The 121896-nt window shown below is 42.7% G+C and overlaps 1 protein-coding gene across 2 annotated transcripts; it reads left to right on the top strand.

The window, feature by feature from the left end:
• The first annotated feature begins 14493 nt into the window (after positions 1-14493).
• LOC138797019 (endomucin-like) lies at positions 14494-83046 on the top strand. 2 transcript variants are annotated; one of them, XM_069976797.1, is made up of 13 exons: positions 14494-14611; positions 22599-22664; positions 30620-30679; positions 40423-40473; positions 41286-41336; positions 41480-41575; positions 44503-44604; positions 70008-70100; positions 73236-73295; positions 74880-74969; positions 77675-77699; positions 80119-80186; positions 81825-83046. In XM_069976797.1, exons 1-13 carry the CDS (start codon positions 14563-14565, stop codon positions 81866-81868), a joined length of 855 nt encoding a protein of 284 aa, XP_069832898.1. In that variant the 5' UTR covers positions 14494-14562; the 3' UTR covers positions 81869-83046. The 2 variants fall into 2 exon arrangements, with proteins under 2 accessions (XP_069832898.1, XP_069832899.1); XM_069976798.1 differs by lacking the exon at positions 40423-40473.
• The last annotated feature ends 38850 nt before the right edge of the window (positions 83047-121896 follow it).

Here is a 121896-nt window from a genome sequence, read left to right as displayed (position 1 = left end):
TAAAAACTCCTATGCAAGATAAGGCCATGTTCACACAACGTAAGTTGTGCAACAGCCGTGATTGGTAGGGAACTTATGTTGTGCTGCAGGCCGAGGGAATCCCGGGTGGAGTGTATACACATGGTATACACTCTGGCCGGGATCCCTAGCGGCGCCAAAGAAAACTTCATTGAATAGCGGCTGCAGTCAGTGGCTGTCAGTGCACACTATGGAGTGTGCGGCCCCGGCCTGAGGCTGCATAGTGTGCAGTGGGGAGTTCTGATGCGGGCGTGCACGGATGCTCCCACATCAGAACTCTGCGGCGCTAAAGATCATCCGGCCGGTACTGCAGTACCATCCGGGATGATCTTTTCTGAGACCAGCCGCTCCGTGACCCAGCCGGGTCACGGAACGGCCTGTCTCATACTAAGTGTGAACATAGCCTAACTTTGCATCAATTGGTTGAATTCCCCAGCAATGCGACCACAGCCGAACTAAGAGGCACCACACGATGATTTCTTAAATCACTGGGATGACCATGAATACAAGCTGGAGCTTCCAGTAAAGCCCCCATTACACGGTGCGATGTGGAGAGCAAGTGAGCGCCAACCTGTCAGCTAAGCGCTCCATTGCTTCTCATTCCCCCCCATCCCCCCTCACTGCCGGTCCTATTACACACGCCCACAGCAAGCGAGGAGCAGTGGGTAAGAGCCGGGGGAAGGGGGGGTTTGCCATGGGGAGCTGCGGGAGGGGGGCTGCCCGGGTGATTGCCAGATCGTCTGGGCAGCCTCTAGGAGACAGTGGCGGTGCGAGGGCAACAGATCGTTGCCAAGCTGATCGTTAGCGTTTCAGCCTGTTGAAAGACAATGATCAGCCAACACCGTGCATGACGGCTGATCGTTGTCTTCGTTTACAGGAAACGATTATTGGCCGTGACGGAGAGGAGAAATCTCAGTCATTTCTTTATGACCTGTTCTCTGTTTATAGTCCATTCCTAGGTTTGGCTCAAAAAAATCTTTTAGATAATCTGTTGGTGTAATAGGGCCCTTAGTCTTATGGTAATGTCTATAGAAAAAAATCATGCTTTCTTATTACAACTTAAGACAAGTCTGTACCCACTGACCCCCCCCCCCCCCCCAATCCAAACTACAGGTACCGTTCCTTAGATGAGGTGAAGTCCTTCCAGAATGTCCTTTCCAAAATGCTGCATGTGCCGCCTCTTGATGGAAAAAGAATCTTTTATTCCTCAGTAGCGGTGTCAATGAGGTGGGGCTTAGAGCGCTCATGTCCTAGGCCTGTGCCGCCTCTGTGATGGTATTCTCATCCCCTCGATTCTCCGGCTGCCCCAGGCCAGATCTCTGGTCTCCAATGCTCGTTTCTTCAAATGCGCAAACTCCGTAGTCATTCTGGATGGGGCAAGCGCAGTGACGTGGCCTGGCTTTCTGTTCCTTGCTAGCGTGTCATGCCACCTAGGATCGCTATGCCTCAGGCACAATTGAAGAAATGAGCGTTGGAGACCAGTTATACAGCCCAGGGGCTGTAAGAGAATCTGAGGTGTGTGGAGGGGGTACGGACAATACCACAAATGCTATAGGCCTCTGCCTCATTGATGATTTTTTACCCAAAAGACGGCACCAACAGCATTTTGGAAGAGACACCAGCAAAGGATTTTGCCTCATCTAGGGAATGGTACCAGTAGTTGGGGGGGGGGGGGGGCAGTGGGTACAGGTTCTCTTTAAAGAGGTTATCCGGCGTTAGAAAAACATGGCCACTTTCTCCCAGAGACAGCACTACTCTTGTCTCCAGGTCAGGTGTGGTTTGTAATTAAGCTCCATTCACTTCAATGGAACCGAGTTACAAAACCTGCACCCAAACTGGAGACAAGAGTCATTATATCTCTGGAAGTGGCCGTGTTTTTCTAATGCTGAATAACCCTTTTAAGTTCCACTTTGTACTGTGTTGCAGATTTGTAAGCGCCCTATGTGCCATAGTACAGTGCGTCAATTCAGCACTGTATTCTAAAGACTACTTTTGAGGGAAAATACTTTGGTGTACAGCATTGTGTTGCAGTATACTAGTTTTCCCTCATAGACCCACACAAAATCACACATGAAAAAAGACCTTTGTGTGTTTCTATGTAAAGGCCCGTTCACACTACAGAATCAGCGCCAAGATTCTGCTCGGAACCCCCACCCGCAGTGAATCCCGTTCTCCTATCTCTTTCAATGGGAGGTTTCATGTGCCTCCGCTCTCTGCTCAAGGAATTGACATGTCAATTCTTTGAGCGGAGGCGTGCAAAACATTCCATTGAAAGAGATAGCAGGCGCGATTCGGCACCATTTTCGTAGTGTGAAAGGGCTCTAAAATCAGAGATTAATAGAATTAGCATGTTGGCATTGCATGTCCTCACCTTAGAAGAAGGCTTGTTATACCGCTTTTATTATCAAAGGCATGACTTATTCAGTACAAAATGTTACTGTTACTAAGAAATACAACTATATAAAGATATAGGCTTAACGTTTGGAATTCTTTTATAAGTACCGGGGTTATGTTCTCTTTTCATCCTTCCTGGATGTAGGTGGATTTCACAAACAGGCTTCACATTTGGCCCCAAAGAAAACATTGCAAATTACAGTGCTTGTCAGGGTGCGGCGCACATTGTACCTCTGATTGCCTATTCGCCAGTTCAGCAGGATATTTGCTCACCGTACTGTGCGAGACAATGAGGCAGGTATCTTTAAGGAGAAAAATCACTGTTCATGTGCTCGAACAGACTCCAGTCTGCAAGAGCAACTCTACTTATACGTCATAGTAACATTATTAATAATAATAATAATAATAATAATAATAATACGTATTCCACAGTATGTTGGTGGATAGATTTTTTTAATTGATTTCCAATGCTGTAAAATATACTAGAAGTTTACAGAAGTGCACAGGTAGGTACTTTTAGAGTTTTTTATATCCACCTATTCTATATCCATCTCAACCTTCTTAACCCCTTCAGGATCGGGCAAATTTTTATTTTTGCGCTTTCATTTTTTTCCTCCTCGCGTTTAAAAGGCTGTAGCACTTTCTTTTTTTTTTTAACCTACAGACCCACACAAACCCTTATTTTTTGCGCCACTAATTGTAATTGTACTTTGCAGTGACAGACTTAATTTTTCCATAAAATATGCATTAAAACCTTTTTAAAGATCTTGATGGTCCTTAAAATTGCTCTTTGACCAGGTTTATAACATTTTTATCCTTTGGTCTATGGGGCTGTGTGAGGTGTCATTTTTTTGCGCAATGATCTGTACTTTCTATCGGTATCTTGATTGCGTACATGTGACTTTTTAAATGCTTTTTATTACAATTTTTCTGGATTTGATGCGACCAAAAATGCGCAATTTTGCACTTCACCAGATTTTTGCGCTTACGCCGTTTATCTTGCGAGATCAAGAATGTGATAATTTTATATTTCGGGCGATTACGCACATGGCAATACCAAATATGTTTGTTTATTTAATTATTTTTATTTATAAAATTGGAAAAAGGGGGTGACTTTACACTTTTATTAGGGGATGTTTTTTTTTTAATTAATGAAAAAACGTTTTTTTTTTTGCACAGTAATTAGAAGTCCTGTATACACAGCATTGATCTCCCATTGAGATCAATGCTGCGTATATAATAGAGCACCGATCCATTAGATTGGTGCCCTTTTGGTCTGGTCTGCTGCAGACCAGATAAACAGAATACCGAGCCAGAATCAGCATCATTCCGATCTGCCCACTAGACACCAGGGATGGGGGAGAAATAGCAATTTAGCTGCAGCTGTCAGCCATGACAGCTGCATCTAAATGGCTCAATAGCAGGCACGGAGATCAAACCTCGCTCACTAATAGCTGCGGTCCCGGGCTATTAATAGCACCCGGGATTGTGGCGGTTCAGAGCGGGGTCGCCGAGTAGTCCCACTCTGAACTCTCCTGCATGACCGAGGACAAACAGTTACGTCCTTGGTCATATAGGGGTTAAAGGGGTTATCCAGCGCTTCAAAAACATGCCTACTTTCTACCAGAGACAGCACCACTCTTGTCTCCAGTTTGAGTGCAGGTTATGTAACTCATTTCCATTGAAGTGAATGGAGCTTAATTGAAAACTACACCTGACCTGGAGACCAGAATGAATGTTCATTTGCAGGGGCAGGGAAGATTTTGTAAAAACGATGCTGAGGATGAGGGTAAGAAAATTACCTCCATACTTAGGGCCCTTTTACATAGAGTGATAATCGGCCAAATCATACTATTCGGACAATTATCGCTCTGTGTAATAGAGACACATTGGAACCCTGATAGGCCCCATAATAAATTATTACTGTCTGTTGAGTGACAGATCTGACTCTGTGTCATGTCTTCTACTCAGAGGAGAGGAATTAAAAGAGGCATATGTAACTTGCCGCACAAAACATTCTCCATATGTCTTGGCCATTTATACAGGGCATACCCCCAAATGGCAATATTTAAATCACAAATAGTGTACATGGCCTCCTTCAGCTGACTCCAAAATTAATACAGAACACAAACCAGACCTTCAACATAATGATATACACCTCTCTCTGTGCAGGTAGGCCCACCCCAGTAGGTAGTTACCCACCCCAAGTAGCTACTTCCCCCCCCCCAGTAGGTAGCCTCCTTAGTAGGTAGGCATCCCCTTGTAGGTAATTCCAGCCCAGTACGTAGTTTCGCCCCATATAGGCATCCCCCTGTAAATAATCCCCTAGTATGTAGTATTTCCCATGTAGGCATCCCCCTGTAGGTTAACCCCCCTGGTAATTAGTCCTCCCCCAGTAAACATTCCCTCGCAAGTAAACCCCCAGTGGTGTTTTTAACACCCCCCACCACACACACACACACACACGCACACACATACACAGTAGGTTGTATCCCCCAAATTAGGCAACCCCCTGTAGGAATTCCTCCTTGGTATCCCCCCCCCCAATATGTACTATGTAGTAGGAATCCCCCTAAAAGGCTTAGAGGGAACATTTCCAGGGAACAGGGTGCCCAAGCAGAAGCTTTCATTAGGGGCCAGGAGTTTTTTTTATTTCATCTCAGTTTCCAGAAACATGAGGGTTTAGTGGGTCAAGTGCAGAGCTTTGGACACTGATGTACCTTCTATACTGCAATGTAAGGATATAATAAAATGCAATTGCATCGAGTAACCCTGACATAATGATGTAATTGAATGTTTGCATATTTCTCCAATATACTGGAAATTGTTAACTGTAGCTTTTGATTATGATTCTCAAAGTATTTTTGTTAATTCCTTAACTAAAGGAGAATACAATATTAGGTGACTATCAACATAACCCTACTCTTTGATAAGACGTCTTCTCTTTGGTCAATTATTAAAAGGGAAAACACATTTGTTTTAAAAGAAAAATTATGCTAAATAATTATCAGCCGCATCAACCACGTTCAAAGCAAAAGGTCACATAAAAATGTTCATAGTCTCTAAAATGTTAAAAGTAGGGATAAGCAAAGCTGGATTCGCAAAAAAAAGATTTGCTCACCTGTCCGGGCTCCCCCAGTGTCCTCTTCCATGCCTCCTTGCCTCTAGCCCGCTCAGCTAATTGTTCACTGAGACGGGACAGCACTGAAGCCAGTGACTGGCTGAGCGGGCTGTCAGTCTCCAGACAAGAGTTACAGCCTGCTCAGCCAATCACTGGTTGTGGTGCTGTCCAGTCTCAGCCAGTCACTGATTGGCTGAGCAGGCTGTCACTCTGAACTCTGGAGTAAGAGCCCACTCAGCCAATCAGTTCAGTTTGCAAATTTGCAAATTTTTACTCCACAAATTCACGAACCTGGTGAACTGAATTTTTTTTTTAATTTAGCAAATCCCTAGTTAAAAGGAAATGAATAGAACAATTGTCATTCAAGAAAATAGAAAAATTAGATTAACCATGACTGATTTTCTTCAAGAATAAATTAAGCATATACCACAGATACCCAAGCGTATACCACAGGGAACCTGTCACATTGAACATGCAGTCTGATCTAGAGACAGTATGGTGTAAAGTAAGAAGTGTTGGGCTTATTTATTTATAGTTTTGTGGACACTCATACCGGGAAATCCCGTAAGCAAAAGCAATCGAGGAGAGCCATTGCTTTATGATGGCATCTAGGGATCTAATTAACATCTACCTGTAGTATGTTGGGCAGTAACATACCACCTATAAGACCATGAAGTAGCACCTAAAAGTTTGCCAGCCACTGTATGGCAATGTTCACATCTTTTTTTTAGACGGCTGTCATTTTGGCGCCAAAACCCAGCCGTTTTATGCAAATGACTTATGTATTTCTAGAATTACAGACATAATCAAACCATTTAAATTATTTTTAAACCCTCAAGGACAAAGCCAATTTTAAATGTTTGCACTTTTTTCCTCTTTGTGTTTAAAAGGCCAAAGAGCTTTAAATTTTTTCACTTACAGGCCCATAAGAGATGTTTGTTGGTTTTTTGCAACATCAATTGTACTTTGTAATGATACACTTAATTTTTCCATAAAATATTCAGCAAATAATTATTTTGATGGTCTAATGGAAAAATAATTTTTTTTCAAATTCGAAATATTTTATCACTTTTCATGCATTTTTTTTTTTCTGGGATGCTAAGTGACCAAAAATCAGCAATTTTTTATGGTTAGGTTTTTATGCTTACGCTGTTTTTTTTGTGAACAGGAATGTAATATTTTAATAGTTTTATACCTAACATGCTTATTATTTTTTTGTTTATATTTTTTTATTTGAATAAACAAAATAGGAAAAGGGGGTAGGGATTTAAAGCGAATGTACCACAAAAAATAATAAAAAAAAATATTTGCATACCATCTAATCTGCGCTGCTGTGCACATTGTAATGGTGCCATCCATTAATTTCATCACTGCCCGGTTCCCAAGTTCTCCTCTGGTTTGTTCTAGATTCAAATGTCTAGTTTGGTGCACTGGAGGCAGGCCCAGCTCCCCCAGTGCACCGATATCTCCTCCACGCAGTAACGCGCCAGGAACAGACTCCCCAGGGACATAGGGGAGAAGATATCAGTGCAATGTGGGCACTGAGCCTGCCTCCAGTACACCAAACCAGACATTTTTTATATTTACACACCGGACGTATGTGGTATATTTGCTTTAAACTTTTATTATGGAATGATTTTTCTTTAGCACACTTTACACATATTTTTATAGTCCCCCTAGGGTACCACTACGAGCAATACATGGATTGCTCATAGGGATCAATGCAGTACATTTGTCACTCGATGGATACAGGCAGCTGAAGGCTGCCCTAAACTCCACAGAAAAATAATGTTGGTAGAGATAGTGAGACCTGATGGAAGATCACTGACTCCTTTGTTCTTGGAGAGATTATTCCCCCCCGCAGGGTGTATCATACCCCTCCTCTCACTATGAAGGACACAGGAACGTTTTAAGTTGCCAAATTTTTATGTGTTTGGGAAGGACGGGGGAGATAAGGCTGGTTTTTGCAATCTGTTTTTTTCATCCATTTTTTGCAAAAAAACATGCATTTGTGTGCATCCATTTTGATCTGTTATTCTATTCTATTCCATTGTAAAAAAGCCGGATCAAAACGGATCAGTTTTTTTAACGGACACAAAAGTAGAGTCAGCTACGTTTTTGTGTACGTTAAAAAAAAAAGGATCCGTTTTGATCCGTTTTTTTTTAAATGGATGTCAATAGAAAAACGGATCAAAATGGATGCACACAAATGCATCCAAAAACAGATGGAAAAAAACTGAGGGCAAAAACGTAGTGTGAACCCAGCCTAACTGTAATGCTTATAGTTTCAACCCTATCTGCATTCCTATTGTAACACTTTGGAGTGATGGTCTGATGTGTATTCGTATTTGTATTGTTCGTTCTTTGGAAAACAAGAATACAAAGGAAAAGCATGCTTTTTATCTAACCAATGTAAAATCACAACATGAGTCTGTTGCACAAACCCAACAACTTGAATGGGAAGACATCTTAGCTTCCTATTTGCACAACTGATATCAAATGAGCAGTAATAGCATCACTAGATGTAATATCCATACGCGTCAATACATAATAATGAAGCCCAGCTGTTCACCAGTGTTAGTTATCATCAAAGTTTGTTTATGAATACTATAGTCATCTGGAGAATGTGTTGTCATGGTAACAAGGCTACACGGCACACAATGGATTACGGCATTGTTTTATGCCCAGCTATTTACACGGCTCGTCTCCTTCTGCTTCCTGGCTTAGGCAATCCTAATTTTTATTCAAACTTTTTCGGAAATAATTACAGGTATTCGTATTAGAAGCACATTTTTTGAAAATATAAAATACTATGTAATGATGGACACTGCTATACAGTGGTCCCACAACATTTGGTATTAACCCCCTGCACGTGTACAATACATACGTAGGAACGTGTATATACATTCCTGATTGCAAAAGGGTTTTATTGTGTGCTGGGCTGCTTCAATGTAATCAGCCCCACACACATTAGTGTCCCAGGGGTGATAGGCAGCCGCTATCATGCAGGTGTCTGCCATTAATCCCTTAAATATCATAATCTATAGCGATCGCTGCATTTAAGGGGTCAGTAACAGGAAAACTACATGTCACTGACTGATCGGGACCCCCACAGCGATACTGTGGGGGTCCCAATCACTTTCCCTTACAGGTGGGGGTATAATACTTACCCCTGTCCTGACAAATCGGTGATCTTCTTATAGAGTCTGGCCTCAGGCCCGGACTGATCAAAACTTTTGACATGTCAAAAGTTTTTTGAATTAAGTAGAATCATTCATTTTAAATTTCCCATCCCTCCATAATCCACTTTTAAAAACGACTTCAAAGCTGCTTTAACCTCTAGACATCCCTGACGACCCTGGGTGTACCGGTACGTCCTTTGTAATGAAGCTTCATATGAGGTGGGGGCCATCTGCAGTGAGCAGCCCAGCCCTCACCGTTAATGAAAGGCTGCAGCGATCACGCTGCAGCGTGTCATTAACCCCTTAAACGGCATGACCGCATTGTTTAAGTGTAAGTGACAGGGGCAGTTCCCTGTCACTTACCGATCGGGACATCCGCAGTGTGACTGCGGGGGTCCCTATCACTGTATCGGACCGCCAGAGGTCTCTTACCTTCCTCCGTGTGGTCCAATTGGATTTCTGCTTATTGAGTCAGGAAGGCTCAATGAGCAGAACGCCTACAACACTGATCAATGTTATGCTTTTGGCGTAGCAATGATCAGTGTATGTAATGTAATAATTGTATGTAAAAAAAATGTTTTTATAAGTACCCCAAGGCCCCTCCCCCAATAAAAGTTAAAATCACCCCCCCCCTTTCCCATGATATCAATAAAACACATTAAAATAAATAAATAAACATATAATATGCCGTAACGTGCGTAATTGTCCGATCTATTAAAATATAACATTCGTCATTGTGAATGGCGAATGGCGTAAACAAAAAGAGGGAAGAAAGCAACAGGATTACCGTTTCTTTTTTTGTTAAATTTTATATAAAAAAAAGTATTAAAAAGTGATCAAAACGTCTGAGCTACACAAATATAGTATTAATAAAAACAAGAGGTCATGGTGTACATACAGCCCCGTAGGTGAAAAAATAAAACCGTTATAAGCCTCACAATAGGCCCATTTTATTAATAATTAATTAAAAAAAAAATGGATTTAATAAAAAATATATATAACATTAGAGAATCTGTGTAAACCTGGATATGGTTATGTTCGAACTGACCTATAGAGTAATAGTATCATGTCGCTTTTACCATATAGTGCATTACGTAGACACAGGAACCCCCCAAACGTTACCATATTGCATTCTTTTTTACGATTTCACCAATTTATATCTTCATAAATAATATTTTTGGGATTCCGTCATACATGTTATGGTAAAATGAAAGACGCCATTACAAAGTACAACTATTCCTGTAACAAATAAGCCATTACATGGCCTGTAGATAGAAAACTGAAAGTGCTGGAGCTCTTAGAAGGGGAGGAGGGAAAAACGGAAACACTAAAATGAAAAATTGCGCGGTCCACTGGGTCATTTTGGGCTTTGTCCTTAAAGGGTTAAAGGTTAGCCTTCATATATTCCAAGAGACACAGTGAGACCATCAGAGAGACAATGACAGAAATGGTTCTGTTCCTTTCTCTATGTATTAGGCTAGGTTCACACTGCGTTTTCAGCATCCGTTTAACGGATCCGTTTTTTTTAACGTCCAGAAAAATAGGGTCAGCAACGTTTTTTGGTCCGTTTTGGTCCGCCAAAAAAAACGGATCCGTTTTTTTTTTATAATGGAACTCAATGGAAAAACGGATGCACACAAATGAATCCGTTTTTTGCAATCCGTTTTTCATGCGTTTTTTGCAAAAAACTGATGCGTTAAACGGATGCTGAAAACGCAGTGTGAACCGAGCCTAAGTATAATATCTGCTCCCTTCACACCTGACATTTATTTCCATCGCATACACAAAACAGGGAATTCCTCTGCACGTTCACCACTTGGATTGTAGTCAGAAAGGAATTCCTTTAGTTGATTTATATGTCACTTGTCCCACAGTAAATATAGTTTTGAAGGAAGTTTTATAGGAAGACCGTCCTCTACCTAGAAATCGCTGTAATAAATAAATGGAGGAAAAAGGGTTTATAAGGAAATGTTTTTTGTTTTTTTTTCATTTTACTCGTGCACATCATGAATAAATCAGCTAAAAAGACAATGGGATGTAAATTGCGGACTTTGCGCACGGCTAATAAATCAGTCAGGTCTAAAAATCCAGCCAAGTTATTACTAGGAAGATTCCCAAGGTGAATTTTTTTTTTTTATTATATTTTTTATATTAGTAAATCAGTTCTAGATGTAAGATATTAAAATGTCTAATGATAATTGATACCAGTGAAGAAGCAAAATCATAGCTGTAAAGCAGGTGAACACAAGAAACGTTGATTTATTGCTATTACCAGACCTTTAAAGGGGTTGTCCAGCGAAAATCTTTTTCTTTCAAATCAACTGGTATCAGAAAGTTATATAGATTTGTAATTTTACTTCTATTTCTCCAGAGTAGGAGAGGCTTTCTATAAAATTCCCCATAGAAAACCTCTCCTGCTCTGGACAGTTCCTGTCTCGGCCAGAGATGTCATAGCAGAGAGCACTGTGTCAGACTGAAAATAAAACATTTCCTGCATGACATACAGCAGCTGATAAGTATGGGAAGACTTGAAATTTTTAAATAGAAGTAAATTACAAATCTATATAACTTTCTGACACCAGTTGATTTGAAAGAAAAAGATTTTTGCTATTGGAATGGTGGAATCATGTTCTTTTACTTTGAAGGTGTGTAATGTATTCATTGGAGCCCCACTGGCATTGTCAATTTCCTTAAATCACCATGATATATACTGTTTAGGGATGGTCCGAACCTGGTTCGGGTCGGGTTCGTATGAACCCTAACCCTTGGAAATGATTGCTGTCTGCCCGCTCCGTGGAGAGGGTGGATACAGCCGGAGGACAGCCTGGAAAACTGGGATACAACCATAGCCATAGGCTGTATCCCAGTTTTCCAGGCGGTCCTCCCGCTGTATCCACCCGCTGCACGGAGAGGGCAGACAGCGGGAATCTGACGCTGAGCGTTCGGGTTCATACTAACCTGAACCGAAGCAGGTTCGGACCATCCCTAAAGCTGTTGACAGTGTTATTTCAAGACCTGGAGAGCTGCGATTCACCATACAGATATAGTAATGCTTATTATGTGCTCTAGGATTGAAGATCTACAGGACCTAGCATACATGATGCAAATTTATCATGTTTTTGTAGAATTGGATATTGTTACTGATCTAAAGAGGTGATCCTGTTTTGGCTGAAGCTAGAACAGCACAGAAGAAGAAACTGCAGCGCCAGAGGAGCAGGGAAGGTAAGTATGCATTGCAGTTGAGGTTAATTGATGTAGTGTTGAGGTGCACAATCCAGCTGATAGACTATAGACCTCTGTCCATTATAGGAACTGTCCAAAAAAAAACTCCATAGAAAAGCTCTACTGCTCTGGACAGTTCCTGTCACGGACAGAGGTGGCAGCAGAGAGCACTGTGTTAGACTGGAAAGAATACGACAGATGAAAAGTACTGGAAAGCTTGAGATTTTTAAATAGAAGTAAATTACAAATCTATATAAAACTCTTGCACCAGTTAATTTGAAAGAAAAAAAATATTTTGCCAGAGTTCCCCTTTAACTGTTAGTAAATTCTGCTTTAGTAAACTACACTGCAGATTGCCAAATGTTTGGGGGTCCTCTACAGAAGATTCTAATTTAAATGGATTATATAGAAACATCTTTACTAGCATCGGCAAGCCGCATACGCTACTTATACTGTAGAAACACTAAAGATCTCAAAAGCATTGTATTTAGTAGCAGCCACTAAAGTGAGCTGTGACCAAATCCTTCCTATCCTCTTCAAGTACTGTAACTCTGCATCCTGTGCTGCAGAAGAAGTGATCACCTGCATTGTTACACAGAGATTACCAGTAAACAATTTCAGGGTTATTCCTATTTCAGCTAGTTATTTCCTATCTATAGGATTGCATATAACAAGCTTATCGCTGGGGTCCGACTGCCGGGACCACCACCAATACGAGCACAAGGATACATCCAGGGCTGTTTCTTGGGGCGCCGACAGTTAGGGGGCGCTGGTGGCACCTCCAGGACCTCACACAGCGGGGTTGGCTAGCATGCCCTGTGCCGCCCACCCCCAAACTGCCACCTGGCCAAGCCACGGCCCGCCCCCCTAGTCTGCGCTCATCTGAGCACCAATGCCACCCGCGATGCCCCCCCTTGCCACTGCACTCTCTTGCGACTGCAAGCATTGTTTTGCTTGCGGTCACAAGAGGCCGGCTCTTACTGCCCCTCGGCTGATGTGCGGCTGCTGGGCGTGTCCTGTCCTATCCTCGGCAGCGCACGCTTCAGAGAGCTCCCCATGCGCCTGCGGCTGTGACACTCCTTGTGCTGGAGGTCCCACCCCCGGCGCACAGGGAGTTCTCTGATGCGTGCGCTTCCGGGGATAGGACGGGACACCCCCTGCAGCTGCACATCAGCCGGGGCCAGACCAGGAGGAGAGAGGCTCGACGGGGGAGCGGGTTGTCAGGTGAGTTTTTTTTTTAATCTGCTCTGCACAGAGGGGAGAGGGGGCCATCTATAAGGAGGTATAAGTAAGGGGGGAGGGGCCATATATAAGGGGGTATAAGTAAGGGGGGAGAGGGGGCCATCTATAAGGGGGTATAAGTAAGGGGGGGAGAGGGGGCCATCTATAAGGGGGACAACATAGGGGGGCCATCTATACGGGGGGCGTATATAATAGGGTATGCAAAGAGGGAGGCATCTACTATAGTGGACTACACAGAGGGGCCATCTATAAGGAGGGGCTACAGAGAGGAGGGCCATATACTATAGGGGATGCACAGAGGGTGTCATCTTCTATAGGGGGACTACACAGAGGGGGGCTCTCAAGTAGATGCACATCGGACCATCTACATGGAAGAGTGATGGTACCATGGTTGATAAATCTCCCCCAGTATGTATACACTCCGTCCAGGACAACTACAGCCGTTGTTAACCAGGGACCACCAGGTTACTTGCACCATTCTGCCACGTGAAACAACACTACTACTCCCAGCTAGCCTGCAGCTCATCCCAGCAAGCCTGGTGCTCATCCTCTCCATGAATACCAGTCCAGTCATTTGTATCGGTTACATCTCAAACATACAGTCATAGAATGGCCAACTAGGCTAATATTAATTTTTGAATAAAGTACAAGTAAGTATCAGAAAGAGATTAAAGGGGTACTCCAGTGATTTTTTTTCTTTCAAATCAAGTTAAATAGATTTAGTAAATTACGTCTATATAAAAATATTGTCTTCCAGTACGTATCAGCTGCTGTATGTCCTGCAGGAAGTGGTGTATCCTTTCCAGCCTGACACTGCTCTCTGCTGCCACCTATGTCCATGTCAGGCACTGTCCAGAGCAGGAGAGGTTTGCTATAGGGATTTGCTACTGATCCAGACATGGACAGAGGTGGCAGGAGGCATCATACTAATGTATTCTTGTTTCATTTAGCTTATTTTTTTTATCTGAATATTATTAAGGGAACAATTTATTATTATTATTATTATTACTATTACTATTATCATCATCATTACCTATGTTTCTATGTATAAATATTTACAGCATTATACATTTACAGTTTTCAGATTTCCTGGGATACTTACATTGTTTGCGCTCACACAGTTAAAAATCATATTTAAGAACAACACATTTAAACGCCAGATGAAAAGAACTTCCTGTGAAGAATTTAGACAATACATCCCCCCATGTCCTGAACTCCCAGTGGGAGCCTGGTGCATTTCCTCCTGTTCTTTATCAGCCTTAAAATAAGCAGAAAGAGGCTGAGCCGGCGGCACACACCTTTTCCACCAGATAATTAAACCCTGCCTTGTTAGTAAAAAAGCAAAGTCTATGGGACAATGTGAGGGGGATGTCATAGAGAACCATGAAGTCCATCGGAGCTGATATGCTCTCTGTCCTAATCCTGCTCACAGGTAAATAGTCATCATATAGATATATACATATGTATACCAAAGCTGGCTGCTGTGATACTTCTGCTTTGTATGGATAGCATTATAGTGTAATATATGTAACCTTGCTGAGTATGCATGAACATTACTTGACATATAGTCCAATATAAAACAATCACCTCCCATTCTGTCGTGTTTCTATATACACTGCATCATATACTTAGAGGATAACTAAGATATTAGGCACTTTGCCTAATGGTGTTCTGACATATATTGTAAAATATACTTGTTTTTATGTTATTTGCACTTAAAGCATTACTGTTATTTGTAGTTACTGATTGCACCAGGTTTCACTACTGAGACCCACAGTGATCCCAATATTCAGCTGGGGGGAGTGTGCAGCAGTGTGCCCCACTCCCTGGCCAGCAGGAATATCTGACTTGTTCGATCCATAAACTCTAATGATTTGAACAAATTGGGTTTGATTGACAGCCATACTGCAACTCTGTATATCGAGATCTCAGCTGGCCTCAGGAGAGAGATCTGGTGCAATCAGCTATTGCACATAACTGTAACGCTTTAAATGTGACTACGATGTCTGCCATTCATTCCCACCATAGAGTACTTCCGGTGTTAATGCTTTTAAAGAAGTCCGACAAAACTTTTTATTAAAATATTGTATCGCCCCCCAACAGTTATACAAATCACCGATATACACTTATTATGGGAAATGCACATAAAGTACTTTTTTCCCTGCACTTACTACTGCATCAAAGCTTCACTTCCTAGATACAATACTTTAATAACAAATTTTCGCCGGACTTCTCCTTTAAGGATGCTACATACTCTATACTATACAGTACAGATATTTGATGTGTATTTCCTAACTTGAATAGCATACTGTACAAATTCTCACTTAATTGTAGATAAAATGAATGATACATCATTAAGCTATGTTTATCTAATTTTTTATAATAGGTCCCAGAATCCCAACTAAAAATTCTAATTAGTTTTATATAACTTTTTTCGGCTAACCATTTTTAAAAGAATAAAAAAAAACAAAATACCAAAATAATATTTAGTATACGATTGCAGTTAAAACATCCAGAAACATAAAAGAACAAGTAATATAAAATTATATTAATATAAATTATAGAGTCAAGGAATCACAACTAGCTACCGTGTTTCCCTTAAAATCAGACAATACCTCGTATAAAATTTTTACTCCCAAAGAGGCCCTATGGGAGAGATTTATCAAACATGGTGTAAAGTGAGACTGGCTCAGTTGCCCCTAGCAACCAATCAGATTCCACCTTTCATTTTTCAAAGAGTCTGTAAGGAATGAAAGGTGGAATCTGATTGGTTGCTAGGGACAACTGAGCCAGTTTCACTTTACACCATGTTTGATAAATCTCCCCCTATGTCTTATTTACAGGGGAAGTCTTATTTCTGTCCCCCTTGCCTCCCCTTTGGCTCTGCCCCCTTGGCTCTCTCCCCCAGGCTAGTTGGTAGGCTAGTTGGGGTGTCTTATTATAGGAGGATGTCTTATTTTCGGGGAAACATGGTAGCTATGAAAGCTACAGAAAGGCTTCCTTCATACATACTTTTTGCCATTTTTTTCAGTTGCATTCTTCTTATGTGATTTTGTTTTTCTATTGAATAAAAAAAACAAACAGGAAAATACCTACAGAGGTCTATGGGAGAATAAAGGCCACAAACTGTATGATAAAAATGCCACAGCATGCTAAATTTTAGAAAAACTAACCCCCAAAATGCATTGTAGGTATATCATCCTATATATTCCCTACTGACTACAAGCTAACATTGCGGGCCAACCTTGATAATTATTGAAGCGCAAATGCGGCACTGTCAGTGGTGTGTGTCACCCAGCCCTGTGCACTATGATAAGTGACATGATAAATTGCTATGATATGATTAAACCCCAACCCATGTTATAGCCAACCCCCCCCCCCCCCAATATTGCCCCATATAGTAGCCAACCCAACCAAAATTGCCCAACATATTAGCCAGCCCTCCCAATAGTGCCCAAATAGTAGCCAGTTCCTCAAGTCTCCCATATAGTAGCTAGCCCTCCCCAATAGTCTCATGTAGTAACCAGCTCTCCCCCATAGTCTCTTATATAGTAGCCAGCCCTCCCCATAGTCTCTTATATAGTAGCCAGCCATCCCCAGTAGTCTTATATAGTAGCCAGCCCTCCCCATAGTCTAATTTTGTAGCCAGCCCTCCCCCATAGTCTCTTATATATTAACCAGCCCTCCTCCTTAGTCTCATATAGTAGCCAACCCTCCCCCATTGTTTCTTATATAATAGCCAGCCCTTCCCCATAGTCTCTTATATAGTAGCCAGTCCTCCCTTGTAGTCTCATATAGCAGCAAGCCCTCCCCGAAAATCTCATATAGTAACCAGCCCTCCTCATAGTCTCATTTAGTAGCCAGGCCTCCCCTAATAGTCTTTTATATAGTAGCCAGCCCTCCCCATAGTCTCTTATATAGAAGCCAGCCCTCCCCATAGTCTCCTATATAGTAGACAGCCCTCCCCATAGTCTCCTATATAGTAGACAGCCCTCCCCATAGTCTCCTATATAGTAGACAGCCCTTGGAACAGTTGTTAAAGGGAACCTGTCACCTGTTGATGCTCCCCCAAACCCACCCTTCTCCTGGATACAGCTCCCTATACTTACCCAATCCTGTTGGTCCTGCCGCGGAGATACAGCGGCCCACTTATCTTTTCATGAACGTATGGGGGCCGTATCCAGGGGTAGGGTGCATTTAGGGGGTCTTCCAGGGGTTATAGGTTGTCCCATTAGCTTGGACTCACCCTTTTCTGTGGCCCCAGACGCCGCAGGAGGTGCCCAGCGAAGGACGTGTGTGAAGATGTCACTGTGATGCCAGCCTCCAGACACCGCTCACATACTCCTAGGCCACAGGCTAAAAACTACCTATGGCCTGCAAGATGATAATATGGGTGGTCTGATCGGCTTTCCAGACCAACCATATTATAATCTAATCTGATTGTAGGCCAGGTGTAATTCAAACTCTGAATTCCTTGGCGGGCCAAAAATAATGGCACTGCGGCCAGAGTTCTAACTGTTCTAGTACATAACAATTGTAATGTTGCGTCAGAACGGCAGATATAGCAGATATATGGACTATGATCCTGCCAAAAATGTGAGAAAACTTGTCATTTTGCTTTTTCTACATATGCATATATATGAATCAGGACCCCCACTAGCAAACAGACTTCAAAGGAAGACATAGAATACGATTTCTGTGCTTACTGTGAGAAAGATGTACGTAGACGTTGGAGCCCCATCTCCTTCCTCATTGTAAGGCAAACAATAAAGGGAAGCAGGTGTGAAGCACCATCTGATCAAATTAAGCTAGTTAATAAAGTAGCATAAAATAGGCCTCCCATTTAATATATTGGTAATTTCCTTAAAGCCAATGTACCAGCAGGTACATTGCTTTAAGATCTTTCCATCAATAGACTGGCGTTGTTGTGGGGATGCTGGTGCCGCGGTCTTTTTTGTGAACCGTGTCCCGGTTCCCAGCATAGCACCGGTCTATTCCCGGTCACCAGCCTGGCCTGAAGCACTGGAGGTGGGCCTGTCTGCCCCCAGTGTGATGTTCTGCCCTTCCCTCTGTGACACAGCTCCATTAGAATCAATGGAGATGCATCACTTAGGGGAAGGGTTCTATCACACTGGGGGTGGCCGGCCCGCCTCCATTGCTTCAGGCTGGGCTGGTGACTGGGGATAGACCGGAGCCGTGAGCGGGAACCGGGACGGGGTTCAAAAAAAGGACAGCGGCACCTGCATCCCTGTGCCAGCGTCAGTCTATTGATGTAAAGATCTTAAAGCAATGTACCTCCTTTACTTACTCTTAAGCATAAAAACAGGAATGTAAATAAGCCATTGGATACATAGGGCTGGTCATCATCAATCTTCACATACCTTCTGGGCTAACCTGGGCTTTTGCCATGCTGGGGAACGCCGCCTGGGCTTTGGAACCTTGTTTACATAATAACAAACAGCAAAGGACTATAAAGATACAAAAGGTATGTCAAGAATTCCAGATGCCCTATCTAGTCATGGGCTTATTTAGACCCCTGTTGTCCTGCTGTCAGGTCCGCCTTAATAGTCCTCAAACTCTTATGCATACATATCTACCTCGTGGACTGGGAAAATAACCTTAGTAAAGAAAGTGATTATTCTAATAATGTCACATGTGTGTGCAGTGTGGAGATTCTCCTATTCACTTCTATGGGGCTCTCTCCCCCATCCCTCTCCCCTCCTGTACATCGGGCAGGTATGGGACCTTCGCTTTAACCTTCCCAGGCATCCAATGGATCTGCATGCCAAATGTGGGGTCAAATAGTTCAGGTGTTTGATAGTCTACAGAGAACAGACAGACAGATGGACAGACATTCATTTTTATTATAAAGATGTATTTATGTGCAAAATCTGGGGCCAAATGATTTAGGTGTTTTAATGCCTATAGAAGATAGGCTGTGATAATGTCCAATGTCAGAGAAGTAAGAATGTCTAATGTTCTTTACGAAAACACTTCCCAGACACCCAAAGTACCTTTAATATGTGTCAAATTTGGGGTCACATGGTTCAGGCTTATGTAAGACAGACAGACAGACAGACAGACACTCTTTTAAAGGGTTTATCCAGGGTCTCGGCCAGAGATGGCAGCAGAGAGCACTGTGTCAGACTGAAAAGAAAACAACATTTCCTGCAGGACATACAGCAGCTGATAAGTAAGGGAAGATTGAGATTTTTAAAAAGAAGTAAATTATAGATCTATATAGTAAATTATAGATCTATAGAACTTTCTGACACCAGTTGATTTGAAAGAAAAAGATTTTTGCTGGACAACCCCTTTAAAAGTGTGTCTGTCTGTCTTGTATAAGCCTGAACCATGTGACCCTAAATTTGACACATAGGTACTGTGAGTGTCTAAGAAATTTTTTGTAAATTTTTCGTAGATTTTTGCTGGAGTACCCCTTTAATATAAATACATATACACAACCCCCTGCAAGATGGCTTGTCAACCCTACTCAAAGTTGTGTATGTAGATGGCTACATTGCCTGTAAATGAAGTTATACTTTTCTTGTAAAACATTCATAAAAATATATGAAATTAAGCTATCCATCTGCGTAAATAACATTGTAAGAAAGCATTGGGTAAGTGATTGATGGTAGTCAGCATGGTAATGGGTTCCTGTAAGATGCCTTGTTTTGTGCTAAGTGAATTGTTCGGCTTCTCTTTAATCTGACTATACTACATTTGTGGCCATAGAATCCAAAGAGATAATTAAAACACAAATATAAACCGGAAAATAAAGCCTGCCTTTATGTCACGTCGTTGCTAACACTCACTGCAGATTACCTTCCCTTCCATTGTTATTACATAGAATTTCTCTTCAAAGAAAATCTCTTAAGTACTGCCAGTTCTCTAAGCTGGCATGTTTCCCTATTTCTTCTATTTGTGTGTTAAAAAAATAAAAAATTATATATGGAAAAATCCTTTACCAAGTTTTTGGGTAAACAGGAAGGGTTATAGTGCAGGTGGTCTGGAATAATGGTTGCCATACTATATTTGCACCCAATAAGACACATTACTGTATGGAACTTGACTTTCGCCTTAATAGAGCGCAACACTGATATTTTCAAGCATTATAATATTATAGTATTCAATAAAGTCGCCAGGACCCTTTCAAAAAACTTTTTCAACGTGTTAACCATGACAGCTTCCTTTGGAAGATGGTTCCATAGTCTCAATGCCCTTAGAGTAAAGAATCCCCTTCTATGGTTGTATAGAAACCTTCTATACATTCTAAGTAGGGATGGTCCGAACCGAGTTCAGTTCGGGTTCGTAATGATTCCCGCTGTCTGCCCGCTCTGTGCAGCGGGCGGATACAGCGGGAGGACCGCCTGGAAAACTGGGCTACAGCCATAGCCATAGGCTGTTTTCCAGTTTTCCAGGCGTTCCTCCCGCTGTATCCGCCACGGAGCGGGCAGACAGCGGGAATCTGCTGCCGAGCGTTCGGGTTCATACGAACCCGAACCTCGTCAGGTTCGGACCATCCCTAATTCTAAGCATAGTGGGATACCGCCTGTTAAAGTTACAGTTTAAGGTATAAATAGATCACTGTAATATCCTTATTTAAAGGGGTATTCATGGAAAAATCTACTTTTCCCCTATCCACAAGAATGGGTTAATGATGCACTACATTTCCAAGGTGCTATGAGCAGAAATGAGACAGCATTACAGCAAGGAAGAGGTTACATACAGTACTGAGCTGCTGCTGAGAAGCTGAAGGAGGAAGATCACACTCAAGTACTGTTTTCATACAGAAGTAGGTACTGATATTTACACAAGAGACAGCTGCCTTGAGCTTTATGGGTGTTGAATGATAAGTAGGAAGCCTTGATTTACCTTTAGTAACATTGCATCTTCAGTCGGATATTCCATAACAGGCAGTGGACAGCAGATCGCAGAGAAGGGAGACACTTAGTGACCAAAACGTTAGAGCGGGGTCCCCAAATTACGGCCCGTGGGCTGCATGCGCCCCCCCGACGCCATTTCTCCGGCTCCCACCGCACTTCTGGAAGAAACAACTCTTTCCCTGGTTGTCAATAAGAGGACTGCTCTCAATGACCACCAATAAAAAAGCTCCCCCTTCCGGATCCCGCCAGCTGCAGCCAAACTCCACCGCCACCTATCCCTGACTCTGCCCTGCATCCACGCCGCTGTCACCATCCCCGGGCCCCTGTTCAGTGAAGCGCTGACATGAGGTCCTACGATCCACCTGAGTCCAAGTGACAGTTACGTTGCACATGCACGTCCTGCTGCGTGACGTCACTTGTCTCGGCCTGCCGCAGCGGGATGCACATGAGTTCAGCTTGCCTCACTGTCATCCTGACAGCGCTGCCTCCTCCAAGCAGAACAGATAGCACCTGGTGTGGGGAATATTCCTGCAGGGGGGGCTCGGAGTGCTGGTTGAGGGGGTGAAGGTGAAGTGAGGGGGGGCTGGTTGAGGGGGGAGTGAGGGGTTGAGTGGGGGCAGGAGCATTTCTTCTTGGTGTATTGACACTCTATGGTAGCTGGGAGTTGGCAGGGTTAACTGTTGTTGTGTTGGAATATTGGATATAATTTATATCTGTGGATAACAGACAGATGGTTCCTAGACATGACAAGACGGACTGACCAGTAGCCCTCTCCTATGGCTTGATACTTTTTTGGAGATTGTTGTAAATTATTGTAAATATTTGTTTGATCATGTACTTTTTAATGCATACCTAATAAAAAAAATAGTTTTTAAGCTTATCCTTCATATTTCATTAATTTATTATTTATTCATAATACAGAAGCTAGGGGGAGATCCTCGGGGGGTACAGGGGTCAGACCCCCCTTGATCTCCTACTTTTCCCTATCCTGTAGATTTTTCAGGAATATCCCTTTAACTCAAAATTTTTAGGACCCCTGGTGCACCTAGTACATATCTTGTGCTATTCTTACACACACACACACACACTGAAATCCTTATAATATTGTTCCTGATCTGTACTCTTTTCAGAATGCCGCAATACTTGTAGCTTCACTGGTCACAAGTCACTAGGGTTAAAACAGAGGAAACCATTCCCTACCCAGCAAAGCTCTCGCACTCAGTGGGTTGCTTCCCAAACTCAGCCGCCTGAATGTAAATAGAACATTTCCTGTCCCAGGATGATGCTATGTAAACTGAAATAGGGAGCTGCAGGCTTTGTTTTTAGGCAGTAATGGGCGAAGGTATAAGGTTTATGTTGCTTCTTTACATTACTATAAATACAATGTATACACAATAAGTTAATTAAATTGTTGTTATTGTGTTAATAAAACTGCAAATATATATAGATGACACTTCACCAGTTTGTGATGATATAGTGAAGTTCTGGTTATTCATACCTTATGCACTAACCTTCTTTTTCACTACTATATAGCATTACCAAATAATGTCATTGGGGAAGGGGAAAGCCAAGCGACAACTGCACAGTCACTACCTACAGGTATTTACTTATATGTACAATGTTTTCTTTCCATTGCTATATGGTATCATGTCATGAAACTGTAGCTAAATTGTTGATAATGGAACTGTGATTCAACATCTTTCAATACTTAAAGGGGTTGGCCACTTTATAGTAAAATTGTTCAGTGTACAGTATTAGTAAGTGTACTCACTGTATATACGCACAGCAGCTCCCTGTGTACCCCATAGAGCTGAAATCAGACTCCCCTCCTCCAGGCTGTGCTGCCCTGCTCTGTGGTGATTCTGTCCATAAGATGGCCAACATGGAGGAGCATGTGACCAGGCCCCACCCCCCAGTGTCCACCACTGAGCCTGTATATGGTTATGGAGGACACTGGGGGCGGGGCATGGTCACTCCAACCTGGAGGAGGGGAGTCTGATATTAGCTCTATGGGGTACACAGGGAGCTGCTGTCAGTATATACAGTGAGTACACCTACTAATACTGTACACTGAACAATTTTACTATAAAGTGGCCAACCCCTTTAATATACAAAACTATAATTAATAGAATTAAATAGAATACTATTATTCTATCAGTTATAGCTGTACATAAGTTCTCAGAATATATTATATATACAGTGGTGGACAAAATATTTAGGACTGATTCACATTATGGTTTGTACAAAGTCTGCTGCTTCAGAGGTAATCCAAATAAAAAATTTTTTTTTAAAAGGCTCTAAACAATTAAATATAACAAACTATCAGTAACTCACCTCTCCCATCCAGCGGGAATTCTTTTCAGATTTCCATGTTTGCCACCCAAGTGGTGTAATTTTTTTTACCATTAATATAGATGTATCAGGACTTATTTTTGGCGGGGCAAGTTGTACTTTTTCTTAGTACCGTTTTGGAATTCTTTTTTTTACAGCTTTTTAGGAGACAGATTAAAGATGACATCTTTTTCTTTCAAATCAACTGGTTTCAGAAAGTTATATAGATTTGTAATTTACTCCTATTGAAAAATGTCCAGTCTTCCAGTTCTTATCCGCCGCTGTATCCCCATGCAGGAAGTGGTGTATTCTTTCCAGTCTGACACAGTGCTCTCTGCTGCCATTTCTGTCCATGTCGGGAACTGTCCAGAGCAGCAGCAAATCCCCACAGAATACCTTTCCTGCTCTGGACAGTTCCTGACATGGACAGAGGTGGCAGCAGAGAGCACTGTGTCCGACTGGAAAGAATACACCACTTCCTGCAGGACATACAGCAGCTGATAAGTAATGGAAGACTAGAGATTTTTAAATAGAAGTAAATTACAAATCTATGTAACCTATTGACACCAGTTGATTTGAAAGAAAAACATTTTAGCCGCACTACCGTTTTAATTAAATACAACAATCCTACTGTTTTTATTTAGAGCGTTACCAATTTCTCCATTCCTGGTGGATACAACAGAGATCCACCTTATTCTAGGCCCACCATAAAAAGTTGGTGGGCTAGATCAAGTACTCATAATGACCACCATATCGGCAGTCATTAAGGGGTCAAACTCAAAAGGACAAAAATGTGGCGCATTTACAATTCCGCCAGAATGTTTGTTACAATTGGAGTGTCCCTTTAAGTGTTTTATCCAATATATTTTATATATATCTCTGTCTCATTTTCCCCTCTAAGTATCCATGAATATGAAGTCTGAACTGCTGATATAGGCATCTCCATGAATGCACTTATTTTATTAAATGACTTAATTTATACATTTTATACAGCAAGGAGCAACGCATTACATGATATTACACATCCTAATCCTATATTTTATACGCTGTACTCTAATTTCAATTTGTCAGCTCTCTAAATGCCATAATCAATAAATCCACTTCATCATTACACAGTTCCAAATCTCATTCTAGTAGAATTTAGTTAGGAAACTATATTCATTTAAACCATGAATTATAAATGAGAATCGTGAGCGGCTCTTGGTGTTTGTTAGGGATAGGCAATAATACATTCAATCTGTCATTCCGTCATGATATACAGTTAAAAAAAACAAAAAAAACACGATGCATGCAGATAATGGTGACAGATCTAGATTTTTAGGCATTGTATTATTTTATTACACTGTTAAAATATTTAACTTCTATTATTAGTGATAAAAAGTTATTTGTACTTTTATCATTTTTCACAGTAAAACTGGGTAAGTTATTTGCTTATTCCGGAACAATGAAAATTACGGCACTCGTGTGTCCTTTAATAATTTATATTAAAAGTAGGATTTGTTTGATAAAAGGTTTTAATATGATACAATGGCAAACTTTGGAAAAAGATATAGAAGTTAACAGACTAGTACGAATCACACACTGAGTACACTATAATAAGAGGTATACCTTATTTATTCCCGTCTTTTGAGACTCGTAACTGAGGCTTCACAGACCTTTTTTGCATATTTAAATTTATAGGGGACAATGTATCAGTGGAGACTCTTTAGTGAGTACTCCATTGTTTTTTTTTGTCCCTGATCTTAGTAATTGCTGTGTTTTATTGGTCTATTTTTCATTGCCCCATTAGTCAGAATCCTACTCCACGCTGATGAGGGGCAAATACCCCAAAACAGCTGTCTGTGGATGGATGCCTAGCCTTGGTACCCTTGTCATGCCGCAATATTCACCACAGAGTTAGACTTTGGCGCAAAAGGAGCCACCCTGGTATTTCCCTATTTATGTTCCAATACTCGCAACCGAGTGGGACTTAAGAGGCTATCTATCAGGGTGGTTTGATGATCTCCCCATTGGGAGGCACCCCCTTGGCAACATGCTTTTCTTCCCTGGAGGGATATCTGGCTATTCCCGTCTTTTGAGACACGGAACTGAGGCTCCATGGACCGGTTTTTTTGTATACCTTATTTATATAAAGTTTTTTAAAAATTTGAATAAGGGAATGAAGGATTACTGTCGTATAGGTGTTACCATTTTAACCTCGACTTAGGGTCCTATTAGAGGAAGCGATTTTTAACGATTAAAGATAAACAATCGCAAACAAGAATATTTATCGTTAGCCTGAAATCCTTCACCATATTACACAGAACGATAGTCGTTAGGTAAGGTCATTACTATGATCGATTATTCCGTCTGATCCCAGCAAAAGAAGGAACGATTTGGAATTACACTGAATGATTAGTGAATGAATGAATGTGGAATCACAGCGAACGATTAGCAATGATTGTAGGGTCAGATCTAAATGAACGATCAACGACACATGAACAATTATTCGATTGTTGCCTGCAATTACACGGACGATTATCGTTTAATTTTGAACGATATAACATAATCGTTGCATGCAATAGGGCCCTTAGACTCTTATGGCAAACCCCGGAGCCCTTGAAGTATGTTCAGGACATTGGAGCCAGGAACACTTTTCTGCCATTTATTCCCTTTAAGTATATGAAAGTAACATACACATGAGAGAAAACAGTACGTAGCGACAGAGAGGAGGAGGACTAAAGAGTAGGGACATATATTTTAAAGCCTGCAGTCTAAGCACGATGGTTACCAATTCTCTGTAACTTCCTGGTGTCAGGAGCCGGCCATCAAGGCCAGCACTACAGGAGCGTGTTGCCGGCTTCCTGCTTCCTACGGCGTCCCCGGTAACTAGCCCGAACGGTTGCTAGGGATGTGGCACACCAACGGCGTCACTGACAACTGGCCCAGTGAGTTGCTAGGGACACGGCAGCATCATCTTTTTTGTTGCTGCGGCCGGGACTTCACGGCTCCTGGCCGATCGGCACAGCTATGCATTATGTATATTTGCTGACTGACAGCCAGCACTGCTAGTCAGCTGTCTGTATTTGCCCTGGGGCTGGGGTCTCAGTCCCAATCATGCTCTGGGGCTGGGACTCCAGGCTCCATAAGTATGCTCCCCATGTGTATTTCTTGCCTGCGATCGAGCCTACTTGTGAGTTTAACTAAGCTAGTGTTTATCCTGATTGTCTTCCCTGGTTTCCTAGTTTTTGGCTTCCTGACGTTTCCTCTGATTATCGATTCTGTACCACGACAACCCTGCTTGTTGACTCTGATTCATTGTGTTTTGTTTGTCCTGTCTGCGTTTTTGTGTTTCCACTTGTTCAGGTCAGGGACTGTCGCCCAGTTATCTGCTGCTGCCTAGGGCAGTTGTGGTAAGTAGGCAGAGACAGCGGGGCAGGCGACAGTACAGGGCCTCACCTGTCCGTTGTCTCTTAGTCCTGTCATGACACCAGGACAGCCAATAAAAATAGGGTTATTGTCTACTTTTTTTTTTTTTTTTTTTTTTTTTTAAACCTGATGTCTGTGGAGGAGTTTGTACACATTTAGTTGTAAAAATTGAAATATAATTTTACAATTCACAGCTTCTAATGTCTTCCTATCTGTATTCTAAACTGTAGACAGACAGTATATCACAATGCTCTTTATGATCCATTAAAGTTTTGCAATGTGTAAGTAAAAAATGTTGGCTGGCTGCTATTATCGGATAAGTTGTCCAGAAAAAAAAAATATATATATATGAGGTCGGCGACCCGGCTGAGCACATTTTTATTTACCAAGGCAGCTGATAATGTAGAAAGCAGTGGTAAACAATGGCAGCAAAGACCGCAGATACTATCTCATAGCATAATAGCTAATTGCAATGGATATGTGAAATCCAATGATGTAGCCCTGGGGAGGTCTACAGACCATCTTTTCTATCAACAGCCTCATATCTTCCTAAAACAGGTGTAAAGAGGACAAAGACAGGCAGCTGTTAATCCCCCAGGGGTAGTTAAAAAGAAAACATAACTATTGCTATATATGATGACTCTGGTGCTATATGCCATGTTTTCTTAATTTTCTTATGCTAATTTAAAGGTTAAAAATACATTTAAGAGCCAAATATCTGACTGTGCTTCGAATGGCTTCATATTGTTTCATTCTCGCAGCTTCCTGAACTTCAAGTAATATACTTGGCACACGAAATTCTTTGGAAAGGAAAAGTGCCACATTAGTTCAAAACAACAAACCTAATGACTTCAGTGGTGTAAGACATAAGAATAAACAGAACTTACAGCCCTGGCCAAATATGATCAGTTATGTATTCAGTTATACCAACAATGAAACTTGTTTTATTTAGAAAGAATCAGAAACATAGTAAAGGGGTACTCTGATGAAAATATTTTTTATTTCAAATCAACCGGTTTCAGAAAGTTATATAAATTTGTAACTTACTTCTATTTAAAAATCTCAAGTTTCCCCCTACTTATCAGCTGCTGTATGCCCTGCAGGAATTGGTGTATTATTTACAGTCTGACACAGTGCTCTCTGCTGACATCTCTGTCCAAGACAGGAACTGTCCACAGCAGAAAAGGTTTTCTATGGGGATTTGCTGCTGCTCTGGACAGTTCCTGACATGGACAGAGGTGGCAGCAGAGAGCACTGTGTCACACTGGAAAGAAAACTACAATTCCTGTAGGATTCACAGCAGCTGATAAGTATGGGAAGACTTGAGATTTCTAAGTAGAAGTGAATTACAAATCTGTATAACTTTCTGACTCCGGTGATTTAAAAGAAAAAACATTTCACTGGAGTACCCATTTAAAAGACCTTAACCATGGAAATGGTAACTGCACTAGATACTGCTGCATTCATGGATTCTGAATATGAGATGGATGCTCACTCACTAGCAAAATGACCCATACCAAAGTAAGCATACAATCCAAATAAATTCACAAAACATCATAGTTGTTAAAGAGTGCCTGTTACGAAATGTAACGCTAGACATGTGATTTAATATGTCAAAACTTATTGATCACAGAGGGCCTCACTTCTGACTCCAACTATGATCAGGATACACAGCCAGGGAGAGGACTTGGCAGCCGTGCCATTATCTCCCTGGCCATATCTCACTGAGACTACCTAGATGAATAGAGCAGACGGCTGTTGAGTGGATTGCACTCGTCATATCCTCAGCAGAGACCCGCTGTGATCAATAACGTTTGATATGTCTGATGATATTTTTTGTGTAACCATTGGGAATTTTTCTAAAAGTGTAGCAATAATTATAGGAGACTTTACAATATGCACTGTCCTGTGTATGTACATGAGGAGCCCCCGGTTACTACCCTCCAATCATATGCTGCCTTCTATACACTATATAAACACTAAAAACAAGATCCTACCTCACTGTAGCAAAACTTTGAAAAGTTCCCAGCACTGAGCATGTAAATCAAGGGTTTTCTCTGGCCAGGAAGTCTGTATATTGCATCGGCTGTTGTCTCCTCTTCCTGCTGACTCAACCCCCTCAGCCCCCCACTATATGCTATAATGGGCAGTGCAAACATGTCATCACTCTGCTTCTCTGTGATGTAGACAACTTTGCCTTGATAATGAACAGATAAGGTGTGTGTGTGTGTGTAGGGGTCAGTCTTGTGCAGAAAGTAACTCCTTTGTGAAATATAACCTATTACATAGTTTCTTATACTCACTTGTACCATTTATTTCTGCAAAGTTTTTTAAAATGAAAATTACACTTAAAGGCCTAAAATATAACATTTCAAAATAAAATTGGTCAATATCCATAAAAAGCCATTAAATTCCCAACTTTTGAAGAGTAATTTTTCAGCATTCATTAGAGGAAAGACCCCTTGTGGGAGGAACCTCCAGGGAACCATGGTTGAGGGATTGTCCTTGCCTTGGGCTTAAAAGGTAATACCAAAATGTAACTTAACATGTCCTCATAACTACTACAGTAGTCCCAACTCCCTCCCCAAGTCATATCCCCCTTCACTTAGTACTTAGGGGTTTCATTACTTAATTGGACACTGTTATTTAGTCAACTGTCTGGTGGTGTTATTTGAACACTGCATGCTATGGTTGTATGACTGTATCAATTAAACATAAAAAAGCCTGAACATAACATACCTCACAGGACACTGTTCAATCTAAAATTATCCCTGGACTTTTTAATATGGCTCTCAAGTGAAGTCAATAGAAAGATGAGGGAGTTCCTTATAGTAGTTAAACATGGCAAATAATAGGGACAACAGTTGTCTTCCTGTGAGTTTTATCCATGTATGGTGATAAGTAAAGATGAGCGAACGGGGTTCGAGTTCGAGTCCATCTGAACCCGATTGTTCGGCATTTGATTAGCAGTGACTGCTGAACTTGGATAAAGCTCTAAGGTTGTCTGGAAAACACGGATGCAGCCAATGACTATATCCATGTTTTCCACGTAGCCTTAGGGCTTTATCCAACTTCAGCAGCCACCGCTAATCAAATGCCGAAAGTCTGGGTTTGGATCGACTCGAGCATGCTCCAGGTTCGCTCATCTCTAGTGATAAGATCTAAACTCTGCTTTATAGATAAATAGGCATAAAAGACAGGTGCACAATCAGGGAACGGCAAGCATTTTCCTGTAGTGGTTACATAGTTCATTGGCATAATTTTCATTATTGTTTTCATTGTAACAACTGAACTTAGTTAAAAGGGTTGGCCACTTTATAGTAAAATAATTCAGTATAGAGTATTAGTAAGTGTACTTATTGTATATACTAACAGCAGCTCCCTATGTGTCCCATGAGACTGAAAATGAGACTCCCCTCCTCCAGGCTGTGCTGTCCTGCTCTCTGGTGAGTCTGTCCGTAAGATGGCTGACATGGAGGAGCATGTGACCATGCCCCGCCCCCAATGTTAACCACTGAGCCTGTATATGCCTATGGATGACACTGGGCAGCGGGGCATGGTCACATGCTCCTCCATGTCGGCCATCTTATGGACACAGCAGGACAGCACAGTCTGGAGGAGGAAAGCCGGATTTTTGCTCTATGAGGTACACAGGGAGCTGCTGTCAGTAAGCAATGTCCTTCCCCTGGAAGGACTGCTTGTCAGGTCTAGAATGAGAGTGAGCAGACTAGTGAGGGAATGCAAATGAATTGTTATTTATTGAGCTGAATTGGTGAACAAAATGTTTATTTAACGTATTCTTATCTATGTTAAAGGTCCCTTAAAAACATCTACAGATTCTCCTGGTACTACACTAGCTCATACTACAAAGACAGGTAAGCAAACTGAGGTATTAAATGTTGTAACTCTAATGCAACTTAAAGGGGTTATCCAGCTCTACAAAAACATTGCCACTTTCTTCCAGAGACAGCATGACTCATCTCCAGTTCAGGTGCGGTTTGCAATTAAGCTTCATTCACTTCAATGGGACTGAGTTACCAAACCTGCACCCAAACTGGAGACAAGAGCGGTGCTGTCTCTGGAAGAAAGTGGCCTTGTATTTAAAGCACTGGATAACCCTTTTAAAAGAAGAAGAAATAAAACATGTAGGCAAAAGATGCCTTAATAGGGTATTCCAATCTCAGCCTGTTATTCCCTATCTTTATCTGTACTTTGAGACCTGCACCATTAATTTTTATGTGGTGGGGACGTACAAGGGGTGTTCTGGGAAGCAGGGGAAAAGTACCTACTTATAACTACTGGGGGCATCTACTTAGTGGGGGGTTAACTACCCCTTAACCACATTACATGGGCAACAGTAGGCTTACAAAAAGAGATCTATTATGGAATGGTGCCAGAAGCAGTTAAAGGACAACTCCGGCGGGACCCCCCCCCAAAAAAAAAAACACAGACACACACAGACACCATACTCACCATCCCTCCGGTGACGATCGCCACTCCATTCGCCGGCCGGCCGCCGTCCAGCGATGTCTCTGACTTCCGGGTCCTGGGGATGGAAAAGGCTGCCAGTGCGCTTGCGCACCGGCAGCCTTTTCATTGGCTGGAGTGCATCACATGGCTTCCAGCAACCTCAGCCAATCAGGGCTGAGCAAGCTGGAAGCCATGTGATGTGCTCCAGCCAATAAAAAGGCTGCTGGTGCGCATGTGCACCAGCAGCCTTTTCCGTCCCATTCACTCTCTATGAAGACGCCGAGGAGGAAGAAGACCCGGACCGCCCCCCGGCTCTGACGTCGTCGTCACCAGATGCCGCCCCGGGAGAAGAGGACCGTGACGATCGTAATAGGTAATGTATACATTCTTTAACTTTCAGGCGGGGGGGTCGGGGGTCCGAAAGTGGGGAAAGGGGGCCAGACCGGGTATTTAACCACATTACAAAGTTATATAACTTTGTAATGAGTGTTAAATAAGCTAAAAAAAAATTTCGTCGGAGTTGTCCTTTAAATATAATGTCTATGCAAGTCCCATAGACTTGCATTGCAATACCATGGGGAAGATTTATCAAACATGGTGTAAAGTGAAACTGGCTCAGTTGCCCCTAGCAACCAATTAGATTCCACCTTTCATCTTCCAGAGTCTGAGAGGAATGAAAGGTGGAATCTGATTGGTTGCTAGGGGCAACTGAGCCAGTTTCACTTTACACCATGTTTGATAAATCTCCGCCCATGTGCTTTAGCAGTAAGCTACAGAACTGATATCACTTTAGGCTATGTTCACACTGCGTATGAGTCCGGCCGTAGTGCGAACCGCGAATATACGCACGTAGTTTTGAGGTTGATGAGTTCGCTTGAAAGATACGATATACGGCCACACAGTGCACACTACGTATGAACTTACGGCCGGATCGTATACGGCGCCGTGAAAAATGAACAAGACCATTGTTTGAGGACGGAAATGTTCCAACTCACGTTCGTGGATTTCCATGCGCTCCCGTACGAAGTACTTATTTCAGCCAAATTGAACTTGATTTTTAGATCCAAAAGGTTCTGTGTGTTTTATTGGGCTGGGCGAAATTTTCCAAGTAAATGACCGGTTCCAGATCGCTTCGAAACAAGCTAGGGAAGCATAACTGTACTACGGGCGTGTGTTCGCGGTTCATACGCATCCGGCCGCATGTTGATTTTTCCCACGCCCGTAGTTTCAGCCGCACATGTACAGCGGCGTAGGAAATGCGGCCGGACCTATACGCAGTGTGAACATAGCCTTAATGTGTTTTCTGCCACCAAGTGATAGTCACCCTCCTAAGCTCAAATCTGTATAGAAATGTAAAAGAATAATAAACTACACACGCCTGCCTTTCTCAATTAAAAAAAGTAGCATTACTAAAAGTATTATATCAAATTGTTAGATTAAAGTAATTTCCTCTCTGCTAGTATTTTCCAGTTATACAAATTAGAAATATAAGTGCTAAACCAAGTGCATTCAGTGCCAACAATGGGACACGTAGCTGTTTAGACATAAATGTTTCTATCTGAGCAGCAACACAACCACATTGCTTACAGATTCCCATAGTAACCAGAGACTCAGGTGAAATCATGTATACGGAATGTGGCGTCATTAAAAGAAGACAATGGCAGATGAGTGAATGGAATGTTAACATGGGCGCACGACACAAAGACTCTTTCCCTAATATAAACTCTCCTTGTCTTTGAGCAGAGCTGTACGTATAGATCCATTCATGTAAACAGGGCACAACCAAAGCACCATAAGTCTTCTTATCAATAGCCATTACACACTAGAAAAAAGAGCCGCCCTGTACTATGGTGTATACTGGTGACTAGAGATGAGCGAGTAGTGAAATATTCGACTTTCGAAAAATTCGAAACGAGTATTCAATCCCATTATAGTTTATGGTAAAAAAAAATTTGTGGCTCTTGGAAATGAAAATTTGACCACTTTGAGGTCACCAAGTCCCTCATAAAACCTCCCTAAACGATGCCAACACCTCCGGAATGACACTGGGACATTAGGGGGGAGCATGCCTGGGTGCACTCAACACCCCAAAATCGCAGTATAATGCCACTCTCTGCAGTTGCGAAGGAAAAATATTTGCGAACGATTTACGAACATTTATGGCAATGTTCACACATTTCGTTCGTATTTCTTGTGCAGTGTAACATACATGATTGCAATGTGCGTCCGGTCATGTGGTTCAGCCATCCAATGAGAGTAGACGCCGTTTTAGCGCTGTGTGCTAACTCCCAGGGTCCCTCACGGCCTCCCTGCATGGTCATTGGATTAAAAAAAGCGCCAACTGCAATGGGAGGGCTTTCGAATGTTTCCCGTGTATTCGCCTCACTACTCGATTGAATTCGAATCTTTCGAATACCGCAATATTTGATCGAATACCTACTCGATCGAATCGTATTCGCTCATCTCTACTGGTGACATATATGGTACAGACAGGCTATGTTCACACAACGTCCAAAAAAGAGAAAAGGCTTCCGCTTTTTCTATTTTAAAAGAAGTCCGTTATTGGCGCGATTTAAACAACTGCAATGCAATGCATTGAAGTCAATGGAACGACGAACGTCCAATGCACAAAGTGTATAAAATGATGGACGTTAACTACATGAACTACATAAATTGGGTTTTGCTGTAATCATACCCATAGAAAAAAAGAAAACATATCAGGCTGGGTTCACACTGCGTTTTTGCAATCCTTTTTTTTTTTTTAAAGAGATGTATTTGTGTGTATCCGTTTTTTCCATTGACTTCCATTATAAAAAGGACAGATCAAAACAGATCTGTTTTTTTAACATACACAAAAACGGAGTCAACCTCATTTTTGTCTTTGTTAAAAAAAAAAAAAAAAAAAAAAAGTTTTATTCCTCCTTTACTTTTTTATAATGATAGTCAATGGAAAAACAGATCAAAACTAGTGATGAGCGAGAATGCTTGTCCGAGCTTGGTACTCGATCGAGTATTAGGGTACTCGATGGTACTCGTTAATCGGACGAGCATCTAGCAATACTCGAGAAAATCTCATCATCCGTTTCCTGTAAGTTTGGGCGCTATTTCTCAGCCAATAAACATGCAGGAGACTCTTTGGTACATCCTGCGATCACGTGGGACCCATACATGTCGATAGCAGCGATTGGTTGGCCAGATCAGATGACCCTGCCATATAAAAAGCGCGGCCGGCAAAGCTTGGTTCACATGCATGCTGGAAGAGATCAGGGACAGAGCTGCTGCTGGTCAGGGAGAGTGTTAGGGAGGGAGTGTTCCAGTAGGCAGGGAATACTAGCTAAACAACCAAACAGCCCTTGTAAGGGCTTCAAATCATTTTTTAATTGTATTACTACAGACTGCTGGCTGGGACTTGCAGCTACTGCGATTTCAGCAGCAGACTGTGGTGATCGGCTGCTGGCAGAAAGGGGGCATTAGGTGCTGCATACAGACCCCTAAGAAGTGCTCAGTGCACTATTTTATTGGGACCACTAGTATATTTTCTGATTTCTGTATTTCTTGCTCAAGCCATATCTAAGTTCACTACTGCTTCCACAGTGTAAAGGGGGTGTCACAGAGTGTATATAGGTGCAGCCACCAACAGATTGTATCCCACAGCCCCCCAAAAACTAGTGGGACCACTAGTATATTTTCTGATTTCTGTATTTCATACGCAAGGCATACCTAAGCTCCATACTGTGCAGTGTCCATAAAATGGTGAACCCCAGGGGTAAGAGTCGAGGACGAGGATGAGGACGTGGGCTTGGAGTTCCAAGCGATGCAGTTGGCAGAGGCTGTGGTTCAGGGCAGGGTGACACAGCAGCACCCGTTGAGGAGGGAGCAGTGGCACACCGCAGACGTCCACTCCCTAGCTTCTTTGCCCAGCTCTCATGGTAGACCTATATTGAAACCGCAGCAGTGTGAACAGGTGATCACGTGGATAGCGGATAATGTGTCCAGTAACTTATCCACCACCGAGTCTTCCATGCAGTCCACCCACACTACCCAAGGGAGTGGAACCCTTGCTCCATTAGATCAGCCTCCTTCCCCACAGCCTGGCCCCCCCAGGGAAAGAAGGCATTCAGATCCACCACCATGCTCCCAGGAACTCTTTTCTGGACCTTTCCCTGAATCTGAGCACATTTATTACAAATTTATTACAAAATTGTAACAAAGACTGCACAGTGTTTTGCTCATTCTGGAAAGATAAGGCTCAGTGATACACAACTCTGGAAATTGTCCAAAGGTTGCGGCAATATCTTTCTTCTTAACCCTTTCCCGCACGAGGACGTAACTGTACGTCCTCGCGCGGGTGCGGGCGTTCAGAGCGGGGCCGCGCGGCGACCCCGCTCTGAACCGCGGCGGTCCCAGGTGCCGCTTGTAGCCCGGGACCGCCGGTATTAGCGGGCGCGGTCCGATCGCCGTGCCCTCTAATACAGTAATCAGATGTAGCGGTCAAACATGACAGCTGCATCCGATTACCGGATACAGCCGTTCCCTGGGGTCTAGTGGCGGAGATCGCTCCTCCGGGGCGTTGTCCTGGAGGAGTGATCTCCCTGTCTGATGCCGGCCGGGGACTCGTCCAAGATGGCGCCGTCCCCGGCTCGGCACTCGTTTGTATTCGGCTGCAGCAGCCGAAAGCAAACGAGTGCCTATCTCATTGATCTCTGCAGCATATCTATACAGCAAAGATCTCAATGAGAGATCAAAGTATATATACTAGAAGTCCCCTAGGGGGGCTTCTAGTATATGTGTAAAAAAAAAAAAAAAAAAAAAAGTGTTGTTATAAGTAAAAATCCCCCTCCCCTAATAAAAGTCTGAATCACCCCCCTTTTCCCAGGTTATAAATAAAAGTAAACAAATAAATAAACATGTTTGGTATCGCCGCGTGCGTAATCGCCCGAACTATTAATTAATCCCATTACTGATCTCGTATGGTAAACGTCGTCAGCGCAAAAAAAATCCCAAAGTGCAAAATTGCGCATTTTTGGTCGCAACAAATCCAGAAAAAATGTAATAAAAAGCGATCAAAAAGTCGTATATGCGCAATCAAGGTACCGATAGAAAGAAGACATCACGGCGCAAAAAATGACACCTCACACAGCCCCATAGACCAAAGGATAAAAGCGTTATAAGCCTGGGAATGGAGCGATTTTAAGGAACGTATATTTGTTAACAATGGTTTGAATTTTTTACAGGCCATCAGATACAATATAAGTTATACATGTTACATATCGTTTTAATCGAAACAACTTGAGGAACATGCGTAACAAGTCAGTTTTACCCCAGGGTGAATGGCGTAAAAACACATTCCCCCCAAATAAAAGAAATGCGTTTTTTTTTTTTCAATTTCACCACACTTTGAATTTTTTTCTGGTTTCGTAGTATACTTTATGCAAAAATTCATTCTGTCATTACAAAGTACAATTAGTGACGCAAAAATTAAGGGCTCATGTGGGTCTGTAGGTGTAAAAATGCAAGTGCTATGGCCTTTTAAGCACAAGGAGGAAAAAACGAAACCGCAAAAACAAAAATTAGCCTGTCTTGAAGGGGTTAAGGGTTGTTTTCTGGGTTTTGTCTGCCCATTCCCTGCCACAGGGGCCTGCAGATCCTTGCACTGTAAGGAGATACATACTCCTTAGGCTGTGAAGGGGCAGAACATGGCAGAAAATTGCCTTTCAAAAACAGGGGAAATAAAATGAAGGAAGCTGACCTTGCCCATCTTTCCAAATAAAATACGAGAAGAATCTTCACATAAAAATGCACTAACGTGTTTGTTTTATTACCAAATAGTGCTACAATGAACAATGCAAACTTTGCTGTCTAATTCTGTGTTTATCTCTCTCTCACTATTTTTTTTTTGTACAATTTGAAAACCGAGTGGTATACTTTGTCAGTATTCTGTTCTAAAGTGTGTGTCTGCATACAGACCTGTGTGTGTCTGTATACAGACCTGTGTCTGTCTGCTGGCATAAAATGATAACAAAACTAAAGAGGAAAAAGGAAAAAAAAATCAGTTCCTTTTCAAACTAAAGACTAAAGAAACAAATAACAATTCTAGTTGTTGGGCAGCACATCATTAGTAAGGCAGGACCTCAAGTGATGATCCCTTTGCATGAGACAATTGCCAGATCCTCAAGGAATTAAAACCAGGATGCCTGAGCCACACCAGTTCTGCAGTTATGTTGAATATAGTGCTGAGACAGTCATACCCCATGAACATCACATGATGCAGGGAATGGTACTCCAAATTAAAAGTCAAATTTAAACTCAAAACAGTGGTGGGGGGCGAGGTGGGGAATGTTTTCCCAACTGCTACAGTCAAATTCTATGTTGTGTCAGGCAAAGTTTTTGGGTGGTTCAACATATGCTACCTCTGTTTTAATGGTTCCCTGTGTTCTCACTGCCATGCTGTGTCAGGCTAAATTTTGGGGAGGTTTATATGCTACCTCTGTTTTAATCCTTCACTGTGTGATCACTGCCATACTGTTGCCCATAATTTGGCATAATAGTGCGATTAGTCAGCCTCAGAGGCATCCATGCATGCTGCCCCTGCTGTTTCCTGTCCATTTCCGTGGTGTTTCCATCATTTTCTGAGGTTGACAGGTTTTGACACGACCTTCATTCTACCGAACTTGGGTCCCCTGAAAAAATGCTCGAGTTTCCCATTGACTTCAATGGGTTTCGTTACTCAAAACAAGCATCCGAGTGTCGGGGATTATTCGTCACGAGTAACGAGCACCCGAGCATTTTAGTACTCGCTCATCACTAATCAAAACGGATGCACTTGTGTTGTGTTTTTTACAAAAAAACAGATGAAAAAAACAGATTGCAAAAACGCAGTGTAAACCCAGCCTTAGGCTATGTTCACATGTAGTATGAGACCGGCTGTTCCGTGCAGTACCGTCCGGATTATCTTTAGCGCAGCAGAGTTCTGATGCAGGCGCAAAGCACACAACAGGGTAAACTGACAGGGTTTTCTGCGGCCGTTATTCACTGAATAGCGGCTGCAGAAAAATTACATGTCAGTTTTCTACGGCACTGTGTTTTAATGTAGTGCATCTATTAAAGCTAAAAAATTTTGTTAAAACTATTTTTTTATGATACTTTTTTCTTTATCCGGGGAGTTGAATGTTAACTACTTCCCTCCAACACATAAGTCTACAACTTGTAAATATGTAATATTACACAAACAGAAGAGAGTGAATAACATAACCTAAGCTCTAGAGAACAATACCCTCTCGCTTAGTAGATGGCTTTATTTGCATGTGTTGATAAAATGTAAAGAATAAAGCATACGGCTTCTGGAAGCTATACCAATAAATTATGTATATCATACAGCGCCTGCTTGTGTTATCATTGTCCTCGAATAACCTTAAATTTATTATATTCAATAATGACACTGAATTATTCATTAGCGAATTGTACTGGTTATTACACTCGCTGACTTTGCTGAGTTTTATAAACTTGTTTGTTATAATGTTGAAACTATTGCATCTTCTTGTTTTCTTATTTTTAACTGCTGTAATTTACTGATCATTTATTTCCATAAATTGCAGATGACCAGGCGGAGGACTATTGTCCTACATAATGACCCATTAGGAATTACTTTGGCTGCATTTTATTTGGGCTATTATGATTATTTATATTACAATAGAATGCATTTATGTGGTTCAGCAATGAATTCCTGTACATTATCTGTAAAGGGATAATATTAAGAAAAAATTAAGTTATAACAGGTTATCATGATCAATACCAAAGTGTTTTTTACAGTATTTAAAGCAAATGTACTACTGGTACATAGTTTTTTTCATATTTACATAGATAGAGTGGGGGATGCCGGTGCCGCGGTCCTTTTTTTTTGAACCGCAGCCTAGTTCCCGTATATGATGTGGTCCATTCCCGGGCACTGGCTGCGAGTGAAGCACTGGAGGCGGGCCCAGGGACGGATTAACTTTACCATAGGCCCCGGGCTGTTGACCAAGCCTGGGCCCCCCACCACACTGTAAACTTTGACAGCACCAGCGTAGTGTCCATAGTACAGGATAATGTCATGATGCCCGTTTTCGTGCAAAATGGCGGTAAAAAAGCAGCGATTTTTTTGTAAATCATGGCAGAACTGTAGCCACGTCTTTTTGGTTGGCCATGGGCCCCCCAGGAGCTCAGGGCCCCGGGCTACCGCCCGAAAAGGACCTATTATAATCTGCTACTGGGCGGGCCAGTCTGTCCCCAATGGGAGGAAACCCTGCCCCTCTATGTGGCGTCTCCATTAGAATCAATAGAGCCACGTCATAGAGGTGGTACATTCGCTTTAATTATGCCAGTCCCCAGTGCCAGTGAAATTCATTTTGCCATTGTAATAGACCTATCACCTAAAACATGAAAGCCACTTGCAAGTGAAATAAATAACCTTGATTATCTTTCTACAATGCCACCCATTGATGGGAACGTTATTAGAAATAAGCAGCCTATATGTTTTGGCTGGTTCACTGAACTTCAGCAAAGAAGAGAATAACTCATGGCTCTAAAACTTGCGAATAACATTCTGTAAGGGTCCTATTAGACGGCCAATGATGGTCCAATCATAATGCAAACAAGCGTCGATCTGCTACATTGGTGCTTGTTTACTGAGCCTATTGCACGTCTCAGTTATCGTTTAGCAATGGCTGCATGGACATCTTTAGTGATATCCTTTAGTAATATAACTGTTATACATCACCTCTCCATGCTCCCGGTCTTCTCCTGTTCTCTGCTTCTTCCCCGGTGCTGCGTCTGTAGCTTCAGAGCGGCCGCTCAGCCAATCACTGTCCAAGACCACCGCTGCCAGTGGTTTCAACGTCAATTCTTTGAGCGAAGACCGGAGGTGCACGAGCCCTCCCATTCAAACAGATAGCAGACAGGATCCGTAGTGTAATGTATGAAAATCTGCTCCGATCTGCTGTATTTTTTGGATCAAGATTTATACATATTTATAACTGTCCATCCAATAGTTATCTGAATACATTAGAAATCCCCCAGACAGTGACAGTAGTACCTTAAGAGGTCTTCTGTAATAGTCATATAAACTATTGTGACAATCATAAAGCAAATGATAAAATGTGTTTATTTGCAGCAAACAGGCCAACTCCAACCATACCGAATCAGCACACAACCAGACCTTCTGGTAAGGTGTTTTATGGGATTATTCTTGATTGAAGTCTTTATGATGTTCATATATCTTGTGCACATAAACACTCTGAATCTTCTAAGGGTCCGTTCACACTATGGAATAGGCACCAAAATTCTGTGAGGAACCCCCGCCCACGGAATCGGCGCCGAATCCTGCTTGCTATGTGTTTCAATGGGAGGCCTCGCGCACCTCCGCTTTAAACGCCTTACCACACAAAGAATTGACATGATTCCATAGTGTCAACAGACACTATTTGTAGAAACATCACTTAGTTACATATGACGTCATTTAAAAAAAAAAATGTTTTAACATTTTTAATGGCAGATGCCAGTCAGTGTTTATACACACAGACATGTATGGGAAGAAGCAGCGGCTTTGTCTAAGCAGCCCAAAAATTATTCATTTTGGGGAGTAGAAACAAGATTGGCATCCTTAAGGGTACAAACCCACACACCGTATACGCAGCAGATACGCAGCAGATTTGATGGTGCAGATTTGATGCTGTGTTCAGTTATTTAGATCTAATCTGCTGCGTATTTGTTGCGTATCGCAACAGTAAATACGCTGCGTATACGGTGTGTGGGTTTATACCCTAAAAGTGCACAAAAACTCTATAAATTTCCCATACACTTTTTTAATGGCTAAATGGCATCACTAACTAACCACCCAAGGTTCAAGTTCACGCCAAAGCAAATGTTTACCAAAGTTTGTACCAAACCAGGTTCTATGGGTTCAGGTCTTGTATAATATTTATGTAAACTATTGTGATTTTCAAAAAGCAAATGATGAAATGTGTTTATTTGCAGCAAACAGGCCAACTCCAACAATACCGAATCAGCACACAACCAGAGCTTCTGGTAAGGTGTTTTATGGGATCATTCTTGATTGAAGTCTTTATGATGTTTGTATATCTTGTGCACATAAACACTCGGAATCTCCTAATTTTGGAAACATCACTTAGTTACATATTACTTAATTCGTTTTCTGATTCATTGTCCAGATGTTACAGAAACAAAACTTACCACGACTCCAAATCCAGCAGATAACCAAACAAAGAATGAAAGTGAAGCTATAACAAAAGTGGTCACCACCACTGGTAAGATAACTTCAATGTGTTATACAGTCGTAAGAAAAAAAGTGCACCCTCTTTAAATTCTATGGTTTTGTTTCAGGACATAATATAATACTCCTATACAAGGTTTAATAGGATTAGTCCATATGCACAACTATTTGTAAACCAAAACCAAATGTAAGGGGAAGAAAAAGAAAAAACAAATGCAGGACCAGATATAAACAATTATTATGCTTTATTGAACATATATCACGTATATAAAATCATTACACATGATAGTAAAATTTACATAATAGGAGCTGAAACATATACAGATCTCCTACTAAAAATGGGTGGAAGCCAATTACGTTACATAGTAAAACCATATAGGTTGAACAGGCACAATATATCCTAATTACCAAAGGTAATTCACATACACAAGTACTGGGCACTGGGTATGTAGGAAATATCAAGTAACTCATAGTGGATAAAAGTCACATGGATTACATAAATAACCAATACATATTACCCATATATCGTGTCCTTAGTACAATAGCCACTGCACCACTTACCTGACGCGTTTCGCTTGTTGCTTTATCGAGGGTGATGTCACAAGCACTGAGCTCATTTTCTTTACGATATATCGTACCGTCTAAACCAGGGGCCTCAAACTTGCGGGCCAACTGCGGCCCTCAGGACACTAGTTTGCGGCCCCCACCTCAATGGTAGCTTTCCTGTAAGTGCGGCCCTGACACTCGTCTTCGGGAGGTCGGTCGAACTGCTGTAGCCGTCCCTGATGCCGGCCCCCCTCTGCCGCGTCATCAGCTGCTCAGCCACGATTGGCTGAGCTTAACTTTATGCTCAGCCAATCACGGCTGAGCAGCTGATAACACGGCAGAGGGGGACCGGCATCAGGGACTGCTGCAGCTGTTCGGCCGGCCTCCCGAAGACGACGGAGAGGTGGGCGGCGACGGTGGTGGGAGGGGAGGTGTGCAGCGGCGGTGCGCGGCAGGTGAGCGGTGCAGGGGCCTACAGCCGCCTAGCAGAGCCGCCGCCCCCTAGCGTCCCTGCCACACATGCAGCTCCCTGGTCTCTGGAGGAGGAGGCCGCGGGGACTGCAAGGTGATTGCATTGCTGCAAGTCCTGGGACTGTTCAGCAGGATCGGGGGATGCAGTGCAGACCCCCGATCCTGCTTTACAGCCCCAGGACTTGCAGCAATACGATCACCTCACCCTGCAGTCCCCGCGGCCTCCTCCTCCAGAGATCGAGGAGCTGCATGTGCGGCTGAGAGGAGAGCACCGGTGTCGGGGGTGAGAGGAGGAGGAGGAGGGGTGTGTGCCCAGCTCCCCCCAGTCCCCTCAGTGACCCCCAGCTCCCCCCAGTCCCCTGTGTCACCCCCCAGTCCCCTCTCAGAGACTCCCAGTCCCCTGTGTCACCCCCTGCTCCCCCCAGTCCCCTGTGTCACCCCCTGCTCCCCCCAGTCCCCTCTCAGAGACCCCCAGTCCCCTTTGTCACCCCCAGTCCCCTGTGTCACCCCCTGCTCCCCCCAGTCCCCTGTGTCACCCCCCAGCTCCCCTCTGTCACCCCTGCTCCCCCCAGTCCCCTATGTCACCCCCCAGCTCCCCTCTGTCACCCCCATGCTTCCCCCAGTCCCCTGTGTCACCCCCCAGCTCCCCTCTGTCACCCCCTGCTCCCCCCAGTCCCCTGTGTCACCCCCCTGCTCCCCCCAGTCCCCTGTGTCACCCCCCAGCTCCCCTCTGTCACCCCCTGCTCCCCCAGTCCCCTGTGTCACCCCAGCCCCCTCTCAGAGACCCCCAGTCCCCTCTGTCACCCCCAGTCCCCTCTGTCACCCCCTGCTCCCCCCAGTCCCCTGTGTCACCCCCAGTCCCCTCTCAGAGACCCCCAGTCCCCTCTGTCACCCCCAGTCCCCTCTGTCACCCCCTGCTCCCCCCAGTCCCCTCTGTCACCCCCTGCTCCCCCCAGTCCCCTCTGTCACCCCCTTGCTCCCCCCAGTCCCCTCTGTCACTGTCTCCTCCCCCCAGTCCCCTGTGTCACCCCCCAGCTCCCCCCAGTCCCATGTGTCACCCCCCCAGTCCCCTTCTTGTGGAAAACCTGATGCGGCCCAGCCTCACCCAGACTCTACCTCCAGCGCCCCCCGGGTAAATTGAGTTTGAGACCCATGGTCTAAACGCTGATCGTTATGGAAAAAAAAAACGTTACTCCGACATCGTAAATCGTGCGATCGGGCGAATTATCGTTCCGTGTAAACGTAGCATAAGTACACCCCATGAGTCAACAGCCATTAGAACCACCTCTAGCAGCAACGACTTGAAGTTTTTTGCTCAGTATTTTGGTCAGTATTTTGCAACCAAAACAAGGAGTGGATTGAAAACACAGAAAGGTTATGTTCACACACTGTTAAAATTTAGTGGCTGACTGTCATTTTATGTCAAATAACAGCCGCTATTTCAAGACTACAGTCGTTATTTTAAAATAGCAGCAATTATTTGCCATTAAATGACAGACAGCCAGTATAGAGCAGCTGAGTAGACTGGTCAAATCACACCCTGGACTGGGACTTTGGCATCTCATAAAAAGTCCACTTGTGCTCTGGAATACTGCTTGCGATAAACTCTTGTAGCTTGAGCTGGCATTTTGGATTAGATTGGATTGCTTGGTATTCTGACCTCTTTACCTGTCCTTCTTACCTCTGTTTTTTCCCGCTGTTTTCATACTGTTCTACAATCTCTGGTTTGACCTGTATCTGCCTGACTATTCTCTCTTGTGTTTATCCGTCTTTGTCTCATTTTGTGTTTCACTTACCCAGCGTAGGGACTGTCGCCCAATTGTTGCCCGCCGCCTTGGGGAACAGCCTTGGAGAAAATAGTGCTAGGGCTTTTCTTTTTTTCTTTTTTTTTTTACAAACCATGAAAATAATAAAAAGAAATATTCACATGATTTTTTTTTTCAGATCAGGGCCATCATGAAAATGTATCTACGCCAGCAATGATTAATGTTACTGCAATAACCCTAACCCATTCTGCACCAAACAACACTGAAATCATTCCAACAGGTATTACAATGTTCGTATTTTATAGTGTATTCATCATTTATGGTAAACAGATAAACCTTTTTATTGCCCCAACTAACAATCACACCAAATATTATTATTATCCTTTTCTAAAACAAAATTAACATATTAATGGATTAACCATTTGTTGTGGCTGTAAAAATAATTTCTGAAGAGAAACCATATGGGAAATTATTTTGGCTCCTATATGGCTGGTTGACCTGGAACTACAATTTTATACATGATACCACTCGGTTTGACTGAAGAAAGTTCATGTGTAAGTAGAGAACCTCAGAAGTGGCAAGCAGTCACATGTGGGGGCACGGGAATTAAGGGTGTTACTGTGGTATTGTAGTAACACATACAAGTCCAACAGCCAGAGAGGGAGTATTTCTGTGACTCTATCAGATGATCTAATGACCAACTGAGGTTAAAGGGGTTATCTGGGTAGCAAAAACAATGCCCCTTCCCAATACCACCATATGTCTAATATACATGTATAACCTTTCTGGCACCCTCTCCCTGTTTTTTTTCTAATATTTACCCCTCTGGATGTCTAAATTCATCTTCTCTGTGTCCACTCTGACAACATGCTGCTCCCTCTTCCCCTTTCCGTTTGTAGCCACAGGACATGTGATCTCCTCTCTAGGGGCCAGGTTAGCTGTCTATTGCCTTGGTAACCCGACACCCAGGAGACATCATCTGTATCATCACCTAAACTAGGGGTATTATGCACAAGCAAATAACAGGTGCTCATAGTATAACATAACAAAAGGACAACAGCTTAAAGAAAAGGAGAACAATGTATGTCATATATTACTAGGCCTAGGCACACTACCAGAAGTTGAAAAAATATATACAAATACTTAATTAAGTAATAAGCACAAAGAAACACAAGCCCTGAAACAATTAAAAATATATGACTCACAACAGGGATCAATACAATACACATGATCCCTATAGTCAACACTAAGCACAAATGTATATGACTCCACAACCCACAAGTAAAGTCAACATGTAAAGACACTTAACCTTACTTATTGGTAAACATACCAAAGTAATATCAAGTGCAATTATATACACAAGTCAAAGCAAAAAGACATATCCCTAAACTACAGATGCATGTAAATAATAAAAAAAATCAATAGTTCAAATATTGTTACCAGTGCTGAGGAAGGGCAATAGTAGGATACCACCATGTGGAGTGAGGCCGGCCAAGTGTGGCATGAAGCACCCTATGTGTTATGTCCCGATTCCGGGACTTCATCAGGGATCATCTGCATCATCTCCATGCACCTGTGCTGTTTCCATAGACTTACATGTGTCCCTGAGCCTAGGTTTCTGTAATATGAAAAGTTATAGTTCTATATCTGCTTGCTGTCAGTGAATGCAGACATACACTCACCGGCCACTTTATTAGGTACACCATGCTAGTAACGGGTGGTGTTCTGCTGCTGTAGCCCATCTGCCTCAAAGTTCGACGTACTGTGCGTTCAGAGATGCTCTTCTGCCTACCTTGGTTGTAACGGTTGGCTATTTGAGTCACTGTTGCCTTTCTATCAGCTCGAACCAGTCTGCCCATTCTCCTCTGACCTCTGGCATCAACAAGGCATTTCCGCCCACAGAACTGCCGCTCACTGGATGTTTTTTCTTTTTCAGACCATTCTCTGTAAACCCTAGATATGGTTGTGCGTGAAAATCCCAGTAGATCAGCAGTTTCTGAAATACTCAGACCAGCCCTTTCTTCCCCATACTGATGCTCGGTTTGAACTGCAGGAGATTGTCTTGACCATGTCTACATGCCTAAATGCACTGAGTTGCCGCCATGTGATTGGCTGATTAGAAATTAAGTGGTAACGTGCAGTTGGACAGGTTTACCTAATAAAGTGGCCGGTGAGTGTATGTACCTGTCTTCGCGTCACAGCTCTGTATATTGTAAGTGTTATGGATGTTCTTAGAGTCTGGATGGAACTAGAATGTTTTTAGTCAGCAAGCAGAGATCTAAACCTACACCCTCCACCCTGGTAAACAGATTCCCGTTACGCAGCACATAGCTACACCGTGCGCACGTCAGCTCTGCTACATCATCAGCTAGTATGGAATACATACTGAGGGGATGTGATGCAAAATCAGCGAAAAAAACAGTCCTGTGTTTACTGTGTAATAGTAATGACAGCAGTGGGCAGGGAAGAAAGCTAAGGGGGCGAGTACGCAAACAGACCAATCAGGGAAATGCATGATGGGATGTTTCCTATGTTTGTTATAGATCGGCTTTTAGAAAAATTTGTAACTCAGGAATGGCAGCAGCTAGAAAGACAGGAGACGGCTCAAATACTCTGGGGGACTTGGAGAGTAAGACCAGCTAGCATTTCATTTTTTAGCTCTTAAATGGATAATCCCTTTACGTCTTAAGTAAGCACATGTAAGTTTTATGTAGGGTTTTCCTGTTTCTTCTGGAAAAATGCTGTATTCAGTTAGCACACCCTTACATTTTCAATGTTACACATTATTTTGTATACTATTTATTAACCATGTTATTGGGGTATTTCTTTTTCCATATTTCATAAATGGTTGGTGAATGCTTTTGAAGCAGCTCTTTCCATAATTTCCATATACTTCAATGAAGGGCACTGAACAAGCCTGGTCAGCTATCCAAAAATTGTATGAAGGATAAGTCAGCTGAGTATTTCAAGGTTCCAAGGGAGGGATGCAAATAATGCCTAAGATATAACCCTTAGGGTACAAACACACACACACCATATACACAGCAGATACGCAGCAGATCTGCAGCAGATTTGATGGTGCAGATTTGATGCTGTGTTCAGTTATTTAGATCTAATCTGCTGCGTATCTGCTGCGTATCGCAGCAGTAAATACGCTACATATACGGTGTGTGTGTTTGTACCCTTTGGCTATGTTCACACTACGTAAAAGTGCGGCCGTTGTTGCCATCAGTAACAACGGCCGTACTTTGTGCGGTGTGGACATAGCCTTATCTTCTGTGGGATCATCGTATACGCTTTGGTCGGGATCCCATACTGACCCGCAAATAACTGGCATGTCAGTTCACACAAGTAAGCGTGCAGCTCCGGCTGCTTGCTTCATTGTGTGCTGTGGGAGGTTCTGATGTGGGCGCGCGCTGATGCGCCCGCATCAGAACCCTGCGGCCAAAAGATCATCCGGCCCGTACTACAGTACCGGCCGGGATGATCCGTGCAGAGACCGGCCGTTCCGTGACCCGGACGGGGTCACGGAACAGCCGGTTTCTCACGTTGTGTGAACATAGCCTTAAGGCGAATGTATCATGAGGTACATTGTTGTTTTTTTTTTGTTTTTTTTACATTACCCCAACAGGGCCGGTGCTGGGATCCCGGTGGTGTGGTCATTTTTTTAAGGCGCCGTTCTTTTCCCAAGCACCAGCCCGACTCTATGCACTCTAGAGCATAGAACCAGGCTGGCAGAAGAATGGTGCGCAGGAAGTGGGTGGCATTTAAAAAAAAAAAAAGGACTGCGCCACCGGTATCCCCCAGTATCTGATGGTACATTCACTTTAAAAGTGGTTTGTTAAGGTTGTAAAAATCACTGCTAATTTCTTGCAAAGAAACCGCACCACACCTTTCCTCAGGTTGTGTGTGGTATTATAGTTCACCTCCATTTACTTCAGTAGAACTGAGCTGCAAAACCCACACCCGAACTGAGGATAGTTTAATAAATCTAATATATCAAATGGAAAGCTTCATTTACTCACATCAAGCTAAAAGCATCAAGCTAGTTTGATCTGTGTAAAGTAAACAGCTGTTTGTTAAAAGAAACCTGTCACCCCCTGTGCCGGGGTGAAGGCCACCCGACCCCCCGCTAGAACAATGGATACTTACCCCATCTCGCCAAGTCCCGCTCCTGGAGTCAGTCCTGGGACAAAGATATCCTTGTCGGAAGGCCGGCGCACGCACTGCATAGATGAGTCTGATGCCCAAAGAGAATGAAATGACTTGAAATGATACGTGCTTAATTAGGATATTTTTTAAATCGCAAATTCGATTAAAAAAAAAAAAAGTGCGCTGTGACTTGTAGGGGGAGCAGTGGAGCTCGGTTACAGATGGCCTCCACCTCAAACACAGACCCGGAGCTGCAGCTGCTCCTCCTGCAGGTCAGAGCACAGCATTTGCACACAAGAAATCCTCCAGGAGCAGCAGCTGGGCCCTGAGTAAGATTGGCAGAAGAGACCCAGAGCACCATCACCAGAGAGCAAGCAAGGACTCTGACCCTCCCCCACCACACCTGCCAGGTAACTACAACTCCCACAAAAACTATTTCCCACTATTGCTACTACTACTCCCATTCCTACTCCCTCTACAACTATTAGTACTCCCACTACAGCTATTAGTACTCCCACTACAGCTATTAGTACTCCCACTACAGCTATTAGTACTCCCACTACAGCTACTACTAGTCCCACTACAACTACTACTACTTCCACTACTCCCACTACTGCTACTAGGAGTACCACTAGAACTACTACTACTACTCCCACTACTACTACAACAACTACTTCCACTACAACTTCTCCTCCTTTTGACTACTGCTACCCCCAAAACTATTTCCACTGCTGCTACTACTATTCCCACTACAACTCCTCCTCCCACTACTACTACTACTCCCACTACTGCTACTACTACTCCCACTATTGCTACTGCTCCTCTCACTACTACCACCCCCACAACTACTCTCACTACTGATATTACTCCATCCACTACAACTTTTCCTCCTCCCATTACAACTACTCCCACTACTACTGCTACTACTGCTCCCACTACTACTACTACCCCACTACTACTGCTACTACTAATTTCACTAAAACTACTACTACCCCACTACTGCTACTACTAATTTCACTAAAACTACTACTACCCCACTACTGCTACTACTGCTCCCACTACTACTACCCCACTACTGCTACTACTCCAACTGCTGCTCCCACAACTACCACTATACCTGTACTACACCCCTCCTCCACTATACCTGTAATACTACACCCCTTATCCATGATACCTTTACTACTATCCCCCTCATCCACTATACTTCTACTACTAAACCCCTCATCAGTAGAAAAAAACAATCAAGATTTAAATAGAGAATCGAAAATAAAGATACAGTGGTACCTGTATCTTAATCCATTCCGGGACTGTGCTTGTAATCCAAATCCACACTTAAGCCAAAGTGAATTTTCCCATAAGAAATCATAGAAATGCAGACAATTGGTTCCACACCCCAAAAATAATGATTTTTTTTAAAATTCTGAATAACATGTAAAACAAATGAAACAAACATTCAGAAACAGCAGAATATGTGATATTATAAGTTACTGTACAGTAATGGAGAGGATGGGAAACACAAGGGCTGAGAGAGACTGCTGGGAGCATGAAGGAGTGAGCAGGACAGATGTGGGCACATACATGCAGCACTCTCTGTCCAGGGAGAGAAGGGTTACAGCTATGGAGAGATTACCTCCTCAGTCCTGTCCCCTGATGTAAGCCCCAGCCAGAAGTAAATCTGCTATAATTTGGAAGGTAAGGGAGACTTCCTGGGTCAGAGTACAGGGCTGTAGACCCCGCTTATTTATTTATTTTAATTAAGATTTTATTTTTTGACCATGTTGCCCAGCCCTAGTTACCACTCTGCAAACTTCATCTCTGTATCTGCTTTTCCTAAGCTCAATTACATTGTGGATGCAAACTCGCCTTTGTCCTGGCCCCTATACACTGTATACAAACACTAAAAAGGTATCCTGAAATCCTACCTGAGTGTAGCAAACCTGCCTTGTCAGTACAGAAGGGTTTGTTATATTGGCTTGTACTGTTGACTTCTGCAAGGTTGTTTGAATTGACAGTTACACTTTAACCCTAAAATTAAATTTGGTACAGCTGATCACAAACATATTATCACAGTTTACACATGAGCAAACAAGGGCGGGCGGAGAAGAATATTTGCTTTGAAATACGTTATCCTGTAAAGCCCCAGGTGTAGGGATGAACTGGTTTTATGAAAGGCCCCGCTGTTAAAATACTGTCTTCACATCCCAAATAAATCCTGTTAGCGCGTCTATCCAGACAAGCCATGCACTTAGCGGTGTGACAGGCTGGAGTAGCCAGCTGCATGGTTTGTCTCCATTATGGATAGGGTTTAATTAAATGTAATTAATGAATCAGCAATGTAGGGCTCTTTATGAACGGTCAGTCATCGCGGCCTTTGTCTGAGCTGATATTGTTAGCGCGGAGTATGGCAGCCTTCACTTCTACATTAACCAGAACAATAGGCAGAGAGAATTGGGTATGATAAGCTTCTGTCTACAGACTTTGCAATTGCTTAATTAGGGAAAATGAAAAAATAGTATTCCAAGGCTATTATTCTGTACCATCGTAGTCAGGGTTCTAGTACGGCAATTTATGTAACCTCATGAGACACCTGTTTTGAATACTGTATGCTGCAAAGGGAATGAATTGCAAATTTCATATAGCAAATGTCTAAATGAGGGATTTGTCGGCTGAAAAAGACCACTTGGTCCATCTAGTCCATCTTACTACTTCATTAGAGATATATGTTTATCCAGACATTTTCCTATAGATTTACCAACCACATCTGCTGGAAGTTTGTTCCAAGCGTGTACTTTTCTCATGTTATTTCTGATCTTTCCCCCAATTAATCTAAGATTGTGTCCCCTTGTTCTTGTGCTATATATTTCTTTTTTAAAAAAAAAACATTTCCCCCTTTATTTAGTCTTCTAACTTACTTTAAAGATTTGATCATCATGTCCCTCCTTTCCCTTCTTACCTCCAGACTATAAAAATTGAAAAGTAGATTGCGGGCGTCCGACCCCTAAACACCCTGGCGATCTCCTTATTGGACCCGGGCCGGCCCTGTTTTGATTAGAGCTCTGGATCGGCACATGACCCGTGGCTCTATTAATTTCTATGGAGTGTTGGAAAGAGCTGAGTACATTGTTCTTTTGTTGTACTCGCCTCTTTTCATAGGAATGAATAGAGCCGCGGGTCACATGCTGAAATGGGGCTCTATTCATAACAGAGCCGGCCAGGGTCCGATACGGAGATCACTGGGGGGGTTTAGGGGTCGGACCCCGGCGATTTCCTACTTTTCCCCTATCCTGTGGATAGGAAAAAGTTCATTTTTCCTGGAATAACCCTTTAAGTCTTTTTCAGATTTTATGGTTTTATGCCTCACACCCTCCACCATTTGTGTAGCCTGTCTTTGAACTTGTTCTATTTTATCAATATATTTTTTAGGTGAGGTTTCCAGAACTGGACACAGTAATCCAGGTGTGGTCTCAATAGTGTTCTATACAAAATATTCCTCTTCCTGCTGGTTATACCTCTAGCTATACAGCCCAGCATACAATTTTTAGAAATCACTACCCCTAAATGCTTCTCTTTTAAAGCGACTCTGTACCCACAATCTGTCCCCCCCAAACTGCTTTTACCTTTGGATAGCTGCTTTTAATCCAAGATCTGTCCTGGGGTCCGTTCGGCAGGGGATGCAGTTATTGTCATAAAATAACTTTTAATCCAGCAGCGCTGTGTCTAACGGCCGGGGCTTACATTTGTATATGCATTAGGCTGGCACCACCTCTCTGTCCTTTCTCCCCACCCTCCTCAACATTTACTGCTGTTTGAGCTTTGCACAGGTGTATTATTGATCCAGCCCATGTTCATTATACACATAGGTGGGGAATAGGGAGCAATCTGCCTGGAGCATTCCTAATGCTGAGGAGTTGCTTTAAAGTCTTTTCTAGTAATATATCTGAAGAAGGTTTTTTCCCTCTCCTTTACAGATTTTGCCACTTCGCTCTTTTTGTTCCAAATCTTTTTTAGTACTTCTATAAATTTCTTCCCACAACAAACAAGGGGCAAAGATGTACAGCATGTCCAAATAGTTTAAGTAGAACAAAAGTCAAGTAAAAGTAATCTAATACACAGACAGGCCCCCTAACTATTCCAAACAGCCCCCCCCCTTCCTGGATGCAAAGAACATGTATAAATAAAACTCACTGTCTAGGTCCCATGACCAGGGATTTTTAGGCCTTCTAGTGAGCCTGCAAGGTCTGCCTAAAGATACCAAGTGGTTCCATGAATGGAATTATAAGGGCTGCAATTTCCTAATCCAATAAAGCACCTCCATTTCTTAAAAAAATTTAGGGCACTGATCTGGTTTGTCCGTTCACATCTACCTTGCCTCCTTCTGTCTAATTTTATACACCTCTCTGTTAGCTACACTTTCAGTCTTTTTACACCTCCTATAGACTAGGGTCACACATCATCTTTTTTGGCCATTCAACAGTTTTTGAGGTCAAATAACATCCGTTATTTTGAAATGTAGCCCATGATTTTAAAATAACTGACGTTATTTGACCCAGATTGATGGACGTCCAAAAAGACAGATGTTGAACGACCAAAAAAAAGATGGTGTGTGAACCTAGCCTAAGCTGCCTTTTTCCCTTCACTATAGCCTACCATCTCTTGTACACCATAACGATTTCTTCTTTGTCTTACTGTTGTTTATTTTAAGTACTTCCTACTATATGCTTGCTCCCCATGTTTTATCCCTCCCTTTTAACTCGTCATTTAAATACTTCCCTATTTTTGTAAAATTTGTAAAATTCTACAGATGATCTGCATTAGACCTCATGCACTTGGACATATTACAGACTTTGTACAGAGGTGTATTAGCACCCCCAATTTAGGCCTCTATTGTAATTTAAACATCCTTGAGATGCACATATCTATCAAGATAATAATGAAGCAAATAATATTAGGGCGGACTAAATGGACCACATGATCCTTTAGTGCTGACAATGTTTCTATTCCTCCTGGAATTGTATAAATAAATTCAACTGGATGTTCCCAATGACCCTGTCAGAGGGAGTGTATCCTTAGGGCCTTATTACTAGAGTTGATCGAACACCAGAAAACGTTAAGTTCTATCAAACGCAAACCTTTTTGAACCTTCCGCATTTGATTCCCGATGCCTTCCCGTTGTGTGGGGAAGGAGAAGACAGCCCAAGTACGCCTGGAATTCCGGGATACTGCTCGCAGGCGTAAATCATGATCCAAATCTACACCTGCTGGAAGCCGGGCGTGCTGATGAATGAACATGTTCACTTTTGCTCTGTGTGCACGTAGCCTAAGTGTAGCTGACACATTTACTTATGAGATGCAAGTTTATTGTGAACCCTCAACTAACACACACACTGTAAGTAGCTTTTCTCAGTCTGTCCTACTAATTTAGTCCTCAAGGCAATCCTTAAATTGAACAGAAAAAGCACAATAAGGCCAAGACGCAGGCTCCATGAGTTGGGCAGTTCCAATGAGCGAACATCATTGAATGCGCACAAGTCATTTGTTTCATTGTATAAACAGCTGCAGAATATTTCAGTCCCATAAGACAATGCTACAATATGTTCCAAAAAATGGGGTGTATAATAACATGGCAATGACGCGCAGTCATCGATAGAATTGGCCATATTAAGAACAATGGACTGTGTGCACAGCTTAGCTTATTAACCCTGACACATTGTAGGAGCAGCTGCTCTCATAATAAAGGTTATGAAGAGATCTCATACTGGCTATATTGAAGAAATATATATATATATATATATATATATATATATATATATATATATATACATTGGGACCCTCCGGTGGGCCCCCAGCTTTAGAACCTGCTCTAACACTGACTGACATGTCTTTTCTCACTGGTTCTTCATTGGTAGGCGCCCAGGATCATTTCCTCTAGTGGGCCCCAGATACCCCAATCCGACACTGACCATCCAAGATGGTTGGCACACCAAAAATTGCAGCCCATTCTGTGCTGTATGTTTTAAACTGGCCACAGTAGGCTTAATTTTTTTATCCAAGGCAAAAACACATATAGGAAACACCATGCACAAATCCTGGGCCATCTAGCCACTGACGACACATTATGGCTCCCGTAGCTGTCGCTACAACATCACCAGTTCCACATTGGTCTCACCAAGACTTCTTGGCTGCAGCTCCCCGAGGCCTGGCGCTGCCTATGTTCTCCCACAATGGGAGTCTTAATCTGGGAGCCATTACCTGAGAGCATATGGACATAATATTTATATCTGATGGAGAATAGTAGATACGTTTGGCAAAGTCATTGAACTTTTTAGCTGAAAGGTAGAATTTTATATACCTGCTTCACCTTGATCTAAGACTATTTAGTCACTTATAGGCTAGGCTCACACTATGTAAAAATGACGGCCGTCTTTCATAATAATGACTGTCATTTCTTAGGGCAGATGGCAGAGTGAGACATCCTATTGAATCAATGGGACCGGTGAAACATCAAGCGGAGTCTGCGACATGAACTCCGCTTGAAATTCCTTGCTGATTCCGTAGTGTGAACAGACCCTAACAAGTACAGACACAGATTTGCTTAGTTTGTTTATGCTACATAATTATCTTAAGATTTTCTTGTGCTTCAACTTTTTTATCATTTTATATGTCAGTCCCTAGGAACAGACCTTGGGGATAGCAGCAGCAGCCATGGGGTTGTGTTTGTATACTTGCAGATGTACAGGAAGTGTGCATGCAGCCATGTTGCTCATATATTTAGTTTGCAGTCACATAATGAAGCTTACTGTAACCACATTGACCTCTTACTGACCACTGTGAATGTATTAACATTAAGGGTAAATTCACACGGGCGTCTCGCATAAAAAAAACAGCAGCTAATCCGCAGCTAATCCGCAATACATTTATTATTCTTATTATTATTAATACGTGTATTGCGGATTAGCTGCGGATTAGCTGCGTTTTTTTTATGCGAGACGCCCGTGTGAATTTACCCTAATAAGGCTTTTCTAACTATTGCTGCGTTTACACAGAACGATTATCGTTCGAATTTTCGCAATAACGATCGCATTTGAGTGATAATTGTTCCATGTAAACACAGCAAACAATCAAGCGATGAGCGAAAAATCGGTCATTTTGATCTTTCAGAATGTTCTCAAATCGTCGTTATTCGTTCGCTAAAAATTCGCAGATCACTTCGTGTAAACAGTCTTTTACCGATTTACCTTATGTAAAAGATGGGCTTAAGCGATCTTAAAAACGATCGCAATAGCGATTTTTCTTACGAATTTTCTAACGATTTTCCTAGCAATTTATTCATCTAAATGCTGATCGTCATAAAAACCAAATCGTTGCTTCAAAATCCTTAAACGATCGATTAGGCGAATTATCGGTTCGTGTAAACCTAGCATAATGGTGCGTTTACACAGGCAGTTTTATCTGACAGATTTTGGAAGCCAAAACCTGGAATGGATTTGAAAAGAGAAGAAATCTCAGGCTTTTCTTTATGACCCGTTCCCAGTTTAGGTCTGTTTCTGGCTTTGGCTTAAAAAAAGCTGTCAGATAAATCTGCCTGTGTAAACGCACCATTAACCTGTCAGATCAAGTGGCCGAGCCTTGCGTTGTTTGTACAGATGTATCACATTAAGTCAATTTTCACTATAAGAAGCTTCTGTAAACAGGGGCTGTCCTGCTGGCAGCCATCCATACCTCTTGCTGCTTCCTGAGAACTTCCATAAACTCTTAGGTATGACGTCCCCACTATGGAATCTGGGGTTTGCTTAGAAAAGAGTACAGCTTGCCCTTCATGTGATACACAACGTTCATTATTTATAAGCTATTGAGGATATGGTAAATAATATATAGTAAAGATCTTATATACAGTACATATATTTATGTCTCTATGTGACATAAATTATGTCTATGTGGAATTTATTATTTTAAGTTGTTTTTAACTTTGGATACCTTGGGGGAGATTTATATAGTTTAACGTTTTCTTGAAGCTGGGGAATCCTCCCTCTGTGTTTTCCTATAGATCTTTGTAAGGCGGACACACATCTCCCTGGGGATGTGCAATTGACAATGATGTAAGTGAAGGGCTACACAAACGATCCATAAATCATTAGTTTGGCCAAGCACTAACAATGATTGGGTCATGTAAAGGCTCCTTTAACAAGCGCCGATCTACTAGGAATCTCATTTATAGCGATCAGAGCTCAGAGTTTTATGAATTATTTTTAGAACTGTCTATGTGACAAATTAGGCTAATATATGCAAATTCTGGGTTGTCAAGTTTTTACACATGGTTGCCTAGCTTGCTCTTTTTCATGATATTTTAATGGAGAAATATCTAGTAAACATTTAGGACTGGATGCTGCACCACATAGTAAGTACAGTGCGGGTATACACTCACCGGCCACTTTATTAGGTACACCTGTCCAACTGCACGTTACCACTTAATTTCTAATCAGCCAATCACATGGCGGCAACTCAGTGCATTTAGGCATGTAGACATGGTCGAGAAAATCTCCTGCAGTTCAAACCGAGCATCAGTATGGGGAAGAAAGGTGATTTGAGTGCCTTTGAACGTGGCATGGTTGTTGGTACCAGAAGGGCTGGTCTGAGTATTTCAGAAACTGCTGATCTACTGGGATTTTCACGCACAACCATCTCTAGGGTTTACAGAGAATGGTCCGAAAAAGAAAAAACATCCAGTGAGCGGCAGTTCTGCGGGCGGAAATGCCTTGTTGATGCCAGAGGTCAGAGGAGAATGGGCAGACTCGTTCGAGCTGATAGAAAGGCAACAGTGACTCAAATAGCCAACCGTTACAACCAAGGTAGGCAGAAGAGCATCTCTGAATGCACAGTACGTCGCACTTTGAGGCAGATGGGCTACAGCAGCAGAAGACCACACCGGGTGCCACTCCTTTCAGCTAAGAACAGGAAACTGAGGCTACAATTTGCACAAGCTCATCGAAATTGAACAGTAGAAGATTGGAAAAACGTTGCCTGGTCTGATGAGTCTCGATTTCTGCTGCGACATTCGGATGGTAGGGTCAGAATTTGGCATCAACAACATGAAAGCATGGATCCATCCTGCCTTGTATCAACGGTTCAGGCTGGTGGTGGTGGTGTCATGGTGTGGGGAATATTTTCTTGGCACTCTTTGGGCCCCTTGGTACCAATTGAGCATCGTTGCAATGCCACAGCCTACCTGAGTATTGTTGCTGACCATGTCCATCCCTTTATGACCACAATGTACCCAACATCTGATGGCTACTTTCAGCAGGATAATGCGCCATGTCATAAAGCTAGAATCATCTCAGACTGGTTTCTTGAACATGACAATGAGTTCACTGTACTCCAATGGCCTCCACAGTCACCAGATCTCAATCCAATAGAGCATCTTTGGGATGTGGTGGAACGGGAGATTCGCATCATGGATGTGCAGCCGACAAATCTGCGGCAACTGTGTGATGCCATCATGTCAATATGGACCAAAATCTCTGAGGAAGCTTCCAGCACCTTGTTGTATCTATGCCACGAAGAATTGAGGCAGTTCTGAAGGCAAAAGGGGGTCCAACCCGTTACTAGCATGGTGTACCTAATAAAGTGGCCGGTGAGTGTATATACAAGATGCCTTGCTCCTTTCTACTTTGGCCTGGAGAGGAGTTTTGTCAGCAAACCTTTCTATACTAACAGGTATACTATACTAGCCACTAGGGCTAGCACATGGACTTGACTTAAATAAGGCTTTAAGCGATGATTTATTGGGTTTCCCAGTCTGGGAAGACTGGGTTCACACACAGTATATTTCAGGCAGTATTTGGTTCTCATGTCATAGCAACCAAAACCAGGAGTGGATTAAAAACACAGAAAGGATCTGTTCACACAATGATGTAATTGAGTGGATGGCCACCATATAACAGTAAATAACTACCATTATTTCAATATAACAGCCGTTGATTTAAGATAACAGCAACATTGTTTGAACAGATCCTTTCTGTGTTTTTAATCCACTCCTGGTTGCTATAAGGACCTGACATGAGGACCAAATACTGCCTGAAATATACTGTGTGTGAACCCAGCCTAATGATGCGTTTACACAGAGAGATTTATCTGACAGATCTTTTAAGCCAAAGTCAGGAATGGATTTGAAAAGAGAAGAGATTCCAGTCTTTCCTTTATGACCCGTTGCCTGTTTATAGTCTGTTCCTGGCTTTGGCTTCAAAGATCTGTCAGATAAATCTCTCTGTGTAAATGCACTATAATACCAGTCTGTGACTGCTCCATACCAGGAGTGCCATTTTTTGATTCTCCGAGATAGATGGTACCTATCTTTTCCCAGTGCTCCTGTGGCAGTGAGTAGTAGGGTAATAATGTGGGGGTTAGTGAAAGCCATTTTACAGGCTAATACTAAGCCCCAGCTTAGTAATGGGTGCTGTCTAATCAGCTGCCTTCCTCTACCAAGCTTGTAAAGTAAGTTAAAAGAAAAAAAAAAAAAAAAAGAATTTTTTTTCATTGAAATAAAAACACCCTCGAAACCCTTGCTGGTTTAGGCATAGGCCACCAAATCTGACGTCCTCAGGATACCAATATCTGAAAAACAAAAGAGAGAGGTATAAAAAAACCTTAGTAAATGGAGGGCATTCATTCCTGCTGTGCTGGCGGCTATGGTTGTGTCATGTGCTTGTGAACTGCAGGTGGGACCTGGACTTTGTATGCAATACGCAAATGCATACCCTAGAAGCCATGGCTAGCACAGCAGGGAGGAGTGTCCACAATTTGCTTGAAGGCTGTGTTCCAACACTGTGTTTGTAACATAAATGCATTGTGGGAACACAACCTGGCACTTACCCCTCCCTGCTTCTGTCTTCCCTGCACTGCAGCCTCTACTAATCATGTGACTGTCACTAGTGGCTGCAGTGCAGCAGAAGACATAACCAGAAGTGCTAAGTCCTGATGAAGGAGCAGCACACCTATCATTGATAGGTGTTCTGTTTCTCTACAGTGATTAGTGATCTGTATTTATCGATAACCGCTTACTGTCTGGCCAACAGGGGGTTAAATGACAACTTAACCTCCTGGGGGCCAGACAGTAAAAAGCTATCTTACTGCTTACTGAATAGCCAGATAGCTTATTAACACACATTACAAAGTTATATAACTTTGTAATGTGTGTTAAATAAGCTAAAAACACAAATCCCCAGAGTTGTCCTTTAAGCTCCACCTTGGGAACTCAAAAATGCTAAATGTTCAGTTTTTTATAAGGGGTACATAATCCTGACCATTGTCAGATCTGTGAGACTGTCCTGCCAAAATTAGGACTATTGCTATATTATACAGAGTAGGAGGGGCTATGTCTTCTACCCCTCATAGTGGAAGCCAGTGATGTAGCTATGGGGGGCAGATATTCTAGATTAAAGGGAGACTCCTGCAAAAATCTTTTTCTTTCAAATCAACTTGTTTCATAAAGATTTGTAATTTACTTCAATTTAAAAATCTTAAAAGTCTTCCCATACTTATCAGCTGCTATAGGTCCTGCAGGAAATGGTGTATTCTTCCCAGTCTGACACAGTGCTCTCTGCTGCCAGCTCTGTCCGAGACAGGAACTGTCCGGAGCAGCAGCAAATCCCCATAGAAAACCTTTCCTGCTCTGGACAGTTCCTGTCTCGGACAGGGGTGGCAGCAAAGAGCACTGTGTCAGACTGAAAAGAATACAGCACTTTCTGCAGGGCATACAGCAGCTGATAAGTACTGGAAGGCTGGAGATTTCTAAATAGAAGTAAATTACAAATCTACTGTATGTAACTTTCTGAAACCAGTTGTTTTGACAAAAAATGATTTTCACAGGGGAACCCCTCTAAATTTCCCCTGGAGCTTGAGTGGGCCTAAAAAGGGAACTCCAGATGGAACCTCCCCAGCACCAGCACTGCTGCTGGCATCCATGTGCTCCAGACCCCGGTCTCTGATTGCTTGCTTGTCTGAGACAGGACTGACTTGTGATACGACTTCTGAGGCCCACTCAGCCATTCAGCAGCTGTAGTGGTTTCCCGCCTGTGATGCTGAATGGCTGGGTGGGCCTAAGACGTCACATCTCAAGTCCCGTCTCAGACCTGGAGGTGTCTGGGGACCGGCGAAACAAGATGCTGGCGGCAGCACTGGAGCCACCATGATGGTTTGGCAATGAGGTATTGGAATCCAAAAGCTTCAGGGTCCTATTCCACGGAGCGAAAATCGGTCGATTATCGCTCCATGGAATAGAGACAACGATCATCCGATGATCGTGCCATTGGCTGATCGTTTATTTATGTTCAAACCTAAAATCATCGGGCACCCACCGTGCATCGCTGCATGGAATAGCAATGCACGGCGGGCATCCCACGATTCCACAAGCACCATAATTTACCTAAGCATGTTGCAGGTCTTCTCCTGCACTCCTTCTTCCTCCTGGTCTCGGTTGCAGCAGCTTCATTGCGGCCTGTCTTAGCTGACAGACCACTCAGCCAATCACTGGCCAGGATCGCCGCGGCCAGTGATTGGCTGAGCAGTCTGTCAGCTCAGACAGGCCGCAGCGAAGCTGCTTCTGTGCGCGGGACCGGGAGGAAGAAGGAGCGCAGGAGAAGACCTGCAACATGTTTAGGTAAAGTATGGTGTTTAAACAAGGGCTGCAAGGTTATCAGTAACGATGTCCCTGCAGCCCTTGCTAAACAATTATCAGACCGTGTAATAGGCCCAGAAAACAAGCATCGATCTAGCAGATCGGCGCTCGTTTACATTATTGATCGGGCCCCCATCGGCCCATGAAATAGGAGCCTTAAACTTAAACTTCTGATTTCATGGACATTTCCCGTGAATTCTGAATGTATTAGCACATAGTGTAAATGATACCGTAAAATACAAGATTTGTTTCTATTCAGCACTCTTTATGTAACACTTTTGTACTGTATGTTTCTAGCATAGCCAGTGACTTGTATAAGAATAATACAAAGATGAAGTATTACAGGGATCGACGTGTATTTGCTGGTGACATAAAAACAGTCATACCCCAGTGCATTGCTAGCCTACCATTGATAATATAACAATGCATGCTATTTGAATGTGGTAAGTTGGATCAATTTGTGAAGAAGAGTAGGTTAAAAGGCAAGATCCTTTGCTCTCTCATTAAAATGTGATGAAATACGGCGAGTGCTGAGCGCCACCTAGAGGCTCTGTCAAAAATTAAACCTTGCTACTTCAAGGCAATAAAAAAATCTAGATGCAAATTCACCTTCATGGTTTAAACAGTAGACAAACATACTTGAAATTGAAATTCTGGTGCAAGACAAGACCTGTTTACATGTATGAATATAAGGTGCTGGCCAAATGTTCGGAAATCTTTGTATGGGATTCGTGAATATTTCTTAGTGTAGAAGTAAAGCATAACTAAGAGTAAAATGCTTATACATAAAAGCAACAAAAAGTCAAAATAAATAAATACAATAAGGGATAATAAGCAAGGTTCCTTTGGCTGAAAGTATGTGGCTGGAAGGAGTTTGGATGAAGCTGCAGAGTGCATGCTTGACAAACGCCTCCTAGTCAGGGTCTTGCAACTGGTGGGAAGAGGGGACTGGGGCCCCCGATTTTGGGAATCAGTGTTGGTCCCAGACGTTGGTCCTTAACAAGCATTAATCACCTATCCACATTGGGAAATGTGTGAGAACTACTGTATAGGTTTTGCACATTCCATTGTTTCAGATTAGAGGTCTGCATTATGGAAATTAAAGGGGTTATACGGTTTGATAAAATACATATTACATCATCCCCCCTCTTGGCGACTAGCAATCTGTTCCATATTTATTATTATTATCTTTTCAGTCTCCTATGCAAGTTCTGAGTCTTCTGTTTTCTGCTGAAGACACAGAAAACTGTGTGTGAGCTGTTCTCTCTGTCCCTGCTCTGAACTCCCCACTTCCCTTCTGAGATGACTCATGTAAAGAGTTCCCCTGGCCAGCTGTGTCTGCACTGTGTAATGCTGGGAGGATTAATCTCAGGTAAAGTTGCTGGCGACCTTACTGTGATTAACCATCCTGGCATCACAGAGTGCAAAGACAGCCAGCCAGGGACACTGTTTACATGAGCCTCTTGCAAGGGAAGGGGGAATTCAGAGTGGGGACTGAGAAAACATCTCGCACAGTTTTTTTGTGTGTTCAGCAGAAAGCAGCAGCTCAGAACTGGGGGAAAGAGACTGAAAAGATAATAACAAGCATGGAACATATTGTTAGTCTCCAGGAGGGGAAATTATTGAACATGTATCTTACCTAACCGGATTTAGAATTTTTGGCCAATTTTCTTTCAGTGAATAAAATCTATGGTTTTCTCTTTCTATAGCTAGAGGATTACCTATAATGATAGGAGGGGACTGTTGGGGTCTCGTATTTGCACCAAGGTTGGTTCCATGAATTCCTAGGCTTCTGCCCCCAGAGAGGTGAATAAAGTGGCCGTGGCTTAGGAGTGAAAAGTGTGGACAGTGAATCTGCTGAGACTGAGTTTTTTTAGTTATGGGAAAGATTCATTCATTTTCATTACAGTCTTTTACCATTTTGCTATCCTCACCCTTATACTAATGGTCTGGAGATGGCAGGTCATTTGACATGTCTTTGGCTTTATCATTTAGTAGGAGCAGAAGTGCCATAAACATAGATGACAGCAATGACTAAACGGAACGCTTGGCAGGATCAAAGTCAATGGGCTCAGATGGGAATTTTGCCGCAGTCTAATCTATCTATCTATCTTCAAATAATCTCAAAGCGGCACTACCTTCAGTGTTGCGGGTGCCCGTAGATAGGTCCCGACCACGGACCAAACTAATACAGTCCACCAAATACTCCACGGCAACTCCAATGCGTGTCAAACGTGATTCAAATTTTATTCCATTACAAGATGTGTCAAATCAAAAAGTGCAGCACAGCAGTAGGTCGTTGAAACGTCGCTATTGACAATTTTGCTGTGCTGTTTCACTATGAAATAAATCACGTTTACCTGTTTACTGGAGTGCTGTGGGAGATTTCTATTATATACAAGTGAAGTCGTGGTCTCAGCTACCTGCAGGCACCCAATCTACCTTTCCTAGGTAGTGCTGCTCCAAGATACAGATTATCTATCTATCTATCTATCTATCTATCTATCTATCTATCTATCTATTATCTATTGTGTTTGCTGTATGCCGCACATAATGTTTTTTCATATAACTTTTTGTCATGCACGTTTGATGGAATAAGTTTTTTTTTATTTATTTTGCACCTGGGAGTGCTGCGGACTATATTGAGTGATCTATCTATCTATTAGAATGATCCTATATGTCCCTTACTACAGTAAACAGGTTTCTGAGCAGGGTAAGCCATCAATTTCACATTGGTGAGGGTCTATTTCCCAGCATTCCCGGCTGTATAAAAGGGACGCAGCATTCATACCAGCACAGCAGTCTCTTCAATGCTTACCTTGGCTCTAAGTCAGTACATAGTTGCAAATGTCATACTAATTGATTCTTTGCATTGCAGCATTGTTCTTTTCAAGTAAATGGGAGAATGCTGCAATACCTTGCACCTGGCAATATAGACCATAGATTTTTTTTTTTTTTTTTTTAAAGCTTCAAACCTGAGTATATTACAACTGTATAAAGCAGTATTGTACTTTGTGATTCTTGCTGTTCTATATCAGTAAAAGATCAGATCTGCTATTCATCTCAGTTAATTGGTAGCGTCTGTCATCCATTTGCTGATTCATTCTGCTTAAATAATTGCCTGGATCTGAAAACTGTCAATAGAAAACATTTTACTGGATACTTCGGCCAGTTGTTCTTTTCCCAACTGTGACAGATGCTATCAAGTTATATTGAGTAGTTTACTACGCTAATAGAAGAAGAAGAGGAAGAAGAAGAGGAGGGAGAAAAAGAAGGGAGAAGTAAAGAGTAAAGAGAGTCAAGGATATGTGTAATGGTGAATGTTATATCCCAAACTCTGTGCCAGGATTTTTATGTCCAGACATTATGGCCAGCAGCAAACTAATGAATATCTATCTTGTGAGGAGTTAAAGAAAGACTTTCAAAGGGGGAGATTTATAACATGGTATAAAGTGAAACTGGCTCAGTTGCCCCTAGCAACCAATCAGATTCCACCTTTCATTTTCCAGAGAGTCTGTGAGGAATGAAAAGTGGAATCTGATTGGTTGCTAGGGGCGACTGAGCCAGTTTCACTTTATACCATGTTTGATAAATCTCCCCCTTTGCTCCTACAACCTATATTAGTGACACAATATACACCTGCCACTTGGCTATAGAAACTGTATTACCGTTACAAATGGGAGGATGGAGATACTAAAGTCCTTAAAGCGAATGTACCACGGTACATCGCCTTTTTTTGTGATTTTTACCTTGATAGATCGGCGCCGGCACAGGGATGCTGGTGGTGTGGTCCCTTTTTTTGAACTGCGGTCTGGTACCCACGTATGGCACTGATCTTTTCACGGGCACCAGACGGGGGAAGCAATGGAGGCGGCCGGCTTGCCCGAGTGGGAGGAAACCCTCGCTAGTCTGTGACGCGGCTCCATTAGAATCAATGGAGCCATGTCACAGAGGGGAGGGTCAACCGTCACACTAGGGGCGGGCAGGTTGCCTTCAGTGCTTCACCCCCGGCTGGTGCTCCGGAATAGATCGGCACCATAAGCAAGAACCACGTCACAGTTCAAAAAAAAAAAATCACAGAAGCGATGTACCAATAAGTAAGCATATCTTAGTAATACAGCTACTGTGTATGTCTTCCACTAATGCATATTATTTTGGTTGCATATTAGTCAAAATGGTTTACTGGTCACTATATGTCTTATTTTTCAATTACCAGTATTGCTCCTCAAAGCCAATAAAATACATCATATAGATGTATCTATCAGTGAGCATAAAATAGTTTTTGATGGATGCAGGTACTCCACAGAAAAGCGCAGTTTTTGCACAAACAATTCAGTTTGTGCAAAAATCTGAGCCTTCTCTGTGGTGTGAGCCCCACTTGCCTGATGGGGGGGGGGGGGAGTTGGAGGGGCGGGGAATTGGGTTCGTCCCACCGTATGGGGTGTATAGGACTCACAGCCTGACCCTTTTCACAGCCTGACCCTTTTGTTCTCAGAATGATAAGCCAAATCTGTTTAGATGTGGCTTTTTACTTTCCTCCCTATAGGGAACAAATGAAGAGATGTGATAGATGATGCAATTCTGTAGTTCACATGGAGAGAGTTAGGCCTTATTCCCACGTTCAGTAAAGTTGTCCGTAATTGCGGATCCATAATCACGGTTCAACTTAGATTTATATATAGATTTATATTGGGCTATTCACACAGTCCGTTTTAAAAGGGCATGTCCTAGTGCGGATTGGGCTTGCAGTACGCATTACCAATAGAAGTCTGTGGGATCTGTATTTTTTATGGACGTCATGGATGTCACATCCGTGATGCCTGTAAAAAACATGGATCAAATCTATGCAAACTAGTACTGTTCACATTTTACGGAAACGGATGCAATTACAGATGCAAATATTGATGATTTTCCCCTGATCACAGAAAGAAATTGCAGGAGACTTTGTGGACCTGAAGAAAACACTGAACGTGTGAAAGAGGCCTAAGCTTTGACAGTCAAACTGAAGATCACATTACACAGCAAGTCACAATGAAAGGGTTTAAAAAATATGCATACAACTGAGCTGGGAAGAAACAGATTACACTGCAGGAATTGCTGATCAGATACATGTCTATATACTGTATGCAAACTATCATTGAATTCTTACCATTTATTAGAAACGAGTCTGATTACACAATTCTACAATTATTGGGAGATACCTGCGGCATGTCTTTCTGTCAAAATAAATAATTTCTGCTGAGAAAAGCTACAAAATCAAAATGGAATGAGAAGTGCATGCAAAATGACAATCATTATCTTCATCATCGTAAAATATGCATTTAGTAGTAGAAGCATGCACAGACAAATAGAATTTCCATCGATTTTATTCCCGCATAAATCACAGATGACTGTCTGCCAAGTTGTAAAATATCTCCTATCTCGACTATGAAATGTGCTTGGTGTTTTAGCATACTGTGTGCTGTGGGGTTTTGTAGTCACACTCTGATTTATGTTTGTATAAAAGACTGGTTTATGCAAATAAACATCCATATGTGTATACACTTGTTCTACTGAGTACAAAAACACCGAGAACCCAAGTCATAAATGTTCCCCGGCTGTCTAGAAAAACTCAGTCTAACTGTAGATTGATATAAGCTGAATCTAGAGAGAATATAATAAAACTTTGAAAAGTTTAACGTTAGTTGCAGAGTTGGGCCGTTTTATGAAAACGAGATACTGTATTTAGGAGCCACAGGTGTTATTTACATGTCATTAATTCGTAAATACATTTACATTATTTTTAGAGATGCAAGAATCTTTGCGAGTCCTTAAAGGGGGACTCCAGATAACAGTTAAAAAATCATGGGGCGGGGGTACATAATAAAGAAGCTCTACTTACCCATCTGCATGCCCCCACAGTGCAATGTCTCTTCTTATAGACTCCTGCTAAGCTCCATGGCCCTGGCTCACAAATGCAGACTCAGCCAATCAGTGATTGAGGCGGGTCACTGCTGCAGTCACTGATTGGCCAAGCGGGCAGTTGCTGTGGGACTGTGACAAAACAGGAAGATTTAAGAGCCAGGACAGTCAAGGAAAGCCGCCATGCTGTGCTGAGGGTGAAGGGGGAGGGGTAAGTAGGACTTCTTTATTATAATCCCCTCCAACCTCTCCTCCCTATGGATTTTTTTACTGTTGCCCGGAGTACTTCTTAAAAATGGTACATGAAATGTTACTGTTACTTTTGTGGCGTTTCCATTATTTCCATTCCATTTATAGCATCTCAGCAGCTATACGTGAATGGGGCCTTAGGCTAGCGAAACACAATACACAATATACATTCAATACATGCAAGTAAAGGCCGTGAAAAAATGCATTAGCCTTTGTGTGTTGTTCTCCTAGGTTCATGGCATAATATAATTCCCAATTTTGTAACAATTTTAAGATAGACTAATACAAAAGTGCTGGATTCCGTGAGGCTCCATTCACACATCAGGAAAATTTATCCAGATTTCTTATCATGAAATCCGGATAGACTTCCTCCCCCATAGGGTTCTATTGGGCAAGGATACCCTTCAGGATTTTTCCTGAAGGGTGTCCATGCCAGAAAATCAGCCTGGAAATTATAGTATATGGCATACAATTGTCTGGGGCAGAAGGAATTCCGGACAGTTCCGGATGCGCATCGGGAAACTGTCCGGAATTCTTGATTTCTGGATGTGCTGCTATCCAGTCCGGGCCAGTGCCAGCATCTTGGCAAGTGCCGCCAGGTGCTGATGCTACCGCTTTAACCATATGGCTCCTAATCAGGAGCACATTCATTTAAATGCAGCACTCTTTTTGACAGGACTAGGAGCCCTTAGCTCCCAGCCTTTTCAATCACTCTTCTTGCTAAAGGCAGAGTTAAGCCTCCAGGCAGAAGAGGGCGCTATTTCACCCTCAGTATTGCAACACATAAGTGACGTCACTTGTGTGCTCATAAAAGCTGAAAGAGATAGGGAAAAGCCAGTCGGGAGCACCGATGCAGCCTGCTGCGGGTGAGTATATCTTTTGGAAAAACTGATGGTTTCCTAAAGCCTCCTAAAAGGTTTCCTGACCGTAAAAACGGTCACGGACATGTGAAGGGGTCCTAACTGTCCTGTGCACAGTGTATAGTAAAACATAGTAATGGAGATGTACTTATAATGGCTCACTATTTGAGCAGTGTGCCGATATCCCTCCCTGGAGCAGTGCAAGCCAGAATAATCTAGAGGATGCGTGTCTTGCTGAAATTGGCATGGGCCCAAGACAACGAAAACTTGCCCATAATTGAGTTGCACTTGGCAAAATTACAAAGGGTATGTTCACATGGAAGATTATTCTATTACAGGTCACTTATATTTCCTCAGATATGGAATTCAAATCCAATAGTATGGGTCCGCTTCAGTGTCAGAAAACTGTAGTGAATACATTGCTAATGTGCCCGATTTTTCCAAATTACAAAGACTGTGATAAAATACTAAACTTTATTTATTTATGAAAGTAAAAAGAATAAAGATGTACCTGAAATGTATTGAGTATTGAGTTTGGGGTATTTTTTGATGAAGCCAGAGACGAAAATATTGCTAGAGACTTGTGGTTTGTTCTGTTACGACATAATAAAGGAATGTATTCTATAGAATATTCAGTAATTGGATAGTCTGTACTAAAATAGATGAAATTACATAGAAAACCCCAGTTCCTCTTCCCTGATATTATCCTCCTGTACTCTCATTAAGTAGAGAGCAAAACTGCTCTCTGATGATGTAAAATAGGATCATTGATCAGTTGTGGGATAAAAACTAAATTTCATGGTAACAAGATTTTTCTATAAATTGGGGATATGTTCACACAATGTAAAAATAAGTGCAAACAATGGCAGTTATTAATGGTCAGGCTCATTAATAACAATAGAATTCTCAGCACTCACCAGTTTGCTTGAAGTGTTTATTGTATCATTCCATCTCAAAGTTAAAAAACTTTATAGGATGCATTTCGGCTTCTCGCCTTTATCAACTGTCAGTTCATAAAGGTGAGAAGCCGAAATGCGTCCTGTAAAGTTTTTGTTTCACTTTGAGATAGAATGATACAATAAACACTTCAAGCAAACTGGTGATTGCTGAGAATTCTATTGTTAAATTATGCGGTACTTGTTCCTATCTATGTGCACCACCCAAGAACAGTGAATTGAAGCTTATTAATAACAGCGCCAGTCTATTCCTGGTCACCGGCCCAGCCTGAAGCACTGGAGGCCCCCTGTGTGACAACCCTCCTCCCTCATGACACAACTCCATTGATGATAATGGGGAGGGCAAAATGTCAGACAGGATGGGCCCGCCTCCAGTGCTTCAGGCCGGGTTGGTGTCCAGAAATAGATCGGCACCATGCCTGATGGTACATTCGCTTTAAGGCTAAGTTCACAAAATTTAAGTTTTCAATAAATAACATCCGTTGCAACACCGACTGCTAGTTATTGAAAATTAAAATAACATTGTGTCCTATGGAATCCCGGCCGGAGTGTATACACTCCGGCTTGGATTCCATGCGACCGCATATAAAAACTGACAGTGAAGACAATGTAAAGTGCGGCTGCGAGCTCACTTTACATTTTCTGCTATGGTGGTTTGGAATGTGAGTCCACCCGAATACGCCCGCATTCCAAATCAAAAGAAGTGAAGTTGTTCTGGCCGGTACTACCATACCCGCCGGCGTGAACTTCACAGACAACAGCCGCTCTGTGACGTGACTGTCTCACAGAACGGCCGCTGTGATACACTGTGTGAACCCGGTCTAAATCTATATTATATGTGCATATACTGTATATATATCAACCAATCATTACATTAAGTTGATGTGTTTTACAGATGGAAATATGGACATTACCTCTATTGCTGGCCACAAAAATGTTATTGAAACCGCAGATGTTTCTTCGGAAAAAATACCAACAGAACATAAAGGTCAGTAAATGAATAGACATAGGAAAACTACACCGTGGAGAAAGTATGCAGGGTGGACTTCATCCTTTATTGTACAGTAGATATAAAATGTAATCTTAAGCCCTAACAGACCATGTGTCAATTCTGGAAGTTCCCAGAAGTAACACTATAGGGGCCATTTGTAGGAACACTCAATCAGATAACGGGCCCCTGTAAGAGTGCTAATGATCCACCAACAAACAAGAAAATGCTCATTTGTTAACTCAACTGATCATTTATGCAGGCCTAAAAGTCACTATTAGTCAATCACACATCACCCTGACCAAATTGGGCATATGGGGCCAACAATGTTTGTGGCCCGGTCTGCATGATAATTGAGCCATGTGAAGGCTCATCTCAGGACAAGCATACTCAGGACTCCATACATGACTAGAGATGAGCGAATAGTATTCGATCAAATAGCTATTCGATTGAATATTGCATTATTCAAAACATTTGAGTTCGATCGAATATGTGATAGAATATTAGAATATAAATTAACTTTTCTAAAACCGTAAAAAAAATATTTAGCTGTTTTTATAAAGTTTACTGCTCCCTGAGAAAACAGGGAAGCAATGTTAGAGGACACGGTATTACCGAGGTTAGCGATCCCCGGCAATAATGCTGATTCCTGTAATAGTTAATATTTAATTAATAAAATAAAGTTTTGTTCTATAAAAGTTATTTTCGTTGTTCAATAGCTTAATTATAACGAATCCATGCTTTTGCAATTAAATATACTGTTAATAAAAATAAATAAATAAATGTATAGATATATTTATTTATTTATTTAGTTACAGTATATTTAATTGCAAAAGTATGTATTCATTTTATTTAAGCTATTGAACAACGAAAATAACTTTATTAGAACAAAAATGTGTTTTATTAATTAAATATTAACTACTACAGGAAGCTCTATTGTCGGCAAAACCCATTGCCGGTAATACAGCTGAATGTAATAATTAATACTTTAGTTTAATTAAAACAGCAAATGTTTCTTCTAATGATTCTATTTTTTTTTATCACAACAGCAACATTAGAAGAAACATTTAGATTTATATGTCCGCTCAGCTGATTGGCTGAGCGGACATATAAAGAGCGAGTCCCGTCACACTAAGCTCAGTGTGACGTGTAGGGTTCCCCCTATTTTCATAACCAGCCGGGTTAAAAACCAAGCAACAGCAGCCTAGTAACAGCAGGGCGGGAAGGGCCATTGTTTTTGGCCCTCCCCAGCCTTAATATTACCAGCCTGCTGCCGCCCAGTCCAGGAGCGCCAATTTTGACGCTTCAGGACCACTGGCACCCAGCTCTTCCCAGTACCCCTGGTGGCATTGGGTACTGGGGTAATAATAGGAGATTAGTGTTAACCATTTTATACCGGCTAACACTAAGCCCTGACTTAGTAGTGGAAGCCGTCTATTAGACGGCTTCCACTACTAAGTCTATATAGTAAAGAAATAAAGGCACGACACAAGTGAAAAATATTTTTTATTCAAATAAAAACACCCCCACACCCCTTGTTGACCACTTTATAAAAAAAAAAAATCCTAGCAACCGCTGGTCATCAACTTAGTCCATCAAATCCGCTGTAATCCACAGGATACCGATATCTGAAAAACAAAAAGGGAGAAACACACAAAAAAACACAAACAGAAGCAAAATACCCATCATTGTGAGTGGTGTTGTGCACCTTACAGTATGCAGCATCTTTACAGATCTCTGCTTACAGTGTGGCACCCAAGGGGTTAAGGGAGGATGCATAGCATCCCCCTTTACCCTTTGGGTGCCATACTGAATAATCTCGCCCCCAGGGGGTTAAGTAAGGGTCCCCATTTAACCCCTTGGGGGCCAGACTGATGTCAGACTGCACCCATACCAGCAAGGAAGGGGTTAAGTGACCCCCCCCCCTCCTTGCTGGGATGGGTATAGTGCAGGGCGGGGGGGGGGGGAGCTTCTACTCACCCTCCGATGTGTTCTATCGTCTCTCTTCTTCTATCTTCTCTCTTCACCGATCCCCGACACACTGAGCTTAGTGTGACGGAACCGGCTCTTTATATGTCCGCTCAGCCAATCAGCTGAGCGGACATATAAATCTAAATGTTTCTTCTAATGTTGCTATTGTGATAAAAAAAATAGCATCATTAGAAGAAACATTTGCTGTTTTAATTAAAGTATTAATTAGTACATTTAGCTGTATTGCCGGCAATAGAGCTTCCTGTAGTAGTTAATATTTAATTAATAAAACACATTTTCGTTCTAATAAAGTTATTTTCGTTGTTCAATAGCTTAATTAAAACGAATACATACTTTTGCAATTAAATATACTGTAAATAAATAAATATACATATTTATTTATATATATATTTTTATTAACAGTATATCTAATTTCAAAAGCATGGATTCATTTTAATTAAGCTATTTAACAACGAAAATAACTTTTTTAGAACAAAACTTTGTTTTATTAATTAAATATTAACTATTCATTAAATATTATACTGTGAATTAATATTAACTATTCGACAGGAATCGGCATTATTGCCGGGGATCGCTAACCCCGGTAATACAGTGCCCTGTAATACTAATTCCCTGCTTTCCCAGATGCCAGAGGTGTTGGTGTTTGCATCACTTTCTAAAGATGTCTTGGACTTGGTGACCTCCAAATCGTCGAATCTTGATTTCCAGGTCCCAAGGATTTTTCTCCCATAGACTATAATGGGATTCGATATTCTATCGAATAGTCGAATATCAGGAGCTATTTAAATCACATCCAATCGAATCGAAATATTTTACTATTCGCTCATCTCTATACATGACAACTCCTGGCTGCTATCAACAGCTAGGGGCCGTGCCTAATAGCCAGCATTGACTGATCGCCTGTGCCGGCTATTTAACCAGATACCAGAGAAGTGACTGGAGGACATCATGAGATACGTAGCGAGACAGGCCAACCACTGAATGCTTTGCCTTGAATCGCCAGGTCCCCTTTTTAGCAGGTTATATAAGTGTCTTTTGCTTGGATTTATATTACTACCACACATTTTGTTTTTATTCAATATAAATGGTTGGAGTTGCTGTTATATTTTTCCCTTTTGTATTCTTATTAAAATATATGGAAAGGTGACGGAAAAGATAAAGGAGAAAGTGAAGGACAACAGTCACCATCGAAGAGCAAAAAAGGTATAGTATAGTCGAAATAATAAATATATCCTTTATTTACCACCTGCTTATGGAAAATACAGCCGCTTTTTTTTTTTCCATCTATTCACACATTGTTTTAATTTTTACTTAGCTTTTATTTTAACGTGTGTGAACTTCGGGTCCATTAAATAAATCAAGGAATGTTGAAATATTGGATACCATGGGGGAGATTTATCAAACAAGGTGTAAAGTAGAATTGGCCTAGTTGCCCCCACCAACCAATCAGATTCCACCTTTCATTTTTCGAAGAGTCTGGCAAGGGGCAACTGAGCCAGTTTCACATTACACCATGTTTGATAAATCTTCCCCATATTATTAATGTTTAGAACAGATGTGCTGAGATAATAAAACAACAGATAACTTCAAATCTAAAGCTGGCCATAGGCTAATCTCACACAATGTCAAAAAAGGAGAAAAGACTCGTAATCCGTTATTGCAATGCATTGAAGTCAATGGAATGATGGATGTCCAATGCACACAGTGTATAAAATGACGAACGTTGTCTGCGCGGATGTAAAAATAATGATCATGACAACTATTTTCAGACGCCTTTTGCAAACAGCGGACGTTATTTTGTTAGTTGTTCACACACAGTTTTTCTTTTTTTTTACTATTTTTACTATTGAATTCAATAGACTTTCAATTAAAAGACACGCCCAAAGGGTAATTAATGCACCTAAACTAGAATAATGTAGCAACAGCCATCATTGCACTGACGGACGACTAAACAGCGAACAGACGGACATCATTTTAAGCTCAAAATAATGGACTTTGTGTTTTGTTTTGTTCTTCCAAAAAGGAGAAGACAAAATGTGGTGTGAGGGTAGCCTATACATAATAGCTTAGAGTCATCTGTACTAGGGATGGTCCGAACCGAGTTCGGTTCGGGTTCGTACGAACCCGAACTCTCGGTAATGATTCCCGCTGTCTGCCCGCTCAGTGCAGCGGGCGGATCCAGCGGGAGGACCGCCTGAAAAACTGGGATACAACCATAGGCATAGGCTGTATCCCAGTTTTCCAGGCGGTCCTCCCGCTTTATCCACCCGCTCCACGGCAGACAGCGGGAATCTGATGCCGAGCGTTCGGGTTCATACGAACCCGAACCTCGGAGGGTTCGGACCATCCCTAATCTGTACCCACTAATTTTGGAAGGATCAGCAGACCCTCCAATGTATATGGGAGATTCCTAACTGCCCTCTGATGCAATTTGGCATCCCTGATCCTTGTGTTCTTGGGCAAATAAGCCACCACCAAAAAGGTGTCTACCAGCTGCTTCCTCCCCTATTCAGAAAACATGCACACCTGACCAAGCAAAGTGTGCTTGTCCATGGCCGGACTGGGAGAGACAGCAGTCGGCCAAATAACAAAAAATTTGCTTTGGAAATGTTTTTCTCTATTTATTTTGCCGAGATGCAAAGTAAAAGTAAAATACAATACACATAAGCTTCATAGAAAACAATTGCATCAAGAACAAAGGTAAGGCTATATTCATTTGCCGGTGATTTAGTATCATTTGCAGTCAGGATACCAAGATTTATAACCTTTAACCTCTTATTCTTACAGGAATTATTATTGGAGTAGGCTGTGTGCTTGGTGCAGTTGTTTTTGTTGTTTTAATATTTCTGTACAAGATGTGCCAGAAAAAGCCCCCAGGTAAGAACAATTGGCGGTACATTAATGGAGATATATATATTTAAACTTGAAATAATTGACTTTCTACATTCAGTGAATTGCATACTCCCACTGAAGATAAGAAAACAAATATATCCGACAGTCGTTGAGCTTCATTGGATGGTTATTACAAAGGTGTCATCAATTCTAGCTTGATTAAAATCTACGAACAATTAAAATCTAATTAGGTGACATAGGTGGCCTAAGCAACATTTATTATTATTGTAAAAAAATAGCAACGTCAAACACACACTGGTGGTTTAGTTAGAAGTAGTTTACATATCAGATATCTGATATATCAGGAAATTATTTACTGTTTATATGCTGTTTTTATTTTAATATTTTTACATATATTAAAATACATATATTTTTAAAATACATATTTTGAAAGAATTTTTGGTGACTTTTTTTTTAATTTTCCATTTTTCTATCAATATTATAAAATAACCCTATCTAGTAGTTAGATAGCGTCAGTATAACATAATAGCTGCTTCCTGTGAAAGGTCACAGAGCCCGCTCTGTAATGTTTCGCATTCATCTCAGGAGGACAGACTCTGTCTATTGTCGTCTATGTCCATGAGGTTTGCTGTAAAGCATGTCACTGAATGCTGTTAAAAACAGCCCAGGCACTATGGCAGCCACCATAACAATGTACAAAAAGGGAAATAAAAAAAAAATTTAAGTCAGAAAATAGAAACAGGTTAGAATAAAAAGCCAGTTTTAGTATCTGACTTTAATCAGTAAAAGAAAATTTAGGTGACACATTCCCTTTAAGTATCTGTGAGCTTGCTGAGCTAGCAGAGCTGCAGTGTAAAGCATTGGGAAGAAGTGGATGCCAGATAATTTTTTCCAATAGACGATCCTGTTTTAGTTTACTAAAGTTTAGCTTTAGTTACTAATCACACAATGGGGACATAGTAAAAATCAGTCAATACTAAAAGCGACTCTGTACCCACAATCTGACCCCCCAAACCCCTTGTACCTTCAGATATCTGCTTTAAATCCAAGATCTGTCCTGGGGTCCGTTCAGCAGGGGATGCAGTTATTGTTTTAAAAACCACTTTTAATCCTACAGCGCTGTGTCTAACGGCCGGGGCTTACATTTGTATATGCATTAGGCTGGCACACCTCTCCTTCCCTCCTCCCCACCCTCCTCAGCATTAGGAATGATCCAGGAACATTTACTGCTGTTTCAGCTTTGCACAGGTGTCTTAACGATCCAGCCCATGTTTATTATGCACAAAGCTGGGGAATAGGAAGCAATCTGCCTGGAGCATTCCTAATGATGAGGAGGGACGGAGAGGTTGTGCCAGCCTAATGCATATACTAATGTAAGCTCCGGCTGTTAGACACAGCGCTGCAAGTTTAAAAGTAGTTTTTAAAACAATAACTGCATCACCTGCCGAACGGACCCCAGGACAGATCTTGGATTAAAAGCAGCTATCCGAAGGTACAAGTGGTTTGGGGGGGTCAGATTGTTGGTACAGAGTCCCAGAGCTACCCACCCTGGCAAAATGCAAGTACTGGCCTTCTGCTGAGCCGAAGTTCTTCCCGGCCATGTGTTCCAAAATGTGCTTGGTGCGGCAAAAAATTATCTTTAATCCACAGCAGCTAAGTCAATGAGGCGTGGACTACGGCGTCTGTGCCCTAGGTCTGCTAAGCCTCGATTTCCTTCCTCCTCGCCCTCTGTGTCATCTGTAATGCCCCCTGCAAGTAGTTTGCCTCGTCACTGGAGAAGAAGGAAGGAGAGGCGTAGCAGGCCTAGGGCACACTTCATTCACTCACCTCCTGCTGATTAAAGATAATTTCTTTTTGCTAAATCAAGGCACTGGGCACATTTTGGAACAGACGACTGGGAAGGAATTCAAATCAGCAGAAGTTTGTCCTTGTGGGGTGGGGGGTATAGCTTCAATTAACAAGATAGTAGGTAACCATCACCTTTAACTTACATATAATTAAGAAGACTGCAAATGGAAATTTACTTTACCAGAAGCCACTTCATTGGGCTCTAGACATAGTGCCAACCGCCAACAATATAGTTATGGCCCTGATGTCAAGTTTCAGTAATTCTGTCAAACTGTTGATGCTGCATAGAAACCCCAATGGAACTGTGGCTAGAAATTAAAAAAACATACATTTAAAGGGAAACCATCAGCAGGTTTGATGAATCTAACTTGCTGATAGCCCCCTATTGCACAGAAGATGCAGAGGAGGAAGGTATGTCTCCTACTTTAATATTCTGTGCCATTCTGTTCCTGTTAGCCGTGGACTCCATGGTCCGGTGAGACTGTTAGGAGCACTGGGGCACCTGTTAGGAGCACCCATAGCGCCGATCTGGCCCGCTCCATTCATAATCATTAGAAAGGGGTGGCCGGTCCCTGGGAGGATTGGCACTATGGGGGGCAGTACTCTTAACAGGTGCCCCAGTGCTCCTAATGGTCTCACTGGACTGTGGAGCCAATGACTAACTGCAATGGATTGGTGCCGAGGAGGAAGGTAAGAGACATTATGTGTTTGGTATTGCAGAGTCCCATTGAAATGAAGGGAGCCAAGTTGCAATACCACATGCGACCTGAGGATAGTTGTGGTGCTGTTTTTGAAAGAAAGCAGCTATGCCATAGATAGCCCCTTTAAGATTTACAAAATAATGAGATTACAGTATTTGACAATGTGCTCCTCTCTTTTAGCTGCAGAGACCAGTGAAATAAAAGTGTAAGTAACCTGCCACTAGCAATACAAGAATATGTATAGTCAGCAGTGTTTGTGTTATTATCATCTGCTTGTCCATCGCATGGCTCACAAAGCACAGTGCATAGTTTAACATGTATGTGATAACGGAGTAATAATTTTATGCAGACCAGAATCCCAAATCCTTATTTAGGCTGGGTTCACACTACGTATATTTCAGTTAGTATTGTGGTCCTCATATTGCAACCAAAACCAGGAGTGGATTAAAAACACAGAAATGATCTGTTCATACAATGTTGAAATTGAGTGGATGGCCGCCATATAACAGTAAATAACGGCCATTATTTCAATATAACAGCCGTTGTTTTAAAATAACAGCAATATTTGCCATTAAATGGCGGCCATCCACTCAATTTCAACATTGTGTGAACAGATCTTTTCTGTGTTTATAATCCACTCCTGGTTTTGGTTGCAATATGAGGACCACAATACTGACTGAAATATACGTAGTGTGAACCCAGCCTAAATAGATGTCTTTATTTTCATTGACAGTACATTTGCTGCCATCATTACATTAGCCTCATAAAGTTGTGGTATTGTACTTTGGCAGTATAGGGTTCCCCTACATTCCATACACTATAGGTCAGGTTAAAGGAAAAGTCAGGGCCTACCATTTACCCACCAAAAAGAAATGCTAGTTGAGTCTAGAGCAGCCTTTTAAAGGGGTGGCCCACTTTATAGTAAAGAAGTCCAGTGTACAATATTAGTAAGTGTAATCACTGTATATACTGATAGCAGGTCCCTGTGTACGTCATAGAGCTAAAACCAGGCTTCCCTCCTCCAGACTGTGCTGTCCTGCTCTGTGGTGAGTCTGTCCATAAGATGGCCGACATGGAGGAGCATGTGACCATGCCCTGCCCCCCAGTGTTCACCACTGAGCCTGTGTATTCCTATGGTGGACACTGGGGGGGGGGGGGTCATGGTCACATGTTCCTCCATGTTGGTCATCATATGAACAGACTCACCACATGTGACCATTCACATGTTCCTCCATGTTGGTCATCATATGGACAGAATCACCACAGAGCAGGACAGCACAGCCTGAATGAAGGGCGCCTGGTTTTAGCTCTATTAGGTACACAGGGAGCTGCTGTCAGTATATGCAGTGAGTACACTTACTAATACTGTACACTGAGCTATTTTACTATTAAGTGGCCAACCCCTTTAAGCTAAGAGGACATCCTGCTGTTCTGCTTTTTCTCTTACAGGAGAGTGCCAGGCCTAACCTGGGATCATTTGAGGCCAAGTGATTCCTGCAGAGAACCAATTATGTTCTGGTTTATCTGCATAGTCTAGAGATGAGCGAACCGGGTTCGGGTTTGAGTCGATCCGAACCCGAACGTTCGGTATTTGATTAGCGGTGACTGCTGAACTTGGATAAAGCTCTAAGGTTGTCTGGAAAACATGGATACAGCCAATGACTATATCCATGTTTTCCACATAGCCTTAGGGCTTTATCCAACTTCAGCAGCCACCGCTAATCAAATGCCGAAAGTTCGGGTTTGGATGGACTCGAGCATGCTCCAGGTTCGCTCATCTCTAGCAAAGTCCCATCCTGAGAAAGGCTCCCAAGTCAAGGACCATGGATTATCATTTGCTGCCTCCATATCCAGCGTCATTTGCAGCCACTATACCTGAGAATCACAGTCACATCTTTGAAGAGAACTTGTACACGTGCTTCATAGCAATAGCCTGGGACCTTTGTGGGCTTCTGGCCAGGCCTTCTTCAAAGGACATCTATGCCACAGTGCAAATTGCATGAGTAGAAATATTACTCTCTGAGAATTCAATGGCACCCAACCAGGTGTATAAGCTACATTGGAGGCTTTCTTTTTACATTTTTTTGGAAAGTGGCTTAAAGTGTCACTGTGGTTATAACTTTCAAAAACTAAATCAACAGTAGATGTGTAATAAAGCAAGCTTGTAATTTACATTCATTATTTATTTATGTATTTATTTTATTTTACTTATGATGGAAAAAACGGCACTTTCTGTGTTCAGACGCTTTTTCCATAGAGACTAAATACAGGAAGTCCTGTATATCCCAGGCCATCTGAGCGCTCACAAAGAGAAGGCAGTCATGTGATTGATGGACACATTGAGCCGTGACTCTGTTCTGGTCAGAATTCCTGTGTTTAGTCTCTTTTTTTCAACCAGCACAAGAATAAAAATCTGCCTTCAGGAGACTGGACCTGGATTTCTGGTAAGTTCAGCTTTGTTTTACAGCATGATAACAAAACAAAAAAATAATAATAATGAATGTAAATTGCGAACTTACTTTAATATCACATCTAGTGCTGATTTAGACTTTGAAAGTTATAACATCAGGCACACTTTAAGGTTCTGTTACAAGAAACTTACCCATTTATTTTTCATTTTACAGTAATAGATCTCCTCAAACTAAGGAAAGTGTTAAATTGCTTTCTGTAAAAACAGCTACTCCATATTCTGGTAAGTGCCTTGTAGTGCTCACCGTCACTGTCTTCATATGCCCTTGACAAGCATTGCCTAAATATTTAAACAGTTGTCTATATTACATTGTTGCTGCCTGCCAGGCTAATGCCAGCTACAGTAAAATTAAGTGCAATTTGTTTTTTCTGTTCTTGTTGGTAGCAGAACATGAGAAGTTATTATACTTTAGCTATAAAGAAGATCAAAAGTAAAAAAAACAACCTATATTTAATGCTAAAAATGGGTGTTTTCTCATCAGGAAACCAGAGCAATTTCAGCACTGGTTCCAGTTTGCTTGGGGGGGAAATACAGTCAGCTGGCTGCTCTAGGGCAAATGTCTTATTGCATGATGGCCATTTAAATAAATGGGTTACCTTGTAATCACTGATAGCCCAAGCCCCTCCGATTGCTTGTACAGCCAGCTCTCTTCTGGCTCGTGGAATGGGTGTGGCCATGAGCAGGAATCCCCCTTAAGGCCATGCTCACACAACATAAGTTCCGTACTAATCACGGCCGTTGTTGCAACGTCCGTAATTGGTACGGAACTTACGTTGTGCTGCAGGCCGAGGGAATCCCGGCCGGAGTGTATACAAGTGGTATTCACTCCGGCTGGGATCCCTAGCAGCGCAGTAAAAAACTGACAAGTCAGTTTTCTGCGGCCGCTATTCATTCTCCAGCCGCTCACTCCATAGTGTGCAGTGGGGAAATCTGATGCGGATGTGAACGGCCGCTCTCAGAAAAGATCAAGATCATGATCTTTAGCGCTAAAGATCATGATCTTGATCTTTTCTGAGACCGGCTGTTCTGTGACCGTGTCGGGTCACAGAACGGCCGGTCTCATACTAAGTGTGCATATAGCCTAATGATGGTAATACGCCCAAACAGGTTATATCGACAGGGGTTGTCCACAAAAGGGATAACCTATACTTACCTGGCCAGTCCATTGATGAAGTGGCCAGAGAGTATTCTAATTATAATGTGCCCCCAAATGACTTAAAGGAGAACTCCAGCCAAAATCTATTTTTTTATGTTATTTTTAAAAGCAAAGTTAGATAAATTCCTAATGTACACTAATAATAGGAAATGCACATATAGTGCTATTACACTCAATTTAGTAGATCAGACAGGCTTTAATTTATCTAAAAAAAAAAAAAAAAAGTGATGTCACAACCTGGTCTATACCTGAAGGTTCCAGCAGGGGGCACAGTATATGGAGAAATTACATGTAAAAATTGCTACCAGGTCCCTTCCTGTGCCCCGGCCAGCAGTGGTAGTGACGTCTCCTTAGCTACCAGCTATCCCGTTCCCTGCCACCTCTCTCCAGCCCCATCCAGCCCGGTGTTTCCTTAGTTACCATCTATCCCGTTCCTTGCTTCCTATCTCCCACCCTGTCCAGCCCTGTGCCATGCAGCAGGGTAAGCACTCCTCATCTACCATACTCTATCGGTCCCTCCCGCCTCTCTCCCGCTGCACTGATTGATCAGGTTCAGGACTCCCACAAAGTCTTCAACCTGATCCATTATATTTACATTTGAGTTAAAGGAACATCCTGGACAATTGTATTATACCTACCGTGTTTAGCATATTGTAACTTGCTGTAAATAATCATGACATCATTTGTATTTTTCTTTTTATCAGATTCAAAAAGAATATCAAACCAAATGGAATCTATTGAATGTTGAAGACGTTACTAAGTGACTACAGTTTCAAGCATTGACTATTATTTTGTTCTGAATCTCATGAGGAATAAAACCTTTGTACTGTGTAGCTGAAATACTAAAATACCAGCTTCTCAGAACTAGATATGTAATGTTTTTATTATTTTTTTATATTGTACTTGATTTGTTTTATACTTTTATCTTTTGGCATTTACCTTTTGGGTTTTTTATACACTGCTTTTTTTTTAGTTATTATGTATGTTTATTAAAAAAAATTATATAGTAAAAGTTCAAATAATCTATAGATCTAGAACAGGGGTGGGGAACCTTTTCCATGTCGAGGGCCGGTCGGGCCTTAATAAAATCATTCGAGGGCCGCACTCAATGTTATACCGTGCGCGGCAGTTAGTAGCGGGGGTTTGCAGCACCCGAACAAGGCAAAGTATTGTTCCCCTAATGCCCCTGCTATTGTAGTTAACCCTCTGTGATGCCCCTTGTACCTGATTTGAATCCTTAGTGATGCCCCTGGTAGCCTAGTTAAGCCCCCAGTCATGTCCCTGGTAGCCTAGTTAACTCCTCAGTCATGTCCCTGGTGGCCTAGTTAACCCCTCAGTCATGTCCCTGGTGGCCTAGTTAACTCCTCAGTCATGTCCCTGGTGGCCTAGTTAACTCCTCAGTCATGTCCCTGGTGGTCTAGTTAACTCCTCAGTCATGTCCCTGGTGGCCTAGTTAACTCCTCAGTCATGTCCCTGGTGGCCTAGTTAACTCCTCAGTCATGTCCCTGGTGGCCTAGTTAACCCCTCAGTCATGTCCCTGGTGGCCTAGTTAACGCCTCAGTCATGTCCCTGGTAGCCTAGTTAACTCCTCAGTCATGTCCCTGGTGGCCTAGTTAACCCCCTCAGTCATGTCCCTGGTGGCCTAGTTAACTCCTCAGTCATGTCCCTGGTGGCCTAGTTAACTCCTCAGTCATGTCCCTGGTGGTCTAGTTAACTCCTCAGTCATGTCCCTGGTGGCCTAGTTAACTCCTCAGTCATGTCCCTGGTGGCCTAGTTAACTCCTCAGTCATGTCCCTGGTGGCCTAGTTAACCCCTCAGTCATGTCCCTGGTAGCCTAGTTAACTCCTCAGTCATGTCCCTGGTGGCCTAGTTAACCCCCCCAGTCATGTCCCTGGTAGCCTAGTTAACCCCCCAGTCATGTCCCTGGTAGCCTAGTTAACCCCCCAGTCATGTCCCTGGTGGCCTAGTTAACCCCCCAGTCATGTCCCTTGTGGCCTAGTTAACCCCCCAGTCATGTCCCTGGTAGCCTAGTTACCCCCCCCCCCCCCCCCCAGTCATGTCCCTGGTGGCCTAGTTAACCCCCAGTGTCTGCCCCAAATGAAAAAAATAAACATCCCACTCACCTTTCCTCCGCTCCCACGCTGTCCAGGTCCTCTTCTCCCTCCTCTCTTCTGTGCCGGTCTTCTCCTGCAGGTGGCGCGCGATGAAATGACGTCATCGCGCGCGGCCCGCAGGAGTCAGAAGACGTGCGCCGCTCTGCGCCGCGCTGGTGAGGCAGGAGCCGGCATACAACACATCTTCCTGTGTCTGTGCCAGCTCCTGCCTCACCAGCGCGGCGCACGTCACAGGAGGGCAGGAGTCAGAAGATGTGCACCGCTCTGAGGGGAAGGAGCCGGCACTCACAGCATCCTCCTGGCAGCTGTCACAGACACAGGAGGATGCCGTGTGTGTCGGCTCCTTCTCCTCCAGAGCGGCGCATGTCACAGGGGAGCCGCGGGCCACATCTGGAGGTGTCAGGGGCCGGATGCGGCTCGCGGGCCGGAGGTTCCCCACCCCTGGTCTAGAATCTAGAAGTAGGGTGGGTTCACATGTACAGGATCTGCAGCAGATTTGATGCCGCAGATTTGAAGTTGCAGATTTAATGCAAATCTGGGCCATGAAATCTGCTGCGGATCCTGTACGTGTGAACGCACCCTTAAGCTATGTTCACACTACGTAAAAAACACGCAATATTTGCGCAAATACGGCCGTTGTTATAAAATACGGCCATGTTTTTTACGTAGTGTGAACCCAGCCTTAAGAAGATTTGTTTGGTGTATGATGAAATCTGTGGATGTCTGAGGTTGACAAAAGTGTGTCTGCCACTACGCAATTATCACTCTATCAAGGTGCCAGAAATCTAAAATGTTCACTTTCTCCTAAGCACTAATAATAATTCCATAATATAGTACATTAAAGAGGATGTACCATCAGGTACATCCTCTTTAATCTGACCCAGGGATAGAACGGCACCGTTACAGGGAAGCCGATTCCGCAGTCTGTTTTTTGAGCTGCGGCCCGCTTACCATGTACGGCGCCGTTCTAGCCAAGCGTCTTCATTAGAATCAATGGAGCCGCGTCATACAGAGGAGGGGGATTCCTCCCACTGGGGGCGGGGCAGCCTGTGGATAGAACGGCGCCGTACAAGGGAACCGGGCCGCAGCTCAAAAAACGGACTGCGGAACCGGCTTCCCTGTAACGGCGCCGTTCTATCCCTGCGTCAGATTAAAGAGGATGTACCTGATGGTACATCCTCTTTAAGCTTTCAGGGGCTGAAGTACAAAGTGCCTGTACCTCTGTGGATGTTTTTTCAAATTAACCACCCTTGGAAATCTGTATGTAGGAGACTAATCTTACTCTAAGTGTCAAGCAGAGAATTGCCAGTAAGTGGTGTTTTCTCATCAGTCTGACACAGCGCTCTCTGGTGCCTCCTCTGTCTGTGTCAGGAACTGTCCAGAGCAGTAGCAAATCTCTATAGAAAACCCTTACTGCTCTGGACAGTTCCTGTCACGGACAGGGGGTGGCAGCAGAGAGCACTGTGTCAGACTGGAAAGAATACACCACTTCCTGCAGGACACACAGCAGCTTCTAAGTACCGGAAGACTTGACATTTTTAAATGGAAGTAATTTACAAATCTATATAACTTTCTAACACCAGTTGATTTGAAGATAATCTTTTTTCACTAGAGTACCCCTTTAAGTTCACAAATGGCACAATATCTGTAAATAAGGAGTGCTTACTGTTTCTGCCCTGTGCTGCTTGCGTCGCAAAATGTAAAAAAGGCTATAAAAAAAAGCTCTGCTTTTTTTTTCTAACACACTCAGAATGGTGCAGAGGCTTTAGAAACACGGCGTTAAGCCCAGATGCCATTTTTTTTATGTATTAATGCCAGAAAGCTGTCAGGATTACATTGGTAAGTGTTCAAGTGGTGCATATCAGCAGAGACCTCAGAGCCCTCTAATAAAATGTGATAAGCAAATAACAGCAATTTCCTTTGTTGTACAAAGGATCACAAAGTGATTTCCTCTGTAATACAAAGTGGTTCTCAGGGAGCCAAGTATCCTCTACTCCTACACAGTGCGGCCGGCCCAGACATGGCACGCACCCTCTGGAACACACACACCACAGGTTTAGGACCTAGGCTCTTTAAAGGGGTTGTCCAGCGAAAATCTCTTTCAAATCAACTGATATCAGTAAGTTATATAGATTTGTAATTTACTTCTATTAAAAAATCTCAAGTCTTCCCCTACTTATCTGCTGCTGTATGCCCTGCAGGAAATGTTTTATTTTCAGTCTGACACAGTGCTCTCTGCTGACATCTCTGGCCGTGACAGGAACTGTCCAAAACAGGAGAGGTTTTCTATAGGGATTCATATAAAACCGAGACAGAGTTCCTGTCTCGGCCAGAGATGTCAGCAGAGAGCATTGCGTCAGACCAAAAATAAAACATGTCCTGCAGGACATACAGCAGCTAATAAGTATAGGAAGACTTGAGATTTTTTTTATAGAAGTAAATTACAAATCTATATAACTTACAGATATCAGTTGATTGGAAAGAAAAAGATTTTCGCTGGACAACCCCTTTAATATTACATATGTATGTGCTAATTTCCTCTTTACTGACATCCATGACAAAACATTTTGTTTCTGCTGTAATTTTTGTATTATATGTATTTGTGCGGGGTCCAGTTATCTCATGTATGCGCATTAGCAAAAAATAAATAAATAAATAAAAACGACTGTCAAAATACTATAAATATTATATACAAAGTTATAAGCAGAACCTGCGACTACCTATTTTATTGTAATTTTAATGCATCAAAGATGATATAGCAAGTATTAAAGAAATCCACTAATAACCATTAAATTAAATTCATCTTTTCTGCTTTGTGCGTCTCCACATTCACCTGTCCATTGGTATACCGACAACCGTATTCGTATTAATTATTATTCTATTGTTTGTATTCTATGGCTATGTTCACATTATGTAAGAGACCGGCCGTTCTGTGACCCAGCCGGGTCACGGAACGGCTGGTCTCTGAAAAGATCATCCCAGCTAGTACTGCAGTACCGGCCGGATGATCTTTAGCGCCGCAGAGTTCTGATGTGGGCGCATCTATGCACGCCCGCATCAGAACTCCCCACACACACTATGGAGCGTGCAGCCAGAGCCTGCAGCACTATGTAAGTTCCGTTGAAACAAGGCTGTAATTTCCACGGAACTTACGTAGTGTGAACATATTCTATGGTTTCATCCAACTTCTTCAGCCAGCAGTAATCAAATGTCATATGCTTTAAATGTTGTAGCACAATAGTTAGTTAGAGAGTAGTCAGGTAATGGTATAACATTATTAACCCATGATGCATTACATCCTAATGCAATCTCTTTTCCTGGAGACAATGCCACATTATATATTACGTAGGACAAGTTTATTTTAGAGCTAAACAAAATAAGGCTATGTTCACACAATGTTTTTTCAGCTCCGTTTAAAATTACGTCCATCATTTTGAGCCTAAAATAACGGACATCATTTAGCTGTCTGGCCTCCCCTTGCAATGACGGGTGTTTGTACATTATTCTAGTTTGGTTACTAATTGGCCTTTGGATGCGGCTTAATTGAAAAATCCATTGAATGTCATAGTAAAAACAGAGAAAGAACGGTGATCAAAGAAAAACTATATGTGAACTAATAAAAAAAATAATGATCATGCTCATTATTTTGACGTCCGCAGTGATAACGTCTGTTATTCAATACATTGTGTGCATTGGACTCCGTTTTTCCATTGACTTCGTTGCATTGCACTGCAGTCAGTTAAATCTGGGCAATAACAGACATTATTTTAAATTGCAAAAGCGGCCGTCTTTTCTCTATTTTTGACGTTGTGTGAACATGGCCTAATGCACAAAGACACAACAGAAGTATAAAATCATATTAAACCAGAACTGTAAGGAAATACAATAAGAGGCTATGTTCACGTAACATCAAAAATAAAGAAAAGATGTCTGAATTTGATATTTAAAATATTGTCCGTTTAACTGACTGCAATGGCAATGCATTGAAGTCAATAGAAAGACGGACGTCCAATGCACATAATGTATTGAATAACGGACTTTTTACTGTGAATGTCAAAATAATGAATATGATCATTATTTTCAGACGTCTTTTGCAAACAGCGGACGTTTTTTATTAGTTGTTCACGCACATTTTTTCTTTTGTCACCGTTCTCTCTCTGCTTTGATTATTAAATTCAATGGACTTTTCGATGAAGCCGCAGCCAAAGACCAATAAGTAACCAAACTACAATAATGTGCAAACACCAGTCATTGCACTAAGGGGAGGCCAGGCTGCTAAATAACGTCCGTGGACAGATGTCCAATGCACACAGCGTATAAAATGACGGAAGTTATCTGCGTGGACGTCAAAATAATGATCATGACAATTATTTTGCAAACAGCGGACGTTATTTTTTAGTTGTTCACACACCGTTTTTCTTTTTCACCGTCCTTTCTTCGTTTTTACAATTAGGCTATGTTCACACTACGTAAAAAAACACGGCCGTATTTCATAACAACGGCCGTATTTTGCAAATAACGGTCGTTGTTTGGGCAAATACGTCCATTGTTATGAAATACGGCCGTGTTTTTTACATAGTGTGAACCCAGCCTTAAACTGAATGGACTTTTCAATAAAAGACACATCCAAAGGGCAATTAGTAACCCCAAACTAAAAAAAATGTACCAGCAGCTGTTATTGACAGGCACAGGCAGGGAGGTAGTCATCTGGGCGGCTCCCCACCCGTGTCTAGTCACCGCGCTCTGCCTGTCAGTGCTTGGAGGGATGATTGAAAGGCAGGGAGGTCCGATCACACGGGGTCCCAGAAAAATAAAATGAAGCCGCCCTCAGCTGATGTCCAAAAGGCGCAATTCATCCTGACACAGGTAAAGAGCAGCACAGGACTTGTAGTATCACACTGTACTGTAGAGAGGAGATACCATACACACAGCAGTACAGGACATGTAGTATCACACTGTACTGTAGAGAGGAGATACTAGACACACAGCAGTACAGGACATGTAGTATCACACTATACTGTAGAGAGGAGATACCAGACACACAGCAGCACAGGACATGTAGTATCACACTGTACTGTAGAGATGAGATACCAGACACACAGCAGCACAGGACATGTAGTATCACACTGTACTGTAGAGAGGAGATACTAGACACACAGCAGTACAGGACATGTAGTATCACACTGTACTGTAGAGAGGAGATACCATACACACCGCAGTACAGGACATGTAGTATCACACAGTACTGTAGAGAGGAGATACCAGACACACACAGCAGTACAGGACATGTAGTATCACACTGTACTGTAGAGAGGAGATACTAGACACACAGCAGCACAGGACATGTAGTATCACACTGTATTGTAGAGAGGAGATACTAGACACACAGCAGTACAGGACATGTAGTATCACACTGTACTGTAGAGAGGAGATACTAGACACACAGCAGTACAGGACATGTAGTATCACACAGTACTGTAGAGAGGAGATACTAGACACACAGCAGTACAGGACATGTAGTATCACACTGTACTGTAGAGAGGAGATACTAGACACACAGCAGTACAGGACATGTAGTATCACACTGTACTGTAGAGAGGAGATACTAGACACACAGCAGTACAGGACATGTAGTATCACACTGTACTGTAGAGAGGAGATACCAGACACACAGCAGTACAGGACATGTAGTATCACACTGTACTGTAGAGAGGAGATACTAGCAGGGCCGGACTGGGACTTAAAATCAGCCCTGGCAATCAAACCCCAGCAGCCCACATACCATATCCTTCCCTATATATCATGGATAGCCGTGTAAAATACGAGCTGTAGCAAATTCTGCTTCATTTATCCATGTCCCCACTACTCCCTTAAACATGTGAACCCCACCATCAGCACCTAAAAACAATGCTATAACATGATCTGCTGTGGATTTGATGTGGCATATATATGCACTCATTCAACTGATTAAATCAGAAGCATCAAATCCGCATTGGATTAGGTATGAACGTGCCCTTAAAGGAAACCTGTGGGGTCTATTCCAGGTACACAGCTGTAGATCCCAGCGTACAGATCAGGGACTGGATCTTTAGTCCAGTGTAAACCTCTATAATCGTTCTTTTCATTACCAGCTGAAGTGTCACAGAGGTGGAGCCACAGCAGCACCTTCTGCCCCGCCCCTTCCTGCTCTGACTGATGGACGTATAGGGTGGGGCTGCTGCTGCCGCTGCTGTTGTGAAACTTTAGTTGGAAATGAAAAGGACAATTATATAAGTTTACACTGGACTAAAGGTCCTGTCTGTGATATCTCGCTCACACCTGTCTGCTGAGATCTACAGCCCTAGACCTGGTACGGACCTCACAGATTCCCTTTATAGGAGAAAAACATGGCCACCTTCTTCCAGAAATAGCGCCACACTCTTCTTCAGTTTGTGTGAGGTATTGCAGCTCAGTTCCATTGAAGTTAATGGAGCCAAGTTGTAATAACCATACACTGAGGACAGGATGGTGCCGTTTTTGGACAAAAGTTACTATATTTTTTAAATCCCTTTTATCCTGACTATGTTTGCACACCATATAATGGCGGTCAAAGCTACATAATAAGCTGCTAGTTAGCCATTTCCTACTGGATATCTATCTATCCATCTATCTATCAGTAGGGCCACATGAAAAATTGAAGGATATATAATGGTAACATAGGTAAGAATTTTATGTGCATGATAACAGTGTCATAGTTAATAACACCAGTAAGCAAATATCACCATAGTGTACCCGTTACTGCCATACTGTTATTAAGCAAACCCACCAATACTGCCAATACTACCAGTATATAAGTAACAAATAATATCACCACACCATGAGCACGGCCATTATCACCACATAATGACTAATACCGCTACACTGTGACTGAATACAATCCACTATATACAACACTAATATTACCAATAATACGAGTAATACCATCACACCATGCCCACTACTCTCACCATACAGTGACTGGATAATACCACTATACCATCACACCATGCCCACTACCCTCAGCATACGGTGACTGGATAATACCACTATACCACCACACCATGCCCACTACCCTCACCATACAGTGACTGGATAATACCACTATACCACCACACCATGCCCACTACCCTCACCATACAGTGACTGGATAATACCATTATACCATCACACCATGCCCACTACCCTCAGCATACGGTGACTGGATAATACCACTATACCATCACACCATACCAACACTAATATTACCAATAATACGAGTAATACCATCACACCATGCCCACTACTCTTACCATACAGTGACTGGATAATACCACTATACCATCACACCATGCCCACTACCCTCAGCATACGGTGACTGGATAATACCCTCACCATACCATCACACCATGCCCACTGCCCGCAGCATACAGTGACTGGATAATACCACTATACTGGCACCAAATAACAGCCACTATATAAAGACCAATATTCTCCCAAAGCAGTGACAATAGAACACAGATGTCACACTCCGGCCCTCCAGCTGTTACAGAACTACAAATCCCATCATGCCTGGACAGCTAAAGCATGGTGGGAATTGTAGTTTTGCAACACCTGGAGGGCCGGAGTTTGACACCCCTGATACTGAGGTAGATCCCAGCTGTATAAAGGTTCTGCAGACCTGATAAGTGATTATAGTGCAATTACATCCTGTCACTCACAGTAGGCGTCTTCTCTGCATGACCAGACGTCCACTTTTCCTTTTCTTCTCCATCTGGCTCCGGCCATCATGAAGGCTTCTCTGGCCAGGACTCCTCTCCACGGGATCTGCCAGACAGACATTTTAGGCTTCATGCTCCAGCAACATCCTCATCTATACATCCCCCCCCCCCCCATATAGAATAGCCCCCCTGCTGTACATCCCCCCCATATAGAATAGCCCCCCTGCTGTACATCCCCCCATATAGAATAGACCCCCTGCTGTACATCCCCCTATATAGAATAGCCCCCCTGCTGTACATCCCCCCATATAGAATAGCCCCCCTGCATCCCCCTCCTATATAGAATAGCCCCCTGCATCCCCCTCCATATAGAATAGCCCCCTGCATCCCCCTCCATATAGAATAGCCCCCTGCATCCCTCCATATAGAATAGCCCCCTGCATCCCCCTCCATATAGAATAGCCCCCTGCATCCCCCCAATATAGAATAGCCCCCCTGCATCCCTCCATATAGAATAGCCCCCTGCATCCCCCTCCCATATAGAATAGTCCCCTGCATCCCCCTCCCATATAGAATAGCCCCCTGCATCCCCTCCTGTATAGAATAGCCCCCCTGCATCCCCCTCCCATACAGAATAGCCCCCCTGCATCCCCCTCCCATATAGAATAGCCCCCCCTGCATCCCCCTCCAATATAGAATAGCCCCCCTGCATCCCCCTCCCATATAGAATAGCCCCCCCTGCACCCCCCTCCTATATAGAATAGCCCCCCTGCATCCCCCTCCCATACAGAATAGCCCCCCTGCACCCCCCTCCTATACAGAATAGCCCCCTGCATCCCCCTCCCATATAGAATAGCCCCCCTGCACCCCCCTCCTATACAGAATAGCCCCCTGCATCCCCCTCCCATATAGAATAGCCCCCCTGCATCCCCCTCCCATATAGAATAGCCCCCCTGCATCCCCCTCCCATACAGAATAGCCCCCTGCATCCCCCTCCCATATAGAATAGCCCCCCTGCATCCCCCCCATATAGAATAGCCCCCTGCATCCCCCCATATAGAATAGCCCCCCTGCATCCCCCCCATATAGAATAGCCCCCTGCATCCCCCTCCCATATAGAATGGCCCCCCTGCACCCCCCTCCCATATAGAATAGCCCCCTGCACCCCCTCCTGTATAGAATAGCCCCCCTGCATCCCCCTCCCATATAGAATAGCCCCCCTGCACCCCCCTCCTATATAGAATAGCCCCCCTGCATCCCCCTCCCATACAGAATAGCCCCCCTGCACCCCCCTCCTATACAGAATAGCCCCCTGCATCCCCCTCCCATATAGAATAGCCCCCCTGCACCCCCCTCCTATATAGAATAGCCCCCCTGCATCCCCCTCCCATACAGAATAGCCCCCCTGAACCCCCCTCCTGTATAGAATAGCCCCCCTGCATCCCCCTCCCATATGGAATAGCCCCCTGCATCCCCCTCCCATATAGAATAGCCCCCCTGCATCCCCCTCCCATAAAGAATAGCCCCCTGCATCCCCCTCCTGTATAGAATAGCCCCCCTGCATCCCCCTCCCATATAGAATAGCCCCCCTGCATCCCCCTCCCATATAGAATAGCCCCCCTGCATCCCCCTCCCATACAGAATAGCCCCCCTGCATCCCCCTCCTATACAGAATAGCCCCCTGCATCCCCCTCCCATATAGAATAGCCCCCCTGCACCCCCCTCCTATACAGAATAGCCCCCTGCATCCCCCTCCCATATAGAATAGCCCCCCTGCATCCCCCTCCCATATAAAATAGCCCCCCTACATCCCCCTCCCATACAGAATAGCCCCCTGCATCCCCCTCCCATATAGAATAGCCCCCCTGCATCCCCCCCATATAGAATAGCCCCCTGCATCCCCCCATATAGAATAGCCCCCCTGCATCCCCCCCATATAGAATAGCCCCCTGCATCCCCCTCCCATATAGAATGGCCCCCCTGCACCCCCCTCCCATATAGAATAGCCCCCTGCACCCCCTCCTGTATAGAATAGCCCCCCTGCATCCCCCTCCCATATAGAATAGCCCCCTGCATCCCCCTCCCATATAGAATAGCCCCCCTGCATCCCCCTCCTATATAGAATAGCCCTCCTGCATCCCCCTCCCATATAGAATAGCCCCCCTGCATCCCCCTCCTATATAGAATAGCCCTCCTGCATCCCCCTCCCATATAGAATAGCCCCCTGCATCCCCCTCCTATATAGAATAGCCCTCCTGAACCCCCTCCTATATAGAATAGCCCCCCCTGCATCCCCCTCCCTATATAGAATAGCCCCCTGCATCCCCCTCCTATATAGAATAGCCCCCCCTGCATCCCCCTCCTGTATAGAATAGCCCCCCTGCATCCCCCTCCCATATAGAATAGCCCCCCCTGCATCCCCCTCCCATATAGAATAGCCCCCCTGCACCCCCCTCCTATATAGAATAGCCCTCCTGCACCCCCTCCTGTATAGAATAGCCCCCTGCATCCCCCTCCTATACAGAATAGCCCCCTGCATCCCCCTCCCATATAGAATAGCCCCCTGCATCCCCCCCATATAGAATAGCCCCCTGCATCCCCCTCCTGTATAGAATAGACCCCCTGCATCCTCCTCCAATATGGAATAGCCCCCCCTGCACCCCCCTCCTATATAGAATAGCCCCCCTGCATGGCCACATGTGAAGGGGTTAAAAAAAAAAAAAAAAACATTCTCACCTCACCTCGCTCCCAGCAGCTTCTTCCTCGGCTGCATCGTTGGTCCACGGCGGCGGCGGCTCGTCCTCTCTCTCCTCCAGGTCCTCAGCGGCGCGTCAGGGAAGTGACGTCACCGCTGGGGGCCTGGTGGAGGTGGCTGCAGACGTGCCTGCGCGCGGCACGTCTGCGGCCCTCGGCACTTGGGGGGGGGGATAACAGGGCAGAGACCCGCCACCACAGCCCGCTCACCTCACCTCACCCCGGCTGGCCCGCTCCTGACGTGCTCCGCCATTCAACGAGGGGCCGCATCGGCCCCACGTTGATTGGATTGGAGCGGAGGAGCATGTCAGGAGCGGGCCGCAGCGGTGATAAGACAGCCGGGCGGCCCACGGACTGGTAATCTGGCCAGCCCAGCGGGCATTTGCCCGCCTTGCCAGATTACCAGTCCGGGCCTGGATACTAGACACACAGCAGTACAGGACATGTAGTATCACACAGTACTGTAGAGAGGAGATACCAGACACACACAGCAGTACAGGACATGTAGTATCACACTGTACTGTAGAGAGGAGATACCAGACACACAGCAGCACAGGACATGTAGTATCACACTGTACTGTAGAGAGGAGATACTAGACACACAGCAGTACAGGACATGTAGTATCACACTGTACTGTAGAGAGGAAATACCAGACACACAGCAGTAAAGGACATGTAGTATCACACTATACTGTAGAGAGGAGATACTAGACACACAGCAGTACAGGACATGTAATATCACACTGTACTGAAGAGAGGAGATACCAGATACACCAGTTCCATAATGGGACTTCAAATTACTGTAAAAAAAATATATATATATATATATATATTTCATTTTTAAAAAAATCCCACCCCATAATAAAAGGTTTCATTACCCCCCTTTTCCCATTTTATAAAAAAAATAATAATAATAATTAAAAAAAACATATTTGGTATTGTGGCGTGCAGAATCGGCCAAACTATTAAATTATGGCATTCCTCATCTCATACGGTAAATGCCGTTAGTGCAAACAAAAAATGCCAAAGTGCAAAATTGCTGTTTTGTTTAGTTACATAAAATCCAGAAACATTGTAATACAAACTATTACAAACAAGCTATTGATAGATAGATAGATAGAACAGATCATGGCGGATGGTAATGGAGCAATTTTAAACACATCGGGGGAGATTTATCAAAGGGTGTAAAATTTAGACTGGTGCAAACTGCCCACAGCAACCAATCACAGCTCAGCTTTCCTTTCAGCACTGCCTAAAGCTGAGCTGTGATTGGTTGCTGTGGGCAGTTTGCACCAGTCTAAATTTTACACCCTTTGATAAATCTCCCCCATCTAGTTTTTTTTTTTTTTTAATAAAAGGTTTTAATTTTTTGAGAGCATTGTTATTTTTCCAATTTCACAGCACAAGCAGTTGTTTTTTTTCCGGTTTTGCAGCATATTTGATCTAAAATTAAGTCTGTCACTGCAAAGTACAAAGTGGTGCTGCAAAAAATAAGGGATGATGTTGGTCTGTAGATAAAAAAAAATTCAAGTGCTATGGCCTTTTAAACATAAGGAGGAAAAAGCAAAAGTAAGATGAAAATTGGCTTTGTCCCTAAGGGGTTAAAGAACTGTGGTCAAAATCCCAGGTGGGGTGGGAGGAACATAATAAAGAAGTGATACTTACCCATACTTGTGCCTCCCGCTGTGCAGTGTCTGCAGCTTCCCACTGATGATGACGTGATGATGCAGGGAGCCAGGGAAAACTTAAAGAGTCACTGTCGTATTTTTTTTTTTTGCAGAAATCAATAGTCCAGGCGATTTTAAGAAACTTTGTAATTGGGTTTATTAGCCAAATCTGCCATTATCTGCATGTAAAAAGCCTTTTCCCAGGTCCCCCCCTCCTTCCTCTTTTTCATCCACTCTGAAAAATCTGAAAATTGTGACTTGTTGCAGGAGACGTACCCTGTCTGTTCTAGGGAGAGGGGAGGGGGGAGGAGGAAGGAGGGAGTTAGCCGGCAGCAGAAAGCAGATAACAGAGGATTACAGGCACTGAGCTGGGTGACAGCTGTAATCCGAGCTCAGACAGGTCACTGGTGATGGTCAGAACAGATAACGGGTGAGGGATTTGTAGATTAACTCTTTGTTGTCCTGTTTTGGTCTTTTCTTTAGCTCTCTCCATAGGAGAACAATGAAGACAGGGGGGAGAGCTTCAAACTGCTTTTTCATGATAAAAATGCATTTTTCGGATAATAAACCCAATTACAAAGTTTCTTAAAATCGCATGGACTATTGATTTCTGCAAAAAAAAATTTCACGACAGTGACACTTTAAGGCTGAAGGCCAATAGATCGCTGGTGACACTCTACTGGGGGGCATGGGGACATGTAAGTATAGCTTCTTTACTATATTCCGCCAACCCCCTGCCCACTTTTTTTTTTTTTTTTTTTTTTTATTTATTTAGCTGGACTTTTACTTTAAGCATCAATAGATCACCTAAAGAAACCCATGGATCTATTGTAATATAGTTGAGGTGTTTGGAGCATCATGGTGGTAAGTGGGCACACTCCATTCTTTAAACATATGCTTTTATGACATTATAGCTGTGGTTAATGATCATGACACATTCACTGCCGAATGATCATCTAAATTGCTTTAAAAAAAAAAAAAAAGTGTCATAAAAGTGTTGACTCAAGGCTTAAGTGCAGGAGCAGTTTTATATAGTAGAAATGTTATTGTGTCACAGGAAAGAAGAGGAGGGCTGACTCACAGGGTGCCCACCTGACGACGCTTTCAGGAACGACATATTGTGTGTATCTATTCATTTCCACAATCTAGGAGAGAACTCAGTGAGGGCTTCATCTAGGAGAAAGGTTTGGTAAATCCTGCAGTTTAACTAGTGACGTCAATTCAATTACCGCACGCAATGCAGAGTTGTTTGTCTGAAAATAGAAATAGCATCTGGACTTCCAATGGGCTCCAATCAATAGAATGTTCTCTGCGTACATGGAGTCTTAAAAGGTTCTAGAAAATATGAGACCACATTCCTGGTGATTCAAATTGTATACGGTGTATAACTGAGTTTGTATGACAGTTACAGAGTTGCAGGAAGCACAAGTTTTTTAAAGGGGTTGTAGGGTACCGTCACATGTACCGGATCCGCCGTGGATTTCACGCTGCGAGTTTATAGCGAAATCCGCTACGGATCCTGGTAGTGTGAAGGTCTATGGGGTTACATATCCGCAGCGGATATGTAACCCAGCCCCTTTAACCCCTTCAGCAGCCCGGAGCATACATCACCTGCTCCAGGCTCCTGCTTGCTTCGGGGCCTCCCAGTATCTCGCGGCGGTCTGACCGCCGGGAGATTCCGGGGGGCTCTGAAGTAAGCAGGATATGCAAAAGAACACTGCAGAGACACCATCACATGTCTCGACGTCAGTGAACTAGCCAGACCTTCCCTCCGGGAAGGAACAACCAAGCCAAAGCGTTCTCCAGTCAAGGAAACCACCTCAGCAAGGTATCCATCCACAGACAGCTGTTTCAGGGTTTTTGCCCCTCATCAGTGTGGAGTAGGTTTCTGGCTAGTGGGAGCAATGACTAGTAAGTGCATGCAAAAGGACGCTGGTTCACCTCAGGGAGATCAACCAAAACACCGCAGAGACACCATCACGTGTCTCAACGTCAGTGTATTCTAGAACATTGCCCCCTGGGAAATCGAATATGCAAAAGAACACTGCAGAGACACCATCACATGTCTCGACGTCAGTGAACTAGCCAGACCTTCCCTCCGGGAAGGAACAACCAAGCCAAAGCGTTCTCCTTGACTGGAGAACGCTTTGGCTTGGTTGTTCCTTCCCGGAGGGAAGGTCTGGCTAGTTCACTGACGTCGAGACATGTGATGGTGTCTCTGCAGTGTTCTTTTGCATATTCGATTTCCCAGGGGGCAATGTTCTAGAATACACTGACGTTGAGACACGTGATGGTGTCTCTGCGGTGTTTTGGTTGATCTCCCTGAGGTGAACCAGCGTCCTTCTGAAGTAAGCAGGAGCCTGGAGCAGGTGATGTATGCTCCAGGGCTGCCCCCCGGCCCGGAGCATGTATTACCTGCTTGGCAGCGCGGCTGTGTAAAGCTCCCGGCCCCCCTCGCTCCTCATCAGCCAATCAGTGCACGGCAGCACTGATTGGCTGATGAGGAGTGAGGGGAGCTGGGTGCTTCACACAGCCGCGGCGTCAAGCAGGTAATGTATGCTCCGGGCCGGGGCTGCGGGCGGCCGGGGGTTAAAGGGGCCAGGTCGCATATCTGCAGCAGAATGAATATTCCGCTGCCGGTATGTGACCCCCATAGGCCTTCATTATACCAGGATCTGGTACATGTAAAGACACCCGTAAGAAGGATTCCTTGAAGATAAGTTCATCAAAGATTGGTCATCAATAATCTATATAATATGGTATTTGGTATATAGTATATTGTAGTGTCAGGGATTTCAGCAGTGTTCAAGAAACTTGTAGTAGTGCTCAAGTGTGCTAGGTCCTAAGTGAGAGATGTTTTTAAAGGATAACTATCAGCAGGTTAGACAAATCTTACCTGCTGATAGCCCCCTATTGTGCAGGAGACGCAGGGATAAAGGTATGTCTCTTACCTTCATCCTCGGTGCTGTTTCGGTGCAGTTAGTCGTTTGCTCCACTCTCTGGTGAGACTGTTAGGAACACTGGGGCACTGTTAGGAGCACTGCACTGCCTCCATGGCGCCGATCCACCCCCGACTGGCCGGCCCGGTTCAGATGGAGTGGGCTGGCAGGGGCGAACCAGATCATCAATATGGGGGCAGGCAATGCTCCTAATAGTCTTAACGGACCATGGAGCAAGTGACTAACTGCACCGGTACAGCACATAGGATGAGGGTAAGAGACATACCTTAATTCACAATAGGGGGATTTCAGCAGGTTAGACCTATATAGTTTTCTGCTGATAGTGACTCTGTACCCACAATCTGCCCCCCCCCCCCCCAAACCGCTTGTACCGTCAGATAGCTGCTTTTAATCAAAGATCTGTCCTGGGGTCCGTTTGGCAGGTGATGCAGTTATTGTCCTAAAAAAACACTTTAAGAGCTTCCACCATTTTGTAGCCTCTTGGAACCATTCTATTCTATCAATGTCTTTTTGTAGGTGAGGTCTCCAGAACTGGGCACAGTATTCCAGATGTTACAGCATTGTTGCCCATATGATGCACTATGAGTTCTGACTGACTGCTTTTTGATCTATTACTAGAGATGAGTCGATCCGAACCTGAACTTTCGGCATTTGATCAGCAGTGGCTGCTGAACTTGGATAAAGCCTTAAGGTTGTCTGGAAAACATGGATACAGCCAATGACTATATCCATGATTTCCAAATAGCCTTAGGGCTTTATCCAACTTCAGCAGCCACCGCTAATCAAATGCCGAACATTCGGGTTCGGATCGACTCGACCCCAAACCCGGTTCGCTCATCTCTATCTATTACCTTATAATTTCACATACATATACTGTATATTGATCATGTTAGGGCCCGTTCACACTGAGCAAAAGTGGCGGAATTTCAAGCAGAGCTTGAGCCGCGGACGCCGCTTGAAGTTCTGTCTGTTCCATTGTTTCAATGGGATTTCTCATGCGCCTACCCCTCTCCACTCAAAGAATTGACATTAGAGAGCGGAGGTGTGCGAGAAATTGCTCTGTGCTCCCCCTCTCTTCTGAGACGGAGGACACTTGATCTCTGTCTCTTGTGTTGCCATGCAAGCTGTAACACCTGATCTGTAACCCTGTCCACCACATCACACAGTGATCAACTTGCCAAGAGTGGGGAAACAAAAGCCTCTTCTGAGTAGTATAGGGGAAAGGAGACACTGTTGTTTCATCTGTCTATGTAGATAAATAGACAGATAGATAGATAAATGAATAGATAGATAGATAGACAGATAGATAGATTCTGTGTTTACTGTGCAAAGTAGAAGCAGATCAAGTAAGTGATGGGCAAATACTATAAGAGGTGGGTACCCAGAAGCTTGTTCTAAGATGTAGTTTCCAAGCCGGGTGCCATGATGTAAAACCAAGATAATTTGTAAAGGTTTGAATCAGGGGCTAGGAGCAGCGTAAACAAGTGGGAGAGGTGTCAGACAATCTGTGGGGGATCAGTTAATGCACTTATATGCTTTATGTAAATTTTATTCTTGTATGAGATCGCTGGAGTTCCCCTTTAACATCCATGCTTTGATGCCTTATTTTAGCGCTGCAACCATTAAGCTTTGGTTAAACCCCCCTCCCCTTTAGAGCAATAAACTCTGCGAGAGGTGTCTGACAGATGCTTAGTCCTCTGCATTCATGGCAGAAGACATGTATGCTCCACTGACCCTCGCATGTTTACGGAGCTGTCAGAGGGGTAGCTGCTTGGCTGATGGCTCCCTATGAGGTATGCCTGGCTATACAGTATCATGGTCATACTCACAGCGCTAAATATGCTTACTCCATCAGACCTGCTTTTTATTTAATAGAAAGATATCAGTCAGTGAATGCTGCAGTATGGCTCGGTTTCTACACTGCGCCACTGCAGTTTCTATTTGATGAGCCAGATAATGTAGTGTTTCTAGTCATCCAGAATATTTTATTAGTCTTCCATTCCTTCTTTATTTCTACTATTATCATTTATTACTATGGTCAATATGAAATATAATGAAGTCATGCAGTATTACGCCTGCCGTCATTTTTATATAACAGGACATGCAATTGTGTTCTCAATAAAGTGAAATGTCTGGAAATATATTCAACATAGGGCTAAGCCTAGGGTCTATTGGAACTTAAAGGAGAAATCCGACGTTTTATAAAAGCTGGCAGCTGGCAGAAACAGGGGGGAAATTGATTACAAGTACGGACTTACCTCTCCCGGTGCCTGTGGTGAGTAGCTTAACTGGCCTCGGGACCCCCGCCGGCTCTGGGATCTACAGCACTGAAACGTCATGACCCGGCTCCAGTCACTGATTGGCTGAGCAGCTAGTCCATCAGCTGGAACAGGCTGTGACGTCATAACAATTCAGGGGAAAATGCCTTCTGGTGGGGGTGACGGGGCCGGTCCCGCCGCTCACTGTGTACTTATAGTCAATTTTCCTCCAGACCCTGTCGGCTGCCTGATTTCGTATATTTCCGGACTTCTCCTTTAAAGTGACTTTGTACACACAGTCTGCCCCCCCACCAACCGCTTGTACCATCACATAGCTGCTTTTAATCCAAGATCTGTCCTGGGGTCTGTTCGGCAGGTGATGAAGTTATTGTCCTAAAAAACAACTCTTAAACTTGCAGCCCTGTGTCAAATTGCCTACAGTGTCTGTGCCCTAGGCCTGCACCGCCTCTCCATCCCCCTTCCCTGCCCTCTTCATCATTAGGAATGCTCCAGGCAGGATTTCTCCAAATCATCACTTGTCTGAACACTGCACATGTGTTAGATCGTTAAGGCCTATGTGCAGTGTTCAGACAAGTGATGATTAGGAGAAATCTTGCCATGGGTATTCCTAATGGAGAAGAGGGTGGGGAGGAGGGATGGAGAGGCGTTGCAGGCCTAGGGCACAAACACCAATTTGACTCAGGGCTGCAAGTTTAAAAGTTGTTTTTTAGCACAATAACTGCATCACATGCCGAACGAACCCCGGACAGATCTTGGATTAAAAGCAGCTATTCGATGGTGCAAGCCTTTGGGGGGGGGGGCACAGATTGTGGGTACAGAGTCACTTTAAGCCATTATTGTATATGGGGCTCGTTTTTTATTTCTGCTTTGCAGTATAAATCTTGTTAGTGACAGAGCATTATGTCTGTCACAAAACGTATTAGCATGCCTGCAGTGTATCCTTTTTCAGGCTGTAAGTAGAGGCATTATATTCCTCCTATGAAGTGACAAATATCAACAACTGTGGCAGGGTCCCCGCTGTGTGTCTGGGATGATCGAGGACACAAAATAATTCATCTTTCTGTCATTTTTTTTTTTTATGCACATGACACTAGTACCTAGTGCAGAACACGGTGTGCTATGCTAATCACATAAATGGGGATTGTATTAGGAGATCGAGTATATCAGCAAATTTTTACTGCAATGTTTTTCTGCTAGTGACAGTGTCTGCTTCAAATTGCATTATCATTGGTGCAGCTGTCATTTTGCTCCTTTGAAATTCCCTGTAGCGTGATGGATTACTCAGCCGCCTACATGATCACATTCCTATTTGTTTTATTTCTGCTGAATTGCTTGGAAAGCCGAGCTACTTTGTAACTTTTCTGGCAGGGAAATTCTGGAAAATATATCATCCTCAGACACAGATCAGCAGTCTCTGCCGTGATGTTAGCTCAGGGGTACGCAGCAAGTTGTACGTAACAGGAGAAATATTCGATTTTCTAAGGGTTAACGGAAATCACTGTCAGTGAAGTCACGACCTATCTAGGCTGCTTTGTCACTCAAAGTAAAATGGATGAAGAATGGACAGGAGCACAACGCAGGACAATGCTAAAGGCAATGAAATAACTCCAGAACACAGGTGACATAATCTGCCAGGATTTCCCATGTAATTATTATAAATTATACGATTATCGTTCAGATTATCGTTAAATCGTTCGAATCTAAGCGATAATTGTTAGTTTGAGTAGCAGTTAACCACTAACGACCGAACGAGAAATCGTTGATTGTTTAGTAAGACCTGGACCCATTTTTAGCGTTGCTCGTTCGCAAATTGTTCGCATTGATTAAGAAGTCGTTCGGTCGTTCGTAGTAGTGACAAACGCAATAGCGACGACAAGACGACCGCAAGAATGATCATAGGTAACGATTATCTTTCCATGTAAATGGGTGAACGAATTGAGGTCTTTCGTAATATCGGCAATTTGGATCGTTTATCACTAACGATTATGCGAACGATAATCGTCCGGTGGAATAGGGCCCTTAAAGCGACTCTGTACCCACAATCTGACCCCCCCCCCCCAAACCACTTGTACCTTCAGATAACTGATTTTAATCCAAGATCTGTCCTGGGGTCCGTTCGGCAGTTATTGTCCTAAAAACAACTTTTAATCCTGCAGCCCTGTGTCTAACATTTGTATATGCATTAGGCTGGCACCACCTCTCTGTCCCTCCTCCCCGCCCTCCTCATCATTAGGAATGCTCCAGGCAGATTGCTTCCTATTCCCCACCTGTGTGCATAATGAACATGGGCTGGATCGTTAAGACACCTGTGCAAAGCTCAAACAGCAGTTATGGTGCGATTACACAGACATTTATCTGACAGATCTTTGAAGCCAAAACCAGGAACAGACTATGAACAGGGATCAGGTCATAAAGGAAAGACTGGGATCTATCCTCTTTTCAAATCCATTCCTGGCTTTGGCTTCCAAAATCTTTCAGATAAATCTTTCTGTGTAAACGCACCCTAAATGTTCCTGTATGTTTCCTAATGATGAGGAGGATGGGGAGGAGGGACAGAGAGGTTGTGCCAGCCTAATGCATATAAAATGTAAGCAGCTATCCAAAGGTACAAGTGGTTTGGGGGGGTCAGATTGTGGGTACAGAGTCACTTTAAAGTGTGCCGCTTGAGGCTATGGCTAAGCTACGGGAATGGTCCGGCATTTATCAGGAAAAGGCTGCCATTAAAGATGAGTGAATCACTCGGAAATTCGTTTTGTGAAGTTCGCGAATATTCACGTGAATTCGCAAATATTTATTAATTGCATACAAAGGAATTTTTAATAAAACATGCAAATGAAAGGAGCTACAATAGTGGGACTATTACAGAGTAGCAATATATTTAAACAGTTGTTGCTGTGAGAGTGTCAAAATTGGAAAATGTTAATTTTTTAAAAATGTCAATCAGCCTGTCAATCATTCAATTTCTGCCATGGACAGTAGTGGATGTTGGTGGATCAGCTGCATAATATCGATAATCTCCCAGGACAGCAGTGGATATTGGTAAATGAGCACCCAGTGAGGTATTAAGATGGACACTGTGTTCACTGTGAATTCCTATAATACACACCCAGCACCCAGTGACTTGGTATAATTAACAACAGTCACCCAGTTACTTGGTATACTGGACAATGGCTTCACTGCTCCCACAGAAAACCACCCACAACCCACCCTCCTCTCCTCTCTGTCCCTCTCTCTCTGTATTTCTCTCCCTTCTCTAACTGCCCGCTGCAACCTGCTCTCCACTATACACAGCCGACTGGCCGCCTCCAGGGAGCCAATCACCTTATATATAGAGGGGCAGGGGGTGCTGACATCACAGCGCGGCTCCCCTCCGGGCAGGGGTAGAACGGGGAGGCTTTTGTTTACCTATTGGGGTCATTACCAAACTCCAGGTGACTGCCCTGTGTGCTGCAGAAGGTATCCCTGGTGTGGAGAAGGTTTTACTCTGAGGACGTCCTCCCTCCTGAGGGTCTAGCACTGCATGCTAGCAATAGTTAATTGCATACAATAAAAATAAGTATAAGTCTTCTGGTCCCTGACAAGGGTCCTGGCCTGAGCCAGGCCCTAGCTTCACTGCAGCAGGAACTGATCTCGGAGTCTTGCTCTCTCAACTGAATCAACTAGAAGACCAACAAAAGAACCTTCCACCAGGAACTAGCTCCTTTTTATAGGGATACCTTAGCTACTGTAGGCTTGGTGGGGCTGTATGTGTAAAAGAGAGAACAGAGGTAATAGGCAGAAAAAGAGGGGAAAAAATCTCTTTTCCTTCATACCCTTGTTAGAACCTAAGTGAGTTACTTTGCAAAGGTGCATAAAAAAACTTAGCGGCACACCTTTGCTGGGACACTACACATGAAACATGTGAATGGCCCATTAGGGTGAAATCACATGCAGCAGATTTTAGTGAATACTGTAAATCTCTATAGCTGAAAATTAGTTTCATGCATATGAAAGGGGCCTTTTCTGCAGCAAGTATATGGCTCTCTGCAAGCCCTATTTGGATAAATAAGTGTTTCAGAATGTTCTGCAACAAATATGCCCCATGTTACTATACCCAGTATTTTCCAAAGCCATTGAGTGTCTAACCTGTAGTCAATTGTTTTAAAGCAGAGAATTTCTACATCACGAGATTTCTTTTAACTCCTCGCCTGACCTCACTTTCCAAGTGACCCATCACTGCAGACTTCATCTCTGCTACATTACATCCTTAATGACTTAAATTCATTCAATCAGAATATTCTGAACCTGCGACCTGTGCATTTATTAGCCTTGTAATGGCGGCCAAACCTATTCTCCTTTTGGAGAATTATATTACATTAGCAAGAGCAGGGACCCGAGCCTACAACCTGTAATTATTTGTAAGGTTCATTTCACCTCCTTGATGCCTCATATCACTATTGTCATTGTCACTCAAAGTGTACCTGTATAGCAACAACGATTCTGCAAATACTTGGGTATCAAACAGGTCCATCACAGTTCTAAAAACTGGTTAATGCCCCTTCAGACTTGGTTCACACATAGTATTTTGGACAGTATTGGGTCCTCATTTGGGACGATATTTTTTAGCTATTCTGTAGCAGAAGTACTAACACAGATAAAAACTATAAGCTATGTTAAATAAACTGAGAAAAACTATAAGTTATGTTAAAGTGTACCTGTTGTTATAACTTTCAAAATCTAAATCAGCAGTAGATGTGATGTAAAGCAAGTTTGCCATATACATTCATTATTTTTGTTGTTATCATGCTGTAAAACAAAGCTGTACTTACCAGAAATCCAGGTCCAGTCTCCTGGTGGCAGATTTTCTGACTTGTGCTGGTTGAAAAAGCAGACTAAACACAGGAACTCCGGCCAGTACAGAGTCAGGGCTCAATGTGTCCGACAATAAGACTGCCTTCTCTCTGTGAGTGCTCAGATGGCCTGAGATACACAGGACTTCCTCTTTTCTGACTCTTTGAGAAAAAAAGAGTCAGAAAACAGGAAGTGCCGTATTTGCCATGCTAAAAAAAATTAATGTAAATTGCAAACTTGCTTTATATCACATCTACTGTTGATTTTGATTTTGAAAGTTATAACGACAGGGACACTTTAAACTAACAGTACTGTATACGTTGCATTTACTAGTAACAATGTTTATGCTGTGGAGACCTGTCACCTAAATGATATGTGAATCCTGTATATGACTTCTAAGTGTTACTGCAACATGTTATAACTTCATTGAGTCAGCAGTTTCAGGCACAAGCTTTTACAGCAAGTTTAGAGGTGTCAAGTACAGTAACTTATACTGGCTGGAAAATCTATCTAGTGAAAAATGTTTCCAAAGCAGGTGCACAGTCTCATTGTAACAGATAAATGAGGAGAGAGATCGTTTACTGCTATTTACTTGTACAAGACTCAGAACTTTGTATCAACTATTCTCGATATTTTCTCGTGGGAATTATTCTTGACAACCGCAAGAAATGCATATAGAAAAACAAAAAAATAACACTATATTAAAAAATTTTTGAGTTTGAAAATAACGTGCACTTGTGGGATTATCAGAATTATTTTAAAATATACACAGGAAATGGTGATTAGAAAATGTTAAAATGCGGTTGCATCAGCTGACACAGGCAATCAGACAATGATACACTCCATCATTGGTGGCAGGTGGTAGGATCGACTCCTCATGGCGTGATCACAGGGAACTGTTTCTTTAGGCCGTATCACGCGGCACCATAATAGGAGGAAGCGAGCGCCAACCTGTCAGGTCAGAATTGAGTACCCTTCTTTCCCCGTTCGCTGTGCTATTACATGCATAGACGAGATGTCCCACCACAGGTGTTTCGTGTTTCACACCTGTCGCAAAAGCTTCTTCTCTAGGTTAAGTGGTAATGAAGGTAGCGTTCTATAGTTTCACCACAAGATGTCAGTATTTTATATGTGTATTCTTATGTATTGCACAGCTAAAGTAAGCAAAGGGTTACTGTTTCCTATGCATTATACACTTTTATTGTCCAATGGAGATGCTTCTTCTTTGTGAACCTATCACTATCCTTCTTTCTCTTTGCCTACATTCCTTTCCACCACTCACAGGGCGTTTTACACATACCTGAAGGAAGTTACTGGGTGGAGGAAGTGTAGCATCAGTCCTGTTTTGATTCTTATGGAAAGAGCACACACAGAGCACACGTCCCTGCTGTAGCCAAGCCAAGGCCTGGCTCTGCCAGGACCCTTGTCCGGGACAAGTCTAACGTAGACACGTGTATGCAGAAGCAACCAGAGACACTAAGTTCTTACAGTCTATCTACTATAGCTACTATACAGTGCTAGACACTACAAGAGAGAGAAAGTCGGGGATCATTCCAGCCCACAACTTCAGATAAGACACTGGCTGTAAGGTACAAGACATGTAGTGAACAGTAAAGATGTGGTCATAGTTCCCTTCAGAAACTGCACTGTGAGCAGTGTTAATGGAATACAGTCTCTCTGGTTATGTTCCCACAACATCTTTTGTTGGGCGTTTCACAGCTGTTATTTTACGGCCATCCTTTTGATGCCAAAATGTGCCCAATTTATGCAAATTAGGGTTGTAATTTGCATAAAACTGATACGTTTTGGTACAAAAAAGATAGCTGTCCAAAAAACGGCCAAAAAAGCCTCTCAGGAACAAAGCCTCAAAGGGGTTCTCCGGTGAAAAGCTTCTTTTGAATCAACTGGTGTCAGAAAGTTATATAGATTTGTAATTTACTTCTATTTAAAAATCTCAAGTCTTCCCATACTTATCAGCTGCTGTATGTCCTGCAGGAAGTGGTGTTTTCTTTTCAGTCAGAGACAGTGCTCTCTGCTGACATCTCTGGCTGAGAAAGGAACTGTCCAAAACAGGAGGTTTTCTATGGGATTTGTTACTACTCTATCTCGAGATGTAAGCAAAGAGCTGAGAGATGTCAGACTGAAAATAAAACATTTCCTGCAGGACATACAGCAGCTGGTAAGTATAGGAAGACTTGCAATTTTTTTTTATAGAAGTAAATTACAAATATATATATATATAACTTTCTTTGATTTGAAAGAAAAATATTTTTGCTGGACAACCCATTTAAAGCCATCTGCCAGAAACTTTTTGCTGACTGAAGTATAGGCAATGTACAATGGGGTGTCTTACTCTGAATGTGAATAAGAGCAAAATTTAACAGTAAAATAGGTATGAAATGCTGCACGACAATGTCAGCCTTCATCTAATCTACATTCCATCTATTTCATCTTGTACCGTTGCCTTATAGTAATTAGCATTACATAATTCTGCAATCTTTGCATCTACCCAAAGATTTGCATCTAGTCCTACAGATGCATATTTACAGCTCTCCGTCTGTCTGCATATAAGATCTCATTTTCATTTGATCCCTTTGATTAATAAAAAGAAAGTAGTCACATGTCCTCAAAATGTCAGTGCGTAGAAATTAGGCTGCACTGTAAATTATGCATGAAACCTTATGTAGAAGCAGAAGCGAGTGATTTTCTGTATTGATCCTTTTTATACAACTTATAATCAGATTTTAGGCATATGCATTTTTTCCCCATGGAATTGATGGCAGAATTTTTGGGGTCATTCACACATTCTGTGCATGGTTAGTATATGCAAACAATGTGGGAGATTTATCAAACTGGTGTAAAGTAGAATTGTCTTAGGTGCCCCTAGCAACCAATCAGATTCCACCTTTCATTCCTCACAGTTTCTTTGAGAAATGAAAGGTGGAATCTGATTGGTTGCTAGAGGCTACTAAAAAAAAAATTGTACTTTACACCAGTTTGATAAATCTCCCACAATATGCTAAGGAATGGACTTTGAAACTCCCGGCATCATCATTCAGTATGATTCCGGGAGCTCCCAAGCTGTTTAAATGTTTGCACTACTGCACTAACACACTGTGCCAAGTGTTTAAAGGGAATCTGTCACTAGGTTTATGCTACCTTAAATGAGGGCAGCATAAACCAGTGATAGAAATGCTGAACTGACCAGTGTATTACTTACATCATTCTGTTCAGCCGTTCTCCTAATATGCAGGAGAATAGGATCCTTGTCCCACCCCTCCCCCTGCCCTCCAGCTGCTGATTGACAGTTGACTAATTATACACAGCTTGGATAGATCACTGCCAATCAGCAGCTGGTGGGCAGAGTTTTCTGCTTCTCATGAATATTGAGGACTACTGAGCTCATGCACATAATGGAGAGGACTACTTATTGTCCATGTTATTCAGGAGGATATCTCTGAATCAGCTGCACAGAACAATGTAAGTGATACATCATTCTGTTCAGCTTCTCTGTCACTAATTTATGCTACCCTTAGATAGGACAGCATAATCCTACTGACAGAGTCTCTTTAAGGGTACAAACACACACGGCATATAAGCTGCGTATTTACTGCTGCAATACGCAGCAGATACGCAGCAGATTAGATCTAAATAACTGAACACTGCATCAAATCTGCTGCGTATCTGCTGCGTATCTGCTGTGTGTGTTTGTACCCTAAAGCTACATCCCTCATTATGATGCCGGGAGCTCCAAAACTGTTTTTAATCTTTGCACTACAGTACTGACACGCTGTGGCAAGTGTTTAAAATTACAACCTGAAGTGAACAGATTAATGTTGTTATTTTGTAGATACATTGGGGGAAATTTATCAAGCTTTCATAGTAAGATTCTCTTTGTTGCTAATAGCAGCCAATCAGTGGTCAGCTTTCATTTTAGTGAGCTCTGATTGGTTGTTATTGGCAACTTAAGTGGCGCTACTTAATGGAAAGCTCTTGCATACAAACCTGATGATAGTTCCCGGTAGCCGCTGAACTCCTCTTACTGGCACCAATCTTCTCACTCTCTTAAGAGAGTGAGAAGACCAGCACCGGTAAGAGGAGTTCATTGGCTACGGGGAATTATCAGCTGCTGATAGTTTTCCTTTAAATGGCGAGTGTGGGATGATGTCACACTGGGAGGTGAATGGGACTAAAGTAGGTGACTTTTAATTTTCATGTCATTACCAGATAACTATAGACTTTTTTTTTTAAACCAGATATCCCCTCTAAGAGAAGTTTGTCAGTAGATTTATCCTGCCAGAACCACAGGCAAAGTGAAAACCCATGTATCTGATCATAATTCGATATGGTGTATATTGAGATCCTTATTTATGAACTTACTATTAACCAAAACTGAATTTTGCATGCATAATTTATTTCTTACCCGTAGAGATGAGCAAACATTAGGCATACTCAGGTTTGTCTGAACCAGAACGCTTTGCATTGATTATCGATTGCCGAAGAAGTCCTAAGGCTGCCTGGAAAACATGGATACAGTCATAGGCCATAGGCTGTATCCATATTTTCCAGGACTCCCTAAGGGCTGCACCCAATGTCTTCAGCCACTTGTAATCAAATGCAGAGTGTGCTCAAGGTTCCTTCAACCTGTAATCACATTAAAATAAACCATATTCTGTGGTTGAGGGAAGGCCAGAGGGCTGAAACCAGTCACAAGTAGCTGCTGTGTGGAGGTCACCAAAGACACCAAGAAGTGCCTGGGGAATGTGGCACACTAAGGCCCAAGTAACAGAAGAACAGTCAGTGAGCTAGTGGGAGGTGGTGTCTTGTTTAATGCTATGCTTTAGGGAGGCGCTAAGCCAAGGAGACTAGCTCTGCGAAAAGCTGTATGGACTATTAAAGGAGAAGTCCAGCGAAATTTTTTATTAAAGTATTGTATTTCCCCCCAAAAGTTATACAAATCACCAATATACACTTATTACGGGAAATGCACATAAAGTGCTTTTTTCCCTGTACTTACTACTGCATCAAGGCTTTATTTCCTGGATAACATGGTGATGTCACTTCCTGGATAAAATGGTGATGTCACGACCCGACTCCCAGAGCTGTGCGGGCTGTGACTGCTGGAGAGGATGATGGCAGAGGGATGCTTGGTGTCCCTCCAGTGCCCTGTGTCCCTTAGTGTCCCCTGCCATCATCCTCTCCAGCAGCCACAGCCCGCACAGCTCTGGGAGTTGGGCGTGACATCACCATGTTATCCAGGAAGTGACATCACCATGTTATCCAGGAAGTGACATCACCATGTTATCCAGGAAGTGACATCACCATGTTATCCAGGAAGTGACATCACCATATTATCCAGGAAGTGACATCACCATATTATCCAGGAAGTGACATCACCATGTTATCCAGTAAGTGAAGCCTTGATGCAGTAGTAAGTGCAGGGAAAAAAGAACTTTATAAGGATTTCCTGCAATAAGTGTATATTGGTGATTTGTATAACTTTTGGGGGGGCAATACAATACTTGTCAGGTAGGGGGTCTGGGAAAACAAGACGAGTGCAGCCCTAGAACTGGCACCCACCCCAGCTGGCCCTACCTGCTGGCCGCGACAGCTCTAAACAGCTGCGGACAACTAACAAACAAGCAAGGGAAAGTCAGAGGTCCGAGTCGGTAACAGCCAGTCAGTATAGGTACAAAATCGTGATCTAAAGAATAGTCGAGGTCCAAGCCAAAAGGTCAGGTATCGGAAGTACAAAGTCAGAGTAATGCTAGGTCGAGATACACAGGAGGAACCAGGTTCTATCACAGGCAAGAAATGAGAGCACAGGTCTGATATTTATTCAGCCTGGAGTCCCAGCCCCAGACTTGATTGGGGCTGAGGCTCCAGGTCCTGCCAGATACAGAAAGCTAACTGGTAAGTCAGCTGTCAATCAATAATCAGTGCACACACCCAACACCTATGCTGAACAGCCAGGGGAGTGAAACCTTGGCCTCTGCTATAACAAAGAACAGCAGAGCTGAGTATGTGAAAAACATGAGAAGCATTATGGCTGAAAAAGCCGAGCCGAGCGCACGACCCGAGTCCTAACAATACTTTAATAAAAATTTTCCTTTAAACAATGACCCATGATGACTTGAATCATTAATACTGATCCCGGGCCCTAGTAATGAACCACTTAGGAACTGTAAAGGTGAGTTTATGCATATAAGTATATAGTATATAAGTATATATAGTATATATATAGTATATATAGTATAAGTATATAGTGCAACCATTAACCTTTTCAGATCATGCTGTGCCTTTAAAGCTGTTCTGTAAATTTCAAGCTTACTATACCACTGTTTGTGTCTGCAAGAATTTCTTCCACAGAAAAATAAGTCCAACTGGAGCATGCTCAAGTCCGGTCAGTCGGCATTTGAATACCAGTGGCTGAAGAAGTTGGATGCAGCCGCTATTCAACTGCTGAATGACTGGACTTGAGCGTGTTGGAGTTGCAGTAATCTCTATAGACCCCAATGTGCTGTAATGTTCTCATAGCTCTGGAAATGCTGAGAATAAAGGGAATTTTCTTACCTTCATCCTAACCACCAGTTAGGCCGTAGATATGGGAGGTCAGGGGTCCAATCATGTTCTTAATCACATATGAGAAACGCTTGTAGATAACACCCCTTTGACTAGCAGGGAGACCTGCCAGCCATATAACACACTACAGCACAGCTGCAGTATCAAAGTTACCCGCAGTCAGGCATCTGTGACACCGCCTGGCAAGTGGCACCTACTCAGAGAGACGGCATAAAGTACATACAAAGCAATTAAACAACAGATATGTTAAAGTGTCTCTAGAAGAAGCTACATTTTCAATTAAACTAAAGCCCATATCACACATTGCTGTCGGCACTATGGATGTGCATTAATGGCTTGCCCATTGGCATGGACAAAGCCCCAACATGGACCCGAAGCAGGTATGTGTTTTACCTTCCTCCTTGGCCTAGTTCTTGTGCAGTTATAGTTGAATCCATGGCCCGGGGCACTGTTAGGAACACTGTCCTGCCCCCATTGCGCCGATCGGCGCGATGGGGGTGGGACAGTGCTCTTAACGGTGCCCCGGGCCATAGATTTAGCTACTAACAGCATGGGAACAGTGCCAAGGAGGAAGATAAGAGACATAGGGGGAGATTTATCAAACATGGTGTAAAGTGAAACTGGCTCAGTTGCCCCTAGCAACCAATCAGATTCCACCTTTCATTTTCCAAAGAGTCTGTGAGGAATGAAAGGTGGAATCTGATTGGTTGCTAGGGGCAACTGAGCCAGTTTCACTTTACACCATGTTTGATAAATCCCCCCCATAGCTTTTTCCTCCTTGGTGCCCTATGTGCATTAGGGGGCTATCAGTAGGTTAGATTAGTCTAAGGGCCCTATTCTACGGGACGGTTATCGCTCAGATTATCGTTAAATCGTTCGTTGAATAGCAGTTAACGATTAACGACCGAACGACAAATCATTGATCGTTTAATAAGACCTGGACCTATTTTTATCGTTGCTCGTTCGCAAATCGTTCGCATTGAATGAGACGTCATTCGGTCGTTCGCAGTAGTGACGAACGCAATAGCGACGACAAGACGACCGCAAGAACGATCATAAGTAACGATTATCCTTCCATGTAAATGGGTGAACGATTTAAGGTCTTTCACAATAGCGGTCGTTTGGGTCGTTTATCGTTAACGATTATGTGAACGATAAACGTCCCGTGGAATAGGGCCCTAACCTGCTCATAGTTCCCCTTTAATAGTTTATACTAAAAATCCAGGGGACACCTTTACAAAATATTGGTGGAAGCTACAAAGGATCATACTAAATCTAAACTAAAACTCCTTGAACGTAGAGAAACCTGGGAGTCATATTCAATGTAAGATATATTGCTACAAAGACAAATGTAAAAAATTTTTTTTTTTTTTTAAGAACTATTTTGTTTGCACATCATGATCTCGGGCCGGTGCTCCTCTCTTCTGCCTGACTGATGACAGCTTAGAGATGTGTTCAAGGAAAAAGATAAGAACATACAGTACTTTTTGTTTTGTGTCCTTCAGCCTTCAAACATCAAAGCTTCTCTAACATCAGCACTCCGCCAATTTTTTACTACCAATAAAGCTTCAAATTCAGTCCGATTGCAGCCGGCAAACATTTCCATCTTATGGAGGAATATAGATTACACATATATGTATATATATATATATATATATATATATATATATATATATATATATATATATATATCTTACCAAATCTCAAGGTGCATCTTCAAAGGGGTTGTCCAGAGAAAATCTTTTTATTCTTTTTATTTCAAATGAACTGATATCAGAAAGTTATATACGTTTGTAATTTACTTCTATTTAAAAATCTCAGGTCTTCCAGTACTTATGAGCTGCTTTATGTCCTACAGGAAGTGGTGTATTCTTTCCAGTCTGACACAGTGCTCTCTGCTGACATCTCTGTCCAAGACAGGAACTGTCCAGAGCAGCAGCAAATTCCCATAGAAAATCTTTCCTGCTCTGGACAGTTCCTGACATGGACAGAGGAGGCAGCAGAGAGCACTGTGTCAGACTAAAAATAATACACCACTTCCTGCAGGACATACGACAGCTTATGAGTACTGAAAGATTTTTTATTTTTAAATAGAAGTAAATTACAAATTTTCATAACTTTCTGAAACCAGTAGATTTGAAAGGACAAGATTTCTGCTGGAGTACCCCTTTAAATTAACAAGGCATCTGCTTCTGTACCAGTGACTATTAGGGAAAAAATAGCCACTAGACCTCCCAAATATTTTTTCCATTTCTTCATCACTTGATAATAAGTGGATTATCTTACAAAGCCTAAGAGGACAGACATTGAGCCCTATTTCTATCACGCAGTATGATAGGAATCAAGCTGAATGAACTGGTTCCTATGACAACACAATTCTGACAAACTTGCCTATTTTCTCAGAATGTTGTTCGAATTTGTTTAGATAAACCATAAAGGTTTCTCTGGGTATGAACTAATCAGCCATAACATTAAAACAAATGACAGGGGAGGAAAATGACACTTATAATTTCATGACAATGGCCCCAGTTAATGGGTAGCATGTAGACCACTGTAAGGGTTTGTTCACACACAGGAAAGTAATACCAAAATACGGTCATAATTTTGAGTGAAAATAAAACAATGTAAGGCAATGTAATGACAATGTATTGAAGTCAATGGAAAGATGGACATCCGATGCACACAATAAATAACGGACGTTTTTGCCGTGGACGTCAAAATAAACATGATCATTATTTTCGGACGTCTTTTGCAAACAGCGGACGTTTTTTATTAGTTGTTCACACACACTTTTTCTTTTGTTACCGTTCTTTCTCAGTTTTTACTATTAAATTCAATGGACTTTTCAATTAAGTTGCACCCAAAGGCCAATTAGTAACCCCAAACTTGAATAATGTACAAACACCAGTCATTGCAGGGGAGGCCAGACAACTAAATGACGTCCGTTACGTCATTTTAAACGGAGATGAAAAAACGTTGTGCGAACATAGCCTATCACATCTAAAACTACTTGCACACTACAGTCATGGGCAAAAGTTTTGAGAATGATACTAATACAAATTTTTACAAAGTCTACTGCTTCAGTTTTTAAAATGGCAATTTGCATATACTCCAGAATGTTATAAAGAGTGATCAGCTTAACAGCAATTACTTGCAAAGTCAATAATTGCCTAGAAAATGAACTTTATCCCCCAAAACACATTTCAACATCATTGCAGCCCTGCCTTAAAAGGACCAGCTAACATAATTTCAGTGATTGCTCCATTAACACAGGTGTGGGTGTTGATGAGGACAGGGCTGGAGATCAATCTGTCATGATTAAGTAAGAATGACACCACTGGACACTTTAAAAGGAGGCTGGTGCTTGGCATCATTGTTTCTCTTCTGTTAACCATTGTTATCTCTAAAGAAACATGTGCAGTCATCATTGCACTGCACCAAAATGGCCTAAAAGGGAAAAGATTGCAGTCAACAATCAATCGCATCATCAAGAACTTCAAGGAGAGAGGTTCCATTGTTGCCAAAAAGGCTCCAGGGCGCCCAAGAAAGACCAGCAAGCGCCAGGACCGTCTTAAAAGTGTTTCAGCTGCAGGATCGGGCTACCAGCAGTGCAGAGCTTGCTCAGGAATGGCAGCAGGCAGGTGTGAGTGCATCTGCAGGCACTGTGAGGCGGAGACTCTTGGAGCAATGCCTGGTCTCAAGGAGGGCAGCAAAGAAGCCACTTCTCTCCAGAAAAAACATCAGGGACAGACTGATATTCTGCAAAAAGTACAGGGAGTGGACTGCTGAGGACTGGGGTAAAGTCATTTTCTCTGATGAATCCCCTTTTCGATTGTTTGGGACATCTGGAAAACAGCTTATTCGGAGAAGACGTGGTGAGCGCTACCACCAGTCTTGTCTAATGTCAACTGTAAAGCATCCTGAAACCATTCATGTGTGGGGTTGCTTCTCAGCCAAGGCAATCGTCTCTCTCACAGTCTTCCCTAAAAACACAGCCATGAATAAAGAATGGTACCAGAATGTCCTCCAAGAGCAACTTCTCCCTACCGTCCAAGAGCAGTTTGGCGATCAACAATGCCTTTTCCAGCATGATGGAGCACCTTGCCATAAAGCAAAGGTGATAACTAAATGGCTCAGGGAACAAAACATAGAGATTTTGGGTCCATGGCCTGGAAACTCCCCAGATCTTAATCCCATTGAGAACTTGTGGTCAATCATCAAGAGACAGGTGAACAAACAAAAACCAACAAATTCTGACAAAATGCAAGCATTGATTGTGCAAGAATGGATGGCTATCAGTCAGGATTTGGTCCAGAGGTTGACTGAGAGCATGCCAGGGAGAATTGCAGAGGTCCTGAAGAAGAAGAGTCAACACTGCAAATATTGACTTGCTGCATTAACTCATTCTAACTGTCAATATAAGTTTGTGTTACTCATAATATGATTGCAATTATATTCCTGTATGTGATAAAAAACATCTGACAAACACACATAAAAACCAGAGGGCAGCAGATCATGTGAAAATATAATATTTGTGTCATTCTCAAAACTTTTGCCCATGACTGTATGAAAATCATTCCGGCTACAGAAGAAAGGCACATTGTGGGGGCAAAGTGCCAACAAGTCCAGAACAGATCCAGGGATCAAGGAACAACAGGAAAAAAGAGAAGGTGCAAAGAATTTGTTTTGCATATGGCTTCGTTCCTTGGTCCTTGGATCTGTTCTGCATTTGTTGGCACTTTGGCCCAACAATGCGCTTTACTGCTGTAGCTGCTGTGATCAGACATAACTTTACGGTATTTTATCAGGCCTTTTTATGTAAGTTAATTTTGCTCAATAAAAAATGTGATGTTATCATTCCCTAGTAGTTTCTCTTGTTGTTGTTTTTTTTTTTTTTTGTTTTTTTTGTATTGCTATTTTGAAACTTGAAAATGTACACCAAAAAAATTATTTCTGGTGGTACATAAAGAAGGTTCACCTGTCCCACTCCGGAACCACAACCTGCTGTCTTCTGGGCTCCTCTCCGGCTATGTCACGTCCCGGCTGATGGATGCCCCGCTCAGCCAGTCAGTGACTGGGGCGGGACATTACTGCAGTCACTGATTGGCTGAGTGGGCTAAATCCCACCCGCTTGAGACGTTTCAGTAGGGTTGTGTCATACCCGGGAGAAGATGACACCCAGGAGGGTATGGGAGCCCAATTATGCAGCACAATGCGGGCACAGGACCAGGTATGCTTAGTGTTTTTTTTTTTTAAATCCCCCCCCCCACCCTTTGCCTGTAACAATTTTTGCCCTCCACCCCCCCCCCTTCCCCCCCGACAGACTTCTTCTTTAATAAGTTTGGCAATAACCATCTTACCATGACAGAAATAACCTGGGTAATTGCCACGACTTGAACTACCTTGATCTAAGCAGGCTACCTAGCTCTAATAATAATAAAAAGGAAAAAAAAAAGAAAAAAAAAGTGGTGCTCATGTAGGAGAATGTGAACTGTTCATTAGGAGAAACTTTATATTTATGGGCACAATTAATTTGTTTACTACTTGTTACATCCTATTTGTGTTTCGGTATGATATTTTGTCTTTTTTATAGGCCATTAAAGTCTTTATAGAAAAAAAATGTTCGGTAAAAATACTATCAATATTTCACACATTCTGTAGAGTCGGGGAAAAACAACCCAGCCGAAGAGCATGTAAAACTAAAGCTTCTGGCAGGTGACGCTACTTGCTGTCAGAAAGTACAGCACTTTATATGATATAATAGCTTAGATCTTTCTTACAAGCACAAGATGCTATGTGAGCCGGAACATAAGGTTGTAACTTCTGTCCTCTGTAGAGTAAAGCAGGCGGCAGAGGGACATAGAAGATGTCTGAATCGTGTTCCATGGCCGTGCTACCAAATCTTAATCTCACCTTGTGTAAGTGTGGTCTCTTGATCTATCCTTCACCGAAATGAGGAAACGACATGAAAAAAAACTAATCTAAGAATGCAACAATAATAATCTCACGTTTTCAAAATTTCATACATAATTAAAAGTTGCTATACAATGAATGGAAAATGGAATAATATCATATAACTAATATAACAAATTCTTAGATCTTGAATTTCAAACCGAAGCCCTAATATCGTTATGAGGACACTTCTATTGTTTCTATAGCATTAACCCCTTTACACAAAATCATGTGCATGTACATGAGAGGTTACTGTGCTTAAAGGAGAAGTCCGGGGAATTTTTTTTATTATAGTATTGTATTGCCCCCCAAAAGTTATACAAATCACCAATATACACTTATCACGGGAAATGCTTATAAAGTGCTTTTTCCCCTGCACTTACTACTGCATCAAGGCTTCACTTCCTGGATAACATAGTGATGTCACTTCCTGGATAACATGGTGATGTCACTTCCTGGATAACGTGGTGATGTCACTTCCTGGATAACATGGTGATGTCACTTCCTGGATAACATGGTGATGTCACTTCCTGGATATAATGGTGATGTCACGACCCGACTCCCAGAGCTGTGCGGGCTGTGGCTGCTGGAGAGGATGATGGCAGGGGGATGCTCAGTGTCCCTTTAGTGCCCTGTGTCCCTCAGTGTCCCCCTGCCATCATCCTCTCCAGCAGCCACAGCCCGCACAGCTTTGGGAGTCAGGTTGTGGCATCACTATTTTATGCAGGAAGTGACATCACCATGTTATCCAGGAAGTGACATCACTATGTTATCCAGGAAGTGACATCACCACGTTATCCAGGAAGTGAAGCCTTGATGCAGTAAGTGCAAAGAAAATAGCACTTTATAAGCATTTCCCATAATAAGTGTATATTGGATAACTTTTTGGGGGCAATACAATAGTTTAATAAAAAAAAATGTCCCCGGGCTTCTCCTTTAGGCTGCGTTCACACTACGTATATTTCAGTCAGTATTGCAACAAAAACCAGGAGTGGATTAAAAACACAGAAAGGCTCTGTTCACACAATGTTGTAATTGAGTGGATGGCCGCCATTTAATGGCAAATATTTGCTGTTATTTTAGAATAACGGCTGTTATATTGAAATAATGGCTGTTATTTACTGTTATATGGCGGCCATCCACTCAATTTCACCATTGTGTAAACAGATCCTTTCTGTGTTTTTAATCCACTCCTGGTTTTGGTTGCAATACTGACTGAAATATACTGACTGAAATATACGTAGTGTGAACGCAGCCCCAAAGTGAATGTACCACCAGGTACATTGCTTTTTTTTTTTTTTTTTTTTTTTTTTTACTGGGTCCGCCAGCCCCCAGTCTGAGGAACTCTCCTCTCCTCTGTGAAGCAGCTCCATTGATTCTAATGGAGCCGCGTCACAGAGGGAAGGGGGATGCCTCACACGGCTGAGAGAGCTGTCAGAATCCCATTCCTCCTGTCATTCCCACTGCAACTGGTCTGAGCAGTGAGAAGTCCCTGGCTGGTTGCCAGGATCTGTCACCACTCGATAATGTCACAATTTGTTAAACTTGAGTAGTTTAACACATTCCTGTGCACGAATATGAGGTTGCGGTTAGAGCGAATGTACCCCTAATTTAATTACATTGCTTTAGTTTGCACTAAATACACTTGCGATCAATTGTCCAGTGTCATGTTGTGGGACATGACCAAACATTAAAGCAGTCTAATGGACATAGCGTAAATGATACTGATGGTTAGGGCCTGTTCACACTGAGCAAAATTGCCTGCCTTAGTGTCAAACAGTGTCTCTATGGGAGGGCTCACACTCCTCCGCTTTCGCCACTCTCTGTCGCCCCCTTTTTGCATTATGACGTCTCTACACAGGTGTGAAGGGTAACTTTAGCAGTTTTCATACCCTATTTTATATCATACGTCATGGTGCTTGTTTCAGTAAAAAGATATCTTTTATCATCTGCGGATTGTGCTACCTGGGTGGGGCTTCACGGCCGAAGTACCAATTAGCCCCGCCCACACCACCACTGTAGGCCCCGCACCTGTGACGTCATTGGCGTATAGGCCTGTCCCCTCGATAGCCATTGGAACAGGCCAGCCTAAAGGTCTAGGCCCCACCCCCTCTAGGTAGGCCCACACAAACGGCCGCTGAAGACACCGATGATGTCACGGGAGCGGGGCCTACCGGAACAAGTACCATGACGTATGATATAAAATATGGTATGAAAAGTGCAAAATTTACCCTTTACACCTGTGCAGAGAAGTTAAATGCAAAAAGGGTCACTTTAAAGAAAGAAAGAATTTTCACGGTAACCATTTGCAATTTTTTTTCTTGTAGGTTTTAGCGAATCCTGGAAAATGCCTTTATTTAACCTCATTATAAGAAGCGAGAACTAGATATGACATGTCTCCACACTCAACTTTGTTTCAATAGAAATAATTTTATATCCCTTGCTGCAAATATTACCAGATGTTTTTCTACTTGCCAGCAGAAATATTATACTCCAGGTTCTGTGGTCTATAAGTGTACATCAGATGTGTTAATATGCACAGTTTTTACATCTAACCATTAATGCAGCCTCCCCCCTCCCCCCAAGGCCTGTATTATTTTTACATATTACATTTATTAAAGGTTTTTAAAGTATTTGCTATATTTTATATTATTAGATTATTATATCTTTCAAAAATGATACTGACAAAGGATAAGAGGTATCTGCCCACATGCTGTGGGTGAAACAGATGGTCTTTCTCCAAATGTTATACTGCTACAGGGAAAGTAGTAGAATTCTGTCAGCAATTCTCAATGGGAATTCATTGCTATTATATTTGTGTGCTGTATTAGTAGATCATACTACCACAATGGTAAGATTATTTCTAGTTCTTCTATAAGCCTTTTTATATTGTACAAACGTCAGGTGCGGCCTGTGTTCTTAAACATGAGAAACTGCTGAGAAAAGGCTTCAAAGTTCATTAAGTTGCTATGTTTTTTTTGTTTTTTTTTTTAGAAAAATAATCCTGATTTCCTGCTGTAAGCCATGTAAAACCTTAGGCCATATTCACACGTTCGTAATTGCGGATCCGTATCAATATTGGGCTATTCATACAGTCTGTTTTAATCTTGATCCGTGAAAATAAAAGGACATGTCCTAGTGCGGATTGTGATTGCGGTACAGATTACCAATAGAAGTCTATGGGATCCGTATTTTTTACGGACATTCGTGACATCTGTAAAAAACATGGATCAAATCTATGCAAACTAGTACTGTTCACATTTTACAGAAACGGATACGGAAACATATGCAATTACGGATGCAAATATGGATGATTTTCCATGGAGCACAGAAAAAAATAGCGGGAGACTTTGCGGACCTGAAAAAACACTCAACATGTGAATGAGGCCTTACTATATCCATGCAGTCTGAGGGGTTCCTTCATTTACAAAACTTTGGGTAAGAGCAAGAGTACAGAGGCATTGCTAAGGTCAGTACTCCCACATTGTGAAAAGATTTACATAGTATGGGACAAAGAGATCTGCTTCTAATGGTGCATTTACACAGACAGATTAATCTGACAGATCTTTGCAGCCAAAGTCAGGAACAGACTATAAACAGGGAACAGGTCATAAAGGAAAGACTGAGATGTCTCCTCTTTTTAAATCCATTCCTGGCTTTGGCTTTAAAAATCTGTCAGATAAATCTCTCTGTGTAAACGCACCATAACAGTGTTTAATAATGAGGCACATGACCTTAAAGTGGCAACTAGTCATCTAGGCGGGGAGTCGCTCTTAATTAGTCATGTCTCTCCAATTAGTGGCCTCTCCGTCTGTCAATCATCCCCGCACTACGCGCTGACAAGCAGAGAGCCGTGACTAGATGACTATTTGCCGCCCCTCTACCGGAATAAAACTACTCTTTCCCCTTTGTAAAACTACCTC

Source organism: Dendropsophus ebraccatus, chromosome 7, assembly GCF_027789765.1.
Source record: "Dendropsophus ebraccatus isolate aDenEbr1 chromosome 7, aDenEbr1.pat, whole genome shotgun sequence".
Lineage (NCBI taxonomy): Eukaryota > Metazoa > Chordata > Amphibia > Anura > Hylidae > Dendropsophus > Dendropsophus ebraccatus.
This window is presented reverse-complemented; position numbering and strand designations above follow the sequence as displayed.

Bases quoted from the DNA above. Each gene is read 5' to 3' on its own strand.
- LOC138797019 (XM_069976797.1), top strand. From the start codon at position 14,563: ATGAAGTCCATCGGAGCTGATATGCTCTCTGTCCTAATCCTGCTCACA. The intron at 30,680-40,422 runs GTAAGCAAACTG...GTTTATTTGCAG, and splicing joins AGCTCATACTACAAAGACAG to CAAACAGGCCAACTCCAACC. The intron at 77,700-80,118 runs GTAAGTAACCTG...TTCATTTTACAG, and splicing joins GAGACCAGTGAAATAAAAGT to TAATAGATCTCCTCAAACTA.